The 144,179-nt window shown below is 36.7% G+C and overlaps 11 protein-coding genes and 2 non-coding genes across 15 annotated transcripts; 7 read left to right on the forward strand and 6 right to left on the reverse strand.

Annotated features, from left to right (window-relative positions):
* Positions 1–2,725: 2,725 nt before the first annotated feature.
* LOC104889635 (E3 ubiquitin-protein ligase At4g11680) lies at positions 2,726–9,794 on the forward strand. Its single transcript, XM_010674901.3, has 4 exons — positions 2,726–3,433; positions 5,105–5,224; positions 8,357–8,609; positions 9,330–9,794. Exons 1-4 carry the CDS (start codon positions 3,030–3,032, stop codon positions 9,492–9,494), a joined length of 942 nt encoding a protein of 313 aa, XP_010673203.2. The 5' UTR covers positions 2,726–3,029; the 3' UTR covers positions 9,495–9,794.
* Positions 9,795–10,497: 703 nt separating this feature from the next.
* LOC104889636 (50S ribosomal protein 5 alpha, chloroplastic) lies at positions 10,498–12,532 on the reverse strand. The gene is made up of 2 exons (XM_010674902.4): positions 12,363–12,532; positions 10,498–11,142 (listed from the first exon to the last, which is right to left on the reverse strand). The coding sequence occupies exons 1-2, from the start codon at positions 12,436–12,438 to the stop codon at positions 10,799–10,801; spliced, it is 420 nt and encodes a 139-aa protein (XP_010673204.1). The 5' UTR covers positions 12,439–12,532; the 3' UTR covers positions 10,498–10,798.
* Positions 12,533–20,168: 7,636 nt separating this feature from the next.
* LOC130590859 (uncharacterized) lies at positions 20,169–20,971 on the reverse strand. Its single transcript, XM_057393444.1, has 2 exons — positions 20,863–20,971; positions 20,169–20,815 (listed from the first exon to the last, which is right to left on the reverse strand). Exons 1-2 carry the CDS (start codon positions 20,969–20,971, stop codon positions 20,169–20,171), a joined length of 756 nt encoding a protein of 251 aa, XP_057249427.1.
* Positions 20,972–29,751: 8,780 nt separating this feature from the next.
* On the forward strand, positions 29,752–39,950 carry LOC104889637 (probable protein S-acyltransferase 1). 2 transcript variants are annotated; one of them, XM_010674904.4, is made up of 6 exons: positions 29,758–30,413; positions 31,788–31,967; positions 32,071–32,373; positions 34,971–35,192; positions 36,591–37,029; positions 39,427–39,950. In XM_010674904.4, the coding sequence occupies exons 1-5, from the start codon at positions 30,270–30,272 to the stop codon at positions 36,999–37,001; spliced, it is 1,260 nt and encodes a 419-aa protein (XP_010673206.2). In that variant the 5' UTR covers positions 29,758–30,269; the 3' UTR covers positions 37,002–37,029; positions 39,427–39,950. The 2 variants fall into 2 exon arrangements, with proteins under 2 accessions (XP_057249183.1, XP_010673206.2); XM_057393200.1 differs by lacking the exon at positions 31,788–31,967 and having other exon boundaries at positions 29,752–30,413.
* Positions 39,951–43,511: 3,561 nt separating this feature from the next.
* On the forward strand, positions 43,512–49,096 carry LOC104889638 (probable protein S-acyltransferase 4). The gene is made up of 6 exons (XM_010674905.3): positions 43,512–44,064; positions 45,119–45,292; positions 45,742–46,056; positions 46,728–46,949; positions 47,672–48,144; positions 48,634–49,096. Exons 1-6 carry the CDS (start codon positions 44,011–44,013, stop codon positions 48,656–48,658), a joined length of 1,263 nt encoding a protein of 420 aa, XP_010673207.2. The 5' UTR covers positions 43,512–44,010; the 3' UTR covers positions 48,659–49,096.
* Positions 49,097–49,992: 896 nt separating this feature from the next.
* Positions 49,993–54,408, forward strand: LOC104889639 (magnesium-protoporphyrin IX monomethyl ester [oxidative] cyclase, chloroplastic). The gene is made up of 5 exons (XM_010674906.4): positions 49,993–50,580; positions 52,873–52,937; positions 53,113–53,440; positions 53,567–53,665; positions 54,015–54,408. The coding sequence occupies exons 1-5, from the start codon at positions 50,116–50,118 to the stop codon at positions 54,276–54,278; spliced, it is 1,221 nt and encodes a 406-aa protein (XP_010673208.2). The 5' UTR covers positions 49,993–50,115; the 3' UTR covers positions 54,279–54,408.
* TRNAC-GCA (transfer RNA cysteine (anticodon GCA)) lies at positions 51,239–51,310 on the reverse strand. The gene has a single exon. It is a non-coding gene; the product is annotated as a tRNA-Cys (tRNA).
* TRNAC-GCA (transfer RNA cysteine (anticodon GCA)) lies at positions 52,518–52,589 on the reverse strand. The gene has a single exon. It is a non-coding gene; the product is annotated as a tRNA-Cys (tRNA).
* Positions 54,409–55,525: 1,117 nt separating the features above from the next.
* Positions 55,526–58,850, reverse strand: LOC104889640 (probable aquaporin SIP2-1). Its single transcript, XM_010674907.4, has 3 exons — positions 58,354–58,850; positions 56,156–56,416; positions 55,526–55,926 (listed from the first exon to the last, which is right to left on the reverse strand). Exons 1-3 carry the CDS (start codon positions 58,639–58,641, stop codon positions 55,765–55,767), a joined length of 711 nt encoding a protein of 236 aa, XP_010673209.2. The 5' UTR covers positions 58,642–58,850; the 3' UTR covers positions 55,526–55,764.
* A 3,329-nt stretch (positions 58,851–62,179) lies between these two features.
* Positions 62,180–70,572, forward strand: LOC104889641 (E3 ubiquitin ligase PQT3-like). 2 transcript variants are annotated; one of them, XM_010674908.4, is made up of 15 exons: positions 62,180–63,157; positions 63,885–63,984; positions 64,200–64,281; positions 64,365–64,537; positions 64,635–64,702; positions 64,884–64,949; positions 65,040–65,196; positions 65,284–65,432; positions 65,996–66,160; positions 66,230–66,544; positions 66,880–66,924; positions 67,047–67,329; positions 67,982–68,104; positions 68,539–68,710; positions 69,595–70,572. In XM_010674908.4, the coding sequence occupies exons 1-15, from the start codon at positions 62,992–62,994 to the stop codon at positions 70,354–70,356; spliced, it is 2,826 nt and encodes a 941-aa protein (XP_010673210.2). In that variant the 5' UTR covers positions 62,180–62,991; the 3' UTR covers positions 70,357–70,572. The 2 variants fall into 2 exon arrangements, with proteins under 2 accessions (XP_010673210.2, XP_010673211.2); XM_010674909.4 differs by having other exon boundaries at positions 68,542–68,710.
* A 24,992-nt stretch (positions 70,573–95,564) lies between these two features.
* Positions 95,565–96,203, forward strand: LOC104889743 (kunitz trypsin inhibitor 5). The gene has a single exon (XM_010675040.2). The coding sequence runs from the start codon at positions 95,565–95,567 to the stop codon at positions 96,201–96,203; it is 639 nt and encodes a 212-aa protein (XP_010673342.2).
* Positions 96,204–124,572: 28,369 nt separating this feature from the next.
* LOC130590860 (uncharacterized) lies at positions 124,573–124,923 on the forward strand. The gene has a single exon (XM_057393445.1). It carries the CDS (start codon positions 124,573–124,575, stop codon positions 124,921–124,923), a length of 351 nt encoding a protein of 116 aa, XP_057249428.1.
* Positions 124,924–142,466: 17,543 nt separating this feature from the next.
* Positions 142,467–143,100, reverse strand: LOC104889746 (miraculin). Its single transcript, XM_057393446.1, has 2 exons — positions 142,637–143,100; positions 142,467–142,560 (listed from the first exon to the last, which is right to left on the reverse strand). The coding sequence occupies exons 1-2, from the start codon at positions 143,098–143,100 to the stop codon at positions 142,467–142,469; spliced, it is 558 nt and encodes a 185-aa protein (XP_057249429.1).
* Positions 143,101–144,179: the final 1,079 nt, after the last annotated feature.

Genomic DNA, 144,179 nt, shown 5'->3' on the forward strand with positions numbered 1-144,179 from the left:
ATGTAGAAACAACATTGATGCCAAAAAAAACATCCTCATTGCCAAAAAAAAACATCCTCATTGAAAAGCAAACGATAAGCAAAAATACAAAAGAACATTGAGCAATATAAAAAGAATATAGGCTCTGTCTGGCAATTAGCTGAATGTATTAGCTGTTAGATGATTGTATTAGTTAATAAATTGATTGTATTAGTCGCTCAAAAGTGTTTGGTAAGTAATTGATAATTGTGTAAAATAACCAAAAAGGACATGTGCATAATTTATTGTTGTACTTTTTATTGTTTATTAATGTAATTTTCAATGACGTTAGGACATAAATGTAATTGGCCCGTTCATTCCCGAACCTCTAATGTCAAAAAGCTCATCCCCTTAGCTTTCTCAAAAAAAGCTTTTTTAGCACAACCAGCTAATTGAAACCTTTCTTACCAAACACTCAAATTAGAGGATTGACTAATCGAATCCTCTAATATGAATTCAAACCTCTCTTTACCAAACAAGGCCATAAAGTGTTACGAAGCTTATAATCTCTTTAAACGTAAAGTATTATATCATCTAGTTATTCTTTTATGTTAGAAAAATCATAACATGAAGTATTATTCATAAAAATATTTTTTTATGACATATATTATCAATGTTCAAATTGACAACAACAAGTCTTATTATCAATACAACCTCCATTTTGCCATCCACCATATTCATTGATACAAATATCCACGCATGTCTGCTTATTGCATACTGGAAGTAAAATTGGAGGGTTAGGAACCATGCATGTATCCCCTACAAAATACAGAAACTAGATAGTCAAAAATCAAAATGACAAGGAAAAAAAATTGATATAACATACTTCCCCGTTTCGTTTTAAATGCAACAAACGAGTATTATTTGTGAGATATAAAATATTATTTTATTGCATTTAAAACGAAACGAAGGAAGTATATTAGTGTAAGGTTTTTCGAACTTACAAAACTAATGAAATACTACTTGCAAATAGCAGAAATAGGATTAAGACAAATACCGTAAGAGGAAACAAAGAGAGAAATAGTGATGATAAAAAAGCACAAAGTAGTTTGGTTCATGGTTGATTCTTGAGGGTAGAATATAATTAGTTAACAATTATATTACATTGGTAGTTCTATTAACACATAATGTATATATACACCAAGTTATATTTTCTACTTTCTGGCATGGTAGATAAACACACAATATCAAAGGTGATTTTTTTCCTTAAAAAGAAAAGGTGATTTTTTTCTTTATTTGGGCAAAGATAACTTTCTTGTAAAGGTACAAAAGAAAAGTTTTAAGGATTCTTTTTTTCAAGAATAATAATATAATTAATATACTAAATTACTTAATTTTTTGGTATGAATATCCTAAATTGTCTATGAAATTGCGAAAAAAGGTCTAAAGTAATAATACTCCTTAGAATATAAAAGTTTGTGCGCGATTTGATTTGCTTTTAAGTAGATACTTCCTCTGGTTTTTATCAGTTTATCTATTTTTTTAAGACACATTTGCCGAGATGTTAATTTGAACCTTAATATTTTTAATTAGTAATAAGCAAAAATTACAAAAAGTAGATATTTGGATAATACACATTGAGATGAATTTAACAAGATCTCACATGTACAAATAACAAGAGATAGTAAAAGTCATGTATGTCAACAATGCCAAAAATCAGAATTGGTAAACTACTAAAAATCGAAGAGAGTATGTTAGACATGGATATAATCAAATACATAAAGAAGCTTTCATGAGTCATCCATATATAAGGGTCAAGGCTCAAGGATGTGTACTATTCAACTAAAATATTTGACATATCATAACTTATCTTAACTTGTATGAATAGAATATCGTAACTTATCTTTTATGGAATAGTTGAGCAAAAAAACACACCATAAAAGCATACTCCATAGTACATCTTGTTTTCAAGCCATATTCTATTAGCAATTAATAAGAGAGTAAGATAAGTCCATGTTAAAAGCACCAGCACAATATATAATTTCATTAGTATCACGTAAGATCACACTGTTAGCCAAAAAAAAGGGTGGATGGGTATATCTATAACCAAATATATATGTTTAAGCTAAAAATAGTAATTTGAGTGTAAGTAGCAAGTCAAATGTTGCTAAATGGGTGTAAGTATAGTGAATGATGGTCTAAATTTCCAAATAGGTCGTCACCTGCAAACAAGAAGACTAATCCAGGAGTTTTTCAAGCAACATCTATCTGATGCTTAACTCAGTCGGCCGAGCAATGGAAAACAAGAAAATCGAGAGAATTGCCAAATATATGTGTTTATTTAGTTTAAATAAAGTTATCTTTCATTTGATGCTAAGTGGACTATATATGGTGGAAGATAGGTATAGGGAGCCTTAGGCCGGTCTAGGGAGCCTTAAGCTAGTCCTTTGTGTACCTTTGCTTTCACTTTTCCTTCCTTAGATCGGATTGCTTTTATAATACTTGTTTGATTAAACAACAAGCCGATATTTGATCCAAATAATATAAATTATATATGTACACAATTATGAAAATTAGTTTTTAACAAATACTCTTTACTTGAATTTGTTCAACTAATCCTAAATTCCTAACTCATAGAAGTAGTAAGATTGAATAGTAACACTCCTTCCAAATCCCTAGAAAAACCTCCCAAAACAACCTAACCCACAGTATGCTTTGACTTAATACATACTCTTTAAGTCTTTATTAAAGTACTATTTTCTTTTAAGAATTGAAATACAAAAAGAATATAATGAAAAAGAAATGAAAGAGGAATCCATGAATGTCCAAATTCCTAATCACCTTCCCAAAAAGGAAAATGCAACCATCTTAGAATTCTTCCCACTAATTTTATTTCCACCTTCAACAAACCTCACCTTCTCCATTCCTACCTAACAATAAACCTCAAAATCACACAACAAAAATAAATAAAATCACACTTCAAAACCAAAATCTTTATAAAAAAAAACAGCTCAAAAAATTTTCAGCTAAATTGTTTTCTTCAGTTAAAGCTTACATCTTTATTTAAAAAAATGGAGGAATCAACCCTCCAAAACTACAGACCCACCAACTGTTTAAGAAACTATTTCACTTCAAATTTTTCTCGTTGTTTTCCATTAACACCTTGCATCAATGGCGGATATTCGGAGCTTCGAATTGAGGATGATTCCGATGATGGGTCATCGGAAAATCATGTTTACTGTAAACCCTTTGTTGTTCTTGATGTAATTTGGAACTTGGGGTTTGTTTTGGTGTCTGTTTTTGTGTTGTTTTCCACCATTAGAGAGAAACCTTCAAGCCCTTTGAGGGTTTGGATTGTTGGGTATGCTTTACAGTGTCTTATGCATGTGGGGTTTGTTTATTATGAATTTTTCCGTCGCCGGAATCATGGTGGTTCGGGCCGGGTTTCGGCGTTGGAAGGTCAGTCTTACTCAAGGTAAATTACTTTGGTGGAGCAACTTTGGATTTGTTATTGTTAGTTTAATTTGATCAATTGTGTTGGTTTAATTAGTTTGGTTGTGTAATGATCATAATGTGGATATGTTTTTGGTTGGTGGGTTGTGCTTGTAATTACATGAAAGCCTTAAATGGTTGATGAGTGCAATTGGAGAAATTATAAAAGTTTGCAATTTTTGTAAGTGGGATTGAATTTAGTCATACTTTTGGGGTGCTTTTAATTGGTATTGAGTTTAGTGTTTTTGATTAATGGGTTGTGATTGTGATCAGTGAACATAAACTGATGAACATAGGGAAGAAACAAGAAAAGTTGGCATTTTGGAATTGTTATTGAATTTAGACATCTTTATTGGGCTGATTAATATGACTGATAGAGATGTTTTGATCAGTGAGTTTTGCTTTTCACCAACTGTGGCCTGAAAGTGGTTGATAAATAATATATGTGAAACAGAAATGGTTGACATTTTTCATTTTTGGGGTCTGAGGGTTTAATAAAAATGATTGGTGGTGATGTCTTTGGTTGATTTTATATGCTTGTAGTCTGCTGAAATTACTGAATCATTGATTGGTTGACTATTCACTATGTTTTGGAATTGTTATTTGTCAAACTTGTGGTCAGGGATTTGCTTTATGCATTTTAGGGGTCAGTCTTTAGTGGCAACAGATTAAGGTTATGTTTAAGTACAGTCACGGTTTTTTGTTAGTGATGGATCACTTATTTGTTGCTGAGGGAGCAGGAGCTTTTACCTAGCTTATGAGTTCCTGCCTGACTTAAAAACTCGTGCTTAAGGGGAGAAGGAGGAGGGGGTTTGGAGACCTGCGGGTGGGTGTTTGCAACTTATGGGTAGTGGTCTATCTACAATACATTTACCAACTTATAGAAGTGTGTATTTATGCCACATTGTGGTTGGAGACTGCACCTGTACTCTTCCCTGACATATTATGGAAGTATTGAGTTGAATTCCTGTAGTCACTTTGCCTGGAGACTCCTAACGAGGGTAATTTCTGTATTTTTCCATTTTTTTGTTGGAATTGGGGTCTGCTTAAGGTCATTTCCTTTGAGAGGTTATATGGATACCATTTTCACCTGATACATTTTTTTGTGTGGCTAAAATACTCTTGGCTCGTTGAAAATAGTCACTCTTACTCTTTTCTGGGGTGTGATAATAGCAGTCGTTCCTCTAAAATAGTAATACTCTAGGATTTTATTTCCTAAAATACTGTTATGATTAATGTTTTATACAATGCCGAATTTAGTACATGTGGAAAGCTCTCCATTTAGTGCAATACATAGCAGTCTCTGTAAAGTCATGTGAAGTCTATAATGTTTAGGGGATGGAACTACGTGACTGTTATGTTTGAAAAAGAGGGAGCATATATTTGAAAGTAAATTCAAGATTGTTCTTGACCTGCTTACGTGATTGCTTCTGATATTTATCTCGGACTATGCAAGTTCTCTCAGAGATGATTGTTTGGCATACAACCGATACCTTAGCTTATTTCTAGATACGGTCTAAGTTATGACATGCAGTAATAGTTGCCTTTGTTGGGAAAGCTACTCACATTGCAATTCCTGGCGTCCTTATTCTGTTGTTTGGTTCACTGAGATTTGAGAGCATCACCATTAAACCTTAACTCCTTTGATTTTCAGTGTTATGAAGAGATTGGAATCAGTGAACACAGTAGCATCATCGTTTTGGTGGGTATTTGGGTTTTACTGGATTGTTTCAGGTGGTCAATCCCTTTTACAGGATTCTCCACGCCTCTATTGGTAAGCATATATATCTTTTTATTTCTTTCCAAATCTACCTTCTAAGTGCACCTGTTTCATGTATTAAAAGAAATAGAAAGAGCTTTCTATCATGTATTATTTATGAGAAGTGACTGATATGAATAGGCTGAAAGAACTACTCTTGAAAAAACATTGTGGAGTTGTTATATATTTATGGCAATTAAAAGTTTATAGCCACTAAGTTCAAGATTAAAGTTCCTCCTCCCCAAGCGATTTTAACCCTTCTGGCTAGTATCTTGGAGATTGAAGATGGAAGCTTGCTCATGCGACACTCTTATAGGTCAATAATAGAGGGCTGTGCTGTGGTGACTTAAGAAAGTGTATCATTTGTAGCTTTTTTAGTCTGTTATCTTAATGTGACATTGCTCTAGTGGTAAGTTGTTAGACAAGCTTACTGCATTTCACATGTTAATAGTTGCATCAAATGCAGGTTATGTATTGGGTTTTTGTTGTCATGTTGTTCTTACTGCTGCTGTGTTATTGTTCTTTTATATGCTAGATTGCTACATCTGAGTGAGCTGGTAAGGTTACTGTCCTTACAAATTTATGGATAAGATTTAGGTTGGTAACAAAAGGAAGTTCCTGTAGCTGAGTACAGTTAAATATGCTTCATCTTCTTTCTAGTGGCATGTGTTTCTCTTTGTGTATGGTGATACGTACATCTAGGATCTTCCTAGGGCCCCGTCTAAGGTGGGATCCATATTGGGCATATGTGTTCGTGTATCTGTTTGGGAACCATTCAAGTTGGTGATCAAAATTTAGAGTCATGCAAGTGAGTCGAGATAACTGGATGTTTGTACCTGTGGTACTGTTCAGAGGAGTTGAAAAGGAGGTTTTAGCATCAGTGACGATCAATGCGAGAAATATGGTCCTTCAGCTCCTAATTTGTTGGTACCAAACTAGGAAGTACTTCACAATTCCAGGCTCCAGATGGAAGCTGGTGAGCTGAGTGTGATATGTGATCAATTGTGCATGCTATGTAGTTACTGCTATGTTCAGAGAGCCATCAGTGAAAAATCTTTAGGACCTTTTCTAACCCAGGTGTACTGGTCTCCATCTGTCCTAGCTTATTGGTGATCCATTTGGTCCCAATTTATTATAAATCACAACAACATGATTTTCTCTGACTTTGGATCCAATACCTAAGTTCGTAGCTAGTTCAATACACCTATTCCTTGTTCCATGGTGTTGGGGAGAATAGCTTCATTTGTATCGTTCTTTGATGGCAATGCTGCATTTTTTGGAAAAAATGAGAAGAGTTCTAAATCTTAGTCCGACTGTTCAAAGGCCATCATGGAGCTGTTGTGTGCAATCTTCACTATGTAGCTTACGGATAGATGGCGAGAAGTTAGTTGGTATCCATGTTCTTTTGGGGGTACGACTACTAAGTTGGTATGTAAAATGACAGTATCGTATATGAGTGGATCTTCGGGGGTAAATCTTGTTTGAAGCCTCCAAGGCTTAATTCTCCGAATGTGCAAGTTATGATGAGTTGCAGAAGGTACTAGATAAATGAGGCATATGGTGGGAAGTGGAGGTGTATACAACTATATGTCACTAAATTGACTGGCAATGTTTCGTGGCAATGCTTGTGAACCATTTCATATCTATGAAGACACATATTGACAAACAAGTTTTTAAAATGATGTAGCCAATAAGTGAATATTACTTGATTCATATAAGCGAAGGGAAATTAAATGGTTATATATTGGTCATGTGTGTGCACTAAGCCTCACCCCATGCGACATAGAGGGTTGTGCCTTTACAAGAGGTGTGCTTGTGCTTTTAAAATCTGAGGTCCAAGCATTACGTATTTCCTTTTATGTTACTTAAACTCTTCATTTTATCTCAAGGATCCTTGACACTCTTGACATGGGTATTGATACTTCGACACATCATTTGGGCGAAAATATAAATAAGTAGGACACGTACCTCTGCCCGAGTAACATAGTTCTCCTTCGCGCACCTTTCCTCCTCCCAATAATAATAAAAAAAATAATTATTGTGGGTGCAGAAGGGCAGTATTGCAGGGCATGATGGACTTTCTTTTTAGGTTGTTCCCAAGTGTTTTTGTCAAGATTTAAGAATCAAGTTACTCCCGACTTCATATTCATCGGGCGCAAGAAGACAGTGTGAGGGTAATATACATGCTATTTGTTGTTCTTTTTTTTTTTTGGAGGGGAGTTAGCTAATGTCTGCCTGATGTCCTTGCAATACCACTTGAATGTATCGCTCCCTGTATTACTTGGAATGTGGATGAGACCCCCGATCAGTAAAATGAATTGTGTGTTCCCTGTCTCAAAAAAAGTTGGGTTGTTCCGAAACTCAGGTTGGGATGTTGGGATCTGAGCCTGATTATTGACAACGAATTTGTGGTTTGTCTGAAACGCAGGCTAATAATTATCCATTGATCCCTTGCTGAAATTACTGACTTGGCTTGGCTCAGAATAGGCCTTGTTTGGTTTATCAGTGAAGGAGCCTGACTATTCCAAACGTCTGCTTGATGTTCTTTGATTATTCCTTATACTTCATCATAACTAAAATTTATAACCCCTTGGACTGTTTGTTGATTTACCATGTCAATTCATCTCTTTCCATATAGTTACTGAAAAGGAAATGATTTCGAGTTTTTTGGGGATCCTTCACCGGTTGCTCCTCGCATCCAACGCTCTAAGAAACTCGTCGCAAACCGCTAAAATTTTGATTGAAGAGCAGATCAAAGACTGGAAGAGGAGAAAAAAGAACAAAAAGGCACAATCAGGTTGTGTACATAAGAGATTGAGGCCTAATTATTGGGTTGACAAATTGTTGGCTTGAATACCACCAGTTATAGATTAAAATGTTCACCTCAAATGAATGGCAAAAGATCTTGGAGCATTTGTGGTGCCTCCACCAGTGCAAGCTCTCATATTCACTAGTTCAGATTGTTGTGTTTTGATCTTATTTTGCTTCTGCGTTTAAGTCTATAACTTATCTTACTAGTATTACTTTGCACATGTGGAAGACTTTCAATGACATCATAAGTATCATCTTATCATTAGTAGGTATATGACTCAATATGGTATTCTTATGCTTGGGGAACATGATAATTGATCTTTTGTTGATTTGCAGGTTAGCTGTAATATTCCTGGCACTTGATGTGTTCTTCATGATATTCTGCGTAGGAATGGCCTGTATAATTTGCCTTGCTCTCTTTTGTTGTATCCCGGTTGTGGCAATTGCTTATGCCATGACAATTAGAGAAGGAGCATCTGAAGACGAGATCAGACAACTTCCAAAGTATAGGTTTCACCAGTCTCATGCGTCAAGGATATCAGCAAACACGGATGCTGTTGACGAACTAGCCTTGCAGTTTGAAGATTCTGTGAGTGGCTCTGCTTATTCTTATTTTATCTTATATATGATCATATACTTTAAGCATGAAATTTTTTCTATCTTTTTCTCAAAGAACTCAAGTCTAGGGCATCAACATCAAGCATATTGATGCCATTAGGATAACTTTAGTGGTTAGCAAAGATCAATAGGCCATTTGTTTCAGGAAAAGTTGCGGAAAAATTCACTTGGAGAAACAGATTTCACTTTCTTAAAGGTGATTGAAATCTGATTGATATGAAATGTAAGATAGCATAACCTAGGAATAGCAATAGGTTGGATCAAATCGGATTCACCAAACTCGATATCCCGTTCCACCTCTATTTGAGTTTGGATTCTTTTCAAAAGTTCAACTCGGATTAGATTTTCTTTACTCAGATTGTGGGTCTGACTTGAATTGGATTAGGACGATCACAAATATCAGAGTTTTAGAAAACAATTACACTATATTTACTTGATGTTGAAAAGTGCAAACATAATTAGATGTTATTTTGATACATAAGTTGATGAGGTGGCAATATTGTTCAGATTCGATTCAAATCTTAAATAAGCTCATTATCCTGTTAGATTCAAATCAGATATTCATTTTCTCTGACTTGGATCAGATTTTTGTTCTTTGGATCAAGTCGGAAAGGTTCATATTCGAATCATTTTCCACCCTAAGTCCGTAACAAGGTGTCTTTAGGATCTGACAGGTTTGTGCAATTTGCAGGAATGCTGCATTTGCTTATCTCGATACATGGAAGGAGCGGAATTATGCACTCTTCCATGCAATCACAGTTTCCATTATGGATGCATCAGCAGATGGTTGCGGATAAATGCTACCTGCCCACTTTGCAAATATAATATCAAGGCCAAAGGTGATGCATTGGTCTGATAGACATGCTCCCTGAAGCTGTGATTATTGGTGCCTCGGCTAAGTCTTCTCCCTTCGAAACTGTTGGAGATCAGAAGTCTTAACTGTTACATCTCAATGATCTGTTGGCAGCTACTGACAGATCATGTAGAAAGGCAATTTGTAGAGAGAACTATTTCCCCCGGCTTGTGTAGTCTTAACTGTTAAACTAGTGTAAATAGCCAATTTCCTAGTCAGGCTTCTTTCTGTGTTGCCCACCATAGCATCATTTTTCTTGGTAATTTTGATCTTGAAGCAACTGACCATTGAGTTGCTGTTGAAGATGTTGGCATTGTGACTAAGTTGTTGAAGCAACCTAAGAGGCAGTACCACTATGTAAACCACTGGCCGATTAGCCAAGTTGGTATTAAAAAAAAAATACCCTTTTGCCTCTTTGGTAAATAAAAAGCCCCGTTGCTCGAGTTATCTAGAAAAAAAAATGCAACTCCACATTGGTAAATATGACACATTTATTTAACATAACTAATTGTCCAAATTTGAATAAAATGTAAATTAAGGGTTTTGTGATGACTTAGCTAGGGTCAAGTGGTCAACCGATCCAATCCCAGAGATTGGGCATGTGTTTCTCAATGAAGAGAAGGAATAGTGAGAAAACAGTAGCATACATTCGCAGCTAGGAAGTTGCGGCCTTCTCAAGGCGAAACACTAACCAAGACCTAGGATCAAATCCTGTCTACATCATTGTGCTTGGTCGCTCATTTACACACACAAAAAATCAAAGAGAGTTATTGAAAAGATTTGAAACAAACTTACCAGTTGTGAATATAGTAAAAAGTGAAAGCTGGACTATATATTAACAGAAATGACCAAACTTCATCAAGCACCCCCCCCCCCTTCACTAGGGAAGATAATAATCAAGGTCCTTGTAGGGTTGATGGAATGCTGATTCTATCACCCTATAGCAACTTTATGCACAAGAAAAAGGGCTAAATTTAGGATTATTCAGAACAAAAACAACTAATGCTAAGTCAAGAATTTTTTTTTACATTGCCCTTGATAGATTGTCACAAACAGAAGGTAATCAATTACAATGTTCAAGCATATACATTCTGTTGAAATGGAAAAGATGTGCATATCTATGTTTTTCATCAACTCTGGGATCTACAGGACAAAGTTTCTCTTCTATTACAAATACACAAGTAATCTCAGTGAAGTAACCAAAGTTCAAAAACAAGATGAATTGCTCCTTCAAAACAAGCTACAAAAGAACAGATTAAATATTTTTTTGAAAGCCAAACAGTTAAAAAACCTGGCTAATGCTTTCCTTATACATTCTTGAGCTTCTTCATCTTTGAAGGTGGCCATCGGCCCTTCTTCCTCATCTTTCTTTTGCGCATAAGCCGATTCCTTCGAAGTCTGATCTTCTTTGCAATTTTCATCTTCAACTTCTGTTCAAGATTCAGCTGCACCTTTGACTCCAGTGGAAGACTCTGAACCGGAATGTTTTCTTTACTCTCCGACTGATCTCCAGCTTCTCCAGCTGGTTCTTCTGCAGCTGAGGCCATGGCAACGACAGTGCCCCTCTTTTGAGCAACTATAGGTGCATGAGCCTGTAAGCTGTGTCCAACGGTTGGAAGCAATGTAACAGACACATGTCTGAGCCTGATAGCTGAAAGCCCACCTCAAAAAGATCAGATATCTATCAAGGCAGTATAACACATGATACATCACACAGAGGTACAGGCCAGGATCAACCTTCATGTTCTTTTTAAAATCAAAATTCAATTGTTGAAAGGCCACCAGAAAAGCAATAACAATCCAAAACAATACAGTAATACAGTGCAACAGCCTACAAATGGAAAACTATAAAAGAGAACTCACGGTCTTGATAATGGCCCCTACTTACAAAAGTAATATTACTTTCCCCATCTGGCATTAAATGAAACGCTTCTCTCTTTTATGTGAGAGCTCTGCGAGAGAAACATTTCATTTATTTCAGAACAAAGGAAGTATATTCTTGAGGCAGTATACTATAAGCCCCTGTAAAGCGCGGAAACCTCAGCCATTCACAATTCACAAACCCTTTCCTTACTCAAAACCTCAGCCATTTCCATTACGCCCAAAAATCGCTAGAAGCCTACAACATGAGGTTCTCCCATTTTCAAAACGTTTCTATTTCCGAAACCCCAGCCTATTCTGTGCTACATAGATAAGGCCTATACAATGCCCTGAAATATCTATATACAAGCAAAGATCCCACAATTAGCACACTATAATTCTGTGTCAAAAGAAGTAAGTAAACTAATAAAAACCGGAGAGAGTATAGGACAAATCATCAACATGAGGGATGAAATTGTATTCCTATTTGTAACTAACAAAAGCAAGTCAAGCTTTGATAGACAACTAGCAATAAAATTTTTCTTCTTTAATCCCACATTCCCATGTAAAGCCTCCAAATTTAGATTAAAAGGCTCCAGAAAATAAAATTTTAACCAACTAAATTAAAAGAAAGGAGCAAAATTTGGTAGCCCAATCGAACCCAGAAGATAAGTAGTAATTCCCATCAATGATACATCAACAACATTCTTACAAAAGATTGAAAAAATAAAGCAAAGCATTGAAATGGCATAAAATTGGACCCAAAATAACATAACCAAAGTAGCACTCCAACTGTTCGACAAAATGCTCAAGTGAAACTCAAAATCAAGATAAAGCAAAAAAAAAAAAAAAACAGCACAATGCAGATTATAGACAAATGGGTAGTTGAACAACTATGTAAAAAACACAAAACTATAAAAGATAAGGTAGTATTTAGAATTCAATCACATAAAATTTGATATGAATGATGCAGAAAATTGAGACCCATAAAGAAGAAAAAGAAGAACTTACGGAAGGAAGAAGAAAGAGCAATGGAAGTGATAGGAGGAGCAGGAGAGAGAGAGAGGAGAGGTGAAAGGAGAGCCATCTCTCTGCTGAAAGCAGTACAGTAGAAGGGTGGCTTTTGGATAAGCTTTTGTAGGAGGGAGGGGTCTTTTTTCTTCTTCTCTTTTCTTTTGGGTGGGTTGTTTTCTTGAATTACCAAAGTAACTACAAGTTTTTACTCCGACGGTCTGGCTTATGCTGATTGTCGGTCGAGCCGAGTCCGGACTATGGTCGGCTTGGTTTGTATTCATTTGAGTTATTTGAACTCGAGATGAGCTTGAAACTTAACGAGCCAAGTTTTGACTAAATCTAAATAAGCTGAGCTCGAATTGTTTACGAACAAGCTTGACTCTTTAGCTCCTGTTTATGCCAAATTCTGATCAGGCAGAACTTAGCTGAGGATCTACAGCTAATGGAGATGCAGCTACAAACAACAAAAGATACTAGCTACAGAATTGAAAGAGAATGCAAAGCAAAGGCAAAGACACCAAGAAATGGTGACGCGGAAAACCCCAGGAAGAGGGTAAAAACCGCGGGTGGAATTGAGTCCACCAATCCACTATTTGAGAAGATTACAACTTATAGCTAGCAGCTAGCAGCTTAGAGCTTGTCCTAAATACACTTGAGAATATTGTAAATGTAGAAGAGAGAAAGAATGTAAGTAAGTGCAATGTAAAGACTTGTGTTGTACAGAGTGTTATTCCCTTCTATTTATACTAATACAATTGTATAACGTTACTCCTTATTTGAACGTTGCATAACTAACTTCCCTACGAAAGTGCCACACCTCCTAGAATCTAGGGAGATCCCTTCTTCTGCTGGCTAACCACTTCCTCCTATTTCTCTGGCGTAACGTCACTTATTTTGACTTGGTCTTGATCAGTATCCAATGCTCTTTCAACTGAATTTATTCAACTCCCTTCGTCTCTGCTTGCTGTAGCTGCTACCTGATAATCCCTAGCTGGAACAGATGCATAACCTGCAGGTTCAGCTTAGGAAATTTTTAGGACATAACAATTGCCCCTAACTTGTGATGCCAACCTAGGCGTAGCTGAGTTAAAATCGCAAGTTACCAATCAAAAACAAACTGTTAGCAAAAGGACTTAAGATTTAAACAAACTTGTATTTCTTAAAATTTTATCTCTTAATCTGAGGAATTAAAACGCGTGAAGATAACAACTTTTACTCTAGAAGAAATTCCTTTAATCCGCTAAAAGATAATTTTCTTGGGAAGAGAAAAAATTCATCAGATAAATGATTACTTATCAACAGCTAAAAGATAATTTTTTTACGCATCAATAAATTTTTATCCGTTAACCCAAACTACCGTTGAGCTACCAGTATTTAAAGGACTCCTCCTCTTTTCCTGAACTTCACTTTATTTTCTAGCGACTTCATCTCCTTCTCAGGTAAAGCTTCTTTCTCTTTCTTTCTTCCTCAAGAACTCTGTAGATTTTTTCTTCTTTTCTAATGGGTAGAGCCATAGATGACGTTGCTTCGTCTGTTACTGAGAGAGATCTTGAGGTGCTTAAAGTTCTGGGGGGTTTCCCTGAAAGTGCTCAGATTATCCTCCCTACTCCCACATGCAGGCCGAAACCTGCCCTGAAGATTACATTTGCTACTTACGAGCACCCTTTTTACCTAGGATACAATTACACCTTTTCCCCCCTCACTAGATCTTTCATGGAAGTCTTGCACCTTTCTCCTGGCCAGCTGATGCCAGCTTTTTGGAAAACCTGCCTAACCTTAGAAGCCCTAACTAAGACATGGCATAATCCTTTCTCTCTAAACGAACTATGACTGCCTATAGCGTTAGAAATCGGGCAAGGGTTTCATCACTTTTAGGGCTAAGGCTCCCTTCCCCCCATTAATAGAAGGTACAATTGCATCAGACTCTATTGGAAGACTAGGTATTTCTTTGTAGTGAAAGATTCGCTGGGCGAAGCTGGGGGCCCTCTAGTTGGGGGTTGGTCTACTAAAGGTACCTAACTGTTCAATTTGGCTTTGTTTCTAAAAATGAATTAACTAGGTTCTTACCTTGTTTCTCTTGCAGGTCTTGGCCCTATTATCTCCCAGATTCCTGAACAAGCTGAGAGGCTACAGGCTTGCTTAATTTCCCTATCGAGGAACGCACCTTCACAGCTCCTGCTGAAGTTTTACCTCTGGATTCTAAGGCTTCTTCTCGTACCAATTCAATGTCGACAGGTAATTTTGATTTTTGGTGAAGGTTTTACTTTGCTCAAATTCTTGATATTAGGCTAACTAGGTTTTCCTCATCCATGCAGCTCCAGCAAGGTCTAGCAATTTGTCTGATGAAGATGCTATGGATAGGCTGAAGAATAGGAAGAGATCAGCAGCCTCTTCTGGGCAGACTCAGGTTGAGAGGGTTCCTCGCAAGCACCTTCGCTCATCTACCATCCCAACCACCATTGATATCACGACGATTCTCCTAAGATGAAGTCCTCGTGAGCTTTCCTGCGACTTTCTAGCTGAAGAAGGTCTAGAAGGTGGGATCTGGCCTGCAGCTGACAAGCTCGTATTCCCAGCTGCACAAAAGAGGTTAAAGGGACAGGACCCTGAGGTCATCCTGAACATGCTGTTCAGCTATCCCTCAGGTTAGTAACGTCTTTTGACTTACTTTAGATTAAGAAAATGATTACTGCCGCTTATGATTTTCATTGCCTCATCAGCTTTCCCAGAGCTGCATAGCTGCCAGGGACAGCTTGCGGACTGTCGCTACCCTTCAGGATAAGGTGGCTCGTCTGCAAAAGGACAATTTGAGCCACCAAGCTAAGCTGGAGAGGGAGAAACAGTCCGGCTGGATGCTGAGAGCAAGTTAGCTGCTGAGCAAAAATTAATGGAGAAAGAGAGGCAGGAAAAAGATGAAAGATAGCTGAGGCGGAGAAAGAAAATGCGCGCCTGAACACAGTTGTCAGAGATGCTGAAGAAGGGTTTTGATGTTCAAGCTGAAGCAAAAATTATTGAAACTGCGAAGCTGGCATACCTGATAAAATTCAAGAAGCTGGACGACAAGGGTATCAACTTTTATATCGACAGGTTCCTCAAGCTGGACTCGATGGCTGCCTTGGAGGCCCTAGCTACTGGTGGAAGGCAGATGACTCAGAACAATCTACAGCTGGATCTCCTCCACTGCTTAACCAGCCAGAGGGTGCCGCTCCAGCTAGCAAGGACGAAACTGTTGGTGATGATGCCAGCGTAGCTTCCTAGTTTCTTTAGTACTTTATCAGCTTTCTTTCTGGAACAGTTTAGTTTTAATTAGCTTTGGAATTTTACCATTGCCTACGGGGGCAATGCGTTTTTGTAAGAACATATTTCCTTTTAGTAATTTAATCGTTTGAACTTATGCTTTGCCTTTTGATCTTAGCTATTGATACTTTGATAAATACTTAAGTTACATGCATGCTTTTTGATCTTAGATATTAGAACAACTATTTACCTGGGGTAAGTGTTGTTCAACTCAGGTTGGGCCCGTTTTCTTGGTGCTACGACCATTCAGCTAAGTTTGGGTGAACTAACCCTTAGCTGCTTGATGCTGGTCTACGACCTTGAGCTGAATCTCGAAATTCCAGCTACCCACCTGGGTGCTGCAACCCCTTGCGTTTACCTGCGTATGAAGTGGACTTTAGATGGCTTGCTGCTACGAGCATAAAATACTTAAGTTGTTAGACAAATTAATTGTTGTTTACCTGGTGGACCAATGCTTTCAAAGCAGTGGTTGCTTTCGAAGATTCTGGCGTCTTTGGCCCGGTGATAACCTGGTTGATGCCCCAGGTCAGAAATGATATAGCTTGAGGTGAGAAGCGTTCCAGCTTCTAGGTACTGCTTTTCCATCTTAGTAGTTAAGCGATAAGCCCCCTTTCCAACTACTTGATCGATTAGATAGGGGCCTTCCCAGCTGATTCCTAATTTACCCGCATTGACTTCTTGGGTATTCTGAAAAACTTTCCTTAGAACCCAATCTCCTACCTTGAATACTTTAGCTTTGACATTCTTGTTGAAGCTACGAGCCACTATTTGTTGTTGTGCAGCCATTCGTATTAATGCACTATCTCTTAACTCTTCGATGGAATCTAGGTCGTAGCTAAGTTCCTTGTCGTTGGCTTCAGGAGTCATCAATCCATATCTAGCTGTAGGGACAGCTACTTCCGCAGGTAGCACCGCCTCGCATCCATACACAAGTGAAAAAGGAGTTCTTCCTGTGGCGCCTCTTGGTGTTGTTCTGTTTGCCCACAGCACCTTAGGTAGCTCTTCTACCCATCTTCCCTTCTTAGCTTTTAGGCGCCTCTTAATGCCATTGATAATTACTTTATTGCTGGACTCAGCTTGTCCGTTAGCTTGCGGATATCTAGGTGTGGAAGTTATCAAGCTGATGTTCCATTCGTGACAGAATTGCCTTGTCTTGTCACTTATGAATTGTGATCCGTTATCACAAATGATTTCGCTGGTACCCCGAATCTGCAGATAATGTTAGTATGCAAAAAGGATATTACTTCTTTATCTCTCACCTGCTGGAATGCCCCAGCTTCGATCCATTTGGAGAAGTAGTCCGTGAGTGCTAGCATGAAAACTTTTTGCCCTGGAGCTACAGGTAATTTCCCCACAATGTCCATGCCCCACCTCATGAAAGGCCAGGGTGTTAAGGTGGGGTGCAATATCTCAGCTGGCTGATGTGTCATGCCTGCGTGTTTTTGGCAGCTTTCGCATTTTTGCACATACTTCTTAGCATCAGCACGCATGGTTGGCCAATAATACCCGTATGCTAGGATTTTGTTTGATAAGCTTCTTCCAGCTGCATGAGACCCGCATTCACCTTCATGGAACTCCTTGAGGTGGGCTCCCATTGGTCTTTTCTAAGCACTTTGTAATAGATCGTAGCTGGCGCAAGCTCTTTTGAATAGAGTGCCAGAAATAACATGATATTTGTGGCTTTCATTCGCAGCTTCCTAGCTTCCAGCTTATCTTCTGGCAAGATGCCCCTCTCCAGAAAATCGATGATTGGCTGGGTCCAGCTAGTGCTTCCTGCCTGGCTGTCATCTGATTGCACCATGTTTACCTCTTTGCTGATAGCTGGCTCAGCTAGGTGGGCTATAGGTATTGATTTGAAATCGCATTTTCTGAGTGCTGATCCGAGGTTAGCTAGGGCGTCGGCCTTGGTATTCTGGTCCCTTGGGATCTGTTTTATCTGAACTCTTCGAATAACTTGGCTTTGTCTTTGGCTAGCTCCAGGTAAGAGGCCATTTTAGAATCTTTAGCTGCGTACTCTCCATTTACCTGGCTTACTATTAGCAACGAATCACTGAAGACACGCAAACTGTTAGCTTTTAAATCATGTGCTAGTATCATACCTGCGATTAAGGCCTCATATTCAGCTTCATTGTTGGTAGCTTTAAAATCGCAGCAGATAGCGCGTACTATCATGTCCCCTTGTGGCGACTTTAGCACTATACCTAGACCAGCCCCTCTGAAGTTTGAAGATCCATCTACATACAGCTGCCATGAGCCTGATTTACCTACTTTGTTAACGTGGCGCACTTCTTCCTCAGCGGTAGCAGCTAAGTCAGGGCTAAAGTCTGCCACAAAGTCAGCTAGGGCTTGCGATTTTATAGCTGTCCTGGGTAGATACCTAATGTCATGTGCACTCAGGGATATGGCCCATTTGGCCATTCTCCCTGAATGCTCAGGTTTTCGTAATACTGCTTTGATGGGGTAATTAGTCATAACATGAATGGGGTGAGACTCAAAATAGTGCCTCAACTTACGAGATGCCATATATAAAGCTAAACTAACTTTTCAAGTGATGTGTACCTGGTTTCAGCATCCAGCAAGGATTTGCTAACGTAATAAACTGGGAGTTGTTGATTTTCAGCTTCCCTGGCTAGTACCGCACTTACCGCTTTGCTGCTAACAGCTAGATACAGCTGGAGAGTCTCTCCTGTGGATGGCTTTGATAGAGGGGAGGTTGAGCCAGGTAGGCCTTCAGATCCTGCAATGCAGCTTCATGCTCATCTGTCGCAGTTGAATCCTTTATTCTTTTTTAGCACGTTGTAAAACAAGTGGCACTTGTCGGATGATCTGGATATGAATCTGTTCAGTGCAGCTACCCTTCCTGTCAGCTTCTGGACCTCTTTCAGGTTTCGCGGTGACTGGATGTTGATTAGTGCTTGCACTTGGCTGGGATTGGCTTCTATTCCTCGCTGGGTGACTATGTAGCCCAAAAACTTGCCTGCTGGGACACCAAGGAACACTTGCTAGGATTGAGCTTCATCCCATACTTCTTTAAGACCTCAAAGGTTTCTTGCAGGTGGTCCACATGATCCTCTGCTTTCTTTGTTTTGACCAGCATGTCATCTATATAGACTTCCATCGTGTCCCCCAGCTGCTTCTCGAACATCTTGTTGACTAGCCGCTGGTAGGTGGCACCCGCATTTTTTAGCCCAAAGGGCATTACCTTGTAACAATAGATGCCTCTTTCAGTCATGAAGGCGGTCTTTTCTTGGTCTGCAGGATCCATTAGTATCTGATTGTAACCTGAGTACGCATCTAGGAATGTAGCCTTTCATGGCCAGCTGTAGCGTCCACAATGCATCAATATGTGGCAGCGGGAATGGATCTTTGGGCACGCCTTATTGAGATCTGTAAAATCGATGCACACCCGCCATTTGCCATTTTTCTTTCCAACAACCACCACGTTAGCTAGCCAGTCGGGATATTTGACTTCTCGGATTTTGCCAGCTTTGAGTAGCTTGTCCACCTCCTCGTTGACTATCATATTTCTTTCTGGAGCAAACTTCCTTCTTTTCTGCTTCACGGGCTTTGAGTTGGGATCGACGTTTAGCTTATGGGTGATGATGTCAGGCTCAATGCCTACCATATCTTCATGGCTCCACGCAAAACAGCTTACATTTTTCTTTAAGAATTCAATAATCCGCTGCTTCTCCTCAGCTGGCAGGGATGCCCCAATCTGCACGGTCTGCTCTGGCTTTGCTGGGTCCAACGCCACTTCATCTACATCTTGATCTGTTGGCTTGGCTGGCGCTGGACCTTGCTGTAATTGCTAGATAGATTCCTTTTTTGCTTTTAGAGATATGCTATAGCATTCCCTAGCCAGCTTGCGATCGCCCCTGATTTCTTGTACTCCCCACTTGGTAGGGAACTTAATAGTCTGGTGATAGGTGGAAGGTACAGCTCGCATTTTGTGGATCCATGGTGTCCCCATTATGATGTTGTATGCTGAGGGACAATCTACCACATTGAACCTGGTTTGGAGGTTGACTCCTTTTGCATAAGTGGGCAATACGATTTTCCGAGCGTTGTAGCTGGCTCGCCATTGAACCCGAACAGAACGGTTGCTTTCCTGAGGATATCAGCTTCCTGCAGCCCCATGCTTTCTAGAGCACTTTTAAAATGATATTAGCTGAGCTGCCATTGTCTATCAAGACTCGCTTCATGAGGCAATTGCTGACGGTGAGAGACCGACGAGGCCGTCATGATTATCAGCTTCCTCATCTCCATCTTCTTCGTCGAAGCTGATGGTCATGCTTCTGAGCTTTTTCTCTTCAGCACTCCTCAGCGGGCTAGGTGCAGTTTTGGAACCTTCTCGAGCAAATCTCTTGGCTGCAGAGTATGTTAGTCCACATATTTCTGAACCTCCAGAGATAGAATTGATTACCTTATCGTGTAGGGGCTCAGGTGGCGGATGAGGCTGTTGCTGGCTGGGGCCAGCTTTATCTTCTTGCTGCCCCTTCTTCCCCATCAAGTGCTCGAGATAGCCCTTCTTGAGCAGCCAGCCACCTCCTTTTTGAGAGCATTGCATTCTTCTGTTCGATGGCCATGGTCGCCATGGTAGCTACACCACTTGGTGGTGTCCTTCTCGCTGTCTGGTCTGTCGCTTTTGCGAGGCCACCTAACTGTGGTTCCCAGCTTTTCTAGCGCGTTTACTACGCCTCCTGCATCCACGTTAAAACAGTAGGAAGCAATGGAAGGGTAATCATTGTTAGACGATTTACCTGTGGCCTTGCTGGCTACGTTATTACTTTCGCGCTTCTGATATGGCTGATGGCGCCAATCAGTCTTCTTCTGGTTCTGGGATTTCCGATCGTAGCTAGGCTCGCTCACGTACCTGGACGCCTCGTCCTCCTCGACACGTATCTCAGCCATAGCTCTGGCCCTGACCTCTTCGAATGTGCCACATGGGTACCTGGTCAATTCATAATACAATCTAGATTTATAGGTTAGTCCTCTCCTGAATGCTTCGATAGCTGTGGGAACATCCAGGTTCTTGACAGAGATCATTTCCTTGTTGAATCGATCCAGGTACTGCCTCACAGCTTCATTGGCTTTCTGGGTGATGCGGTACAAGTCGCCGGTGTGCTTCTCTAGGACTCTCTGCTGCTTGCAAACTGCATATAAAACTTGTTAATTAAAGCAGCAAAATTTTGAATGCTACCTGGCTTAAGACTTATCAGCCATTGTAAAGCAGGTCCAGATAGGGTGGCCCCAAAGGACTTGCACATGGTGGCTTCTAGCAGATGCTCAGGAATGGACAGAGTCCACATCTTCTGTTTATATTGAGCCACATGGTCATAGGGATCCGCAGCTCCATCATACAGCTTGTGAGGCTGGGTCACGTTGATCTTTTTGGGAATCCTGGCTCTTGCGATTTCTTCCACGAAGGGGGATTGGGCTAGCCATCAGGAGATTCTTCAGCCACAGGGGTAGGTGCTCCAGGCAGCTTCGTCAGCATGCGAAGTATTTTCCTGTTCTGAGATTCTAGGAGCGCCATTTTCTTAGCTGCGGGATCAGCTTCATCTGCTTCATCGTCGGACCTAGCTGCTCCATCTTCACCTTCACTGGCCTCGGAATCTTCGAGATCAAGCACTTAGGAATTACTGTTCCGGATACGCTGTTTGGGCGTTTTGTACTTTTGACAGAATCCAATTCTTTTCTGAGGCTGTCAATGGTCTGCTGGGCCTCAGATTGAGTGCGGTGAAGGTCCTCTTGAGCCTTCAGCAAAGCCCTTTCATTGCTTCAGCAGAATCGTCAGCCATTTCAAAGTTGGGTTGAAGTGTTTCTTTTTTTGGGATTTTGATGAGAGTTTAGCTGTAGAGCCCCACGGTGGGCGCCAAACTGTTTATGCCAAATTCTGATCAGGCAGAACTTAGCTGAGGATCTACAGCTAATGGAGATGCAGCTACAAACAACAAAAGATCTAGCTACGGAATTAAAAGAGAATGCAAAGAAAGGCAAAGACACCAAGAAATGGTGACGCGGAAAACCCCAGGAAGAGGGAAAACCGCGGGTGGAATTGAGTCCACCAATCCACTATTTGAGAAGATTACAACTTATAGCTAGCAGCTAGCAGCTTAGAGCTTGTACTAAATACACTTGAGAATATTGTAAATGTAGAAGAGAGAAAGAATGTAATAAGTAGCAATGTAAAGACTTGTGTTTACAGAGTGTTATTCCCTTCTATTTATACTAATACAATTGTATAACGTTACTCCTTATTTGAACGTTGCATAACTAACTTCCCTACGAAAGTGCCACAACTCCTAGAATCTAGGGAGATCTCTTCTTCTGCTGGCTAACCACTTCCTCCTATTTCTTGGCGTAACGTCACTTATTTGACTTGGTCTTGATCAGTATCCAATGCTCTTTCAACTGAATTTATTCAACTCCCTTCGTCTCTGCTTGCTGTAGCTGCTACCTGATAATCCCTAGCTGGAACAGATGCATAACCTGCAGGTTCAGCTTAGGAAATTTTTAGGACATAACAGCTCCTTAGTTTTTACATGTTTTTTTTTTTGTTTTTCCTATTTTAATATTTGAAATTTATAGGTTTTCTTATAGACAATGAAACTATTAAGTTATTATTGTGTCATATCTAGGTTAATATATTTATGTATATATAAAAAAAATATTATTTATTTATATAAAACTATAATCGAGCCTGTTCACGAGCTTTCGAATCGAGCTTTGCCTAGCTCAGCTCGACTCCTTAAAGTCTCTAGTCGAATCTGAATCCGAGCTAAACCACCACAAGGCGAGTTCTAATGGAGCCGATCCCAAACTATTCGCGAACATACAGGCTCCTTAACATCCCTAAACTTCGATCCCTCATTTAATAAACAAGTCGAGTTAAAAGTCACGAAAAGGTAATCACTCAACTTGTTTAGTAGCTCCATATTTTTATAGGAAAATTCATCAAAACAATCCCAAATATATAGGTATCAATGTATCATGTATTATTTCCAGAAACAATCCATTGTACTCTAACATGTATTATTTCAGCCATCATGCTAGGTATCATGCAATTTTGGAAAGTAATAAGGCTATTTACCTAACTATTTTCTTTTTTTTTTTTTAAGACCATGGCCTTGTTTGTTAACTTCCTTTTCCTTGAGAGTCCTTCCTAAAAGGTTTGTTCGATGAGAAACAATATATATAGGTCGTAAATATATTTAAATTTTTTATTGTCTTGAATACATTATCTTACTCTTGCTCCATTGAACAAAAATGTATATTAATATTCTCACTCTTGCATGCTCTACTTTGATTCAAAATCCAACACGCAAGGTGATCAACATACCTCATGCTCCATAGAAAATATTTAGGTGAATAATTTTTCTCTTTTAAAATGTTCAAACCTATAAATGTGCAAATCTTGAAGTCCCCATAAACTAGTGTGATAATTATTAGTATAAAAATACTCCATAGAAATAATGCAAATATTTTCACAAGTTTTCCTTAGCATGATCTTGCCTCTAGTAAATATTTGTTGTTACGCAACTTCTCTACTATTCTTGACACCAATGGATATGCATCTAAAACATGTAATTTTCGTGAACAACTTACTTGCATTATTCTACTTCTTGCATTCTAGCCTTTATAAAAATGGATACCTAAAGGGTGTAAAATGTAAATCATACTTAAATATGACATTTCAAAGAATTCCAAAGATGAAAATCTCGTGTGCTCTCTTCTTCACTCTAGTGCTGATCTTGGGGATCTCACATGGTAACATTCTCCTCTCTAATCACTCATCAAAGGAGGAACTAAAAAAATATTAAAGGGTAACAAAAATTACATTTGTTTACTTTAGTCTCAACAACAAATTAATAATATGGGGCTGTTGAGGTTAGTGTCCACTTTTATGTGTTGGCTATAAATGTCACAAGTTATTTAATGTATAATAATTATAGATGAAGTGAATAGAATTCAATTATTATTATACTCACTTCATCCCAGAATTCAAGTAGTAGCGCTTATATTTTATTTTGGATGTTCCGAAATATTGTGCCTACTTCATTTTTTTTATCAGTTTGATTTGACTAAATTGGCCTCAATTTTTACAAAATTTCCAAAATATTCATACCATTTCGATGAAAATTTATTGCTTTTTGATCATTTTTTAAAGGAAGAAGAAATAAGTAGTAGTTCCAAGACAAATATTAATTTTTTTAGAATACTACTACTCCCTTCATTTTTATTAATTCATGTGAAAAAAGAAGAAGTAAGCATTATATAATGAGATTGAAGGAGTATATAAACAAATATTTTTCTTATAATAAAAATATATATTTTTCTTATAATAAAAAATATATATTTTTCTTTCATGATCCTAATATTTCAGTTTTAGTTTATTATACTAACCTCAATATTTTTTTTTGGTTTGGAAATACAATTCTAGATGGCTTGGCAAATGAACGTACATGCTTGCGTGGTCCTATTATTGGTCTTCGTGGAGGGTGCACCAAATATTCATGCGTAGAGGCTTGTGTGGAACAATTTGGATCCAGTGAAAATGGTATTTGCATGGCAAATGGTGCTTGTTGCTGTAAAATTTGATCAAAATATAAAAATCTATCTTAGCTAATTGTCAATATCATGTATTTAATGCTTATATGTATCCCTTAAGACTACATATAACATTACCCTTAATTCAAAAGGGGCGAAATAATCACTCTCCCATCTTCGTGTATGTATCTATATTAGCGATTTGTCCTCGATCTAGTGATACTAGTATTTTTTACACGCTATGAGTGCATGTCATATTAATATTTTTTTTCTCGATTAGTTATTCATAAGTGTTACACAAAATTTAATGGAACAAATATTTATAATGATTTTTGGTTTTTTTTAATATATTTTTCTTAAATCAATGTTTCGTTGATTTTTTTAGTTATTTGTTCATCATTATTCATATATCTATGAAGTGAAGGAAATACAAAGCAGAAGAAAGTCCGTGAACAAATGAAGTGGAAGCATTTGTGTATCAGATTCAATCGTTGAATATTAATAAAGTGGAGGAATTTGTGTTTCAGATTCAATCATTGAATATTAATAAAGTGGAAGAGTTTAATTTATTAAATAGAGATTATCGAATAATAATCAACATTTAGGTTTTAAAATATTATCATTATAATTATTAATATGAAATAAATTCAAGTCTTTAATTTTTGTCTGGATTGTTTCAATCAAGTTATATTGTCAATTTAATTTTTTATTAGAGTTTTTCTCACATATTAAGAGGAAATCATTCTCCTTAATTTAATATTTAATTAAAATTTGAAATTCAATTCCATTATCGACTTGTTCAATATATATGGCAAGTAGGAAGAAGAATAGACTATTAAATATATAAATGAATTTAAATCATTAAGGGTATATTAGACCTTTTGTGAGGGGACACCATCTTTCTCACCCCTTCATTTATATAATAGAGATTATTCAATAAGTGCTAAAATTTGTAACGATAAGTATCATATAAAACCGTCTTATCATGATTTGTATTAAGACATTGGAAGTTTGCTGTCCTAAGGGGGTTGCTTATGGTACAACTGACAAATTTAAAACACAATGTGACCCATTATCTAAAAGTGTTCTCTTTAACTCATAGAATGACCATTTTAACTTACAAAGTGACTTTTTTAGGAAACAAATACTTACGCTAATTTTATGGTAAGGCGGTATACACAAGACTTACTACAGTTATCCACGTCTTAGTTTCTTACCATAAATTATGGTAAAATGGTCTTATATAAGACTTAACATTGTCATATATTTTCCTACATCTCATTAGTTAGTTATCAAAACTTTTGATTATTCTAAATTGATAATAGAGATAAACTCAATAACATATCATTCCCAAATTTAAAATAAAGCATTAATTCACTAATAATTTTTCCTTTCACTAACAATTCCAACAATTTCCTACTGTTGTACTAGTCTTGTTTTTGTAAGGTGTAAGATGACAATAGCACTAACAATCCATTATTAACTCAATTCCACAATTCATTAATTAACATTCTACCAACTAAAATTTCACCAACAATTTCCACAATTTCACTAATCATGGCAGTAGGAAGCACCGTGGACTGGAGAAAGGTTTAGTGGTAATTCATTCATTAACAATTTCCATAATTACAATAAACTACAATTTACTATTAATTCATTCACCAACAATTAAAATTCACACATCCAACTATCTAAACTCACACATCCTAGTTTTATATTCGTGTGGTTCTCTGAGCAACTTACCCCCTAGTTTTATAGTCAGGGGTTCGATCCTTACCCCCAACATTATGCTGGGGTATTTCCTTAACATACTATGCATTGCCTTACCAGCCAATGTGTTGGTGTTTCCTACAGGTTAGTAGCCTTGTAAGGGTTAGCTCTTGGGCTAACTTAATTTCCTCGGTTATTTCACCAAATACCCCCGACAAATCAAAAAATTCATAATATACCCCCAATGTTTCAACAATTCACCATATACCCCTGAGTTTTCATTTTTGTGCACCAAATACCCTTTTCGTAACTGCCGTTATCTCACCGTTTGCGTTATTTACAATTTTGCCACTATTAAGCCCTAACCCTCAAATTTAAACCCTAATCTAAACCCTAATCCTTAACCCTAATCTAAACCCTAATCTAACCCATCCACCCCAACCCAGCACCCTCCATCCACCCCAACCCAGCCCAGCCCCCCACCCCCAACGCCACCCCCACCCTCGAATTCTGCCCAGCCCAGCCCAGCCCCCCACCCCACCGCCACCCCACCCTTGAATTCTGCCCAGCCTAGCCCCCACCGTCACCCCCACCCTCGAATTCTGTCCATCCCACACCCCCGCTGTCACCGCAGCCCCACCCCATCCCTCTCCCTTCCTTTTCATTTCCGCCGCTCAATTCTACCAGTCTACGCCCCACCCTCTCGCCCCTTTTCGCAGCAGCCCCACACCCCCTCCCGCTGTCACCACAGCCCCACCCTATCCCCCTCCCTTCCCTCTATTTTCGCCGCCCTCAATTATGCCAGTCTTCGCCCCACCCTCTCGCCCCTTTTTGCAGCAGCCTACACACCCCCTCTCGCTGTCACCGCAGCCCCACCCTATCCCCCTTCCCTTTCATTTCCGCCGCCCTCAATTCTCGTCCTCATCTTGCGATTTGCCCTTCAGATCTTGCCGGAAATTCGAGGATGGGGTAATTCGAAGGGGGGTTTGCGAAGATTTGCCAATTTCCGGTGGTTGGGGACTCAAATTTCGCCGTGAAAACTCGTGTGTTCTTTGCAGCGGGGGAGGGGGCAGTTGGATGGGGATGGGGACCGGTGGAGGGGAGAGGGACCGGTGGAGGGGGATCGGTGGAGGGGGACCGGTGGAGGGGGGCCCGTGGAGGGGTGGGGGTGGGGTGGGGGGCTGGTGGGGGTGGGGGAAGGGTGGGTTAGGGTTAGATTAGGATTAAGGTTAGAGTTAGATTAGGGTTAGGGTTTAGGGTTAATAATGGCAAAATGGTAAATAAAGTTAACGGTGGTTAGAAAAAGGGTATCTGGTGCACGTTTTCGAATATTCAGGGGTATACGGTGCATTTCTGAAACATTGAGGGTATATTATGAATTTTTTGATTTGTCGAAGGTATTTGGTAAAAAAACCGTAATTTCCTAATCAAAAAATATATTCATATGGTTGTCTGAGCAACTTTGCGTGAAAGGAACAGGGAGAATTTTTTTATGCAAATTTATGCTACTTCCATTACCTTGAGAAGATTAGATAGGTATAACTTTTTAAAAGTCTATTATGCTTACATTCAACTATTCAAGGTTGTCCTGCCTTGCTGTCTACGGTTAGGTATTAAGTTGGCAACTGTAATTCTCTAACCACGATCAATTAGATTGAGAGCCCCATAAGGACACAACAACTACCACAATGCCCAACTCAGAACTGATGAGAATTGAACTCCCGACCACATAATAACGAGCTTCCACTTCATACTTAGAAGTTACCTTCTCACAAAGAAAGGTTTTGAGTTTTATAATCCCACTCCGATTCTATATATATATATATATATATATATATATATATATATATATATATATATATATAAACCCTTCATAACTCACACGTCATATCTATAATACTATTCATAATCCTATTCCAACTCTACATATACAAACCTTCCATACATATTTCATGCTATAAAATAATCATATGCTCCCATAATTTCAACTTCACAACGTAGCTAAAGTTCTTTTGACATATACCTATCGATAATATACGTCGATACATTTAATCGTTCGAATATCACTATCGGCAACACCACCGCCACTGCCGCCGCCGCCGAAGGCAAGATGGTATTTCCTTACCACCTTAATATGTTTGAGTGCTTGGGTGAATCATATCATACGGTTTCTATACACATTGAAGATGACATTAAGCAAGAAATCTCTAGTAATAACAAAGTAGGGTGCGATAACTTGGAAATAAAGCAAGCTGAAAACAATGTTCAAGATCAAGAGATATTCAAGAAAGTTGAAAAGAAGAAAAAGAATTGTTATAATAAGCAAGAAAATCTTGCTATTGATCAATCATGTAGCGTAAGAATTATTGACAAACATGATGAGAAATACTATAGTAATAATATAGACGAATTCGACGATGAGGAATATGGAGATGATATGTGGTATATACCATGTTATGATGGAAAGTCAACCAAGGCAAAAAATAGAATTTTGGAGAGAAAACACTCAAATTTTGGAAAACCTAAGAAGCCAAAAAAAGGATATTTGGGGAGAAATCATTCAAGAGGATATTGATGTTTAGGCTAATTTTTAATTTTCTTACTTTATTTTTTTTATTTTTGTTTGAGGGGAAACTTTAATTAGTGGCTCTTTGGGCATGTTTTCCCCAACTTATTTTCAGTTTAGTTTAGTTTAGTTCAGTTCAGTTCTGGACAATACTTTTACTCTCACATATCACTATTCGTTTCAATTCAATTCAGTTCAGTTCGGTTCATTTCAGTTCAGTTCAGCTGTTTTATATCGGAAAGAACAAGACCTTACTTTAATTAATTTGTTTGATCTTTATGTTACTTTGTCTTGTGTTGTTTTTTTTAGATTATAATGTTATACTTTTGGAAGTTAATATTATGAAATAGTGTGTTTCTCCTTGTTTGTTCATTCTTCAAATTAACCTTGCAACAAGCAAATCCTTTACGAATTATAATATTTTAAAAGCTGATGATAATTATTTATGTTGTAGTTAGATATAATCTCCAATTAATTCACCAATCCTTTATGATTCAAAGTATACTAATGGTAAATGAAATCAAAGGTGCCTCATAATTAAATTTTACAAGAGGTAACAGTTTTTTTTTGAATATCTTTCACATTTTAACTTTAATATATAATCTTAATTAGTTAATACTTCCTTCGTGACGCGCTCTATTTTCTCGAAATTTTGAGGAGCTCGCTATATTCTCGAAAAATTCATCATCATTAATATATAATCTTTATCTGACATCTTGATTTGATACCTACTATTCGTACCACAAAATGTCAAAATGGTAATAATATGAGTATCGATTGGAAGAGTTTTCAATATCAATCACATTTATTTCTAGGGTTTCAATGATGCATAACAAATCCCAATTTGGAATTGACCACATAAAGAATAGCCTTCGATCAAGATATATCATACACGGTTCTAACTTTCACCTATGATCTGTATGTGAAGTGGGTGTCAACTAATTTAGCTAGTAAAATCTTAACAAAGTGATATTTAAAATTTAGGATCCAATCCAACATATATATCAAATTTAAAAATCCATATATGAAATAGCCAATAACCAACAAGTTTGAGGATCGGATTTGTCATGTGTTTCCAAATATGCTAATGTTGTTGCGAATTGAATGACTCATCGAGGTCACACGACGATAAATCTCACTTATTGGTTTGATGTTCCTGATTTCCCTTTTACTGTAATAATCCGTAAGAATGCTTCAGGGTGGTCCAAATCTCGAGATCCACCCTAGTTGTTTCTTTTCTTTTAATTATAAAAAACACAAGTAGGGGTTAATTGAGTGACAAGTTAAGCACCTTAGTATATGGTGTGAGATCATAAATGACATGAAAATCATATATTAGCACGTAATAATCTCTCACATGTCGCATCTTACAGTGCAAAAAGCTTGGGAAGATGAAAACAGTTGGCGCAAAAAATCAAATTTTGCCAACCTCCTATATTTTAGCCTTATTAAACATCAGATCACCCGCTACAATTCCTCTGTTTTTGGAAGATTTTTTTTGTCTGGGTAAGAAAGAAATTGAAGGTGTGAGAAAAGGTAAAAAACAAAAAAAAAAAACAAAGAAGAAGGTGAAATTTCATGTCATAGAATTGTATAAACCTGAAAAACAACAATTATTGTCAACAACAAGAACAAGAACAACAACATAGATTAGCAGGGGAAGCTGGTGATAGGAAGATCATAGATTTTCCTCTTCCCCTTGCTGCATTGCCCACCAAGTGTTTGATAAAATTCCCCTGTGAAAAAATTTATATCATGGTGATTGGTGTCAGATAATAGCCATGGCTGACGGTAGAAAAAGGCTTAGTAAACGTAATAGCATGCCTTCTGATGGGTTTTCGTCGTGGAATTATGGGTCTCAATCTATGCAATCGACGCGGTCTGCGAAACCTGAGAGGCTCTATAGAGTTTGGCCTGGCAACAATGTATGCAACCCCCTTTATCCCCCTTGATCAATTTCCTGTGTTTTGAAGATTTTGATTATGGTATTTATGAATTTGGAAATGTGGTTTTTTATGTTTTGTTTGTTTGGATTAGCCATCTTTTTGTTATTGTCTGAATGTTGATCATTACACATTTTTATAGTTGAAGAAAGTTTCATGCTTGTGAATTGTCTTTGAGGTTTATTGATGGTAATTAGTCAAGCATCATGTTACCATGACACAAGATTAATGTGCTGTTGCAAGTTTCTGACACGGTAGGACTCAAAATTCTGGACATGGGATGGTTTCTTATAATGTGGACATTGCATTACTGAACAATGTTCTTCTGATATGCTAGAACTCGAAATTCTGCACCAATCGTGTTACAAATACATATACGAGTTCTTTAGGCCGACTTATCTGCTTTTACTAGCTAAAATTCTTAACTTAAGTCCATTTGTGAGAATTATATCACCCAACTTTTCCATCTCGTTTCTTGCCTTTTTACTTTCTTTACCAACATGTCAATCGAGTTGATTGAGGTGTCTAGGTGTACAATGAGATACTGGGGTCCGTGTAAGGACTTGTTCCTATGTAGGGGTGTCATTGTGTCGACTGTATGGCACAAGTATTTAAGCTAAATTGAAAAGTCAAGGTAACATAGTGTCCCCGATGGCAGAATGAGATTGCTAAGAGCTCCGAGTATATGTAAGTTTCCTCGGGATGGTTTGAAAAAATCCTCTGCGCTGCTTAAGTCAGTGACTTGGCCAGGATATAATGTAGAGAATTATTTTAGTGAGAGAAAGATAAGGATAGTATAAGCAGTATCAAAATGCCTTCTTACAAAAGTATGATTTTGGTCTTTAAAGATCATCTGTTCGAGCTTGTGGACCCCTAATCCCCTATGGTGAAGCCACGTGGACGGTCACAATTTCTAGGTTTTGATCCCGACAAGATAAGACATGACTCACGTAGATGGCATGCTGCTTAAAAGACAATGGTGCCATGGGATATATGTTGTCTTAGTGGTTTAAAGGCTTCCTTCATCCCTGCCTAACGTTGTGGAATCAGATTGTACGCGGTACACTTAGCTTTTGGGGTTGTTTCATGCATTGATGCAACGGATGATAATTGTGGAAGGTCAAATCAAGAATGGTTTGTTTGCATTGGGATTTAACTCACCTTATTGTTACTAATTTTTTTCCTTTTCTTTTACATTACTTGTCTAAGCTGATCAATCTTTACTAGTAAAGTTGTGTAGCTATCAGTTAAATGATCAAGTAAGAATGAACGTGGTGATTGTTAGTACTTTTGTTCATGAAGATTTCCTATATATTAAGAAATAGTATTGATAAAGTTCCACTTGTTGTGTGGCAGAAATTTCTTTGTGGTGGGAGATTGGTACTTGGTCCTGATGCAGGATCACTGTATTTATCTTCATTTTTGATAGGATGTCCTGCTATTACTTTTTGTATAAGGATGCTCATTAGGATCAGAGAACATGATCCCCTGTATGGATATGGGGTCCTGACTACAGGTGTCGTTCTCACTTTGATGGTATGTTTTCTTGGCTATGGAGGGTTGAAAATTTTAATTGCTATATCTTGTCTTTTGCATTGTTAATATATGTCTAATGTTATGCATTATGTGCATTGTGCAGGATTTTCTGTTTCTTTTCATGACATCCGCTCGAGATCCAGGAATAGTACCAAGAAACCTTAGACCACCAGAAGAAGACGATTTAGAGATGACTTCCTCAATGGAATTTGTTGCAGGCAAATCGGGTAGTTTAAAGATTCCCCGCACTAAGGATGTGAAGATTAATGGCTACACAATTAAAGTCAAGTTTTGTGATACTTGTAAGCTATACCGTCCACCTCGTGCTTCTCATTGCTCAATATGCAACAACTGTGTGCAGAAATTTGATCATCACTGTCCATGGGTCGGTCAGTGTATTGGACTAGTAAGTTGATCCTTATCAATATACTAGATCAACCAATAATTGATGCTTTAATATGTTATAGTGGGCATTAACAAAAAGGATTTATCACGGGTATGTTATTTCAACTTTCAGCATATCATTAAGTTCTGAGAATTGCTACTTAGGGCATATGCTTGTATTGTGGGTAATGGAGATAGAAATAAAGAAAAATTAAGATAAATTGAGGTGGTATTAGAATAAATGATGTAGATTATGCAAGGAGAAAGAGATGGAAGGGGAATTATTGTCCTCATTATGGGGGTAATACATTATGGGAATTATTATCCTTCCATCTCTTTCTCCTTGCATAATCCAACTTGACGGTAATAACTCCCCCAAAAGCCTAATCAACACCTTTTCTTATCCACCACAACCTCCATTGACCTCCATTCTCTTTCTTTTTTGTTCTATTACCCCCTTAATACATTATCTTCAATCTAAGCATGTCCTTAGTTCTTGACAATGAAGCCCTATCATACCCAAATGTTGCCTAGATATTTTATCCCTTTGTGAATACCCTAGATTCTTTGGATGTGTATACCTTCTTTAGCTGCGTCATCCCCCCCCCCCCTTCTCTCTCTCTTTCTCTCTCTCTCTCTCTTTCTCTCTCTCTCTCTCTCTCTCTCTCTCTCTCTCTCTCTGTCTCTCTCTCTCTCTTGGTCTCTCTTGTGTATACAATCTTCCTGCAAGCTTAAAGAGTATTTCTATACATCTGAACAGTCCATACCCTGCCAATGCATACACAGCTGCTGACAATAGAATTATGTGTAATGCAAATTCCTGTATCATTGGAAGGACAGTGTGCCCCACTATCGAGACTTGTAAGAGTAGCTTTGAAGGTCTCTTTATTACTCTTGAGTCTTAATACATTTTTCAATGCGTTGGGATTAGACTAGCTAATTATTACACTTTTTTTTTGCGAGGGATAGGTTCTTGCAAGCCCTCCTCATAGTTGCCATCGCCTGATTGTTTCCTTCTCAGTGGTTGCTTCGGGGTTGTAGTGTAAAATATGGGCTGTTTCACTTTCACTTTTAGATCTTAGTACCCAAAATCTTAGCCTGCACATACGAGTAACAATTTAATTTGAAGTTACATGGGGTTGGCCTTCCAACACTACTTACAAGTCATCCATGTATATTTCCAGCCACGTGGGTTTAATCCTCTAAACTTGTTAGACCTCTCTTCAACTTAACTTGTTCATAGTCCTGGCCATGTTGACCAGGTTTGTGTCAAATAGGAAGAAACAGAATATTTCACCTCTAGAAGCACCTACATTGAACAGCTTAAGCCGTTATTCCCAATTACTATCAAGCAAAAACAAAGATAAGCTTAAGAGTGACCTTTAGCTGTTTCTTAATATGTCTTCTGAAAGAATTCTAGCTCAAAGTATTCAGTCCAGAAGGATATCTCTGGATGTTACTGGAAAGTACGTTATTCACCAGCCCCTGTTCTACCGTGGTAAACTGGCTTGCTGGATGTAATTTAGCTAACCACTTTTGCTCTTTCTTTGACTGCCATTCGAAGATCAACCAGCATGAATTGAATGGAAGGTTGAAGACATCATTGACGCATGGGGTGTCACGATTTAGCTAAAACTTAAAGATTTGACATCAGAAAAGGTTGCATTATTCATTAGGAATTGAAGATCAGAGAACGAACAGACATCAACAGATTGATTTCTATTTCTTATTATCGCGTTTTTTTCTTATCAAGATGGCACCTTTTTGTGGCAATAAAAATACATACAGAAATTTCTTAACTCGTTGATGAAAAAATTTGGGGTTGGTGTGATTGGATCATCTTGTTTATGTTGTTTTAAGCTCAAAGGGATATTTGATATTAGAGGAAGGGTAGTTCTATAGTATGTATTACTCATAAGACCTCATTAGACCTCTTGCATTCTCAAGAAAACCCGTGTACCTTAGCCTACAGAAATAGTCTTCAACAATCTGCTCAAGAGTAAATACTTGCAGCATGATAGATAAAGCACTAGACAAATTTGCGAATAACTTTTGAACATGACATGTGAATCTTTTGTTTTGAATCCTAACTACACCCAGTCTCAATTATGTGCTATGTCTATAATTGTTATATTGTGAATTATTTCTTTCAACAACAGATTCTAATTCTTAATCACTTGGGTAATAAACTATAACTTTCTTTGTGGTAATGTTAAATTTGTTGGAATTATTTATTTATGGACGTTGTCTGTTGTTATCCTGGGTGGCTGGGTCAGTAGTCTTTCCTTAGCCAAAATGAAACGCACCTGTTACCTACTTTAGAGAGTACGAAATGCCTTTGACATGACCGTCGGCTATGGTATTAGCTACAACTTGTATAATAGCTGTCAGCTCCCGCTGACACCTAAGCAAGTTTTCATGAAACTGCCCGAGTTTTAGGGCCTGGACTGACTGAGAAGACAAGATAGTTTATCGATAGACCGAAGATAGTCTTTTGACCAATTAGTCGCTTTTTTTTGCTGTCTTTTACTTGCTTAATCACTATAAATAATATCCTTCTCTTCTTTCTTACACTCCTGCATGTAGTTTCACTAACTGGGTTTCTGAATGCTTCTGCAGCGTAACTACCGTTTCTTCATCTTCTTCATATCTTCATCAACATTCTTGTGCATGTACGTCTTTACATTCTCATTGGTCAACATTCTTCGGAAAAAGGGTGGCATCTTGCGCTCTATGTCACATGATATCGTATCAGTCATTCTAGTCGTATACTGCTTCATAGCTGTCTGGTTTGTTGGTGGGCTTACCGTCTTCCATTTCTATCTGATGTCAACCAACCAGGTGATGATCTTACACCAACAAATACGTTAATGTTAAATAGTCCTCTTAGCAATAGTTCATAATATGTTGTACTCTACTCAGATGTATTGCACCCAAAAAATAGAGCCTCGAGGCTTTAGCATATGAGGTACTTGAGTATACTCTGTATCATACTCTTATTTGTCTTGGGTAGAACAGACTGCTACACACTCACCGTTTTACATCAAGTATTTGTGTCAAATACTTGACTCTAAAGCATTTGTTAGATATACTTCCTCCAATAATTTATAATTGCATCTTTTGGAGTTTCCACTTGCCAATACACAACGTAAACTATTAATATCTTAAATTGTATTTATGAAATGTTTATATTTTGAAACTAATTTTGAGACGACTAGATTACATTTCCTTAATTCTAATCTCAAAAAATGGTCAAAGAATAGAAATAATGTAAAGTCCAAATGATGCAACAATAAAAATAATGAATGAAGTATACTTCCTTCGTTCGGTATTAATTGCAACATATAGGGTTAGCACACTTCTTAAAGAAAACTTGTGAAGAGGAGATAGATAGAGATAAAAAGAGGGACCCATGTGATAGAAGAGAGATAAATAGAACCTATGTTACTCGATTCGGGACTCTGTGTGATACGGGTCGTGTCCAAGTGTACGACTCGGCTATTTTGTGGAACTTTTCAATTTTATGGCCCAAAATGAAGTGTCCAAGTGTTGCACTCATATTCGCGTGTCGAGAACTCGACACGGGTGTCAAATGGAGAGTCTGAGCAACATAGGATAGAACACATTAGGAAATAAGGTAATATTAATAATTATGTGAAACATCCAAATAAGGGAATTGTTTGCAATTAATATGGAACAAAGGAAGTATGACATTAGAGAGCCTTTTGGTAGGTGGTAATATATTTTGGTAAAAAAAGTGAAACCAATAATTTTGCGAAGAAAGTACCATGTCAATATTCGTGTGGATACTTGTCTATCTCCAAATACCTTTTCTTTTTTGAAAGTTTCCATTACTACTTTTCTCCCCCTAGGCCGGTTCATTACAGTATTATCAAAAGAAATTTATAAGAAAATCACATGTTTGCTAATGAAGTATTATTACTGAGGGTCATGATGCATGACTTTGTGTATTTAATCACATAAAGATTTATAACCTTTATCGCCAATTAATACTGGCTACCAAGCGAGTCGTCAATGCAACATCGAAAGGGTACAAATTGCTCATAACCGTCTGGCACCTCGACACATGCCCATGTCTAATATTGGTAGGCTAGTAAGCGTAATTGAGTTTTTTTGTAATATAAGTTGCAAAACGTGTACAAGCACGTAAGAGTGGTTTTTTAACTTCTCAGAGACATGTCACTAATTTCTAAATGTATTACACTTTTTTTATGGCAGACGACTTATGAGAACTTCCGATACCGATATGACAAGAACAAAAATCCCCATAATTTGGGTGTGTTCAACAATCTGAAACTGTTTTTTTTCACCAAAACACCACCTTCAGCTATCAATTTCAGAGAGATGGTGCTTGTAGAAGATATTATTGTTCCTGAGACTCCGAGCTGCCATGATAGTTTCATGGGGTTCCGGAAAACTTTAGATCTGGAAATGGCACAAAGGCTTACAAAAAATGGAAGTTTGGTGCTTCCAAGTATTTTGCAGAACTTGGAGTATGCTGATATTGATGAAAAGTTGAAGAAAGTAGGTAATCAGGACACTTCAAATGATACGTCACAGTTGGCCCCAGGGCAAGGTTCTGCACAACAAGGACAGCAAGCCACAGTTCGAGATGTTGATGTTCATTAGACTGAAGTGTGAAACCCCTGAATGTGAGGTAATTTCTTCACTGATCTTCTCCAAGTATATGTCAAACAGTGTACACCGTTGATTTTCATTCTTTTATATATATATATATATATATATATATATATATATATATATATATATATATATATATATATATATATATATATATATATATATATATATATATATATATATATATATATATATAATTGGAATAGTCTACACTCTACACCATTGATGATAGTAAGATATTTCTTCTGACTTGTTATGCTAGATTAGAATCCCGAATCTGCTGTCAATGTTTTGTTCTCAACCTGTGGGGAAGGAGTTGAAACTTATCTTTCTTATTATTGAATGAGATGCTCAAAGGTGCAAAGATTGTCAGTGCTAGTAACACCAATTGCCATAATGTTTTTGCAGGATTCATGTCAAATCCTTACAATTTAGTTACAGTCAGTCATTCCCCCTTTCCCATGCCTTTTTGGATTACCCTGCTTTCTAGGAGAAGCAAACCAGCCCCGACACAAGTTAACCTGCGGGAAAGGAAAAGCTCTCAATAGCAATAGGCGCAGGAGAGGAGTTTAGGGTTAGCCGATTGGTCCGTCAGGGCCAGGGAAAGACTGGGGGTCAGTGATTGAATGATCCGCTTGACTTATTTGAAAACTGGCATTTTCAAACTCGAAAAAAGAAGCTCTAATTTTATAGCACTGTGATCGAGTGCTTGCTACTTTAATCTTGCAAAAGAGGGAGGTTGGAGTGGAACAGTTACATAATGGATTTGGACAACAGACAAGAGCAAACCGCATTGCAAGACCTAGTTTTATGATAGATGAAGGAAAGTGGATATCCTTCCCCTCCTTTCACTTCATTTCCGTGCTATCCATGTAATATACAAAGAGAGACTCCAAAGTCCAAATAATTGATAATTTTCTCTTTGAGAGAGGTCTGAGTCCACCAATGGTTACATTAGATATCTTACAGATACCCTACAAGCTGCAAATGGAATCTCTCTTGTTTGTGATCTAGTTCCTCTGTCACCACTCAGACAGCTTGTTTACTGTAGAAACCAAGTTTTGTCTTTTACAATCAGGAAAAAAAAATCAGAATTATCTTATTCTTTTGGAAGTCAGAGGTGTGTAACTACTGAAAGGCCTTAAAGAAATCTCTTTGTTATTGATCTTAGGTTCACTGAACTTTCATAGGTAAGACCGTAAGAGTCACATCCTTACTTGATATTAATATCTCTTGCCAAAGGTTGCTCTTGGATTGGATCAGATATAGTAGTAGCTATCAACCTCTTAAATCAAGAGTCACTGTTATGAAACAAGGACCGAAAAAAACACTCTTGTTTGTCTTCCAGGAACAGTCTGCTTCAGAAAACAAGGGTAGGGCTGAACACCTCTTACCCTGTTTTCGTGCTTTGATAAGAACCTCGCTGTCCTGAGTTGTTCAATTGTGTTGTGATCTGTGAACACTAAATTTTTTTTACGTCAATTATTATATTACATTTGATTATCAGGTCAAAGAAATACCTTTTCTCCTGGTTCTATATGTTTGCGTAAAACTAAAACTGAAATTAAGATCATTCATTCCCCTCCCGTTCTAATCCTTTGATTGACAACTTAACAAGCTCAATTATTGCATGAATACAACATAGCTGATCGAGAATCAGATTTTGTGCTTCTGATTATATGCAGTATGATGCATCAAAGACCAAGAGAAATGATAGATAACTCCTCCTGAGTCCTGAGGTACAAATTGCTCCTCACTAGTCTCAAATATTGCAGCCATCCAATAAATTTCATAGTTATTTAAGGTAGCACCACCAAGGAATAACCACCAAATTCATTCAAGGGACCACCATAACCATATGAGGTACCACACCTTGTAAAGTACCTTTCACAGCTATCCTCTCCGCCTGATATTAGGTCTTTTTGGCACCTACCAGGGATTTGCCTAAAGTTTCTCAAATACCATGGCTTTTGAGGCATCATTCAAATAAGAAAAACTTGAGCCATTATTGAGGTAACAAATGCAGGATTAGAAATCTGTAACTTCCATGAACTTAATGCTCATTTAGATGGTTCATCATATTCTTGTCACCTATGTCATGCGGACTCGTTAATTTTACCTCAAGTACGAGTGTCAAATCCTCGATACTCCAACATGGGTATGTATCCTTCAGTTTGGGCCAAATAAAATCTCACAAAATAGCCGAGTGAGACACTTGGACACATACCCATGTGTGGCACGAGTACTTGACTGGCTTGTCTCTGTACATTCATGCTGTTCGAAGTATTATATGTAAATAAAATTGCGCTTCAACCTTGCTGAGTTGGTGGAATAGTGTGTGTTGTTTCATATTACTACTAAGTTATGGTTTTCATTTGAAGGTAATATTAGTTCATATATCTGTTGGTTACAGGTTGAATAAGATAATCACATATTCATGCATGGTTGGATCAAATGAACATTCTATGCGTACATGGACCTCTAATTGGCAGCATTCCAGCAGGCTCATGAGACAATTGTATATAGATTACATTATCATGAGGACCTGTAATTCGACGTCAAAAGGAAAAGACAAATCCATCACATACAAGAAGAAGAAAGAATCGTGTGTCCTGCTGGCACCAAGTGTGTAATATATGAAGGATTTGCACATATTTGAAGGATGTCATTTTGTAAAGTTTGTGTACAGTTCTGTTTTTCCTTTTTTTTGTAAAAGAGGGAAAGTATTAGTTTGATGGGCAGACCAGAAGGTGAAGGAAACTGGTGTAGTTATCATTATTCATTCATATAAGCTTTTCAGCTGTTGAGGGTGATTGCAGATTTTGGCCAAGATGCTCTTTTTGTGGGTGTTATGTAATTATTTGTCCTTTTTGGGTACAACATATATGCTACTTCCTCCGTAACAGAAAGAATGTAACAATTGGGTATTATTTGTTAGGTATAAAATATTCAATTGTTGCATTTTTTTTACGAGGATATAGTTAGGATGTGTTACTGTGTTAGGCAACAATATTTCAACTATTGTATATGTTTGATTAAGTCAAAATTTTAGTCAATGTGAAAAGCATGGTTTGATAAATTAAGCATTATAAGGTAGTTTTAAATGGCCAATCAAATAATTTTTCTGACACTAATTGATTTACAAGCTATTTTTATATCAAGTTATTAGCTTTCATAATATCTACTATTGCTAAAAGAAACCCTTATTTTGCTTGGCCCTTTAAATGTATTTTAGATTTTCGGATACAGAAGTGATACATAATTTTTATTATAGGCCAACTATTTCTCTGTAGTTAAAATTTGAACTTTAGACTTAACTCGGGACTTATGCTGCCATCACGCGCGTGCATCAAACCAGTAGTAGAATTAGTTAAGCGCTTGCACCTATTAGTTATGTCAGCCTTAAATTGATTCTGGATGAATGAGTTAAGTGTTGAAATATATTAGTTAGTCGCTGGAGTATATTAGTTAGTCGCTGGAGTATATTAGTTAAACGCTGGAGTATATTAGTTAAACGCTGAAGTATATTAGTTATATCATAAAAATCAAATTATAATGCATTTTATTGGCCATAACTTCAATATCACGCATAAATAATTATGTTTCTCAAAAAACTAATGCACTAATTCTATCATAAACCTCCAAAAAAACACATCATGCTCTTCTTCAATAAGTCAGACAACAAGAATTGCAACAAACCAAACTAGGGCAAAAATCACCATCTTTAACACAAAAACACATTAGAGCTTCAATCAAGAAACCTTTTTCTTACAAACATTGATCACTATATCAAAGAAGACCAACCAAAATTGAGAAAGAAACAAATATTGATGAATACCCAACTGAGAATGTGACCAGTTGAAGAAACCCATAAGTTTAGTTGGATCAAAAAACTGATTATGATGAAGAACATATTGAATAATATATTGAATAATATATGGGTTTAGCTATTTAGTGATGTTTGAAGAACCCATTAAAATTTCTCAGTTGTTGTGTTTGAGAAGTGTTAAAATTCCTTCAACATTTTCGCCATTGGAGAGATTCAAGGCGGTGAAATTGCAGGAGACTATCTGAGTTTTGTGCGTTTGCTGTGTAAAGAACAATAATAACTAAATACCCAAATATCATAACTATTTATCAGAAAATAGTAACTAATAGCTAGAATCGCAATTATCAACCATAAAACCATAAATGAAGGTCGAGGCTAAGAATTGGAGGAAAAACAGACTCGTCTCACGTTAATGTTAACGTGAGACGTTCTTTTATAAGACTTTGCGAAAACAAATATGCTTTTGCTTTTATAAATTAGGGAGTATTAAATAAACTTGCAATAACGAAACTATGTGATAATTAGAACCGAAAACTAATTAACAATATCGGTCATATTTTAAAAACCGATGAGCCATACTTATAACTTATCAGACAAAAAAATAATAAATAGCGTATAGATCCTAAGTTAGTGATTTCACTTATTATATAAATAACAGAAACATCATATAATAATCCAATAGACAATTTAAATGATGCATGCGTGGAAGGCTCATTTCCACAATTTCTAGTTCTGTTAGGACTCCGTATGTAGTTTTATAATTCTGTTAGGAAACTATGTATTTTTATTCGCTTTATAACTCTTTTATTTAGGCGTGTGAATGATAAAGGGATCCTATTATGTTTAGGAGTCTAATTTCCTTAGGTAGTGTTTGGAAACTTGTATTTCATTTCAAATAATGGATTTGAAATCTGGAATTTAAAGTTTGTATTTCAATTCCTAATCATTGTTTTGTAAAGGGGGTTTGATAGAAGAGAGAGAAAAAGTGTGGGTTAACTAAAGGAGAGAGACATAGATATTAAAAAGAGAATGAGTGAAGTTGGGATATAGATACTCATGAAGTTGGGATATGTATGACGAGAGAATTTCAAATGACAAGGTAATAGCTTGAATTTTAAATTCTACTAATATAGGCTTTTTATAAGAATTTGGACAAATTCCATAATTTCAAATTCCATGCCATCCAAACAATAGATTTCATCCAAATCCGGGATTTGAAATGAAATCTTGCTATCCAAACATAGCATTAAATCATTTGATTAGGAGTCTTTAAATTCTATCCTATTGTGCAGTGTGATATAATTATCACAAAGGCTGATTTCTTAAGTTGTTTAGCTTAGCTAGGAGTTTCAATATTTTATCTTGTTAGTTTGTTGAGTGTGCTTAGGATTTCTTTAGGTTGTTCTATACAATTCGAACAATAACAACAATAGCACGAATGATTGATTTGGGTTTATAATTTCCGAGTGCATTAAGCATTGAATATGTTTTGTTGAATCAAACACATAAATTGAGATTTGTGTGCATATCCTAATTGAGGTTATAGAAATATCCTCTAGTTCTTGAGGAAACAAATAAAGACTATCCTAATAAAGTTACAATCTTTACCATGTAGATCACATGAAGTTCGAGGCTTTGACAATTGAACTTGAGTTTAGAGTAATTCAAGTGTTGTGCCTAAATTAGCTAGGCACAAATGCATCATTAAAAGTGTTGTAGTAAACTTGTAATAACGTTATTTTGACTGATAGTAGATTCCATCTATGTTAGTTGGTAAAATTTTGTACAAATGGTTATGTTATTGTGCTTAGTACATCTCTAAAAACTCACAAGAATAATTGTCTTTCCATAATAATTCCAAATTCTCAACTATGGTCTATGGAGATTACCTTCCCAAAATGATCTCAAGTGTCCACTAACATATTTAGCTAGTTTTTTTTTGTTTGTTTTTCAGTTTTCTTGCTCCTCTCTAACGTCCTCTACCTCTATCTAACCAACTAAAGTTCTAAACATCATTTTATGACTTTTTTAACCAATTTGTTCAAATCACTAAGTCATTTTGAGAAAACACTCCAATAGTTAAGGGCTCGTTCGTTATCGTTTTCTGTTTTCGGTTTTTTTGAAAACCAAAACCAAAAAAATGGAAACCAGAAAGAGTAGTTTCAAAATTGACATGTTTAGTATAAGTATGACTAATTTTAAGTTTATTATCCCCTTATATCATATGATTTTACTATTCTTAAAACCAAAAACTGGAAACTTACAGTGATGCCGAACAGAACGTAAGAGTATTATAAAATAATCTAGTTGAGATTATTACATGATAATCAACCATTGTTCAGATTTTTCTTTTTTACGGGAATTGTTCAGATTATTATATGAACTTTTCGATTTTTTTTTATAGAAATAAGTGATAGAGCTCCTACACATAAATATTTTGAAAGAAAAATAAATACCATACTTGACAAATAGCTTAGCAAAATGAACAGCATGCCATCTAAAAAACCGCGTGAAGACAAATTCAAATACAGAATTCGGCAGCACGTAGATTTATCTCACCAACCAAAAATCCACTAACAATTATCTCCCAATATAAGAAATTATTCGTATAATATATAGTTTTCATACATTAATAATGTTAGTTTTAGTACATATTATATTATCATATTTCTACCCGAAAAAACCGCAAGAAAATTGAATCTTCAGCCTTTGTTCTGTTCCAGCGTGGCCTACGGCTACGTGCCAGATACTATTAGCAAGGAAAAAAAACCCAAAAAAAATAAAAAATAAACAAAAAAAAAAAGTCAGAGAATTAGGAAATTTTCATTTTTCAACATTCTGAAATAAGAAAGAATTTTGCTCCTTTCACAACTGATCTAAGAGAGAGAAGACTCTAAAGAAATAATCTTTTTGCTCTAAAAATCTCATTTTTTTTGGGAAATTAATTTTTGAGCAAATTCTGTGAGCTGGGAAAATTTCTTTGATTTTAATTATGTCTTAAAAGAATTTGATTACATACTGAATTTCAGAGAATTGAGTGATTTTCTTTCCTTTTTTTTGGTGATTTGATACACATGAGAGATATGATGATGAATTATTGTAGATGTGAGATGAGATAGAAATTTTTCTGGGGAAATTATAGTTTTTTGGGTTTTCAGAAAGTTTCAAATGATGGGAACAAATAAACCCAAGAGACTGTTTGAAGTTTGGAAGGGCAATAATGTAAAGTTCATTTCATCTCTTCTGAAATTAGTTGTTAAAGTGTGTGTATTTGATCTGGAATTGAATTGGGTATTCCTCAATTTAAGTTAGTATTACTGGGTTTTTCATTTATGATCATGTATGAATGTAGTAAAATTGTCTACTTGCAAGGTTTTTTATGTTCAATTAATTATGATAAAGTGAATGATTTTATGCTAGTAATCATGGGTTTGTTTGTTTATGTTGATTATATATTGGGTTGTTAGTCAAATTACTGTTAAACCACTTGTTTTTTAGGTTTTTGGGGGAGGAGGGGATTTTGATCAAGGTTCAATTTCTTATATATTTTCTGATCAGGGTTCAATTTTCTTCACATTTTATGATCAAGGTTTAGTTTTTTATTTCATAATCAAGATTAATAGAGTTATTTCTAGGATGATGCATTTTATTGATGCAAAAATTGACCTGCAGTAGTATAACAAATTAGTAGAATTTAACAATAGCATCTTTTGACTTTGTGTAAATGCTGAATTTTGTCCTGAATTGAATAAAGCAGTGCTGGAGATTAGGGTTTTATCTAATAGGTGAGGGAGAGACTTGGATTCGGGTGTAAACGGAAGCTGAATTGCAGGAATAGAAGTTGATGGGGTCTTTGATGTATAAATGTTACCAGGACTTTGTTTATTACTTGTACATATAAGGTTTATAAGTTTGTTGCTATGAAGTCCTATGAAGCAATCTTTGGACCGATCTAATGGGTAGGGCTGCATTGATATAGACCTTGTGAAACCCTGCCTGGATCGGATGCTCACTAGTGGTGCTGTATGTGTAGAAGATTATTAGTACATCTTAGAATGAATAGTGATAGATTTTTAAAAATTAATCTGTCATATGATTATATGTTATGGTTGCGCTTTACATTTGATTGCAGCTTAAGTAGCTCTTAATAGAGCTCAATTTTTCATAATAATGCTATTAGTTCTTCTGATGTCATTCACTCTGGAGTGGCTTAAATTCTTTTTATGAATAGAAATTGAAGCACACGTTCTGATTGTTTTTCTTTCTGTGTTCATAGAAATTTCTATGTGGAGGAAGATTGATATTTGGACCTGATGTGGCATCAATGTTTTTGTCAAATGTTTTGATTGCCGGACCAGCATTGGCATTTTGTATAAAGATGTTTCTGAAGGGGAAAGACAATAGTAAATGGTATCCTGTAGCAGCTATTGGACTTTTCCTGACCATCTTGGTAAGTTTTGTTTCTGCTTCTAAGCATATGTATGACAGTTTTTCCTGTGTCGAGGTTGTTAAGGGCAAAAGAATTCTAGACCTCGCATAAACTATTTAAATTTCTAAATGGAAGGAAATATGACAAAAAATGTGAAAGGATCTTGAACGTTACATGAACTATTCGAGTAGCAAGAGACAAGAGTTCAGATTTTTCCGCCAAATCTATTTTTTCCCAACCATCTAACCCCCCATCTGTTTGGAAAAAAGAAATTATAAATACAAACAACATTCTCCATTTTCCTTGCCTCCACAAATATTTTCATAGATTCATATAATATTGTTGAAAGCAAACTTGTAGATAATTCTCAATTAATGGGTAACAACACCTTTAAGTTGTTGTGTAGTTGTTGCCCCGACTGTCTTCATGAATATTAATTTAAGATTTGTTCTTCCGTAATTTACTTGCAGGATTTAACTTTTCTATATATGACATCTGGGAGAGATCCCGGGATAGTTCCTAGAAATTCAAAGCCCCCTGAACCAGAAGAAGTATCCGATATAAGTATGACAAACCCGTCAATGGAGTGGGTCAATGGAAGGCACCCACATTTGAGGATACCTAGAGTGAAAAACGTATTCGTGAATGGTTACACCGTTAAGGTGAAGTTTTGCGACACATGCTTGCTTTATCGTCCTCCTCGTGCTTCCCATTGCTCTATTTGTAACAACTGTGTACAACGTTTCGACCATCACTGCCCCTGGGTTGGTCAGTGCATCGGACTTGTAAGTAACCTATCATTACACATGAAATCTTTTAGCTATATTATATGCTGTGTTGGCTTGATCACTTGATCCGTGATGTTAAACTTCCTCCTCCCTAACCTCTCTTCAAATAAAGAAAAAAGAAAAAGGGCGTCCACTATGCTTGGAAAAGAGATGTATGTAACTATTTCTTGATACTTGATGATGTATGACATTTGACTGAGATGCCTAAGGGTTATGATCGATGTACATTCCTCATTCACCTTCCAAAAGGAAGGCACTAAAAATTCTCGTCAATTAGGACATGCTTTTTTTCATATGCATGCAGGTTTTCGAATTTCTGAAGCGAATTTTTTAAGTTTATACCCTGAGCAGCTGGTAACATTTTAGATTTCTTTAATTATGTGAACTTCGAAGGCAGTTTTCAACTTTCAGGCTTGTACAAACCCCGGAGTGATTCTTGTGCTGTCTGTAAGTACATAGCAGCGTGACCCTGCAAGGTTGATGCCTTGATTGTATTTGCGTAGATAGAGTGTCTTCTAAAATCTAGTTAGATTTGGGAATGAGGCCTTGGTTAATGGATGTGGTGATAACCAACAAATCTAGACCTGTTCCTTGTCATCATATACACATATGTATGCCACAATGCTCCATATTCTTTGACTTAATAAACATCTTTCTTGTTTTTGCAGCGAAACTATCGTTTCTTCTACCTGTTCATATCTACAGCAACAATCTTGTGCTTATACGTCCATATATTTTCTTGGATTAGCATTGTGCATCAACGAAGGGGTATTTTGAAGGCTATGACACGGGATATCCTCTCTGTTTTCTTGATTGTATATTGCTTCATAGCTGTTTGGTTTGTTGGAGGCCTGACTGTTTTCCATTTCTACCTCATCAGCACCAACCAGGTAATTGCCACTCATAAGCGTATGAAATTCTTTCTCTGTAAAGGTGCAAGCTTTAAGTGCCATACACTGATTACTCCCCCTTTATCCTGGAATCTTTATAAGCATGCTGAATGCCTGACATATTTGTAGCAAAAGGAGGAAGAAAAAGAAAAGAGAAGAGGAAAGTGATATTAGAAAGATGGACTTAGTTTTCATTTCTAGCACTTTGTTTGGATAGAAACATGGAGGAGAATGGGAAGAGAAGGACAGAGAAGGGAGAGGGAAGAGTGAGCTTGCATTTTTCCGGCTGAATATTTCCAATAGCGACGGTTTTATTTATTTAGAGAGAAAGGAAATCCAAATTATTTCCAACTTCCTTTCTCCCAGGTCCCATGTTATATCCAAACAAGGAAAATGCATACCTCTCTTTCTGTTCCCTTCCTTCGCCTCCAAATTCCCTTATCCAAACACATACTAAATTATAGTCTGACTTTACAGTCATCTGTAAAACAATCTATACATGAATTTATTGTGTGCTTATGTAGCCCAAATTCTTACTCGTGTGATGGCTAAATAGAATATGTAGCTCATTTATATACAGTGCTAGAATCGGCTGTAGATAAAGCAATAAACAGTTGGAAGCATCAGAAAGTTGTTGGAAATACAAGCTTATTTACTCGAATAGTGCTTGATAATTAATGCTCTTGGATCAAGTCTCACAAGTCTTTTTTGTATGTATGCAGACAACTTATGAGAATTTTCGCTACCGGTATGATAAAAAGGAGAATCCACATAATAAAGGGATACTCCGCAACTTCAAAGAAATATTTTTTTCTCCATTGGCTCCTTCACTGAACAAATTTCGAGCAATTGCGTCCGAAGAAGAGCAAATACCAGATGAACGAATCCACCCGTCGTTTAGAGTGGATATAAGCTCAAAGGAGAAAATAGACATTGAAATGGGTGATAAGTATCAAAATGATGAAGAAGACCATTCACTTCCTAAAATTTTGCGGAATTTAAGCTATGAATATATTGAGGAAAATTTGAAAACTAAAGATGGTGGAGAAGGAATGATTGCAGACCCATTTTTGGTTGATGAAGAACCTGGACCATTGTTGCATAATTCCCTTGCTGGAGATGAGTTTAATGGTGAAAAGCTTTATCAAAGAAGTAGCTCTTTTGATGCCGCAGAGCCAAGCACACGAGAACCCAGGTGCTTACCTTGCTTTCATTTCTTTGGCTTTTAAATCATGTGTGTCTAATGGCCTAGCAATTGATCCACTGAAACTGTCGCAAATAAGATCGCTAGTGCACTTGCTTGAGCCTAACACTTATAAACTATAGTTAGTTTCTCATTAAAAATATTTACAGCCCGTTTTCTTGGAGTTAACAAAAATGGCGGTAATAGCAGTAGTTCCATACTTTCATTGGGAATTTTGAGAAGAAAGTTTTGTGCCAATATTAATAGTAATTTGTCCATCCCAAATACCACTTTTTCTTCTTAAGTTTTCATGTTTAATCATTACTCCACTTTAGAGGTATAATTTTTTTGTTAGTGCCACCATATATTACTACAACCAATAAACTGTTTGGATTTTTATTTTGCTTCATGTTTGTTTCCGCTAATTAGGCGAAAATTATGAAATTATTGATCTTCACTCCACTTCTCTTAGTATCTAAACGGTGTTATTTCGTATTTCAGGCTCGATCATCGCCCATCTGTATAGGTTGATACTAATATCAACTAAGGTGTTCTTGTTCTGGACATAAAGGATCTGAATCTTTTATGGGGTTCAGAGTAATAATGCACATAAAATCATGTTTAAGACTTGGTGGTGCTTTGGTGGAGAAGAATTTGAGCTCAAAAGAAATGTCACAGACTCACTGAACTCCCCTTTTTTTTTTCCTTGGAGAACTTTTTAACAATTTTTGTACTTGAGAATTCATATTGTAACTTCTTTGTAGACTTTTTTTTTTTTTTCTTTTTGAATTATAGTTTTGTAGGGTTTGAAGAGCTTTGAAGTGACAATCTTGCCTTTTAATTTTATAGGGTTGCTTCAACAATGTATCATTCTACTTTGCTCCAAATTCTACTCTTACTCGCAACTGTATAGTATTGCCTACTAGTTTTGATAATACATGGATTGGTTGATTCTTATTTTTCAGATGTTTGTATGCTTTAGTCATTACTTGCTTGACTTGTGCTCAACAAAGTTTGTTGTTAATTTATTGCAAATGTAATAAAAGGGTATTATTTGTTAGATATAAAATATTCATTTGTTGCATTTAAAACGAAATGGATGAAGTATTCAAATTAATGGTCAGTGGAACATAGATGTGTCATTAACGACAAAAGGTGGCATGTTAGATCTTGCAAGACCCAACTTAGCTTGTAAGCGGTAAGAGTTCAGATATCAATGCTAGGGATTAAGTTCCAAAATACTAATGATACAAGTTAATCAGTAAGGTAAGTCAACGTATAATGTGTATGTGTGACAACTTGTACATCCTATAATCAAATATATATATATGTTTGTGCTTATTTAGGTCACTTATATTACTTTTTATTGTCCCCACTGGAAAACCCTTGGTAAGGAGAAAGACCCTATTTAACTAGCACTTTTCGTAGATCAGCCAGTCCAACTATACAGATCACATATATTACATGCATCATACATCCATGTCTTATTATACAATTGACTGCTGAATACGATTTGCTTGGTAACACAACTTACAACTAAACAAAAACTACATACAAAGTATTCATCATTTCTGTTATCCATACACAAAAGGATCACCCAAAATCTTAAGGAGCTCATACTTACTACAAACCATAAGTATTCAATACAAAATCTAGCAAATGGAGAAAGAAGAGCCACATATGTTACAAGGCCAAGTTGGAGCACCCATAACCCCTAACTCCCAAACCCATCAAAGAAAATCAAGCTAACCCATCATCACATGCCACATGTCAAACACCCACTTGGACCCCAAGATTTCATTGGATTAGATTCATTACCCCAAAAAAAAAAAAAAAAAAAAAAACTCACTAATAATTTCCCACCCAAAAAACATTGTTACAAAAATCATACTTCTATATATTACACCCTATCACAATCTTCACCCATTTCAACCTCCCAAAGTTCCAATCTTTCTCTCTCCTCCACCTCCACAACCACCAACAATGGCTGCAGAAATGGCCCTCTTAAAGCCCATGTCCAAGTTCAGCCCAAAACTGAGCCCAAGCCCAAGAACCCGGCCCACAAAATTCACAAGAGTTTCAATGTCATCATCATCATCATCATCCACCACTTCAATGCCCACAAATTCATCAAAAAAGGGTACCAAGAAGGAAATTCAAGAGTCACTTTTAACACCAAGGTTTTACACAACAGATTTTGATGAAATGGAGCAACTTTTTAACACTGAGATTAATAAGAACCTTAATGAAGCTGAATTTGAGGCACTTTTGCAAGAATTTAAGACTGATTACAACCAAAAACACTTTGTTAGAAACAGTGAATTTAAAGAAGCTGCTGATAAACTTGATGGACCTTTAAGACAGATTTTTGTGGAGTTTTTGGAGAGGTCTTGTACTGCTGAGTTTTCTGGCTTTCTTCTTTACAAGGAGCTTGGTAGGAGGCTTAAGGTAATTTCTTTATTTATTAGCTACAAATTAATGAATTCTTTTATGTTTTTTTGCTTGGATTGTATGGATTTAATTTGTGTTTGTGGTTAAAGAATTGATTTTTTTGAGGAAATTTTGAGTAATTTGAAGTTATATGATTAGATTATTTTGAGTTTGTGAAAGTTGTGAAATTTGGTGATATGGGTTTGAAGTTGAAGTGAATTTGGTGATATGGGTTTGAATTTGAAGTGAATTTGGTGAAATGGGTTTGAATTTGAAGTGAATTTGGTGATATGGGTATGAATTTGAATTGAATTTGGTGATATGGGTTAAAATTTGAATTGAATTTGGTGATATGGGTTAAAATTTGAATTGAATTTGGTGAAATGGGTTTACATTTAAAGTGAATATGGTAGTTTACAAATGGATATGGCATGCAATTTAATTGCAAAAAAAGTGTTGAAGTTTGCAATTTTGTTGTTGTTGGTAATTTTACTTTAGCTTCAAATTTTGGTAATTTTGAGTTTTGCAATTTTTGTCTCAGAAGTTGTCTGTTTGGTGTTGTTGGAAGTTGAAACACCAGAAAATTAAAGGGTAGTTTCAGGTGCAAAATGGACTTTTTTTTGTGAGGAAAAAGGGAGGAAAAGAAAAAAGTGTTTTGTTTTAGTGAGGAAAAAAAAGGGCCCAACCGGGTTCGAACCGGTGACCTCTTGATCTGCAGTCAAATGCTCTACCACTGAGCTATGGACCCATGGCATTTGTTTATTCTGTTTTTTAATAGATGCATCATATTGAGTGGGAGTTGAAATGAATATATACATTGAGATTCACAATGTTAGAACTAAGATTTTTTTTTTTGAGGGGATGTTAGAACTAAGATAATGACATTATCTTTGCATATTAATTCCTCCGTCCCAAAATATAGTTCTTATTTCCTTTTTTTTCACGGTACTTTATGCAAGTAGAATCTAAGAGGGATAATAAATATTTTTTTGTTTATTTAAATAAATATTGTATGGGAAAAGATAGATTTTTGGAGAGAGAATGGAGAATAACTTGTGAAAGAGCATTAATTGTAACATTTTGGTTGAATAAACAAAGGAAAAAACAAAATTCAAGAAGCAAATAAATGATGGGACACGTTCTTTCTAGACAAATTACGGAAAAATGTGGAACTAAATATGAAAATGAGAACAATATTTTGGGACGGAGTACTAATCAAATATAGTCAAAGTTAATATCTAGATAATGTAAATGTCTATATGGCCAATGCTCAACTTATTTCTTCTAATACATCTAATCTATTTGTTAATTAATTTTGCTAATACTTAAATATATAACCACTAGTACTAATAAATGATAACAGAAAATATGTATGGAACGAATTCGAAATACATTTATTATAGACTGATTTTTAAGTTATTCATTTATGTATTGATTTCTAACTTGACCATTTTTTAGGTACTTTATATTGGAGTTACCCTTTATCATGTTAAAGTTACCATTATAATATGGTGTCTTTAAGTATTGAAATACTGATTTTAACCACGAAAAATACTTCCTTTGTTTTTTTATAGTTGCAACGGGTTGACTTTTGCACTATTCATAAACTTACTTTGACGGGGAATTTGTGACTAATATATGATACAAACTTTAGCATGTACGAGTTTGTTGCATTTAGCTTAATATATAATTACAAGATTTCAACTAATTAATGAGTTAAAGTTGTATACTGGCAAGTGCGAGAGTCTAAATGTTGCAAAAATATTAAAATGGGGTAAGTAAATTTATGCTAAATAATGAACCTGGTCTAGGTCCATGTGGGATTTTGTAATGGACTGAATGGGGTAAGAGATGGAGATCATAGTTCACTTTTAGGTCTGAATTGGCTAATGAAATGCTAAAAAACTAGCAAACTTCACTTTTTTTTAGGATAGAGAATGGAGCTGTAAAAAATTAGGGCCCAACCGGGTTCGAACCGGTGACCTCTTGATCTGCAGTCAAATGCTCTACCACTGAGCTATGGACCCGGTGCATTTAATATGTTAATAGAAAACTTCATGTCTTCTAATACAAGTACTCTATTTGGAGCAATTTTTTCCTTAATAATTTAGTACCACTAGTGCTAGAATTTGAGTGTAGTGAACCATTCCCTTGATGCTCACACTAAATTTGTAATTTGTATGATTAAAAAGAAAGAATACTATATCTAGGATATTAATTTATGACACATAATTTCTGATGGAGGGTAAGTTTTGTGTAAACAAAGGTGACATTTTGACATTTAATGTGCTTTTTTTTGGTAATTTGCAGAAAACAAATCCAGTGGTGGCAGAGATTTTCTCCCTTATGTCCAGAGATGAAGCCAGGCATGCTGGGTATGTTTTGAGAACTCTTTTCCCTGAAAACTTCTCTAATGCATTTCTGTTTCATAATACTTCGATCCAAGGCTGTGTTCTCCTCGGCTTATTTTTGCTCAACTTAACTTGATTTCGATAATCTTAACTTAAACTGAACTTCTTCTTCATGAACTTACTATATTATATTATGTAGGTTTCTGAACAAAGGGTTGTCAGATTTCAATCTGGCTTTGGACTTAGGTTTCCTGACAAAGGCTAGGAAATACACATTCTTCAAGCCAAAGTTTATCTTTTACGCGACATACCTATCAGAGAAGATTGGTTACTGGAGGTACATTACCATTTACAGGCACCTCAAAGAAAACCCTGAGTTCCAATGCTACCCCATTTTTAAGTACTTTGAGAACTGGTGCCAAGATGAGAACAGACACGGAGATTTCTTCTCTGCTCTCATGAAGGCACAGCCTCAGTTCCTCAATGACTGGAAGGCCAAACTCTGGTCTCGTTTCTTCTGCCTCTCGGTAATTCTCCCTTTACGAGTTATCCTTCATTAAGGCTTTGTTTGGTTGGACTCGAAACATTATTTATGGAATATGATTTCCTATGAAAAATATATTTTTACCTTTCATATGTGCTGTTTGCCTCAGGTTTATGTGACCATGTATCTCAACGATTGCCAAAGGACAGCTTTCTATGAAGGCATTGGTCTTAACACCAAAGAGTTCGATATGCATGTCATCATTGAGGTGAGACTATGAAATTGAAGAATGCTTCATGCTCGTGTACCTTGATCTAGTTTCTTTATTAATCTACTTCTTGTTTCACTATTTCCTCTCAAACATCCTTACATATTTATGCAGCTGGTCTCCTGTTAGATGGTCTGACAAGTCGCTTTTTATCACACCACTAAGAGTTTTACGTATTTTGCTAAGCTTGTACCTTTTTAACTCTAAAATTTATTTGTACAACTTTTTCTCAAGAATTTGCCATATTTCTGAGTTCTTGTGGATCCAGAGATCCATATTGGGTGATTGTATGAAGATGTATGCTTGTGTTAGTTAAACATGGGATTTCTGACGTATTTGATATTGGCAGACCAACCGCACAACTGCAAGAATATTCCCAGCTGTGTTGGATGTGGAGAACCCAGAGTTCAAAAGGAAGCTTGATCGGATGGTGGCAATTAACGAGAAGCTGATCGCTGTAGGGGAGACTGAAGACATTGGTTTGGTGAAGAACTTGAAGAGGATCCCGTTGGTAGCTGCATTAGTTTCAGAGATCATTGCTGCATATATGATGCCACCTATTGAATCTGGCTCAGTTGATTTTGCAGAGTTTGAGCCACAGCTTGTATATTAGTTTTCCTGTGTAGTACTGCATTTTATTCCTTCTAGTAATCAATACTTGAGGATGACTTGAATTGTTATTGCCAGAGAACAGAAAATCTGTAACAATATGTGAACATATAAAATTCCAGATTTTGACATTATTTAGCAACATCCCTGATATCATGTTTGATAATTTCTGAATTCATGTACTAAAATAGCCAGGACATTTCTTTCTGGTGCAAAGATCTGTAGAATTTAGAATTCAACCATGAATATGAATTTTTCAACCCAACAAGAGATATAAGGGAATTGGGATTATAAACAGCCTGTGAGAACAAGCATTGGTCTAATGGTCTGCCTTCTCTTTGCCTAGGAAGAAAGCTCAGATATCTCGGTTTTTCTTTGCACGACTTAGCATGAGGCATGAGGTTTAGAAACTTAGTATGACTATTTGGTTAATTTACTAAAGCTGAGTTAGCTACATTATCGCCCATGATCCTAATGGGGGCATTTTCATAATATCATTATGTGTGGACTTCACAACTCTCGTATCTCTCGTGTAACTAACTAAAATATACTCCCTATGTCCTTTTCAAAATTTCTTTTTTAGGAAGTCTAGTACGGTTGTCAAGTTTTCTTTATCAAACAACAAAAACATTTAATGTGCCATTAAACTCAATTCTTATTGGTCAAAAGTAATATAGAAAGCGGAAAACATAACAATAAATGATGTTACCTTGTTTTTTTATATTCCCAAAATATGACAACTAAAATGAGACGGAGGGAGTAGCAAATTAGAATTTCTCTATTAATGAACACCCCGAGATCTGATCGATACGATATCTAATTCATCCAAGGTTCTAGCGCTGGGAATGTATATGGGCTTACCCATCACAAACTAGAGGCCCCAGAACCCAGTTTGATCACATTATCCAAAAAGTCCAAAGGGGGATTGGAGAGCCAAGACCCTACCAAAAGTTGGGAAGAGTTGTCTTGATCTCTCCACCCATGGACTTTTACCAAAAGGATATTAAAGCTTGGCTCAGATACCATTTCCTTCTCTGAAAAATTCATTTCTCTGCTCTGAGCTACCTGCTTTAACTTTATATAGAGGACTTGGATTAGAAGCAATATTTGGATCTTTGAGATCTGAGGGTTGCAGTGGAAGCGATTACGGAAACTCCGATAATATCCTTATGTGTACCCAAACCTTTGCCTCATATGCACGCAATGCAAGGTGCGATAAGAAACTAGTTTGTTATTTGTACCATCATCAAGTTTGAGATGCACACAAGTATTGATAGATGGAGAGACGATAAAGATGCAATTGCAAATCGCATTCTCGCATCAGAATTCTGAAGAAACTTTACATCTTGTTTTGTGGAAATTAATACAACAGGGAAATGTTCCCATACATGATAGTATTTGACAATATTCATAATTCCTATCGTCATATTTACGTAGGATCCAAAGACAAAAATTCAAGGGGAAAACAATTGTGCAGACTGTTCAGGAGATCATTCGGATTTTGGCTTTGTGTCCGACTTTTCTTTAGCTTTGGGAAACAAAACCATGAAGATCCATACAGCCAATAAGGTTGCCTCAATAGGAGCAAGCCAATAGACAAAGATGTGCTCCTTAGTTATGTGATCACCACGAGCATATGCCCATCCCATCACCTGCATAGACAAGCAGCCGAAATTGAAGGATAAACCACGAGTTCAGAAACCAAATTCATATACTTCCCAAATGAAAGGTTTCACTTTGACTTTCACGTCTTCCAACACAAAACTTTAACCATTAATCTATCAATCAAAATTTGGAATGTGAATAGTGCAAAAGTAAGAGTGGAACATGTATACAAGACTTAGGGAGTAGCATAAAAGACGGGTATATAAAAATACATACAGAAGCTGGATTCATGCATCCACCGGTTAAATCTGAGCCTAGAATGTTGAGTGTGAGCTTGGAAAGGCTAGAAATCCAAGTCTTCCTCACAAAACTCCCAGGAATGCTTCTTGCTAATGACAAAGAAATAGAAACAATCATAAAGGTTAGCAATCCTTCAGTCAACGCGCCTTGATGAATGTTGACATTCAGCTTAGGTCCCTTGCCAATTTCGGGAAACATATAGATCAGGAACTTCACCCCATAAATGGCTCCAAGCACCTGAAAATGGTAACAACTGTCTGAATTGCATATTGAAAGGAAGGGAAAGGAACTATCATTATTCATATCTAGTAAAATGGCTAATACAGAAAGCAACTTTGACTTCAACTCGAGTGATAACAATGGATCATTCTAAAATAAAAAGGCTAAATGGAGAACTTGGGGTGCTTCTCTTATTTTTAAGGTGAAGAGAACACATTCCCAGTTCTCCGCCACATAGAGAGGAGAAATCGGTGCGACGGTGGGGGGCCGTGGGGATCATACTAAGTAGATTTACCAAAATGCCTCCTCATCACATGCTCATCAGATAACAGTTTTCCAAAAAGTCTAACTCATTCTAAAAGCACTTACCAAACATTGTGAAGACAGCCCATTCTTTAGACAATGACTGCACCTAACATACTGTGATATTTAATTTGATATCCAATACATAGAAGATGTCTTTATAATGTAACTAGACAGTTATAATTGCATATCTGAACTAACCATATATCATCAAGTCATCCAACATTTAACATTACCCCAATGGTTCGAAGAGGCTTCCGACAAAAGCGAGGTAAGAATTAGGACGTCACAGATAATGTCTTACGCAGTTACCCTTTGATGATAAACTCCATAAAAAAACTTGTATAAATATAGACCAGCGCCCCCGCTATTTCACAATAGATGACAAGTGCAAAAATTTGTAACGTCCCTTCATGATCTAATGCCAAAGCAATGGTCTTAGGATCCTCTCCCTCTCCAAATCAGTATTATGAAACCTAAGCTAGCCAAAAAAAATCCTAAAATGCCCCCCTATATTCCCCCTTTATGCATTCCGAACCATTGATTTAGGAAAAAGACCATCCATTTCTTAAAAGAAATAGAGAGGATCCAGACTCAAAGAAATGCAGCACTTTTAGCTCAAATAAAGATTCCCAAAGGCAACACAAGGAAATAAATGTCCTTGATTAGATTTACACACTGTTGAACAAAGTTCAAAAATAGTCATCACAAAAGTAATCATAAAAGTGAAAGCAAACTAAAACAGTATCAAAACCTCTCAGGATTTGACTCAACTAATTTAGTCAATTTCGAATCCCATAAAGAAACAAACAAACTCACAATTGCAGAACAAAACTTGAAGCATAAAACTAATTCAGGAAGCATTTAGTTACATGTTATGATGTTAGTTTAGTTCTTAACCCCATTACACATTTTCATAATTAGTTCCAAAAAGAAGAAACAAACCAAAAAAATTTAAAAAAGAAAACCCTTCACATAACAAAGCTTCAAATACAAGTACAGTAACCCTGCTTCAAATACAAGCACAATAAATCCTGCTTCAAGTACAAGCATTATGATCCTGTTTCAAGTACAACTGTACAAGAGCAAATATGGGATGACATCCTACCAACAAAAAAGCATGCACATAATAACCCAATTTAGTACTCTTAAGTCTTATCAAATAATCTTAAAGAACCAAATTTTAATAAAATCATGCACATAAAAATTTTTTAAAGACCCAAATTTCAACAAAATTTCTTAAAGACCTAAAATTTTAAAAAAATTCTTCTTAAAGTACAAATCTCAATATAAGAAATTCAACAAAGGACAAAAACCCCAACAAAAATGACAAGAAATACAATCTCAAATTATCACCACTTCAATCAAATAGTACCCATACAAAAAAAATATCCCCAATTGAACTAAAAGCACAAAACTTTCACAATTCTAGCAAAACATGAAATCAAAATCCATCACAAATCTAACCAGAAAAAAAGCAAAATAACCCAATAATTTAATCAATCAAATTAAACACAAATGTGGTAAGAAAACTTTCACAATTCTGGCAAAAACATGAAATCAAAACCCATCACAAATCTAACCAGAAAAAAACAAAATAACCCAACAATTAAATCAATCAAATTAAACACAAATGAGGTAAGAAATTGAACCTGAGTTGGAATTCGTGCACCAACAGATAGCAAAAACCGACTAAAACCCCCAGAAATTGCGGAAGCCAAAACAGTGAGAGGATTATACGCACCACCTTTAGCAATTTTACCCAAAAATGCGAAGAAGAAAAGATTTAGGAGAGAAAAACACAACTTAACAATTTCTCCGATAAAATCGTGATGAAATCCGAGAAATTTGAAGACAAAGATTTTGACAAAAACACCTGAACATACCCACATAAATGAGAGCACGAAATCCGAGAGTAATAACAAACCAGTATCACCCATTTTTTACGTTGAATCAATGATTTTTTTTTGCGTTCAATTTACAAGCTTTTTCTTCCCTTATTTTTCTCTATCTTTAGACTTTCTGTATATATTTCATATTTGTATGTTTGCAGCATCATAATCTCCTCATTTTTTAAAAAGAAATATGTTTGGGAGTAGTTATGGTCTTATTTACTCTTATTCCAATTTTTGTTGTTTTGAGTAGTCTATTATTTTGGGGGAGACAGCCAAACATCAATTATTTATAGATAGCCTTTGAAAATTTTAAACATGTTCATACCATAACTACTTTTATGATTGAGTTAGACAATTTCGATTTTGGGTATCTACTAAGTACTTATAACCCACTTAAGTCATGTTCTTTTGGATCGAATTGAATAGTTAGAAAAAAGTAGCTGAATTAAATTGAATTGAAATTGTGCCAAAAATAATAGGGTTTTAGCCTAGTTAGTTCTATTATTTCCAAAAAAAAAAAGATTTTGAAAATAGTTTCAAACAATTTACATTTTATGTGCCTAGAATTGAAACTGATAGGTTATGTTCTAGATTCATGATCGATGGTTCCTAAGAAGTTTTGGGTTCGAAATAAATATTTTACTTTCATGTATACTCTATCAGGTCCATAATCGAATTAAGTAAATGGTGCAGTTAAGTTGCAAGGATTAGATTTCGGTTTGATATATGAATATAGTATGCTAATTGGGAGAAAAAATGAAAATTTAAGTTTGATTAAGGTTATATTGGGTTTGATATGAACTCTACACGTATACATTATTCGTTCCATGTTAATTGCAATGCACAACTTTAACCATTCATATATTCCAAAAATTTGTAAGTAAAAAATATATATAGTTGATATTTTGAAAGTACATATCAAGACAAATTTGACAAAATCTCACATGACTATATATTAGGGTATTTTTTTATTTGTCGCTCTCAATTTACTAAATTTGTCCATATTTCTTTTGTATTTTCTTTTGATATAAATAAACAAACTTGCAACAAGGTATGAAAATGTCATGTTTGTTATTTTTCGTAATAGTGAAAAATTCAATTTTATTGTTCTGCCATAATGGAACTGAAAATTTTGGAAGTTTCTACCATGGTGGAAAACTAAAAAAAACAAATATTTTTGTGAAATGTTTTGCTTTCTCTCAATTTGGAAATGCCAGTGGAGAAAGAGGAATTACGAGACGAAGAAAAAGAAGAAGGGGAGAAAGGCAAGGGATGAGGAAGAAGAAGAGGAAAGGACAAAATAACGGGGTGGGAGGAGGAAAAGGAAGGGATGAATAAGAAGAAGGAGGAGGAGTGGAGGAAGGGACAATGAAGAATAAGAGGAATGGACAAGGAAGAAAGAGGGGGGGGGGGAGGAGGAAGAAAGGACTGGAAGGGACGAAGAAGATATATAAGGAAAGAGAGGAGAAAGTAGAAGAAGTGGACGGGGAAGGGAGGAGGAAGTAGATGGGGAAAGTAGGTGTTGGAAGAGGAAGATAAGAAGAAGAAGAGGGAGGACTAAGATAAAAAGGAAAGGGAAGCGAGGAGGAAGTTGGGGGAAGTTGGCTATGAAAGTTGTAGTAGTGGTGGCAGGAGAGAGGGGTGGATGAAAGAGATAGAGTAGGAAAAATAAAATATATGAAATACAAATATAGAACGGGAGGTATATAGCTTTATATGTTATATATATTTATGTCTAAATCACAATGTATAGTCAAAGGAATTTGTGCTAATAGTGTAATGATCCAAATATTGCTATTAACATAGGGACGAAAGAAGCTTATTGTTATATGGGTATATACATATTAGTAAGATATAAAAATGCATAATAAAATATAATAAAAGAACTATATGAAAGTTGACAAATTATGTTCGGTACATTTCGAGTTTTATAATGCATGTTTGGCTCAAATTGGGTCGTTTGATTCCAAAATTTTGCAAAATCAATTATAAGAGTTTGAGCGATTTGGATCGGGTATATTAGAGTGCATTCACGTCACCTATTTAACATAACATGTTGAAACTTATTTTGGTTTATTGGAATAGACCTTAAGCTTTAAATTTTTTTAAGATTCAGGCTTTGTTTGGCAATACTAGTTGAAAATAAACTGAAATTGATAAGTTAACAGAAACTGGTAATGTAAAGTTGAAACTGATAACATAAAACTGAAACTAATAAGATCGTGGAATTGATAATGTAGCTAATTAACTTAAGTATTGGATAAAATTAGTTGCTTAAATTGATAAAGTATTTTGGTAAAATTAATTGTCCTCAAAAGTTTAAAAAGATTTTCCAAAATTTCAGTTACTTGATTTTGAAAACGTAAAAATCTGAACTCATTTAAGTCATTTCAACCACCATTCTTTACATTTTATCTACGTCTCTCTCATGCAGTAAAAAAAGCATTGTTAACCTGAAGATTCGAACCCACAAACTCAAGTATGAAGGAAAGAGATCCAAGCATCACTCCACCATACTATTATTGCTTATTTAATCAAAAATTGATTGAATGGAAAACTATTGAAATCCATATAATATATGAGATGACCTTTTTAAATGAGTGTGAGATGACTTATTTAACAACTAATGTAGCAGAAAGAAACTTCAGAGTGTCGCCCATACCTATATACTAGTTTTAGACTTTAATACCTAAAACGCTAAAATGTTCCCCAAATAGTGCTAAAGAGACCACACCCATAGGCCCATTCTGACATGCGTATCGATAGATATCATTATTAAATTTTATCCTAAGGTTTGTTTAGTAGGAAAGATTTGGATGAAAAACAAAGAAAAGGAAAGGTAAAAACGAACTTTCTCATATTTGGTAAAAAAAAAAAAGAGGGGTTTGATTGAAAAGAAGAGGAAGAGGAAGGAAAATAATACTCTTAAATCCTTGCTTTTCTTTCCTCCCAAAATTAGAGGAATTTGACAGGAAAGAAAGCCAACAAGCTTTTACCTATATTTTCTTTATTTCCTTTCGTATACTAATAACAACCAAACATATGATTCATTACCAATCCACCAATTATACAAAACTTTAATGAGAATATTTATAGTACACCTAAGTGTACCATGCTCATGGTACACCAAAGACTGTTTTCTCTCCAAATAAGTAAAATGAACGAAAGAGCAAAATGAGCGAATGAGCAAAATGAACAAATGAGCAAATGAGCAAACATTTCTACTCATTTAAGACAATGAGCAAACACTTTAATAAATAACTGAGCAAAATGAACAAATAAATAAATGAGCAAAATGTCCATATGAACAAATTTGGTGTGAGCACCTGAAGTTTTAATTTATTACAAAAATACCCTTGGATGTACCATGCTCATGGTACACCCAAATCTCATGTTACACCCAGATATACCATGAGTGAACTCAAACTTTTTTTTTTTTTTTTTTGAGGGGAAGTGAACTCAAACTTTAATAACTACAACGACCTCCTTTTCTCTCCTTTTTCTTTCTTTTTCCTTCCTTTATTTTTTTTTTTAAAAAAATATCAAACAAAGTGTAATTTTAGGCGCATAAATATAAGACATAAATGTAGCGTTTTTCCTCCTTCTTAACCCCCAAAGGTTCGACTGTATCTCGCTTTCGCTCTTCCCCTTCTCACCCAATTTGTAAACCCTAACCCTAATCTTCTCTTCATCAACCAATCCCAAATTCGTGATGAACTCCACTAAAGTTCACCACTGATTATCCTCATCAGTAGCATCCGATTCTTCTATACGGTTCTTCAGATCGCGGTGTTGAAGTTCTCAAATCCGTCGATTTTCGCTGAAAATCTCTCCAATTGATCACTCGAACGACGAGATTCTACATTTTGGCTGAAGTTCGACGCTTGATTTGTTCGATTCTGCTATATCTCATCCTTGATTGAGCTTCTTGCAGTGGTGATGCGACGATTTCAAGATTTGCGGAAGATTTGGTTTCGTCGGTGTTGAAGATTTATGATTTTCACGAAGAATTTCTTGAATTTGAAGCTTCTTTTTTGTGAGATCGTATCAATTTGCTTCAATTCGTGCTTAATTGGAGTTACTATTCTCTGATTAATCTGCTTTGAAGCCGGATTTTGCACGTTCGAATTGCAGAAATCAGAATTGAAGTTTATTGGAGGTTTTCGCTTTCGCAGCAAAGGAATTTACTAGATGAGGAATTGAAGGCGAAAAAGAGATAAAAATTTTATTCTTTTGTACTTTGTTATATTTGAGTTTGAAGTTTAATTAGAGGCCTTTTTTTTAATTCATTGGCCTTTTAATACCCTTAGTTAGGGTTTTCATTGCCTTTTTGTGCGATATTATTTTGTTCGATTGATCAATTTTTTTTGAAGGAAAGAAAAGTTAAAAAAAATTATGGCAGTTTATTATAAGTTTAAAAGTGCAAAAGATTACGACTCAATTTCGATCGACGGTCATTTCATATCGGTTGCCAATTTAAAAGAAAGAATTTTTGAATCAAAGCATTTGGGAAGGGGTACTGATTTTGACCTGGTCGTTACCAATGCTCAAACCAATGAAGGTTGGTTGTCTTCTGGTCTAGTTTATAAGTTGAATTGCTTTTCGACGATTTAAGTTTAAAGTTGTTGAATTCCGTTCGAGCTCAATTTTGAACCTGTAGTTGTGTATGCTGTTATTTGGGGGATTTAAAATTTGGTTTAGATTTATGTGCATTGTGTGAAATTGGAGGTTCATGAGATTAGTGTGAACTTAAAAGTCTTGATGGGAGTCTCCGATTTTACACAATCACAACTCTGTGTCATCCTGTGTTGTTTCATCTGGTGTTCGAGTAATTCTCGTCCTGCCACATTACCAAAGTGCAAGACTGTTTATTCTAAGTTAATTAACTTTAGATTGAGGAGGTGGTGAAATTCGAAGTGAGTGAGACACAGGATGCGGCATTTAATGGGACATATGATCCACCTTGATGCAGGATTATGGTCTCTAACCAGCATTGTTCCTTAAATATTGAATTGATGACAAACTAGCTGCCTAGCTGATATTTAGGTTTCCCTTGCAATTTTTAGTTGACTAGGTTAATATCACATTGGTTAGAGTTCACATTTTTTTCAAAATTACCCGTTTGTGATCTGGTTTCTTTACTACATAGCTAAACCGACATTTTTGATTTCCCACTAATAACAGCCGCAGGAGTTTTGTCAGGTCAAAATTGGGCAATGCTACTTGGCTGTGTTGTTTGATGTTTTTTGCAGCTTTTTATAGATTGTCTCTGTGTTCTGCGATTTCAGAGTATCTAGATGAAGCGATGTTGATTCCGAAAAACACTTCTGTTTTAATACGTCGAGTACCAGGACGACCTCGCATGCCCATTGTTACACGACCGGATGAGTACTGATCCAACTCCTACTTTTTGGCCTCTAGTTATTTTCTGATACCATTAGTTGTCATTCTGTAGAGATTGATATTGTGTTGGTGCATTTAAGGCACATCGTATTTACTTATTGTATATCGTAGACAAATGTTCTTTGAATCATTTTTAAGGAAAATAAGATAAAGATGGCTATGTTTGTTTGTTGAGTTAGAATTTCTGCTTCCTTCTGTAGGCCAAAGGTGGAGGATAAGTTTGAGGACGATCAACCTGCAAAAAGCAACTTCATGGCAGCAGATTCTTCAGGCTTTAGAGATGTATATATCCAGTGCTCTGTAGTTTTGATTTATGGTTGTTACAAAATTTATATATAATTGACACGTTAGATGATATATTTCAGTTTGAGGCTTCAGAATTAGATGATGAATTTGGAAATGATCTATATGCAACAATCCCTGAGATGACAACAGTACAATCAAGCAATACATTGCAGGACTCTGCTCCTGCTAGCAAAGCGGATGAAGACAGCAAAATTAAAGCTTTTATTGAAAATTCTGGTTTTGACTGGCAGCGGTGTGACATTTATCTATATCTATTTCTGTCGGTGCTGTAGATTCAGTCACATTCTGCTTTTCCCAGTACTGATTGGAAGTATCTTGTAAATTTGCAGTCAATCTTCTGATGGTTTTGGCCCTGGGAGAGGATTCGGAAGAGGTGGAAGGGGTGGTCGAGGTTTTGGTATGTCTAAAGCCTTGTATGCATTACATAATTAGATTATTATTAACTTCACATATATGCTCCTGTTGGTGGCAGTAAACTGCTAGAACTAAAGGGGATTTATGATTGTTGTCAACTCTTATATTTGACTCTTAGTGAGTGAAAATGACTCTTATTGGTAGTTTTGCTTGCTCTTGATTAGGTCGAGGTGGTTTGGAGCGGAAAACACCTCCGCAAGGCTACATTTGTCATAGGTGCAAGGTTCCTGGTAAATTCTTATCTGTTCATGCTCATTATTTGGTTGTTGGATTTCCAACATTGTCATAGATGCGGATTGATTGTGGATAATTCTTTGTAGGCCATTTTATCCAGCACTGCCCAACAAACGGCGACCCTAACTATGACGTTAAGAAAGTAAAACCTCCTACTGGCATTCCTAAGTCAATGCTTGTAGCTACACCCGATGGGTCCTATGCGTTGCCGAGTGGTACATCCGCGGTGTTGAAACCAAATGAGTAAGTTCATTGTATTGTATAGCGAAATCTTTGCATCTCTTATCTTGTGTAGGATTTTTGAGCTGACAGCACTTGTACTCTTAACAGGGCTGCTTTTGAGAGAGAAATTGAAGGGCTTCCTTCTACTCGTTCTGTTGGAGATCTTCCACCAGAGTTCCATTGCCCGCTGTGCAAGGAAGTGATGAAAGATGCTGTGTTAACCAGCAAGTGTTGTTTCAAGAGTTTCTGTGACAAATGTAGGGTGATTGTATAGTAAATTGCTTTTAGAAGATTGATAGATTGATGTGTATGCCAATTCTTGATGATTGTTAGACATTTTAGACCTTCATGTTTGCTTGATGATTGTTGGTAAAATTGAAGATCATCCCTCCTTTGATGTTGAATTGCAAGTTTTATTGTTAATTCAATGGGGGTAAATCATTGTTTTTGAGTTGAGTAATGGAAGTGGCATAATAATCTATGGATGGCTGTTAGAATCTGTTGTACCTTTCTGCTTGTTTGCTTAATGGACATTTTTCTAAGATGAAACAGTTGAAGGTTACTGTTTTTGCATCTCCTAGGAAATTGTTTTTATTTTTGGGTCAAATTGTACCGGCTGGGGTGTCTTAAGTTGTATTATGTGATGGCCCTCGATATGCCAATTTTAATTCAAATAGTATGAACTTTTGTTGCACTTTGGCGGTGGGTGTATTTTGGAACAAAACTAGTCCAAGATTTTTTGTGTGATATTGTTACAGGCAGATAAATTTAGCTTTTTCTAGATATTCTTATTTCTCGGTTCTTCTTTAATCTTGGCCAGGTATACGGGATTATATTATTTCTAAGTCAATATGTGTCTGTGGGGCAAGAGATGTACTTGCAGACGATCTTCTGCCAAATAAGACGCTCCGGGATACCATTAACCGCATATTGGAGTCTGGTAACAGTAGTGCAGACAATGCAGGGAGTGCTCTCCAAGTTCAAGGTAATTGTTTTGTCGGTTAATATTGTATCTTCTTTGTTTTTCAAGGTTCTCATTGTTTTCTCTGTTCAGACATGGAGTCAGCTCGCTGTCCACAGCCAAGGATTCAATCACCTACTCAATCTGCTGCCTCAAAAGGGGAGCAAATGCTTCCTCCACGCAGCGAAGGAACTTTGACCGTAAGGGAGAGTATGGATGGTATTAAGCCTAGTGATGCTCCACAGCTGCAGTTACAACCACAGATCTCAGAGAAAGGAAAGATTACTAAAGTTCCAGATGTGTCTGAAGCTACACATGAGTCAGCTAGTGTGAAGGAACCTGCATCACAGGGTAGTGCTCGACCTGTTGAGGAAGAAGTTCAACAAAAGGTGGCTGCTGGTGAAGCAGGTAAATTTCAAGCGGAGATTGTTGATATTGGAGTGAAGTTTGTTGACAATCAGTGGATATTTTGCTTTTTAAAAGTTCTTCAGCTTAATATAGTATGGAGGGCTTGTGGAAATATTTTGTCCTGTTTGATGTTGTATTTTCGATTTTTTTGGGTTCATGTGGAGCCTGGGGTGGGGGTCTAGTCTTGGACTGTATAACTTGCCCCGTCGATAATGGTGAAATAGCGTTTGTTGCACTTTCAACAATTATTGTTGCTATAAAGGACATGAAATAAAATCAGTTTGGTAATGCAGTTATTCGTTGTCCTAATCAGTTCTCCTTTGTATGTTGTCCAGGAAAGAAAAAGAAGAAGAAGAAGAAGGTGCTTTTGCCTGTAAATGGTACACCTCTAACCTCTTTCATATTGCTATAGTTTCTTTGGAGTTCTTATGAGATGTAACTAATATATCTATGTGTTGCTGTATTGGTTTCTGACACTACACTTGAAACTGACAACTTGCAGCTCCAGACATGCAGTGGATGGGCATGCATCCTGGGATGGATGGATATATGGGCCAATCTGCCTTCAATCCTTGTTGGCCGGGTATGCAACCTCCAATGGATGGATTCATGGGCCCATTTGGTGGTAACAACATGCCCTATAATATGGGTTATGGTCTCGGGCCTATGGATATGCCTTTTGGAAATGTTATGCATCCAGATCCTTTCGGAAATATGTTCCCTCCAGATCCTTTTGGAGGACAAGGGTTCATGATGCCCCCAATGCTTCCACCTCCTCCTCAGAGGTATATGTTGGTTCGTTTTGATTTATTCTTACTGACTGCATTTCTTTGCTGTCTTTGGTTCTTCGATCTGCTCATCATAAACTATGTGTTCTGCTAATTACACTATGCAGTGTGCATATAAACACTGGTTATTGGGATATATTCCCTTTTTTTGGTGTGTGTGTATCTATTGTATTCATGTTATTCTGTTGCTGTAGAGGATAACAATTATTATGTGGTGTTCATAAGAACTTTTATGGATATCTACGGTGCTGTTAGTCTGCTTTGGCTATAATAGACTAGGGAAAAATGGTTCAATAAACTCTTTGCACTTCTTGCTTATTGTGAAGTAGAGTAGTAGATGGTTATCTTGCTACAGAGTCAGATGTTCCTCAATGGAAATAACCTCTTAGAGCAGGGGTGAGGTTGCACACAAATTCAGTTGCCTTACCACAGCCCTGGGCAGCAGGGGCCTTTCTTGAGGGCATTGGGTAATGTTGATATTTATCTTGATTTCGGTTGGCTCTCGTGCAAATCAGTCTCACTTTTTCATCCATTCTTATTGGATTCTCTTTCCAATGGCATGTGTATAGCTGCTTCTTGTATGTGATGGCTGAATTCGTTAATTTTGTCTAAAGTGAACTGAAAATGAGCTTTTACTTCAATTATCCAGGGATCTTGCTGCAGAATATGGAATGGGAATGAATGTCAGACCACCATTGATGAGCAGAGAAGAGTTTGAGGCTCGGAAGGCTGAAGTAAGAAGAAAGCGAGAAATGGAGAGACGGGTTGAGAGGTAATAAAAATTTGGAGATCTTCTGGCGGTTTTATTAGCTAGCTTCTTCCTTTTGAATTCCATGAGAGGATATTGGTTCTGTTGAGACCATTGAATATTTGCTATATCATTTGATATACATTTTGTATCATCCCATGCAAATGGCACTTCACCTCAAACATGTATTTTTGTCATCAAATTTTCATCATCACTCCATACCACCTCTAAGCTGGAATGGAGGGTAATAACAACATATGAAGTAAAAGAGTTATCTATGGATAGACAAACATTACCATAAACGATGCTAGTAGACTTCATGAATGCTACCCACATATATTCATTACCATTACCTTCATTTATGACTATCTATCAAATAGGCTGTTAATACTCTTGCGAGTCTTGTATATGAAAAGTTGATTATGCGCGCCTTAGCCTGACTAGCATTTTTGTTGCAGCAGGGAACCTCCGAAAAATCGTGATTATGGCAGGGGGGAGCCTCCTAAAGATCGTGATTATGGCAGGGAGCCTCCTAAAGACCGTGATTATGGTAGGGAGCCTCCTAAAGATCGTGATTATGGCAGGGAAGTAAGCAGCAGCAACAACCCCCCACCCGTGAAGTCTAAACCTGTACGTTATTGTGTAGTCTTAATAATCTTTGTTCTTTCTAGTTGTGACCTTTTGTATAGCAGGAGTCCTTCCTCATGGTTGCACTGCTGCAATTTGACAACGGAACATTGCATTCATATTGGTATATGGAAGTCTAAAATAAGATTTCATAGGCAATCAATGTTCTTTTTTATTCATCCCTTTTTTTGGGATAGCTCGATCAAGATTTTCTCTGAGAATTCGGGTTTTTTAATTTTCAACTTCTTTCCCCATATGTAAATAAATGAGCTGGAGCTGGGTGATTTTTTTTTTATTCTTGATTTGTGGCTGTACATATGGGCTTTAGCCACTGGCCCACGTCAGTTGATTTTCCATATGGTTCTTTTTCTGCATTTCCTTCTATTATTCTCTTTTTAGTCCACATCAAAGAGAATGATGAGGAAATTTGGGAATATGCAACGTAAATTCTTTGACTACATGATTTTGTACACTACCTAACTCAAGGTCATGTAGGCGACATACAACAAGAGTATAAGAATATAATGCATTATTATATTCAAGATACCCATATATAAATGAAAGGACTCCCATGTAAATTATATCCTACATACAGTTAATACCTCTTAAATAGCTGTAGAAGGCACTCATGTTAGGTATCATAAAGTTGCAATGAAGAAGCCGTGTTGATTGACCAATATTCAGTTAGCATTGAGTGAATTTGGCTATGATTTTGTTGTAGTCTTGTCCATCACCTAAATTTGCTATTCATGCTGGCAAAAGATACCATATTAACAAGAGGAACGCTGGTTCTCATATGGGTGTTGGATTATTTGTGACTTTTTTTCTTCTGGTGTGGGTTTGACATGTAAGCATATTCACAATATCTTGTTTTGACTTGGATGCAGAAGCCGCCACCACTCAGCAGATCCCCGAGTGAAGACCGCTATGAAAGTGTACGTGACCGGGAGAGAGCAAGGGAGAGGGCTTCTGTTGATCGTGACTGGGATCGGGAGCGGGAGCGGGAGCGGGATCGAGACCATGACAGCCACCGACGGACTACCCACAGCAACAGGTCTGAACGGGTTTCCCCTAGCCGAACCAGACGTGACCCAGAAGTCCCACGCCCAACACTTAAAAGGAAATCTGAACAGCATGAGCGCGACCATAACCATGAACGGGAACGGGACCACCGTGTACCTAAATCGGAACAACATGAGCGGGACCTTAACCACGAACGGGACCGTGAACACCGTACCCATGTCAAGTCCTCATCTGCGAAGCCCGTATCTGCAGATGCAGGATCACTGTCGTCATTAGACAAGAAACTTAAGGCAAGTGTGTTCTCAAGGATAAGTTTCCCGGAGGAAGAGCTTAGCAAGAAGAGAAAGGTGTCTGCCGAGCCGAAGCCAAAGCCGAAGCTCAAGCCCGTTAGTAAGGACCCTGAAGCCCACCACCATAAGACAGTGTCTTCGTCTTCTACGGCAAATGGGTACCATCATGATACGGGGAAGAAGAGAATTGCTGCTGTGGCAGTGGATTATGAGTCGAGTGATGATGAGCGGCATTTTAAGAGGAAGCCGTTAAGGTATGAGCCATCACCTCCGCCCAGAGAGGATTGGGTGGGTGTAGATGAGGAGGATGGGAGGCGGCATCGCAAGCATAGGTAGAGTGATGAAAATAATGGGTATTCCTCTTGCATATGGAAAGAAGAGTGGGATTGCGCTACTGATGTAATGAGCTTAAAGTGAGCATGCTGATGAAAATCTTCTTTTTGGGCTTATTGCCCATCTCTGTAATATTTTGTTATAGTATCTTTTGATGATTTTGTAATAAATCTGTACTTGTTTCATCCTAATTCTTTATAAAAATGAAATTTCATCGCATTTTCCATTGTATATCTAGTCTATGCTATGATATTGTTATCCTTTTCAACTGTAAAAGGAGTCTGGAGGCTGGACGCTAGAGTTCCAAAGTTCGAAACTTAGAAAGCGATACGCACCACTATAACCTTTTTTTTGGGTTTGGTAAAGAGTAAACTAAATGTCATTCACGTCTTTTTTTTAAGCACAATGTCATTATGCTTGAACTTGGTGGTTTAGGAAAGCAATAATAATTTAGGAAAAGAAAATCATTATGCATCAGTTCACTGTAAATATATGTACATGTGTTCTTTTGTTATAGATACACATATTATCTCATCTAAATTACCAAAAAAAGTAAGGAAAATTGGACAGGAATAATCTCAACTTTGGCCGATCTGTAAAAAATAATTCCACCTTTGGATTATTCTGGAATAATTCTATCTTTGCTTACTAATCGCTTTTTTGGTCCCAAGAACCTATAACTTGGCAAACCGACAACTCCAAGTTAGTTTTCCCTCCTAGACCTCGCCCCAGCCACCGGACCACGCACTAGCCACCAGGCTCCCACCCCGTCTTTCTCCCCGTCGCTCCTTCTCTCTTCCTCCTGTCTCTCTCCTCTTTCTCTCTTTCCTCGAGACGACATTGAAACTCCAGTGGCGCGCGCACCCTGCAGCCACTGGAGTGCGTCTCTCTTTGCGCATTTCAAGGTGGTGCGAATGGTGGAGATGGTGCAAATGGTGGTGCGAATGGTGGAGATGATGGTGCGAATGGTGAGATGATTTTTGGTTACAAAGGGAGTGTAATTTTTGGTTGCATTTGCTAATGTGCTATACTCTTACCAACATGGTTACAAATCTATACTTCGATATACAGGTGGGCATGGGCCGGTCAGGTATGCAACCGGTCAGGCTCGGCCTGCTTTGACCCGACCCGTTGTTTGCTACGTGGGACACAAGCCTGTCATGGTCAGTAATTTTTTTTCCAGGCCCGACCCAACACGAGCCCGCCTATATGGCCCGTGGGCTAACCACCATTCTCTTTATTTTTTAGTCTGAAATTGAAAAGAATCCAAAAAGATAACAAAAATCATGACGGGACAAGCCCAAAAGAGGCACGATCCAGGCCCGACACAACCCGTCACTCAGGGGCTGGGCCAAGTCCGACCTGCCATTCACCTAAGCCCATGGGCCGAGCTGATGAACAGGTCCGACCCAACCCATGCCTAGGTCTACTTCGACACTCCACGATGCATGCTATAATGGGGACAAATCCCCAGACATACAAACTAAGTGATAATTTATTAATCTATAAAATTTCAACTTAGTATTAAGAGATACTTGTACATTTTGTGTAAAATTATGGATCTCTCTCAAAAAGTAAATTGGAGGTAGTACTCATGATTCTAGGGAAAATGTATTTTGTAACAATATAGTGGATGCACGAATCTGCATTGGCACAAATTTGTCGTGATAGAAAATGACGTAGGACGGTTGGCAGATAAGTTCGATAAGAAAGCGCGACGAAAACTGAACTGATTTGCGCTAATTGGGCCGACGGAGTCCGATTGCTTATTGAGTTATTGTAATACCTTTTCGGAAGCGGAACGGCCCAACGAGTCAAACACACCGCTACGCTGTGATGTATAGGCTTTTTAAGCCATCCGAGTTCGTTTAAGGCTCGAAATCAGCTTTTTAATTATTTCCGAATTCAATTATTTCCTTAATTACGTATTAGGGTTTTGTTTACGTATTTAAACATTATTAGGTCAATGTTTGGAGGTAGTTTTTGACTTTTAATAATATCACAGAGTTTATACTCTTTTCTGGTGGATTCCGGAGTTTTACAGATTTATCGCTTGTAAATCTGTGTGTTCTTGATTCGAGATTAGCGTTTGCTTTTCTCCATTAATTCCGTATGCGTCAGAAAACTTTGAAGAAACATTTATAGGACACTGTCACAATGATTAGGTGGGCTAATCCAACGAGAATTTCAGGACAACGATGAGTTTTAGATTTTTGATCCTAGGAGATGTCCATCATGTAGGAAGAAAAATTCTTTCTTAGATGTGTAATATTTATATATAGTTTTTACATGTATTTAGGGTGCATTTTAGAACATTTAGATTTATATTTAGATTCATTATTGTGTATATATATCATATTCTTAAGTTATGCTATTCTATTCCTATTCATTATATTTTCTTGTTTTTTTTTTTGATGAGTTTTAGGTAATAAGAATGTATTTAGAGTATGATTAGCTAAGCTTGAGCGTTAAAAACAAGAAGAAGGTGCATTGCATAAGGATCGTCATGGATATCTCATAGTATGAGTTTGAGCGATAATAAAGCGGAAAATCATTGAAAGATATGAAAAAAGGATTCACGTCTACTCTTATGATCATAACTTTTGATGTGCTTCTGATGATTGAATAATTCCCCCATATCTGGAAACTATACTTACAAAGCTTTCCAACGATATGTTGCACCCCCCGAGGAGACTTCTAGTCAAGGAGTTATGCCTTTCGAAAGACTGTTGGAATATGTTATCGTACGCGCTAATCACTAATTACATACACCTATTTAATGAATATTTGATGGGTTTTAAAATATACCGCAAGTGCACGGAGTCTGTTTAGCAGAAACTGACAAATATATATGGGTCGATCCACAGGGAGAGGAGTTCTACAGATTTGTGGTCAATTATTTAACTACTTCAAGAGAGAATTAATAACTAAACTAGAGTAAACTAGAACACAAAATGATATAATTATTTATCAAATAATTAAAAACCTAGGGCAATTGATCGCTCCACCATGCTTATAACAATCTAAACACTACAATATAGTTCAACAATACTTGGATTGAGGTTCGAATAAATAGAGTATTTCGCTAATTCTTGGTTAGACATTAACAACTCTTAGAGTAACATATGCCAGTACGGTCGCTAAACATAATCAAACCTACCTATTGTAACAAGCCTCTAATGAATACGATCTTTCTATTCTAATTCTTATTAGCTAAACATAACTCATGATATTGCGCAATTACATGAATTAAACAAGCATAACAAATCAACAAGAATTATTCTAATTCAATCCAAATATCGAAGAACATCAAACCACAATAAAAAAGGTACAAACATGACTTCCCTCTCTAAGCCTTAGAAATATACTACTCACTCATGATAATAATAAACTCAATAAACATGATCAAAGTAAAAGAATTCATTAAATTAAACAAAGTAAAGAGGAATACCGAAGAATTGAGGAACAATGAAAAGGAAATCAACGATCTCTATAATCTTCAAAAGTAGGTAAAAGTTCATACAAAACTAGAGAGAGAAAAACTAAGTGTTTATCCCTAAAAACGTAGAAAATAAGATAGTCTAATCGAAAATACTAAAAACATATTTATACTTTTTACAAAACCGGCTAAAAAAAGGCGAAAAAACCCGTCCTGAGAAACCGCCCGGTCGACCGGGCGAAATCCGCCCGGTCGGGCGACGGTGAATGAGAGTTACGACAGAAAAGCTAAATCCGCCCGGTCAACCGGGCGAGCCCGCCCGGTTGGGAGCGTAAGTGATTTTGGCTCCTTTCTCGCCCGGTTGACCGGGCTAACATCCCTTGCATCTTGGTGAAATTTTAATTTCGCCCGGTCCGGCGAAACCGCCCGGTCGACCGGGCGAGAAAACTGCGATTTTGCGTTAACTTGCGAACGCTGTATCTCTCAAACCAGAAGTTGGATTGAGGCGTGTGACCTATCATTAGAAAGCCCTTGAAGTCTAGCTTCCAACCCAACGGTAATTTCTTGATTATCAATTGTATATCAAAAGTTATGGCCAAAATAGTGAACATGTGTCAGTTTTGACACTTCGTTCACTAACTCTTTGCTTCATTCTAACTCGAAATTATCCCGAATGGATGCATTTTGATCCTTGTGTAAGATATATTCATCTTCAATGATTATTAGGCTTGATCTTAGGTAATCATAATCAATTTGCATCAAAGTAACCTGAAAATGATCAAAACACGCAAACGGGGAGTAGTAGAGCACAACTTACACAATTCATTTCATTATGCACCTAAATGCTCTAAAAGGAGTTCTAAATGCAATCAAAATACATATAAAATTATATATAAATGTGACATATCAATATTTTGAATTTCCTTTTTTTGTAACTTACTTTACTAGTTATATTACGTTACCTACTATACTATTAATTAGATTAGGGATCACTCCTTTATCTCACGTCATTTTTTTTAGTTTATTTTTCTTCTTCTTTTTCTCTCTAGCTTTAGTTGCAAACCGGATCAATTTTCTAATTAAATCTTGTTCATAAGAATTAGAATTGAATGATCGACTTTTAGAGGCTCACCTACCATGAGCAAATATGATTATGTTATAATTTTTTAAATGTGTTTATTTAATTTATTATTACTAACTCTAATAAAATTAAATAAAAATAATAATATCATATTCCATGATACTCCTTTTATAATAGCTCATATATTCAAACATACTAATTTGATTGCTTATTACATGTTCGGCTACAATTAGAAGTCATCTAGCATTCTTCCATGATTAGCAATAATCATGATCATTCAATCTTCTTTCAAAAAATTTGTACGATGAAATTAAATAACCACACATATTGTAAGAATATGCCTTGAATTGGTTGTGGTTCAAAGGTATTCGAGAAATTGCGTAGGAGACGCAAGCCTGCGTCTCGCCCGGGCAGGTCGGGCGCGCAAGCAACTTTGGGAGAACGAAGTTCCGCCCGGTCGGGGGAGCAAGAACGTTTGGGAGAACTGGGTACCGCCCGGTCGGGTCGGCGTTTTATGCGGAAAACGCGGTTTTGGCCGCTGAGTATAAATAGGTTATTTATACCTAGGTTTTAAACTACGAAACATACTGTTCTCTCTGTAATCTGGTTTCTTCTCATAATAAAATATTCTCCTCTCTCTGCCGTGGACGTAGCCAAATTGGTGAACCACGTAATTCTGGTTGTCTGATTTTATTGTTTTTGCATTCATTATTTGTTCTTCTCTCTCACTCCGTTATAACAAACTGGTATCAAGAGCTTTGGTTTCGATCTGTGTAGAAAGATGTCTGGGTGAATGTCAAAATCGATAAATTTACTGGGAGGAATAGTTTTAGTCTGTGGCAGATCAAGATGCGGGCTTACTGAAGCAACAGGGGTTGTGGGCACCGTTGGCAAAGAAAGCAACGGATTCAGTCACCGCTGAGATGGCCGTTCTGGAGGAGAAGCTCATTCAACGATTATGTTGTGTCTGGCAGATGACATAATCACTGAAGTCGCGGAGGAGGAAACCGCATCTGGTCTGTGGTTGAAATTAGAGAGTTTGTACATGACAAAATCTCTAACCAACAAGTTGCTTTTGAAGCAACGTCTGTTCAGTCTGCGAATGCAGGAAGGTATGCCTCTTAGAGATCATCTTGATCAATTAAATACAATTTTATTAGAATTGCGTAATATTGATGTGAAGGTGGAGGATGAGGATGCCGCTTTAATTCTGCTTGTTTCTTTACCTATATCGTATGAAAATTTTGTGCAATCTTTCATTGTTGGTAAAGATTCTGTGTCCCTAGAAGAAGTTAGATCATCTTTGCATACTAGGGAATTGCGCCATAAGGCATCTGGTAGTAGTACAGAAATCAGTCTTCTGGGTTAGTGGCCAGTAGTAGTGGTAAAGGACATGGTAAAAAGAATTTTAAGAAATCTGGAAATTCTAAAGGGGGTCCTAAACCTAATGATATCTGTAACTACTGTAAGGAAAAGGGGCATTGGAAGAAGGAATGTCCTAAAAAGAAGCATCAGGAGAAAAATCTGGGTTCTGGTTCTGCTGCTGTTGCAGCAGAAAATTCGAATTCTGAGGATGACCTTGCTCTAGTGGCAAATGAGAAAACATATAGTGATGTGTGGGTTCTTGATTCTGGAGCGTCATATCATATGAGTCCTCATAGGGAGTGGTTTACTACTTATGAGCAGGTAGATGGGGGAAATATTTCGATGGCTAACAGTGCAGTCTGTAAGATAGTTGGAATAGCTCTATCAAGATCCGGACTCATGATGATATTTCTATACTTTGAAAAATGTTAAGCATGTTCCACAGATGACCAACAATCTGATTTCACTTAGTCTACTAGACAGTAAGGGTTTCAGTTTCAGAGGGAGTGGTGGAATTGTGTATGTTGCAAGGGTTCAAAGGAGGTTTTGAAGGGGGTCAAGCGTGTACTTTGTATGTTCTGCAGGGTTCTACTATCTCAGGTTCAGCTTCTTTGCATCTCTGAGGTTCAGAAAGGATATGACCAAGCTATGGCACATGAGACTTGGTCATATGAGTGAGAGAGGAATGCAAATCCTCTCCAAGGCAGATCTTCTTTGTGGCCATAGGGTCACAAACCTAGAGTTTTGTGAGCACTGTGTTTTTGGGAAATTACATCGTAGCAAGTTTCCTAAGGGCATTCATAGAACAAAAGGTACCATGGATTATATCCACTTGATTGTTGGGGTCCTTCACGCGTGGAGTCTTTAAGAGGTCACAGGTATTTTGTTTCTTTCATAGATGATTATTCAAGAATGACTTGGTTGATTATCATGAAGTCAAAAGGTGAAGCTTTCAAGAATTTTAAGCAGTGGAAGGCATTAGTGGAAAATCAAACTGGGAAGAAGATCAAAAGGCTACGAACTGATAATGGTCTGGAATTTTGTTTGTCTGAGTTCACAGTTCTGTAAAATGAAGGGATTGCTAGGCATCACACTGTCAGAATACACCACAGCAGAATGGTGTAGCAGAAAGGATGAATCAGACACTTCTGGAGAGAGCTCGGTCCATGCTCTCAATGCTGGTATGACTAGAAGGTTCTGGGGAGAAGCTGTCAATACAGCATGTTATTTGATAAATCGTGGACCTCATTCTGGGATCAATCTCAAAACACCATATGAGATGTGGTCAGGTAAGCCTGCAGATTACTCAGATTTGCGAGTTTTTGGTTGTAATGTCTACTATCATGTGAATGAAGGAAAATTAGAACCAAGGGCTAAAAGGGGAGTGTTTGTGGGTTATGGAGATGAGTTAAGGGTTATAGAATCTGGTCTCGTCTGAAGAAGGGTTATACTTAGTAGAAATGTAGTCTTTGATGAAAATTCTATGTTTAATCCTACTGTGATGTCCATTGAAGTTCAGATAGTAGTAGTGTTGATAAACAGGTGGAGCAGCAAGTCACTCATGATGAGAGTGATGATCATCAACACATTGGTTCTGAAGAACCATCATCTTCGACGCAGTGAGGAGGCGCCTAGCCTGGCACGGGAACGTCCTATAAGGACAAATTTTGGTAAACCTCAAACAGATATGGGTTTGAAGATATGGTAGCTTATGCACTGCAGGTTGCTGAAGAGGTGGATGTCTATGAGCCATCATACACTATAGGGAGGCAGTTACATGTACGGAGTCTACCCATTGGCTTGCTGCAATGGGGGAAGAGATGGAGTCACTTCATAAGAACGAGACTTGGGAGCTTGTGTCTAAGCCTTCAGGGAGAAAAATTGTTACTTGTAAATGGGTTTTCAAGAAAAAGGAGGGGATGACATCTGAAGAAGGGGTCAAGTATAAGGCTCGACTGGTTGCAAGAGGGTTCACACAAAGGGAGGGTGTAGACTATAATGAGATTTTTTCGCCTGTAGTCAGACATACTTCCATCAGGGTGCTACTAGCGATAGTTGCACATCAGGATTTTGAGCTTGAGCAGCTAGATGTAAAAACAGCTTTCTTACATGGAGAGTTGGAGGAGAGATATATATGGCTCAACCAGATGGGTTTCAGGTTCCGGAAAAGAAAACAGTGTTTGCAAGTTGAAGAAGTCCTTATATGGGCTAAAGTAGTCTCCAAGGCAATGGTACAAGAAGTTTGATAGCTATATGATGAAGCTAGGCTACAAGGAGCTCATATGATTGTTGTGTGTATCATAACAAGCTGACAGATGGGTCTTTATCTACTTAGTGCTATATGTGGATGATATGTTGATAGCTGCCAGGAACAAGTCAGATGTTCAGAAATTGAAGGAACTTCTCAGTGCTGAATTTGAAATGAAGGATTTGGGTGCAGCAAGGAAGATTTTGGGGATGGAAATTTATAGGGAAGGACTCAGAAGAAACTTTTCTTGTCACAGAAGGGTTATATTGAGAAGATATTGTCAAGGTTTGGCATGTCAACAGCAAAACCTATAGATACTCCAAGTGCTTCGAATAGTCATTTGTCTGTGGCTTTTGCACCTAAGTCGGCTGAGGAGAAGGAGTACATGAGTCGGGTTCCGTATGCTAGTGCAGTAGGGAGTCTGATGTATGCTATGGTTTGCACTAGGCCGGATCTTGCACATGCAGTCAGTGTGGTTAGTAGGTTCATGGGTGATCCTGGTAAGGAGCATTGGCAGGAGTCAAGAGGATCTTTCGGTACCTTAGAGGTACGTCAGATATTGGTCTCATTTAGGAGGTGATATGGCTTGCTTAGTTGCAGGATATTCTGATTCTAATTATGCTGGAGATGTGGATGGTAGAAGGTCTATGACTGGGTATGTGTTTACTCTTGGTGGTTCTGTGGTGAGTTGGAAAGCAACTTTCAACCTACTGTAACTTTGTCTACTACTGAGGCAGAGTAATGGCCTTGACAGAAGCAGCTAAGGAGGGATCTGGTTAAAGGGGTTAATCAGTGATTTGGGTCTACATCATGATCAAGCAACTGTGTTCTGTGACAGTCTTAAGTGCAATATGCTTACAAAGGATCAAGTCCATCATGAGAGGACTAACATATTGATGTCAGATATCATTTTCTGAGGAGTGAGACAAGGATTAAGGTGAAGAAGGTAGGAACTGCTGATAATCCTGCTGATATGTTCACCAAGCCGGTTCCGCAGAGTAAGTTCCAACATTGTTTGGACTTACTCAATGTTCGTGATTGTTAGTTGCCCTCTTGGGGCAATTCTGGGGTCCTTAAGGACTAATCTGTTCTGGTTGTCTTTTGGGACAAATATGGTGTTTGGGATATTCTGGGCGTTGTGATCAATGCATCTGGTTTTCTGATTATTGTGAGAGGATTCAAGTCAAGGTGGAGATTTGTAAGAATATGCCTTGAATTGGTTGTGCTTCAAAGGTGTTCGACAAATTGCGTAGGAGACGCAAGCCTGTGTCTCGCCCGGGCAGGTCGACGGACCTCGCCCGGTCGGGCGCGCAAGCAACTTTGGGAGAACGAAGTTCCGCCCGGTCGGGCGCGCAGGCACATCTGGGAGAACTGAGTACCGCCCGGCCGGTCGGGCGGATTTCGCCTGGGCGGGTCGGCGTTTTATGCGGAAAACGCGGTTTTGGCCGCTGAGTATAAATAGGTTATTTATACCTAGGTTTTAAACTACGAAACACACTCTGTTCTCTCTGTAATCTAGTTCCTTCTCATAATAAAATATTCTCTCTCTGCCGTTGACATAGCCAAATTGGTGAACCACGTAAATCTGTTGTCTGATTTTATTGCTTTTGAGTTTATTATTTGTTTCTCTTTCACGTCCGTTATAACACATATTATATATGTAAAAATGTGTTTCTCATCATCAAAATACTTGGGAACATAGATCATTACGTACTTTTTTCAATTAAGTGTGTATTATAATGAGAAAGCACAGATCGATAAAATAGTCTTCTTACTTGTATCATTGCGGTCACAAACGGTTCATACAAAAAAAACCATTATTATATCTTGCATAAAATGAAATTCACAAAGTTTGTCCCTTCCTCCCTGGTGCATACAATATTAGTATATCACCATGCATGGTAAGAGAGATTATTGAAAGCGTAAGAAAATTGACATGTTTTGTAGCTTATATAACTTATATAGCTTGTCCGTTAGATTAAGGAACAATATTGAAGATAGGGACGATAAGAGTAGCAACACCATTGACGATGCTGGTGGGTGTCTGAAGGACAGGAGTGCCTTGGAGTATTCCGGTAGCCGTAGCGAAAAGAGGGCAGCCGGCAATGGGGAGGGGAGCAACAACTCTCAGGGCAGAGATATCGGTAACGGCACTTACTACGTTGTTTAAATTAATGTTGATCCTGAAGGAGCCATCAGAGCCGGTAGTGACAGTGGCAATTTGAATGCCGTTGAGTCTAACCACCAATCTAAGATTAGAGAGGGGAGCGCAGGTGATGCAGGTGCCAGTAAGAGTAGATGTGCAGCGAGCTACTCCAACTATGTCCAACGCATTCACGTTTAGGCCGTTAAGGAGCAGTGCGTTGGTTTTTGGTAAATTAGTTGTCATGAATATGACGACGACGAGGGCGATACAGAAACATGCTGATTTTGTGGTGCCTGCCATTGTTTTTTTAGGCGAAGATATAAACTTTTGAGAATGTTTTGTAAGTGTTAGTGATATATAGTTGGATGATGAGTTTGATATGTTCTGATCAAGGGTGAAATCGCAGCTATTTATAGACCAAAAACTCATGCATTGCGTGGGGATTGAAAGGAGGTAACGTGTAATGATTTACATAAAAATATATTGCGATCAACTTGTTCTGATGCTCTACTAAATGAAAGATATGGAAATTTTAAATTTTATGGATGGGCATTTCGTGTTTTCTTGCAACAACTTGCTGTGTTAGTCTTCCATACTGAATGCAGTAAATGAAAGATGTGGAAATCGGGGATTTTAGGGATGGCCAATTTGCGATTTTGTGGGAACTGGGATATATGCTGCGAACTCACAGTAGGTGTCACTTTTTTTTCCTTTTTTTGTTTTGTTTTTGGTAAGAGTAGGTGAACCTTTATTTGAACTAACACATTTAAAAGCAAAGAATATAATACTACTATCATAATTATAATTAGGATTTTCAACTTGCTTGCATTGCCAGTGTTGAATCACAAAGCCATTATGTAGCATGTAGGCTAGCTGTTGCAATTTTTTCTTTCTTTCCGGTTTATCCAATATTTGAGTGCAAACTATCCTTTTCTCTTTAAGATTATCTAAAGCTGATCAAGCTTAGTCCAGGCTCGGCTCAAAAAATGCTCGGGCTTTGGCCCTACACCTACTTGTCCAACTGCTTTTCAATAATTTTTAACTTTTTGAAAAAATTGTTCGAAAATGAAATGTGCAATTTAATTTAAGATGAAGGGAGTATAAACATAAATTTGCGGTAACTTTATTTGGCTTTAGCTTTTCAATGGGAGCTTTAGAAGTCAAAACTAGTTATTTTATTTTTAGGTTTTATTTTTGCTAATTTTTAGATTTATATGAAAATGGGTTTGGGTAACACAATAAGGAGGAGGAGAGTTTAACCCACTTATAAGCTAGGAGGTTCCATCCTAAAACCAATTGGTGATAGGAGGGGTAACTCCTAATCTTATAAAGTGGTTTATTCTCTCCTCTTTCTCCAATGTGGGACACTCACAAGTGGGCATTTAATGGGTTTCAACACACCCCCTCACTTGTGAGTGTCTTTAGAATTTAGAGCTAACTGGAAAGGTAATTAGAAATAATCCTCTTAGGGACTGGACATCCTGTCGAGGTAAACCCTTACACAGTTGCTTGATTAGAGGCCCAGTTTAGAAGAGACCCACAACCCGGGCTCTGATACCATGTTAATTTTTAGATTTATATGAAAATGGGCCTGGATAACCCAATAAGGAGGAGGAGAGTTTAGCCCACTTATAAGCTAGGAGGTTCGATCCTAAAACCAATTGGTGATAGGAGGAGTAACTCCTAATCTTATAAAGTGATTTATTCTCTCCTCTTTCTCCAATGTGGGACACCCACAAGTGGACATTTAATGGGTTTTAACAATTTTGCAATGAATAACTTTATCGTCATCAAATACTAAATTTCTTATAGCTAACCTATAATAAAAGCTAAATCGAGTATGGAAATAACTTCATTTCTCTTCATCATTAAGAGACTGTAGATCCCCAAGCCCTCGTGGTGATACTCATCAATGAAATAGTTAAATGAGGATGGAGTCTTTATTGGACCACAAACGTATGTGAAGAAGTTAAGAGTTCTTTTAGAAGCTTTCCAATTTTCCAAGCATATCTCGAAGAAGAGAAGGGAATAACGATAGGATTGGATGGTGTTTCACCAAATCCTGGCTGAGACGATCTCGGTTGAGACGGTTTCAGAAAAGACTTATTAAAAATACTTTCCTATCATTACTCCTTTCAATTTTTCGAGATATGCATGAAAATTTGAAACCTTATGATGACAAAAATTGTAACACCTCCAAAATTCATACACGTCTAAACTACATCGCATCGATTTTGGGAGTAGTGTTACCTTCTCTATGAAACGCAAGGCTTATCAAAATGAAAACATTATTATGAAACTAAACTGCAGCGGAAATAAAATGTTAACTACAACTCGGGAATCATCATTGAGTCCTTTTTATTCAAACCCTAAACTACGTAAATTATAACAGTTCTACAAATTCAACCAAAATATTTAAAAGTTTATAAACTAGAGAATATCCCCCCGCATGTCCATTCTCATGCAGCATCACTAGCATACCTAATTTACTCCTCATTGAAGCATCAATAGTTCATCACAGGTCAACAAACAAACACAAATAACAGAGAATCCGTTATGCTGCGTACGTACTAAAATATTGAAATAACATACTAAGCATAATCAAAACAATAAGAATCATTCCTAGACAAGATACTAGAGTGTATTACATTTATTACTTTTATAATTTTGTTGGTCGCGAACGGAGACCATCATCTTACTAGAATCATACGGGCTTATTAATCCTTAATAGACAACTTGGTCTATTAGATGAAATGGAAATACAGTTTCGAACCGTCCCACATCCATCACCTTAGTATGCATACCCCCAAGATCGTACGGAACCTTCCGCCTACTTGAGTTATCGAAATTTATAAGGACACTATTGTCGTCAAAGTAGGCCTGTGTAGGAGTGTAGAACAAGTCACACACTCCCCCAATTATTCATTACTTGTAGGGATCCTGAATACAAGTTTATTGCGAAATATCCTTTCTTTGTATTATCCATTCACATAACATTAACATGTAATCATTTAATGTTCTTTCTTAGATACATTGCTCAATTCCTTAGTTTTTGTAACATCCTTGCTATACAATAAATTAAAGGATTCCAATCCAATCCATTTCATGCTTGTGATACGATAGAAGTACGCATTTCAATAATAATGCAATCCAATTCACAAGTCATATAATCAGGAAATACATACAAATTTCAGATCGATTTCATGCTACCAAACAATCTCATCAATCATAATCATACAATCGTTCCCTATCATGATTCTAGGTTACAATGAAAGAATTCATAATCATAATCTAACATGATACTAACATATCCAACTAAACTGATATGCATACATATCCTGTAACGACAAATCTTTGCTGACTATTTAAACGCTCCGCTTACGAAATTGGGACCTAATCGAATAATAAAATATTTCAGTGTTAAGTCCTTGATATTATTAAATAAAAATCAGCTTAACTAACTATGTAAAACTTTGTGTTTCGAAATATAAAAATAACCAATCTTGTTGTTTAAACTTCCTTTTTCATAAACTTTATTGACACTAATGTCTTTGGGAACTAATAAAAAATGTGTTTACAAATCTGATTTTAGTTAGCTTATATTATACTTAATCATAATAACCAAAACTTAACCCAATAAATACAAGTCTTATAATAATCAGATTCGAATAATAAAATTATCATAAGAACTAACTACCAATATAATTATAAATCATATTTCCTTTACTTACTTTATAAGTTACTTATAATTACAAACTTAATCAAATTACAACTTCATCAAATTACATTAAAATTTCAAAATCAAATTATACAATTAAATTAAGTAAGAAAAGAGAAATTTATATTATACTTTCTTTAATACCGACAGACTCGCCGGCTACAATCACCGGCAATGCGTCGAAGAATTTTCGGCTGCAACACCATCCACACGCCACAACGCTTGAGGACTTGATCCCACACACGCACCACACTTCCCTAGAGCCTCGACGCACTACACACCCTTGAGACACCGAACACCGCACACCGCACGCATTCGACTCTCGACCTACCACACCGCTCGAGCTTCGCGCACCAATGCATATCACTCGTGTCGACCACTCGCACGACTCCCTCGACGCTCGCACCCTTCACTCGCACACAACACACACCGCACAACTTTGCCTCGAACGCTCGCAACCCTCGCCCAACACTCGAACCCACTCCTCGAGTCTCGCACTCGCTTCGCGCACATACACCGCAACACCCTCGGATGCTCGCACACCACTCAAAGGCTGAGAAAAGTTCAGGGGAGTGAAGAAGAAAAAGTGTGAAGGAGGAGGAAGAGAGTGACGAAGGAGAAGAAGAGAGGAAAGAGAAAATTTTCGAGGGATGAGGACGGAAAAAGGGCTAAAGTTAGGGTTTAATTATTTTTTTTCTTCTCCTAATTATAGGATGAGAAACTTAGGTGATTTAGGATTTGTTCCCAAATCAAATTTCTATTTCGTCTTTTAATTTATTTATTTTGAAAATAAAATAAAACCAAATCACAATATAATTTGGTATAAAAAGTAGGTTGTATATTTAAGTTAAAATTGTAAACTTACTCAAACTGTATATTTTTTGTAAATAATATTAGTATACTTTCGCTTTATTCTTTATATTTTCTTATTTATAAAAAAATAACTCCCAAATGTTATTTTTTTAAAGGGTGAAAAAACTTTTAACTTTTTCACATATGTTTGTGGTTCAATAAAATTTACGCCCTTATTTTAACTTTTTCATTAATGAGTATCCCCATGATGGCTTAGGGATCTACCGTCTCCTCATCATGATTGAAGAGACATGAAGCTAACCGCATATATATTTGTTAGCTATTATTAAAGGTTAGCTATAAAAATTTTAGTATTTGAGCTTTCTAAAGAGAAATTTCATTAATTGAAGCTCAAACCGCATCTATAGTAGGTATCAAAAAACAAAATACAATCAACAAGATCAAATTAAATTTGTTGTTGATATAACTACTACGACGATTAACCAAATCGATCAATGTAATTGTGTTCCTATGTGTTCGGTGAGTTCCTTTGTATTAGCTTAATCAAGTAGCCTTTTACTGAACCATACATCAATCATTCTACCTAGTTGTGAGAACAACATTCTTGATATGACAATGTAGAGGGCATTAGTGATCCCAATAGCTTTTATTTAGATAGTATTCAACTTCAACTAATGAGTACAATTTCCCATACTTTTAAACAACCAAACTCCACAAACTGGAGATCCTACAAAACGATATGTACTCACGATCTCCAACAGAGGAAAACAGATTATTTATTAAGAAGATAAGAAAACCGAAAACAAGAAAGAAAAAAGGACTTATCATAGATGAAAACTTGTTTTATACGCACGCGATGCGTGCGAAAATACGTAGAAAGTTAATTTCTTTTAGAAAATGTAGAGCATTAAATTAATTTTTAATTATGTCTAATAAATTAGGGATTTTTGAATTGTTGACTGTTTTTTTCTAATGCCTTTTTTATAATTTTTTTTTTACTTTTTTAATTAATTAGCAGATTCCTTTTCTATTTGTACTTTTTCTATTTTATTTAATTAAAATAATTAGTTAATCCTTTTTTTTATTTTTTTTTATTTTTTAATGTCCTATCCTTCTTGATATATAGAATAGAGATATCACCCATAACAACCCCTCATTGTTGAAGAGGGGAAAAGGGGAAGTAGTGAGGTGAGGGAGGCGAGAGAAAACCCACAAGGGTGGTTTTTTATTACCAAATCTATCACTATTAGTAGAATTCTGACAACTGACAAGTGGGGCCTATGTAAAGAAAAATGTAAAGAGAAAGAGATCATTACCACTAAAATTTTGGAATAACTCGAAAAAATAATTTGCAACAGCGTGCTTTAGCTGCGCAAGCCTACATAATGGCTTTGTGATTGAGCACTGGCAAATGGTAATGCAAGCAAGTAGATTTTCGTAATTATAATTATGATATTTTGAAATTTTTTTCTATATAATGTCAAATGGAGTATTGATTCCTATTATGCGACAAATTTCAAATTAATTCGCGACATACTGTCCACGTAGAAAAGCATGTCGGAAAAAAAATATTTTCGGCAAAGCAAACCGCTACCCAGAGTAGCGGTTAATTTAAGTTAAGCCGCTACTTAAGGTAGCAATTTTCGAGGGTAAACCGCTACTTGGCGTAGCGGTTTACACCAACAAATCGCCACTGAAAGAAACATAGAAAATGTGAGCCACGCAAAGGTGGTGCGTCCCGTGCACGAGGCTAAGCAACGCGCAGTAAGCTTGCTTTCAGCGCATGCAGTCATGCTGCACGCCGCACGCCGCGTAGCCTCGTGTGCGGGACACACCGCCTCTGTGTGGCGCATATCTTCTCCTTTTTACTTGTATTGCTCTTGTTCGTGTAATGAATCGCTATTTGAAGTCGCAGTTTATATGCGTGCCTTATAGCTTGTCTTAGGAACACAATATAAATACTATTTTAAGTAGTGGTCGACTTCGGTGAAACATTATTGATATAAAAAATCTGATGTCCTATCTTACATATATAGATAGTATTCATGAAATTAATTTCAAATTCAATACATATAACGAAATAATACTCCTTTATTAATTTCAAATTCAATATATATAATGAATTAATACTCTTTTTGACATTATTCATGGAAAAACTTCCCAATATTTCCTGTACTTTGCTTCTAAATGTGTAAGTTCAAGTAAAGGCGCCACCTACTCACAGAAAAAAGAATGTAAAATTGGCACCTACACGATGAGTGCGCAAATATCCCAGTTCCCACAAAATGACAAATTGACAATCCCGAGTCTCCCTTATTTCTGTATCTTTCATTTACTAACACACCAAGTTGCAAGAAAACACGAAATGCCCATCCATACAATCTAAAATTTCCACATCTTTCATTTAGTAGAGTATCAGAGCAAGTTGATCACAATTTAGTTTATAGAAATCATTACACGTTACCTCCTCTCAATCCCCACGCGATGCATGAGTTTTTGGTCTATAAATAGCTGCGATTTCACCCTTGATCAGAACATATCAAACTCATCATCCAACTATATATCACTATCACTTACAAAACATTCTCAAAAGTTTATATCTTCGCCTAAAAAAACAATGGCAGGCACCACAAAATCAGCATTTTTCTGTATCGCCCTCGTCGTCGTCATATTCATGACGACTAATTTACCAAAAACCAACGCACTGCTCCTTAACGGCCAAAACGTGAATGCGTTAGACATAGTTGGAGTAGCTCGCTGCACATCTACTGTTACTGGCACCTGCATCACCTGCGCTCCCCTCTCTAATCTTAGATTGGCGGTTAGACTCAACGGCATTCAAATTGCCACTGTCAATACCGGCTCTGATGGCTCCTTCAGGATCAACATTAATGTAAACAACATAGCAAGTGCCCTTACCGATATCGCTGCCCTGAGAGTTGTTGCTCCCCTTCCCATTGCCGGCTGCCCTCTTTTCGCTACTGCTACTGGAATACTCCAAGGCAGTACTGTCCTTCAGATAACCACCGGCATCGTCAACGGTGTTGCTACTCTTATCGTCCCTGTCATGAATATTGTTCCTTAATCTGACGAACAAGCTATATAATACACACTTAATTGAAAAAAGTACGTAATGATCTATGTTCCCAAGTATTTTGATGATGAGAAACACATTTTTACATATATATAATATGTTTGGTTATTTCATGGTACAAAATTTTCAAAAGAAAATTGAATGATCATGATCATTGTTAATCATGGAAGAATAATGCTAGACTTCTAATTATAGCCAAACATGTAATAAGCAATCAAATTAGTATGTTTGAATATATGTGCTATCACAAAAGGAGTATCATGGAATATGACTTTATTATTTTTATTTATTAGAGTTAGAGTTAGTAAATTAAATAAACACATTTAAAAAATTACATAAAATTCATTTGAAATAAAAGGTGGTTTCGAAATTTTAATTTTTCTTATAAAGAAACAAGCTAAGATTTGAAAAATCAGATTTATATGTTCATGTTGTTTATTGTACGTGCGCGTTTCTGACTGCAATGATCATACAAGTACGAAGACTATTTCATCTGTGCTTTCTCATTATTACACTTAAAATTTTGAAAAAAGTACGTAATTTATATTGATACCTATTGTAGATGCTGCTTGACCTTCAATTAATGAAATTTCTTTTTAGAAAAGCTCAAATACTAAATTTTTTATAGATAACCTTTAATAATAGCTAACAGATATGGAGTTAGCTTCATGTCTCTTCAATCATGATGAGGAGACAATAGATCCCCAAGCCATCATGGAGATACTCATTGATGAAAAAGTTAGAATAAGGGCGTAATTTTCTTTGAACCACAAACATATGTGAAAAAGTTAAAAGTTTTTTCACCCTTTAAAAACAACATTAGGGAGTTATTCTTTTATAAGTAAGAAAATATAAAGAATAAAGCGAAAGTATATTAATATTATTTACAAAAAATATACAGTTTGGGTAAGTCTACAGTTATAACTTAAATATACAACCTACTTTTTATACCTAATTATATTGTTGTTTGATTTTATTTTATTTTCGAAATAAATAAAAGACGAAATCGAAATTTGATTTGGGAACAAATCCTAAATCACCTAAGTTTATCATCCTATAAATAGGAGAGAAGAAAAAAAAATTAAACCCTAACTTTAGCCGTTTTTCCTTCCTCATCCCTCAAAAATTTTCTCTCTCCTCTCTTCTTATTCCTCGTCACTCTTCTTCCTCCTCTTTCACACTTTTTCTTCTTCACTCCCCTGAACTTTTGTTAGCCTTCGAGTGGTGTGCGAGCATCCGAGGGTGTTGCGGTGTTCCTTCGGTTCCCCCTTAGGGGGTCAAGGGGGGAAGGCTGAAAGGGGGGTGTATGTGTGCGAAGCGAGTGCGAGACTCGAGGAGTGGGTTCGAGTGTTGGGCGAGGGTTGCGAGTGTTCGAGTCGAAGCTATGCGGTGTGTGTTGTGTGCGAGTGAAGGGTGCGAGCGTCGAGGGAGTCGTGCGTGTGGTCGACACGAGTGCTATGCATTGGTGCGCGAAGCTCGAGCAGTGTGGTAGGTCGAGAGTCGAGTGCGTGCGGTGTTCGGTGTCTCGAGAGTGTGCGGTGCGTCGAGGCTCGAGGAAAGTGTGGTGCGTGTGTGGGCTCAAGTCCTCGAGCGTTGTGGCGTGTGGCTGGTGTTGCCGCTGGAAATTCTTCGACGCGTTGCCGGTGATTGTGGCCGGCGAGTCTGTCGGTATTAAAGAAAGTATAATATAAATTTCTCTTTTCTTACTTAATTTAATTGTATAATTTGATTTTGTAATTTTAATGTAATTTGATGAAGTTGTAATTTGATTAAGTTTGTAATTATAAGTAACTTATAAAGTAAGTAAAGGAAATATGATTTATAATTATATTGGTAGTTAGTTCTTATGATAATTTTATTATTCGAATATGATTTTTATAAGACTTGTATATATTGGGTTAAGTTTTGGTTATTATGATTAAGTAAAATATAAGCTAACTAAAATCAGATTTGTAAACACATTATTTATTAGTTCCCAAAGACGTTAGTGTCAATAAAGTTTATGAAAAAGGAAGTTTAAACAACAAGATTGGTTATTTTTATATTTCGAAACACTAAGTTTTACATAGTTAGTTAAGCTGATTTTTATTTAATAATATCAAGGACTTAACACTGAAATACTTATTATTCGATTAGGTCCCAATGTTGTAAGCGGAGCGTTTAAATAGTCAGCAAAGATTCGTCATTACAAGATATGTATGCATACCAGTTTAGTTGGATATGTTAGTATCATGTTAGATTATGATTATGAATTCTTTCATTGTAACCTAGAATCATGATAGGGAACGATTGTATGATTATGATTGATGATATTATTTGGTAGCGTGATCAAATCGATCGGAAATTTGTATGTATTTCCTGATTATATGACTTGTGAATTGGATTGCATTATTATTGGATTGCGTAATTCTATAGTATCACAAACCTGAAATGGATTGGATTGGAATCCTTTGATTTATTGTGTAGCAAGGGTGTTACAAGAACTAAGGAATTGAGCAATGTATCTAAGAAAGAACATTAAACGATTACATGTTAATGTTATGTGGATGGATAATACAAAGAAAGGATATTTGGCAACAAACTTGTATTCAGAATCCCTACAAGTAATGAAATATTGGGGGAGTGTGTGACTTGTTCTACACTCCTACACAGGCCTACTGTGACGACAATAGTGTCCTTATGAATTTCGATAACTCAAGTAGGCGGAAGGTCGTTCCGTATGATCTTGGGGGTATGCATACTAAGGTGATGGATGACGGTTCGAAACTGTATTTCCATTTCATTTAATAGACCAAGTTTGCCTACATGCTACATAATGGTTTTGTGATTCAACACTGGCAATGCAAGCAAGTTGAAAATCCTAATTATAATTATGATAGTAGTATTATTTTCTTTGCTTTTAAATGTGTTAGTTCAAATAAAGGTTCACCTACTCTTACCAAAAACAAAACAAAAAAAGGAAAAAAAGTGACACCTAATACTGTGAGCTCGCAGCATATATCCCAGTTCCCACAAAATCGCAAATTGGCCATCCCTACAATCCCCGATTTCCACATCTTTCATTTACTGCATTCAGTATGGAAGACTAACACAGCAAGTTGTTGCAAGAAAACACGAAATGCCCATCCATAAAATTTAAAATTTCCATATCTTTCATTTAGTAGAGTATCAGAGCAAATTGATCACAATTTATTTTATATAAATCATTACACGTTACCTCCTTTCAATCCCCACGCAATGCATGAGTTTTTGGTCTATAAATAGCTGCGATTTCACCCTTGATCAGAACATATCAAACTCATCATCATCCAACTATATATCACTAACACTTACAAAACATTCTCAAAAGTTTATATCTTCGCCTAAAAAAACAATGGCAGGCACCACAAAATCAGCATTTTTCTGTATCGCCCTCGTCGTCGTCATATTCATGACGACTAATTTACCAAAAACCAACGCACTGCTCCTTAACGGCCTAAACGTGAATGCGTTGGACATAGTTGGAGTAGCTCGCTGCACATCTACTCTTACTGGCACCTGCATCACCTGCGCTCCCCTCTCTAATCTTAGATTGGTGGTTAGACTCAACGGCATTCAAATTGCCACTGTCACTACCGGCTCTGATGGTTCCTTCAGGATCAACATTAATTTAAACAATGTAGTAAGTGCCGTTACCGATATTTCTGCCCTGAGAGTTGTTGCTCCCCTTCCCATTGTCGGCTGCCCTCTTTTCGCTACGGCTACCGGAATACTCCAAGGCACTCCTGTCCTTCAGACACCCACCAGCATCGTCAATGGTGTTGCTACTCTTATCGTCCCTGTCTTCAATATTGTTCCTTAATCTAACGGACAAGCTATATAAGTTATATGTAACAATCTAAGCTACAAAAAATAATGTCACTTGTCTTACGCTTTCAATAATCTCTCTTAACATGCATGGTGATATTGTACGCACCAGGGAGAGAGGGACAAACTTTCTGAGTTCTGTTGTCATGAATTTCGTTTTTATGCAAGATATAATAATGTTTTTTTTTTTTTGTTATTATTGAGAAGATAGACTTCTTCAATCTGTAATTTGTTTGTGACCACAATGATACAAGTACGAAGACTATATTTTCTGTGCTTTCTCATTAATACACACTTAATTGAAAAAAGTACGTAATGATCTATGTTCCCAAGTATTTTGATGATGAGAAACACATTTTTACATATATATAATATGTTTGGTTATTTCATGGTACAAAATTTTCAAAAGAAAATTGAATGACCATGATCATTGTTAATCATGAAAGAAGGCTAGACTTCTAATTATAGCCGAACATGTAATAAGCAATCAAATTAGTATGTTATGGTCATCTGATAGTGGTGGGTTCAAATTTTCTAGGTTGCAGAGGGATAAGAGATAGGGCGAGGGGTTGGGGGATGCTGGTGGGGTGGGCTGCAGGTGGTGGGGGCTAGGGGTGAAGTGGAGGCTGCAGGGGTGGGTGGGGGGCTGGCGATAGGTGTTGGTAGTGGTGGCTAGGTGGTGATTATGGAGGAATAAGGGAAATAGAGGTGGTCAATGCCGGAAAGTATATGGTTGGTCTGAGGTTTCATCTTCCAAAATTATTAACCTTTTGGTTTATTTTCGCAAAATTTGCTTTACAAGGTTTTTTTTTTCCGCAAAATTGAAGTCGTAAAAGGTTTTTTTCTTTTGGAAATTTTCTTTTAAAAAATGATAAAAGCGAATGATTATTGTAGAGTTAAACTTAGAACCTTATAGCACCGCAAGATTTTTCGTTAGGAGAAGTAACCACTGATTTAAGGGAGTCCAACTTAGTTGGTATGCTTCCCTTTAGGTAGGTTTTAGTTGTAATTGAAGTTTCATAAGTATACTTACTTAGCCAAAAAAAAAAAAAGTAATTATCGGAGCACTTCATAATTGAAATGCATATAAATAGGGAGAATTCATTTTTAAACATTCTAAAATTTATTTTACCTATAAAAACTCCCGTTCAACTCGATTGTAGGCTATTTCTATATTCAATTTTGGGGCTAGCGAACAACTTACTCATCCAAGAATTAAATGTATAATGTAGGCAATATTTCAATACTAGCTTTTTATGCACGCGATGCGTGCGATGACATTTTTAGGCTTAATTATTACTAAGTAGTAAACAAAAAGAAAATGCAAGTTAGTATTTTAAGTTCACCTCCATTTTGTGAATAAGATTCTTTGAAATACAATCAAATAGTACTCCTTCTACATTCTGTTCTTTCTTTTGCAGTCATTAACTCTTTGCATTTAAGTAGCATTACAGTATTACTCCCTTAGTTAAACTTATCTCTATTGAACAAAAAAAAAATTGAGTCCATATTATCTGTTACTTGAATTTCCAATGCAACAATATTATAATTTGGCTAATTTATACTTTGATCTACACTTGTATTTGAAACCCATATTATAATTTGGCTAATTTATACTTTGATCCACACTTGTATTTGAAACCCAAAATTTTGAGTGACGTGTTGTAGCCTGTAGGCACATCCTTCTAGAATTTTAACAAAAAATATTCACTACCTTTTCCACTACTTGGCAACATCAGTATAATTCCACTACTTTTGCTATTCATTTTCTCTCTCCTCTCACTAAAATCTACAAACCATATTTCAAGGAACCTAGTTCATAAACTATACACTATACAATAAGAAAATCACCTTTTCAAGTATTAAGCAAAGCAGTAGATCTAATTCATCAAAAATTCATCACCCGTATCAACCACTTTTGAAGGAAGCAAACCAATTTCAATTTTTCTTGGGTCGATTTTCTACAAAGAAAGGTAATTTCTTAAATCAACTTTTTTTTTCTTGGGTCGATTTTCTATCATCCCAAAATTTAATCCGAAAAGTATGAATCAATTTCAGTTTTTTTTCCCTTGCCTAACATCTAAATTATGATTTCACAAACTTATATTTAAAATTTTCATCAGTTCATATTTAAAATTATATTTGAGATAAAATTGTAAATTTTCATACACAATTTGATATTGGAATTTTTTTAAAAAAACAAAAATCGTTTCTTTTATCTTGTTTTCTGATTTAACATGAAAATGAATTAAATTTAAATTGTAAAAAGCCCTTTTTTCCATTTAAAATTTTACAGTTGTCTTGGTGCTTAATTTCACTATTTGTTTTCGCAAAATAATGTAATTTTTTTTTCTGAAAATGGTTTTAGCAAATTAATTTAATTTTTTTTCTGAAAATTGATTTTTGCAAAAATCGTTCGCAAAACTTTGATTTTGGTTTTTTTTCAAAATTTATTTGTGAAAATGGTTTTTTTTGCAAAAGTTATGAGGAGAATTTTTAATATTGGAATTTTTTAAAAAAAAAACTAAATTTGTTACTTTTATCTTCTCTCATTTCATGTGAAAATAAAGGGTTAAATTTAAGTCCTTTTTAACTAATTGCTATCATCTCCCTTTTTTCTGTTAGTCGCTACATAACAATTGCTATTGTTTTTTCAACTAATTTGAAATAACTTGGAAGATTAAAAGAATTATGTACCTTTTTGGAAGTTTGCAAATCCGATGGACAAATGTGTGATACCCGTCGAAATTTTATGTTTTTTTACAGATTTTTATGCTAGCGTGTATAGGTAAAGAATAATTTGTAAGTGAAATTTGTGAGTTCTTGAGAACAATGATTTGTAAGTGAATTTTGTGAATGTTTTTTTTATGTATTTACGCCCTACTATATTATTTTGGTTTGTAAGTTAATTTTTAGTTTTTTGTAAAGTTTAGTGATTTGCGATTTCTTGAACGTGATTTAGAAAGGGATTTGTAAAGTTTCCTAACATAAGTGATTTGGGAGTGATGTTGAAATTTAATTTCCGGTAGCTTTGTTTGAGTCCTCATTTTGGTATTGATATTATTTTTGTAATTTAGTAAGGGAATGGGGGCAAAATAGTCAGTTCAAAAGAGGACACCATAGGTTCCCCCTTCCCTTATGTAATAGAGATTTGACATACATGAACGTGGAGAAGTATAAAGCATAAGCGTCGAGGGCCTTTGCCAAAACAGTATGTTCACATAATGAGCACATATAGAAGGAGATGGTAACAACTAACGGGGTCAAAATATATTCCATTTTGTACAATTAGTATTACATGCTCCTCCACTAAGCACAAGTTCAAATTAAAAACACATGAAAAAGTCAATGTTTACTAATACTCCTCGAGTTCTCATATACATAGTAGTATAAGTTTCTTATAAATAGGCCTCTTACTTCACAGTATGTATTATCCCAAATTCCCAACTAAATCCATAAAAATGGCTACTCATTTCATCAGCTCCACTCTAGTTCTTGCCACCTTCCTCCTCTTTGTCTCTCCTCCCGCCGCGGTGGCTCAAGTTATTAACATATTCGACATGGACGCCGAACCAGTGAAAGCCGGCAAATTGTACTACATTCTCCCAGTGGTTCAACGCCAAGGGGGTGGCATATCAACCGTACCTAAAAACGCTAATGAATCATCATGCCCACTCTACGTGGTCCAAGAGAAAGACACAACGTCTCTTGGCCTCGCCGTAACATTCAACCTTGCGCTACCTAACACCACCAATGTTACTTTCTCTGCTGACATGAACATTGTCTTTGGCCAAGCTATCAACTGTGTTGAATCTCCTGTATGGACGTTGGCACTCGACGAGCCCACCGGAAGGCGGTACGTGGCTCTTGGAGGTCTAGGTATGGCTCGAGGGCCGAAAGCAGTGAATAATTGGTTCAGGATTGAGAGGTTTTTCCCGAGATTTCATTTTGATTATAAGTTCGTATTTTGCCCAACTCGCGTTATTTGTCCAACTTGTCAAAATAGTTGCGGAGATTTGGGTGTTTTTGTTCGGGATGATGGGACTTGGGTTTTGGGCGTTGGTGCTCCACCTTTGAGAATTAAGTTCAAGAAAGCTTAAACACTAGCTAGCTAGTGAATAGTCTATCTTATGTTTATCGTTTCAACCTATTCTAATCTCCTCATATGGTGCTTCCGATCGACTGAGTGTTGTTTGGATGATGGTTACCATGTTTTGTATTGTTTTTCATTTATCGGGATTGTGTTTTTGAATATGCTTATGCATTTTGTGTTTGTACATTTCGGTATGCGCACCGTGTCTAAATAACAATGTTTTCTTCTTACACCTTATCGCATCCCCACTCATAGTTTATTAGGCATAAAATTGAGTCATAAATCTTGCTAAAAAAATTTTTTTATTGCAACCATAATTTTTTTATGTTTGTTTTTGAGTCATGCTATGACTCAATCCATGATTGAGCATCCTATGACCCAAGTCATGAAATAACTCATGAAAAAAGAGAGAGTGGGCCTATGAAAAAGTGTGACAAATTTGGCTGGGCAAATTTACAAAACGGTGAGTTTGAGTGGCACAAAAAAGAGAGTCAATGAGTCACTAGTGGAATAATTGCTTATTGCTGCGGTTTTACCTATACACAACAATATATCACGTAAAAAGAAAGATAAAATATAAAATAAAGATATTGTTGCGGTTTCGACCTAAAATGGCAGCAATATGGAATCAACATAATATTTTTTGAAAAAATTGACTATTTGACCAAACATAATACCGAGGATTTTGTCAAAAACCGCAACAATATATTAAAAAATAATATTTTAATATATTGTTGCGGTTATTTATAGGAACCGCATCAATATCATTAAAAAAGAGTATAAAAGACATGAGTTAGGGTTTTTTCCCCTCACTTTCCCTCTCTCACACGCGGTTCTCTGCCTCTCTCTCAACCTCTCATCTCTCTCAACCGTCGCGGCCTTCCTCATTCTAATCAATCGGTGTTCCTTGTTTCTCTACAACAAAAACAACAACAAGAAGAAGAAAAAAGTGAGGAAATTGAAGGAGAAAAGCACGAATTTGAAAGAGAAGGAGAGATAAAAAGTAGAAAAAACACTAGGAAGCCGCCAAGCGAAAAAAACCGTTGCTGCCCTCTTCTTCGGCTGTGTTGGCTTGTCTCTACCCATTGCCTTCAAAGTCGCCAACCGAACGAAACCGCCAAGCGAACCAACCTAGCCCATCGGCCTCGACGAAGCCGCCAAACCCACCGTGTGATTTTACTGTGGGTCGTGGGTCGTTCGAATTCTTAGTTTCAGTTTTTTATTTTTTGTTTTAGGATCTCTTTTTTTATTTTCAGTTTCTTATTTTTTTAATATATTTTTTATTTTTATTGTATTGGTTGTAATTTGTCATTTAGTTATAGTTTATTTATTTTTGCTTTTCCATTTTACATTTTTTTTGGTTTTTCCATTTTACTGTTACTGTTATTGTTTTTTCCATTTTAGTGTTATTTTTTTCCATTTTACTGTTATTTAATTTGTTTCTTACTATTATTATTTTTTCCATTTTACTTTATTTTTTGTATTATTTAGTTATTGTATTATTCATGTCATTTTATCAAGTTCAATTTGATGGATAGTGGATGGGTTAGTTGTTTGGTTTTTAATATTTCAAATTTGATTGCAAAATGCAAAATTTTTTTTTTACCTCTACCTCGACCTATTGCTGCAGTTTTGGGCAACAACTAACTGCAACAATATTTCCACATATTGCTGCGGTTTCTAGCAAAAACCGCAGCAATACGTTGTACTTTTTTAATAAAAAATAAATGTATTGCTGCGGTTTTGGCTAGGAACCGCAGCAATATGTTGAAATATTGTTGCGGTTAAAAACCGCAGCAATATATTATTTACCTATTTTTGTCCCCTTAATTGCCGCGCGGCCAAAACCGCCGCAATAGACTACTTAATGACCGCAACAATGAGCATTTATTCTACTATTGGAGTAATTGCCACGCATGCGGACTGAACAACAAAAACAGCCGCATGTCAGTCTCGTTAGCGCCAAGCCAACCATTTGTGGACATGTGGCAACACGTTAGGAAGATTATTTTTTGTTTTTCAAATTTTGTAATCTGTTAATAACTTTCAAAATACAAATTTTGAATATATTCACCAATGTTCCTTTTTTGAGATCTATAAATAGACGTCCTTTTGTATGTTTTAACACACTTCCGAAAGTAATTATTTTCTCTCTACATTATACACACATGGATAATTATTTTTGGAAACTTTTATTCCTCGAAGATTTTTTCTTTAATCAAAATTAATTATTACTAAATGAATTTATTTATGATTGTAAATGCACATAATAATTTATTTATAATTTTGTATGATATTATAAATATCAACAGGTATAAATAATGTATTGATGTAGGAGAGAGAAAATGGGATGTGATATTGTAAAAAGTAGGAGAGAGAAGGATTATGTTCTTTTTTGGGGTCGTGAGTAGTGCATTTGTCAAAATGGATCATAAGACATGATCAACTTTTTTTAATACTAGCACTTTATGCATGCGATGCGTACGACAATATATAAATATGAATTTTAACATAAAAAAGTGTTAAAAAGCTAACTTAAAAGTGTAATATTTATGGTGAATATTGATGAGTGTTATGATTTTTTATTTGCATTGCTCTATAAAGAGTATTTTTTCCAGAAAGGAATAAGTCGAGGTAGGGTATGTTATCTTGTATTTGGTATAATATTCAATAACTCTCTTTTTAAACAATGATCTAGGTTATGTTATTTTTTTATTTAAGAATATGTATATTTTATAGGCTTATTTTACGCGGTTATTTCACCAAATACCCTTGACAAAATAATTTATTCACCAAATACCCCAACTTTTTTTAAAATTCACCAGATACCCCTAACTTTTAAAAATATTCACCAGATACCCCAAATTTGTAAAAAAATGACAAATAATGCCCTTAATGACTAACGTCGGTTAACTCAATTAGTCATTAGTGTTAATTAATCCTAATTAAACCCTAAAAAACTTTAATTAACCAAAATTCTAAAAACCTAACTAACCCTAACCCCCTCTCTCTCCTAAACCACCACCCCCAACCCCAACCCCAACCCCACCAGCTACCAGCCCCCCCAGCTCCCCCCTTCCATCCCTCGGTCGCAGCCGCCCCTCACCCTCTGTCGCTCGCAGTCGCGCCTCCCCATCCCCAGCACCCCCAGCCAGAATCCCTCATCCTCCCCCAATCCCTTCGAATTTCGAGCCCCCAACCCCTCTGTCGGTCGCTACCCCTTCGAAGCTGTGCACGAGGGACGGGGATGTGGAGGGACGCGAAGAGGAGGAGAAGGCGCAGGGAGGAGGTGTGCGAGGGGAGGCCGGCGAGAGTGAGGGAGAGGGAGGGGAGGCGCGAGGAACGGGGAAGGCCGGCAAGAGTGAGGGAGAGGGAGGGGAGGCGCGAGGGACGAGGAGGCGCATGGGAAGGAGGGGGAAGGGAGGCGCGAGGGAGGCGAAGGGAGGGAGGGCGCCAGTATAGGGAAGGGGTTGGTGGGCTAGTGGTGCTGGTGGTGCCGGGATCGGTGGTGGTTGGTGGTGCTGGTGGTGCCGAGATTGGTGGTGGGATGGGGTTGTTAAGGGGGGTGGGGGCTGGTGGGTTAGGGAAGAAAGAGGTTAGGATTAGTTAGGGTTAATTAGGTTGACTTAGGTTAATTAGGTTGACTTAGGACTCATTAGGTTGACTTGGGGCTAATTAGGTTGACTTGGGGTAAACTTGTAAATAAACACTAACGGAGACTAACGTCCGTCAACTTTGGGGGTATTTTTTGAATATTTTTAATTAAAAGTTAGAGGTATCTGGTGAATTTTGAAAAAAGCTGGGGTATTTGGTGCATAAATTTTTTTGTCAGGAGTATTTGGTGAAAAAACCGTATTTTATGAGTATTAGTTCAATTTAATTTTAATGTATAATAGAGGTTTTTAGGCATACTATGGTGAGTAGTGCTTCAATAAAAAAAATTTATAAATTGATACTATCAGATGATGTATGTTTTTATCTTTAATTATTTATTATCACAACTGATTGTTTAAAAAATAAATATTCTCTCAATTTCTTAATTCTTTTATGGTTTCTCAATGCATATTATTTGAAATTGTTATTGTAACTGAGAGTTAAGATAGTAAGAATTTCTGCAATATTTTCATATTTGTTTAAAAATTCATTTTAGTCATCAATTTATATTTTTAATTATGAGTTTCCTCTTTTTACACATTTTTATGTATTTCTTTTTGGTAATGTAAATAACTTTATTTGTTATGCATATTTGTAATTCAGGAAAGAATTAAGAAAATCTTTTGTTTATTAGTTTTTGTGAGACAAAGGGTAGATAAGTATTTTCAAGAGGGGCTCGGCCCAACGGGCGAACATGCCAAGATCCGGTTAGATACCTCAGGAAAGCTCGGCCAGAACCACACACTCAAGTTTCCCTTGCATGTGGCTCGTCCGTGATGTATAGCTTCCCCCTTGGCTTATATAATAGAGATAAGAGAGAAAGTTGATGAGAGAGAGTTGACTTGTTTATTTGGGGTGGCCATGCTCTTATAGCTATCATGGCTTGTTGCAAGTCTTAAAATAATAGTGCAGTATTACCATTAGTATTTACTTAATTAACGTAACTCGTTATTAGTAAGCTTGCTATAAACTGATAAATTACATCCATAAACTAATAACACATATAAACTAAGAATGTTTGTCTTGCAAACTGATAAGAAATATGTATAAACTCATGATAAATTTATTTTTTAAGCTCATAGAAACAAGCCTTCAACCATAATAAAAATGTCCTAAACTAGTACAAAAAATAAATTAGGGGCGAGAGCATTATTACTAGCGACGGCAAGCACCAGCGTCCATGCGATTGACACCCACTTCGTCATGCCCGTGATATTATTGAATGAAGAATGCTTCAAATATGTCAGTTAGAGTTGTCCGATTCTTAAGCCTTAGTTAGTGATTGAATAAGTCAGTAGAGTTGTTAGTCATGTTTCCTATTATTTAGCCTAAGTTACTAGTATGTAAGCCTATATAAAGGCATGAGTATGTTCAGTTTTTAATCAATTAATTCAAGCATATTTTTATTCTTGCGTAAACTCTTGTACTCTCACTTTCTTCGCTTTCTTACTCTGCTCTTTCTTCCTCTGTTTTCCAACAAATTCTGGTATCAGAGCCAACCCAAAATCGTCCACAAAACAGCCCCAACCAGCTCTTCTCTCACGTGTAAACAACTCTCAAACAACCAAGCTTCCACCATGTCGAGTAATGGCCTAAACCCAAATGCGCAGCCACTAATTCCAATCTTCAAAGGCGAGAAATACCACCTTTGGAGTATCAAAATGCAAACCATGTTTAAATCTCAAGAACTATGGGACATTGTCGAAGGAGGTTACACCGAGGCAACAGGTGAACCCGATCAGCGATTGCGTGACAATCGTAAAAAGGATGCCAAAGCCCTATTTCTCATCCAATCTGTAGTGGATGATGATATCTTCCCTCGCATATCATCTGCCAAGACAGCCAAAGAAGCGTGGGAGATCATACAACATGAGTATTTTGGCGACAAGAAAGTGATTTCAGTCAAGTTGCAAGCTTTGCGTTCTGAATTTGATGGCTTGCAGAAGACCAAGAAGGAGTCTATGCAACAATACCTTTCGAAGGTATCAGGCATTGTTAATCAAATGAAGTCATATGGTGAGCTTCTGAGCAACGAGAGAGTTGTAAGCAAGGTTTTACGCAGCCTGGACCCTGATTTTAATGGCGTTGTAATTGCAATTGAGGAATCCAAGGATCTCTCAACATACACATTTGATGAGTTAATGTGTTCTTTGTTAGCCCATGAGTCCAGGTTCACGAAAAATGAAGAGAAAGGTGAAGAAAAGGCGCTGCAAGTAAGAGGTGAACCTTTCACAAAGGGGAAGGCTGAAGCATCAAATAACAGAGGTGGCTTTCGAAGTGGCTTTCGAGGCACATATCGTGGACGTGGTCGCGGTAGAGGTCGCGGCTATGGTGGAAGGCAAAATGGAGGTTATAATCAGAATCCCAGAAGCAATATCCAGTGCACTTACTGCAAGAAAATGGGTCACAATGAGACCAACTGTTGGAGTAAGCAGCGAGGAGAGTCGAAAGCAAATTTCTCCGAAGCATCACAAGAGGAAAGCAATCTGTTCTTGGCTCATTCTAAGCTTGAACCACTGGAGCATGTAATCTGGTTCGTGGACAGTGGATGCTCCAACCATATGACAGGTGAAAGAAAATGGTTCAAGGCAATTGACACTACAAAGCAGTCAGTTGTGCGTCTCGGCAATGACAATCAAGTTAAGGTGGAAGGAAGAGGCACGGTTGCAATTCCAACTTGTGATAGTGAGACTAAACTTATTCATGATGTTCAGTATGTACCTTCACTTACTCATAATTTATTGAGTGTTGGTCAATTAATTAAGGGTGGATATTCAGTGATTTTTGAAGATGGCCATTGTAATATTCATGATAAAAATCACAAGATTATGTGCATTAAAATGACACCAAATAAAATGTTCCCTCTAAATATTGCACATAATAAAATTAATCATGCCCTCATTGCAAAAGGAGATAATGAATCAAGTCTATGGCACTTGAGATATGGTCATCTGAATATTAATGGCTTACGGTTGCTGGGCAAGAAACAAATGGTTCTTGGCTTGCCTAAAATCGAGTCTCTTGAGTTTTATGAAGGCTGTGTGTATGGCAAACAAAGCAGGCCAGCATTCCCAAGTGGTGATTCATGGAGAGCTTCAACCTGCTTAGAGCTAGTTCATGCGGATTTATGTGGACCAATGTCGGTTGATTCACTAGGTGGGAGTCGCTATTTCCTACTATTTGTTGATGATTTTAGCCGCATGAATTGGGTTTATTTCTTGAAGAAAAAATCTGAGGCATTTGAGCATTTCAAGAAATTCAAGGCATTTGTGGAGAAGCAAAGTGGGTGTCAAATTAAGACTCTTCGCACCGATCGTGGAGGAGAATTTATTTCAGATGAGTTTAATCAATTTTGTGAAGAAAATGGCATTCACAGAGAGCTCACTGCCCCTTACACGCCACAACAAAACGGAGTTGCCGAAAGAAAGAATCGTACCATTGTTGAGATGGGGAGAAGTATGCTAAATGCAAGAAATGTGCCAAAGAAATTCTGGGCCGAAGCCGTAGCTACTGCAGTCTATATTCTCAACATCTCCCCTACCAAAGCCGTCTATGATCAAACACCATATGAGACATGGAAAGGTCGCAAGCCCAAAGTAAGTCACTTACGTATTTTCGGATGTATAGCTTATGCTTTAGTAACTTCCCGTACAAAACTTGATGAAAAATCACAAAAATGTATCTTTGTTGGCTATAGCACACAATCTAAAGCATATAAGCTATACAATCCTGTAAGTGGCAAAGTAATTATAAGCAGGAATGTCAAGTTTAATGAAGAAGCCAGTTGGGAAGATGCGCAAGTTGGTGCTCAATTGCCTAATGCATCACTAGAAGAGGAAGAGACCACAGATGAGGAGCCTCCACCTAATGACAATGAGGTTCACACACCTCCTACCTCACCAATCAGAAGTACATCCTCAACACCAAGCAGTGAACAAAGCAGCTCATCCGATCAGTCATCTTCCTCATCAAACTCACCACCACGAAAAATGAAGTCCCTAAGTGAGGTGTATGAATCATGCTCGTTTGCCTTGTATGTGTCTGAACCAACCTGTTATGAAGAAGCGGTTGAGAATGAGCAATGGGAAGAAGCAATGGTAGAAGAAATGACATCAATTGAGCGCAATCACACATGGGAGTTAGTTGATCTCCCTCATGGCAAGACTCCAATTGGACTCAAATGGGTCTATAAGGTGAAACATAATGCGGATGGCAGCGTTCAGAAGTATAAGGCAAGGCTTGTTGCCAAAGGATACGCACAAAACCCAGGAATTGACTATGACGAGACGTTCTCACCTATTGCACGCTTTGAAACAGTGAGAATGCTCTTGTCCTTTGCTGCCAAATTGAAGCTTCCAATTTATCAATTTGATGTGAAGTCTGCGTTCTTAAATGGGGACTTGGAGGAGGAAGTCTTTGTGTCTCAACCTGAAGGTTTCGTGGCAAGTGGGAAGGAGCATAAAGTATACAAGCTAAGGAAGGCTCTCTACGGCCTACAACAAGCGCCAAGAGCTTGGTACAAGCGAATTGATTCATATTTTCTGCAAAATGGTTTTGTGCGAAGTGACAATGAGCCAACTTTGTACGTGAAAGGGAGTAAGCATTCTGATTTCCTGATTGTATGCGTGTATGTGGATGATATGATTTATTTTGGATCATCAAAAAATCTGATTGAAGAGTTCAAGTGCTCAATGACAAACGAGTTCGAGATGACTGATTTGGGCAAGCTGAAATATTTTCTTGGACTCGAGGTGAATCAAGGTGAAGATGGAGTGTTTATTTCACAGAGGAAGTATGCTAAAGACCTATTGCATAGGTTCCATATGCATAATGCAAAACCAGCCGCAACTCCGATGAATACAAGCGAGAAACTAAGGCATGATGATGGCACTGAAGCTGCGGATTCGAGTTATTACAGAAGCTTGGTTGGCGGATTAAATTATCTAACTCACACTCGACCTGACATCATGTATTCAGTGAGTGTTCTTTCTCGCTATATGCATGCTCCCACTATGCAACATCTTGGAGCTGCTAAAAGAGTACTACGCTATATTGGAGGTACGCTCGAGTATGGTATTTGGTATGCACAAAGAGCATATTACAAGCTCACTGGGTTCAGTGACAGCGATTGGGCAGGCTGTCTTGATGATAGAAGAAGTACCTCGGGTCATACTTTCATCCTAGGGTCAGGAGCAATTTCATGGAGCTCAAAGAAGCAAGACATTGTAGCTCTCTCATCTTCTGAAGCTGAGTATGTGGTTGTTAACTCTGCAGCTTGTCAAATGGTTTGGTTGCGAAGACTATTGAGTGAAGTAGGCTGTGAGCAGAAGCAAGCTACGGAGATTTTCTGTGACAACAAAGCAACGATTGCCATGACTAAGAATCCAGCTTATCATAGCCGCACGAAGCACATTGACATACGCTTTCACTATATTAGAGCCTTAGCTGCGAAGAAGGAAGTCGAGCTGAAATTTTGTGCAACAAATGATCAAACTGCAGACATACTTACGAAGGCTCTCTCCTTTGATAAGCACACTTACTTTAGGCAGAAGTTGGGTGTGTGTAGCTTTGAAGCAAGGGGGTGTATTGAATGAAGAATGCTTCAAATATGTCAGTTAGAGTTGTCCGATTCTTAAGCCTTAGTTAGTGATTGAATAAGTCAGTAGAGTTGTTAGTCATGTTTCCTATTATTTAGCCTAAGTTACTAGTATGTAAGCCTATATAAAGGCATGAGTATGTTCAGTTTTTAATCAATTAATTCAAGCATATTTTTATTCTTGCGTAAACTCTTGTACTCTCACTTTCTTCGCTTTCTTACTCTGCTCTTTCTTCCTCTGTTTTCCAACAGATATATCATAATTCAATTATTCAAAGCGTTGAGTATGGTTTTGGTGGCTGATCTCATAAACCTGCCAAAGGAAATCATAATTGAGAAGATATGTGTTAGGTTAGCATTTAAGAACAGAATTATTGGAAGACCATTAAAACAAGTTGGAAGAAGATAACAAAAAAAAAAAATTGTCCATCCCTCGAATCCCCATTCCTGACTTTTCATTTACTTCACACTGATCACATAGAGATCATCAGGAACAAGTTGCTCATGAGTTGTACTTTTATGCAGCCTATAAATAAGTACCCTCTTACCCATAATCATCATATTCATCAATTATCACACACCCATAATCTCAAGAACTTATCTATTAACCTAACAATATGGCATACACCACCAAATCAGCCTTTCTTTGTATTGCACTAGTTGTCATGTTCCTGGCGACCACCGCACCAAAATCCGATGCTCTGTCCATTAACGGCATAAACGTGCTTGGAATAGCTGTACTCGGAACAGCGCGCTGCTCATCCAATGTGACTGGAACGTGCACCACCTGCGCGCCAATCCCCAATCTCAGAGTGGCGCTTAGACTCGCGGGAAATGATATTGCCTCTGCCACTACCGCTCCTAATGGCTCCTTCAGGATCGACGTGAGTAAGGCTAACATCTTAACTGGCCTTAACGACATCGATAGTCTGAGGGTTGTCATTTCTCTTCCCATCGCCGGTTGCCCTCTTTGGGCCGCGGCTTCGACTGGGCATCTTGAAGGCACCCCTGTCCTTCAAACTGGGGACAATGTTGTTGCTGGCGTTGCTAATCTTGTAGTCCCATGGTTGGTTGCTATTGGTATTTAATGTATGTAATAAGCCGTAAACCATACCATGGAGTACCGAATAAGTGTCTGATGGATTTCGTTTCTTTTTGTGTTCGATAATAAGGGTCTTTAGTAAAAACTAAGGATAGAGTTTCCGTGTAATCCAACTTATGAGCAAGCGTACTGCTTATCACTGATACAATGATATTAGTACGAAGATTATTATGTATACCCACGGATTATTCTTATTAATAATAGTGTCTTTAAGTTAATCGAGAGGAAATTTGGTGAGCTAAGTAAAAATGATATTTACTATTTCAAGTATTTCACCGAGTAAAGAATAAATGCCAATAAACAAGGATTTATATAATTGTAAGCACTAGATTGATGAGCTGCAATGCTCCATCCCCTTACCCTAGGATTAAACTAATGCGCGATTTGTAGTAGTGAACCTATTATTGGAGCTTAATAAAATACAATGTAATGATGATGTGGATAATTATATAAGCCACATCATCTTTTAGTTTGTTATAGGTAGTTATTCCTCCTAACTAATTCTCTAACAAAATTGTGTATATATAGCTCTTAGTCTTTCTTTGTACAATAAGATTTTTCAATACAATTGATAATTTCTCTTTCTTCTCTCAATCATTTCGTTCTCTTCTAGTTTCTCTGAGTTAATGAAGTTGTACGTACTTCATAAACTATCATGAAATCAGAGCTAAAAACGAATTCTATGACATTTTTTTTTCGCTGAAGCTTCCGCACTGATTCTGAAATTGAATACAAATTCGAAGATAATCAGAAGATTTTCAGCTAAAATTCTTCGTTTAAGATGTGTTTCTGGTCCAAATCACACGTATTAGTTCTTCGATTCTTTCAACATTTTTTTGAACATTGTAGAATTTCTTCTTTGATTATGTTAATTCTCTAGTATTTGCTGAAATTTTTCTGATCACTTTCACATAATTTCTCGAATTCTGCAAATATCAATCATTGATTCATCTGTTTCTCTAAAACCTCTCTTCATCTTCATTCTCTCCAATTTTGTCTGAATTCTTCTCCAAAACCTATTCATCATGCCTACTTCTTCAAACACAGAATCTTCTCTACCTTTGAATCAGGATCCTAGTAGTCTATACTATATTCATCCATCTGATTCACATTCTGCTCAACTAGTATATTTCAAGTTTAATGGTGATGGATATACTAATAGTTGGAAGAGAGCAATGTTACTTACATTATTAGCCCAGAATAAGGTTGGTTTTGTTGATGGAGGTTGTAAACCTCCTAATGATGAATTGTCTGCTGAATATAAAGCTTGGTCTAGATGTAATGATTTAGTTTGTTCCTGGATCTTGTTCAATCTTGATGAAAACATAGCTAGTAGTGTTATGTTTATAAGAACTGCTAGGGATATCTGGATGGATCTTGAGGAACGGTTTGGTTACACTTCTCTAGCTCAGATTTATGCATTAGAACAGAAATTAGCTGATATACATCAAGAAGGAACTCAATCTGTATCTGAGTTCTTCACTAGCATCAAGACAGTCTGGGATGCAATTGATGAAGCTAATCCTTTACCTTATTGCACATGTAATAAATGTTCTTGCAACTTGACCAAGAGACTCCTTTAAAGGCATCAAGAAAAAATGATCATACAGTTTATGATGAAGTTAACAGATCAGTTTTTTTTTTTGGTAAGTAAGTAAGTTTATATTCACCAAAATCACCCATACAATCTTCACTAGTTCTAAACATCTTAGAACCAGAAAACTACAAGACCAAAATTGGACTTTACACTACACAACCATCAAAGATGGTTTATCCACTCAATATCTACACTACTACTCTTATGTGGAATACAGAACTTTACTCTATGCTTTACATTGTATTTTATCAGATCTATACTCTTCTCTATACTACTTACATGAGCCTGCCAATAAGCATCATTTCTCACTTTCCAGATTTGGTATGTTGTTGCTGCTAGAGTTGTACAAATCACCATCTTCCTAGTTTTTGTGCCTTTATAGGCTCTATACACCCAAATGATCCATTGAAGAATATTCCTCCTTCGAAAAGTAATTCCAAGCCAATCCATCACACTCCTCAAGAGCTGTTGACTGTAGCAACAGTTAAAGAATAGGTGGTCATGGGATTCCACCTCCTGTCCACAGATGCAGCATTGTGTATCTGTACATATTCCATATTGAAACATTTTTTCCTTTGTTTTCAGTCTATTCTGAACACTCAGCCAAAGAATGAATCTATGTTTTGGCAATGACATTCTATTCCAGACTCCTTTTGCCCAGGCAACAGGTCTTGAGTCTTCTTCAGTTAACTTCTTATACACCTTAGCAATATGGTATGAAGTCCCAGTCCAGTCTATGGCATTGTTATTCCTCAGAACATCCTTGACCTGACAGAGATATTTCATAACCCAGCTGGCAGTTGTAGGTGCTTTGAAGTCTATCCAATTTTGCTCCTTGATGTATACAGCATGGACCCATTTAACCCAGAGATCATCTTTATTTGTTCCTATATGCCAAACAAGCTTGCCAATAGCTGCTGTATTCCACTTTTGAATTTGTCTGAAACCCAAACCTCCTTCTTTTTTTGGTTTACAGACATTATCCCATTTAACATACCCTCCTTTAATCTCCTTTGCTTTCCCACTCCATAAGAAGGCCCTGCATACTTCTTCTATCTTTTTTATGGCTGCCTTAGGTATTATGAACACCTGTGCCCAGTAGCTATGGATACTTAGCAATACTGCATTTACTAGTTGAGCTCTACCAGCAAATGAAAGGTGTCTTGTACTCCAACCATGAATTCTTGCTGTCATCTTGTCTACTAACACTTTATAATCAGGTGCCTTAAGTTTGCTAGCTGAAATTGACACTCCAAGATACTTAAAAGGCAGTGTACCTTTTATAAATCCAGAGAACTGTGTCATTCTTGTTGCTTCACTCTCTTCCACACCATGGCAATAAATTGCAGATTTACCTCTGTTAGCTTGCAACCCTGACACCTTAGAGAAAAGCTGAAGGCCTTGCAACATTACATAAACAGAAGGAGCCTCCCCTTTACAAAACAACATTAAATCATCTGCAAAGCACAGATGATTAAGATTGAGAGATCTACATCCCTGAAAGTGCTTGAACAGAGCCATGTTGCTGATGTAGGCCATTATCCTTGAAAGATAATCCATACAGATGGTAAATAAGAGGGGAGACATAGGATCTCCTTGTCTCAATCCTCTTTTTGCTTGAAAAAATCCTTCTGTACTTCCATTCAGCAATAAAGTAAACTTGACTGTCTTGATACAGGCCATAATACACTTAATAAAGTGTGAAGGAAATTCTAAGGCAGTTAACAAATCTTCCACAAACCTCCATTCTACTGAGTCGTATGCTTTTTTTAGATCAATCTTCATGATGACTCCAGGTGTCTTACTACTTCTGTTATTGAATCTTTTAACAAGATCTTGGCAGAGCAAAATGTTACTGATAATACTCCTCCCCTTGATGAAAGCTCCCTGATTAGGAGCAACCAAGTCAGGCAACACCTTCCCTAGTTGTGAACAAATCAGCTTCGTAATAGTCTTGTAGATTATAGAACAACAAGCAATTGGTCTATAATCTCCCACACTTGCTGGGCATTTCACCTTAGGAATCAGTGTGATGGCAGTGATATTAACTTCTTTCAACATTTCACCACAACTAAAAAAATCTTGAACAGCTTTTACAATGTCATTTCCTACAATTTCCCATGCCTTCTTAAAGAAATGACTAGTATAACCATCAATCCCAGGAGATTTTTCATCAGGAATAGAAAAGAGTGCCTGCTTAATTTCTTCCTCATTAAACTTCAGATGAAGTAATCTTTTTTGCTCCTCAGACACTTTTTTTCCTTGATTGATAATGGTAAGATCAATAGGTCTTGTTTCTTTACTACTCCCCAATAGATCTTGATAAAAAGAAAGGAAGGCCTTAGTCACTGCCTCAGGTTGTGACACCCATATGCCATGCTCATTTTTTATAGTGTTCACTCTATTTTGCACCCTTCTCGTTTTAATGCTTTGATGAAACAACCTAGTATTATCATCTCCTGCCTTAATCCACCTGACTTTTGCTTTCTGACCTAGAAAGGAGAGAAAATTTTTATGAGCCACCCCATATTCTTGCCTGTACTTCATTTCTATCAGGATAAGGTCTCTGTTTGTAGGATCTTCTTGAAGCTGCTGTTGAACTTCAATCAATTTGTGATAGCACTTACTATTCTCAATAGACACATCACCAAATTCTTCAGTGTTCAGGTTCTTCAGATTTTGCTTCATCAGTTTCAATCTTCTGACAACTTTAAACATTTTAGTGCCATCCATTGGCACCTCCCAGCAATTCTTCACTACTTCAATGAACTTCTTGGAGTTTGTCCACATATTGAAGAACCGAAATGGTTTTCTTTTTTGTTCATAGTGAAATGATTTCAGGATGATGGGGCAGTGATCATAGTCTCCTTCTGGTAATACAATGGCCTCTGTCATAGGGAATCCATCCATCCAATCCTCATTACCCATCACTCTGTCTAATCTACAATACACTCTATGATCCCCCTCTTGTTTGTTATTCCAAGTGAAGAATTGCCCACTGCTCTTCACTTCATTCATATGGCATTGTAACATGCACTGCTCCATGTCTATTATCTCCCTTCCTCTCACAGGCTGCCCAACTCTCTCATCTAACCCCATGATTGCATTAAAATCTCCTAGTATCACCCAAGCTCCTTTCACCTGACTAGCCAATTCCTTCAATTTACTCCAAAGCTCCTTCCTATCCTTCTTCTCATTAAAACCATAGACAAATGAGCAATTAAATTTTTTTCCTCCATTAACAACTTCTATCTCAGTATGAATACACTGACCACAACAATGCAGAATATTAACATGGAAGGCAGTAGGATGCCATCCTATCACTATTCTACCATTTGGGTGCCAAGCTGAATTACTAGTGAAGCACCAATCAGGACAAAGATTTAGGTACAAATCCCCCATATTGTGAGATTTGACCTTAGTTTCAAGAAGGCTAAAAAGTCTAATTTTGTGAGTAAGAATAAAATTCTTTACCTCCACTTGTTTACTTCTTCTATTTAGCCCTCTCACGTTCCAGGATAGGATATTATCCATTGGAGTCAGGAGGTTTCCCCTCCTGGACTACTGTCATCCCAATGGTCTCCTCTACAGCCCTATCTTCAAACTCTTGGTCAATGGATTCATCTGCATCCCTATTTTCAAGCTCCTGAGATCCTTCCTCCACTTCTTCCTGTAGAACTCCAAATGAATTCTTGACAATCACTGCTACTGGCTCCTGATTGTCCTGAATTCTTCCTTTAACAACCTTCTGAAAACCCTCTTCCACTTGTACCTGCCTCTTCTTGACTACCCATGTCTTCTTATACTTCACTTGAGTACATTGAGACTGGTTGTGGCCTAACCCATTACAGTTCCCACATGTGATGGGTTTCCATTCATATTGTACCTCCTGCTTAATCTGATTTCCTTTTTCATTCTCAAACAGGATGTCATCTGGAAATTGTTGATCCATTTCTACCTCTATCATGATTCTTGCAAAGTTTAATCGATCTTTGTTCTTTGTGGCTTGATCCACTTTAACAGGAGAGCCAATTCCTGCTACCAATTTAAACAAACACTTCTCACCCCAATACTTCAAGTCTAATTGAGGCAGTTGGATCCAAATTGGTACCCTCTTGATCTCTTCCTTTTTCAAATCCATGTCCTGATGCCACGCTTTGACAACAACCGGCTTCTTGTCAAAGAATTGATATCCTCCCTTGAGAATAGCATCTCGCTGTTCCATTGATTTCATTCTTACAATGAATAAACCCTTTCCTATGGCAGCAATTTTGTCTATTCCTAATTTCCCCCAAATTCTCCTGATGAAACCTTCCATAACCATAAATGGTGGATTCGCTCCAATGACGTAACAAATAAAGGCATTCTCCCAATACTCTATCTCTTCTTTAATATCCTCGAAATTGATCTTAATTGCATCAATTTTACTTAAACTTCCATTATAATCGTCACATACAATTCCAGATTCTACCTCATTCTCCATTGATTGAACTTTCTCAAACTCTTTTAACAAACTACGAGATTGAAGATTACCTTGTTCAATCGTTTCCATTCTGGCTTGATTCTTCTTCATGATTGTTAACCATTTCGACAATTGATGCTTCGTCTTACTCTGATTTTGCAATTCCTCCAATGATCGTCCCGGCGAAAGAGGTTGATCAAAAATGGGGGTTTCCACCATCAATGCCGGAACTCCATGTAACTCTGCAACTGATTTCTCCTTTCTTCCTTCAGTAGATCCAGTAGGACCTTTCTTTTTATTCTTAATCTGCTTTGAATGAGCTTTTTTCGCTTTTGCTTTCGAGGTTCCTGCCATGGCGACAACGTATTACGTTGAGAGAAAACCGAAGGCGCGAAATTTTTTTAACAGATCAGTTTGCAACTATTCGAGGTAATATGCTCATGATGCAGAAATTACCTAAGGTAACTGAAGCATATATAATGTTTGCTTAGGAGGAGAAACACAAGGAGATCTCATCTGGCACTTCTTCACATTCTGAGTCCATGGCTTTTATAGCAGACAAAAAAAGATATTCTAAACATAGATAATTTGGAAACCATTCCAAATCCACTCATAATAATTTCAAGAAGTCTTTCAAAGGCTCAGGAGGACCTAAGATTGATAAGCCAGGCTCTAAGAACTATTATACTCATTGTGAAATTCCAAGTTATAGCATTGATAGATGCTTCAAAATCCATGGCTATCCAACTAATTTCATGGGCTTCAAAGATAAAAGGGTTGCTGCCTTATCCACCCATGAAGAAACAACTGCCATGGATATTGATGATCCACCAGGTCCTTCACTCTCTACGGACCAATACAATCAGCTTATCAATATGCTCAAGTCTCAATCAAACACCAGTGGAGCACAAGCCATGATGGCAGGTAACAGTCTATGCTTCTTATCTTGCTCTGACTCTAAATGGTTACTTGATAGTGGTGCAACATACCACATTTGCTCTGACTTAAATTATTTATCTGACTATAATCTTATACATGATTCTGAAAATTTCATTACTATTCCTGATGGGAGTAAGATTCCAGTGCAGCATCTTGGTTCATTCAAATTAACTAATGACATTACACTTCATAATGTGTTACATGTATCTCAATTCAAGCTCAATCTAATTTCAGTTCACAAGTTATGCAAAGATATGAACTGTGAATTACACTTTACTTCTGATAAGTGTTTTGTGTCTCAGAACGAGAAGTTGATTCCTCTTGGTAATCTCAAAGCTTGGTTATATAATGTTCAAGATCAGAAGACCTTCCATCAGGTTGCTGTTACTTCTCATACATGTAATAGAACATGTCTAGCTGCTGTTAATGATGCATAGTTGTGGCATCTTAGGCTAGGCCATTTACCTTTTAACAAATTTCTTCTCCTTCCTATTTCTTGTGATCCTAAGTCTTGTCATGACACTATTTGTCAAGTTTGTTCCAAGGCCAAACAAACTCGAGTGTCTTTATTTTCCTCGAAGTTCTATAAAAACCACAAAACCTTTTGAATTGCTACATCTTGATGTATGGGGTCCTCATTCTGTTAAGACACCTTCTGGATGTAATTAATTCCTCACCATAGTGGATGATTTTAGCAGATTTACATGGATACATTTCTTGAAATATAAATCTGATTGTGTTTCTGTTATGAAGATTTTTTTGCAAATGGTCCAGACTCAGTTCAATACGAAAGTGCAATGTATTAGATCAGATAATGCTGGTAAATTGTGTGAAGGTGACATGAAACTACTTTATGAACAACTTGGTATTCTCATTCAAACCAGTTGTAGTGATACACCCCAGCAAAATGGAGTTGTAGAATGTAAGCACAAACATCTTCTTGAGACAGCCAGGGCTTTATACATACAGTCCAGAGTGCCTGACATATTTTGGGGTTATTGTGTCATGTGTGCTGCTTATCTAATTAATAGAATGCCTCTGAAGCCCATCTCTCATGCTACTCCATACTTCAGATTATATGGCAAAACTGCTGCTCTTTCCCATCCTAGAACATTTGGTTGTTTATGTTATGTTTCTACTCCTAAAACCAAGAGATCTAAGCTTCATGAAAGAGCTAAGCCTTATGTTTTTCTTGGCTACTCTGATAGGCAGAAGGGATACAAGGTTCTTGACATTGACATCAACAAGGTTAGTGTAACAAGAGATGTTTACTTTCATGAGAGACATTTTCCATATCATCTTTTTCACAAACACATCACACCAACATCCAATTACACCAATGCCATTTATCTTCCTGCTAGTTCTGCTCTCCTTTTTCATGGTTCACCTGATCTTTCTTCTCCTCCTGCTATCTTTCCTTCTCATGACTCCCCTTCATCTCTTTCTTCTTCTCCTAACTCCTCTCCCACTCCTACTACTCTTTCTCATGATTCCCCTGATTCTTTATCTGTTGCTATACCTATTGTTGTATCATTCTCTTCTCCCACACCTGAGCCTCACTCCCCATCTATTCCCTCCAGAAAATCCACCAGACATCATCAACCACCTCCTTATCTCCAAGATTATCATTGTCTTTCGACTTCTTCTTCTCTACGTTCTTCTCATTGGTGCAACTTTGTTTCCTACAATAATTTTCCTATTGAACATCAGGCTTTCATTTCTCAAGCTTGTACTTCAATTGAACGTTCTACTTACTCTGAAGCTTCTAATGATCCTCTCGATGCTATGTCTGCTGAATTGTTAGCTTTACAAAACAACCACACTTGGGATCTAGTCTCCCTACCTAAGGGTAAGAAACACATTGGTTCTAAGTGGGTTTACAAAGTTAAGCTTAAGGCTAATGGTGAATTAGAGAGGTGTAAGGCTCGTTTGGTTGCTAAAGGTTTTAATCAAAAATATGGGATTGATTATGAAGAAACTTTTAGCCCAGTAGTGAAGATGAGCACAGTTAGAACTATTATAGTTGTGGCAGCTTGCAAGAAATGACAGTTATTTCAACTTGATGTAAATAATGCCTTCTTGCATGGAAAATTTAAAGGAGGAAGTTTACATGAAAGTACCTGAAGGAATGCCTAATCCTCACCACCTGGTTTGCAAACTCACTAAGTCTCTCTATGGTCTTAAACAGGCTTCTAGACAAAGGCATGAAAAGTTAGCTCATTCTCTACATGCTCAGGGGTTTATGATATCTCATTATGATCATAGCTTGTTTATCAAGAAGAATCATGAAGATATCTGCATTGCTGCAGTTTATGTGGACGAAATAATTGTCACTGGTACTAATCTTGCTGAAATAGAGGCTCTCAAAGCTCAGTTGCATCATGAATTCAACATTAAAGACCTTGGTAAGTTACATTATTTCCTTGGTCTGGAAGTAGGATAAACTGATTCTGGTATCTTGTTAAGTCAAGGCAAATTTACAAAGGAGCTTCTCTCTTGCTGCAAGTTTGATATCACTAAGAAGGTGTCTACTCCTCTTCCTCTGAATCTCAAGTTACAAGCAGACAATGGTGACTTCCTAGATGATCCTTCTACTTACAGATCCTTAGTAGGGAAACTCAATTTCCTTACAACAACTAGACCTGATTTGGCTTATGCAGTTCAGAATCTTAGCCAATTCATGCAATCTCCAAGAACATCTCATCAGGCTGCCTTACATCATACACTCAGATATGTCTCTTGTACAGCTAGTCAAGGCATTATGTTAAAGGCTAGTGATCAGGTGTGTCTCCAAGCTTTCTCTGACTCTAACTGGGCTGCTTGCCCAGATTCTAGGTACTCTATTACTGGCTACATTCTTCTACTTGGTGGTTCTCCAATTACATGGAAATCTAAGAAGCAAAGCACTGTATCTAAGTCTTCTTCTGAGGCTGAATATAGAGCCATGGCAGCTGCTGCCTCAGAAGTCACCTGGGTTGTAAGGCTGTTGAAAGACTTAGGCATTACTAATCTGAGGCCTGTCACTCTTCATTGTGACAATCAATCAGCCCTCCACATTGCTAGGAATCATGTATTCCATGAGAGGACTAAACATATCGAGATTGATTGTCACTTCACCAGAGAAAAGGTGCTTGAAGGTTTAATTCATCTCACTTACCTTCCTACTCAGCAACAATTAGCTGATATTTTTACCAAAATTCTTCCTTCTAAGCAGCTTAATATTCTCCTTCACAAGTTGGAATTAAATGTCTACTACTATCCCTTCCAACTTGAGGGGGGGTATTGGAGCTTAATAAAATACAATGTAATGATAATGTGGATAACTATATAAGCCATATCATCTTTTAGTTTGTTATAGGTAGTTATTCCTTCTAACTAATTCTCTAACAAACTTGTGTATATATAGCTCTTAGTCTTTCTTTGTACAGTAAGATTTTTCAATACAATTGATCATTTCTCTTTCTTCTCTCAATCATTTCTCTTCTAGTTTCTCTGGGTTAATGAAGTTGTACTTCATAAACTATCACCTATAGTATTTTTTCAGCAGGTTAATTCATGTTGCCACCAGTCTTTTCGATGGTAATAATAAACCAAATTCCTACTTTTATGTACTTATTTTTCGTAATTGTCTTCAATGATAGTCATCTTTTCTCTCTCTATTGAAGAGGTTTTTTTTTCTCAATTATTAGGTTATTCGTCTTCACTAATGGACTTCAAGTTTTCATTTATCAGTTTTTCTTTGTGGGAGTTTGAAGTTTTATTTTACAGTTTATTGCAAAAATGCAGTTTATTATTGATGGTTTGATGTACAAATTTGCTATTAGTGTTGATTGGGAATCCATACGCTATCTACATGGTATAAAAAGATGTATATTCTCAAAACTATTTCAAAATGATTGACGTACATTCTCATAGAAGGCTGCATAATTTAGTTTGCAAAAAGGGGTTTATTTTGCTATATTGTCATATCTGGTTCATTATTATCATAGTTATATTGTACAAGAACTTCGTTTGATCAAGTTATGTTGTGTTTTTTTCTTTAATATTGATTATAGATGTCGTAAGACTTTCAATTAATGAATTTATTTTTCCCCTCAAGAACCTAAAGAATAGTCTGATAGAAACTTGTCAAAATAAGAATATGATTAGGCATTTGAATTTACTTTTTAGATCCAGTATTCTCATACTTTTTGAAACATTACTTCTATTTTAACTGTGGATCCACTATATATCGATTTTGATTTCAATTCACAATTATACCCACAAATTTTTCATTGAAATTGATGAAATAATATAAAAATAATAAGCACCCCATGAACTGCACACCCCAAATTAAAGGACATACATAATTTACATATTATATAATATTTAGGGAATAATATTCTAAAAAATTCACTTTCATCATTAATTATTAAAACTTATGTTATACTTTATCTACCTCCTAAAAGTTTATGCACAAGAGTTTGTTTTAATCAATATGGAATGGAGGACGAGGTAGTAACATTTCAATTATCAGTCAGTATTTTATACGGCCGGTTTTGATGAACTAAACATATATTTACTGATATGTACTTCTTTATGTTGATCTGAATAATGTTTTTTACTCAACTGAATTGTTTTACTGGTTTTTTTTTTATTGTTTTCTCTTTTTTAGTTTACTCATTATTATTAAATTGAACTTATTCTCATCAAAATTCTTGAATAGGTAAAAAAATCCTATATTTGATTCATTGTTTGCTTCACGTGATTTATTTTATATTAACATTCTATTAAATTAACCCAATATCTTGAAGGAGACATGTGCATAATAAACCATTATAAAATAGGATTAATTTTTTTTACCTAAAATAGTAAACCCATCCCTTTGAAGTAGAAAATTACTTAGACAACGATTATTCTTTCCATAAATAAGTCATTTTCACTTATATAAAAGTGACACGATTGACTTATACTATGAATCATTTGTAAAAGTGATGTTGGTCCCATAATATGTTATTTACAGGCCCCGACCTGTGCCGGTACAAAATGAGACTCAGCACAAGGCCTCACTTCTAAATGGGGCCCCAAATTCTGAAAAAAAAAAGTTAGTTCTGAAATCATGCTCTGTATTTTTTTTCCTCTCCTTGTTGTACTTCTCTCTTCCTTACTGAAATCACGCTAAAGTATCAACTGCAACTCTGCAAGTAATGTATCTCCATCTCCTTACTTTTCTCCCTAAACCTTTGAACTTTCTATCTTTCTCCTTACCCCTCTCTCACCTTTCATCAGTTTTTTTCATTCCTATTTTTCTTACTACTTTAGATTCTTCAAGCAAGTAAAAAATGGTGAATCCAAATATTATTCGCGTAGTGTTCTCTTTATTATTGGTATGATCATCATCTGATATTTTTTTGGTGAATTATCTAATCTACTTTACTATTTCTCCGAATTTTAGTTGATTTTTCTCTTTTTCAAAGGTTGATTATTTTTTCTTGTTGTGCTCTTATTACTGGATTTATCAGCATTGCTTTTTTTTTGGATCAAATTAAACCAGGTCTCATTGATATTTACGTCACGAGAAATATTACTTGAACCAACTTTGTTTGATAAGAGATCACTTAGAACTCAAACCTCATAATTTGCAGAGGAAAGCTAATAAATCTCTATTATATAAGGGAAGGGGGAGCTATGGTGTCCACCAATAAATTTACTTAATTACCCCTTAGTAAATAAACTACTCTACCAAAAAAAAAAATCAAACTCAAATATAGCATAAAAAAGTTAACAAAGAAAATTATATCAATCAAATATTTGATCAATTAATACACAATCGAGTAGTAAATCAAAAAGGAAAAAACAATTAATTAACAAAGTGAAATGATGATTTAATTAAAAATAAATACTTTGTTGATAAAAATATAAGAAATACTTAATTAATCTGTGTAACATTCTTTTATCGCTCATCAATTTTAATTTTAAAATTTTTAAAGAAAAGTATAAATAAAATAAATAATAAAAGATGAGTTTGGTTAAGTGATATAGGCTTAATCAACAAAATTAGCTAGCCCAATAAAACACGTCTAATGTTCAAATTTTACCTTTGTTATGCCCAAAAAAGTTATAAATTATGTTCTAAAAAAGTGAGGCACACATCGCGTGCATAAATTGCTAGTTACTTCTAAAAGGAACATCAATGGTACGTATAGCTATTCTTGGTTTTATGATTTGGGTGCTTTGTTGGTTTCAATTTATTCTTGGTTTTATGATTTGGGTGCTTTGTTATTATTATTGCTATTGTTATGTCGGGGAAATTTGTTGGAGGATTTATCTATTCTTGGTTTTATGATTTGGGTGTTTTGTTGGTGTAAACTGAATGAAAATATAATGGTTCTAACTTCTATGAGACACGATTGTTTAGAAACTCATAAGATATATTTTATTCATCTTATTTTACATTCTGATTTGTTTTGAAAAAATTGTGGCTTTGAATTTTTTTTGGAACAATTCAGAAATAGTAAGATAAATTTTATAAATCTTGAAAAAAAAAGATAGATTTTATGGGGCCTGTTTTTCAACCTAACACATGCCTCAATATTGTTTGAGCATGCGTTATTTATGCAGCTGATGCATATAATAGTAATTGTTTAATCGATGAGAATGTCACAGATATATAATATACGATTTCTACTAGTACCACTGAAGTCACGTACAAAGAACAACACGTACAAAGAACAACACGTACGTCAACAACAAAAGTTACAGTTGACTAAAACACCACTATTATTCATGCATAATTTGATGAGAACAGAACTCTCACAAATTATGTCCCTCTCTTCCTCGTGCATACATGGTGACCAAGGTAAGAGAGATTATTGAAAGCATATATATAAAAAGAAGTACCAATTTATAATATTGTACGTAGCTTAGATATACTTATATCATTATATGGTAATAATGATAATATGTTCGATGATTTGATTAAACAGAAAGAGTCAATAAGGACCGAGCGGAACAGTAACAAGACCATTAACGACGTTGAGGGCTGCCGGAATGATGGGAACGGCTTGGAGTTGGCCGGAAGCCGTACCAAGAATAGGGCAGCTGGTAATGGGAACGGAAGTATTGACCCTGACGGCTAAGAGACTTCTGGTTAGGCTATTTATGTCGTTAACGTTGGACAATAAATTACTAACGTTGATACTGAAGGTGCCATTACGGTGGTAGTGGCAGAAGCAATTAAATTGCCGTTAAGTGTAGCGTCCAACGTAAGATTAGGGATCGGCGGACAATTCCCGGTCAGGCAGATGCCGGTGACTGTTGGTGAACAGCGAGCTGTTCCGACGATGGCCATCAGATTCACATTTTGGCCTAAGATGGTAAGCGCATTGGTTTTTGGTGAATAGGTCACTAGGAGTATGACCATACACAAAAATGCTGCGCATGCTTTTGTGATGCCTGCCATTTTTTGAAATTTTTGAGATGGGTGTATTTGCAATTGTTTGTTAATTAAATGATAACTTTGATTTGTTTTTTCAAGGTTGAAATGGCTGTTATTTATAGCCTCATTCTATGGCTAGCTTGTTCAGTACTACGTACGACATTTAAGATCAAAAAGGGCGACTAACGTGTATCGATCGATTTACACTTAGCTTGCTGTGATATACTCTACCTTACGCCACTAATGCAGTAATGAAAGATGGAAATTGGGGATCTTAGGATTGAACATTTACTGTTTTCTTGTTACAACTAGCTCCACTAGTCTTCCACAATGAATGTTGCTTAAAACTTCTTCCTTTGTTTTAAGTTACTTGAAACACTTTGCCTTCGTTCTTTCAATATTATGCTTCGAAGTATTAGTGTTGTTTGCAGGTATTTCGTTTGTGATATGTTTCCTTTAGAAAGAGTTAGTAGAATGTTGGTCAAATAAAGTTTGCATGATCCTATTACGATAGTTTGTTATGCAGGTATTATGTGGGTGTATAGTGGGGTCTGAATTGAGTTTAGTGGTAGAACTCTTACGCCATTACTCCACTTTCTCTCTAGCTTGTTAGTTGCTTAATTTTAGGAGTTCCTAGATACTTTGCAGCCTAATGAATATATGCCGTTCGATGCTTTCAATCTAATGGCAAAATGCATAATGCCTCTGCTGCAAGTGTTGTGAGCGCAGTTTAATTTGTTTAGAGAAATCAGTATTTGAAGAGAGCTCGACTTTGTTCAATAAAAGTAAATATCAATGGTGAGTGTGATATGCTCACACTAGTAGAGAAAGGTGGATTTGCGTCAGACCTGGGACCCCCTTTTGCATCGGACTTGCGTCCGACGGCACATCTCTCGACGCAGATGACCTATAATAGATCTGCGTCGTATTCGGAAACGACGCAGATCTATTAGCTATTTGCGTCGCACGTAGTATATGGTGCGACGCTGATATGCCATGTTTATATGGTATTCTTGACACTTTTTCACTACTTACTAATGAGATTTGACACAAGTTTTGTAATGATATTGATCTTATTCTCTACTATGTTGTAATTTGCTCTTTTTAATCATTTGAGCTCATTTGTGTTGGAGAAAGTTCAAGTTAGAAAGTTAGCATGTCGAAGAAACTATTTGAAGAGTTATCATAGTGAAGCAAGGAAGTAAGATGTGTGCTTCTTGAGTATTTTTGGTATGAGCAAGTCATTTTCAAGAAGAAAGAAGGAAGTTGTACGGGCAGGCTCCGCGGTCGCGGAGCTAATGATCGCGGGCGCGACAGAATTCGGAGCAAAACAAAGGAAAATTGACGTCAGCTCCTCCGCAACTTCACCGCGGGCGCGGTCGCGGAGCCCTGTAACGAGGAATTCGGCTTTTCATCTTCCCCTATTTTTCTGATAAAAAGAACACTTCGTCTTGTGGGTTTGGCATCGTTTTTCATCTGTTTTGGAGAAGAATTCAAAGAAAAATTGTAATCATTTATATTATGGAGAGCTAATCTTCCATCTTGGTGTATTAATCGAATCAACCATTTTAATCAACTTGTGAGTTCAATACTTCCTTTAAATTGCTTGAATGTTGATGATTCTTTATGTTTGATTGTTTTTGTGCTTAAGTTAACTTGATCAATTAACTTTTTGCTTATTACAATCTCTACTATCTAGATAATTGTCTGCTTTGAGATTATCTAGGGTTTGTAGTTTATGCCCAATTATCGCACGCTCGTGGATGATTGAGTATAAGAAGAATCATCATATAATTTCGCATTCGACCGCTTGTGTGAATGCTAGATTACCCTATTCAAATCTCCCTAGTTGTTATCTAATTGCTTAATTAAACCTAGAACGCTCCGGTTAGGTTGTTACGCCATTAAGGGTCAGATTAGAGCGCTCACTTAGTCTTACCACTACGTTAGGGGAGATTGAATCTTATGATTCACCATAAGGCGTTCAAGTAACTTAGGTGTTGAATTGTTCAATGATCAAGGGTTGAATTGGTTATGAAGATTGATTACCAAGTTCTCGTTTATTATTTAATTTCCTTGTTTATGCTTTATTTGTTTCAATTTCATTCATCAAAACCCCCCATTGTTTCCATAGCACACGCCTAGTCAAACCAAACCTACCTTCTCCATGGATTCGAACCTTACTCCCTTATACTATGTTTGTGTAGGGTAGTATTGATTTATTTGCGCGTTAGCCGATACGACTTGGGCCTCGCCAGACGCAGATGGCTCTTTGAGCCAAACAAAACAAAGGGGATTTGCGTTGCACACACGGCTATGTCCGACGCAAATCCTCTCCCCAGCCCCAAGGATGATTTGCGTCGAACATAGCCAGGTGAGTGACGCAGATGCATGATTTGCGTCACACACCTGGCTATGTATGACACAAATCCTCTCCCCAACCGCCCACAAAGTTGGAAGGGTAATTTATGTCGCACATAGCCTACTATGCGACGCAAATCAGGCATCTCCGCCGCACCCTGGGCTATGTGCGACGCAAATTGCCTTGTTTTTGCGTCGCACCCAGTGCCATGTGCGACGCAGATGTTGGTCTTAATTTTTTTTTTCGTTTTTTCCAGCTTCATTTCTTAGTTTGTTTCTATATTACTAAACCTCATGATTACTTCATTTCTTAGTTTGTTTCTATATTACTAAACCTCATGATTCAAAACTAAACAAAAATTTATATTAACAATTGTGAGCGAAAAATTCGGCAGATTACAAGCTTTTGTGGCATATTACTAAACCTCATGGAGGGGGAATAGGGTGAAGGGCATCATGTGGAGGAAGCTTTTGTGGCATATTACAAGGCCCTGCTGGGAACTTGTAGAGTGAATAGAGGGAATATCTGCAATGAAATCATAGAAGGAGGTCCAGTTCTAACTATGCAACAACAAGACACTATGATGAGGCCTATTAGTGATAGAAATCAAATGGGCTATATTCTCTATACCTGGAGATAAATCCCCTGGTCCAAATGGGTTGGGGTCTCAGTTCTACAAAGATGGTTGGACCATTGTTGGTCCAGATATCACCAGAGCCATTAGAGAGTTTTTCCATTCAGGTAAGCTCCTCAAAGAACTCAATACTACAAATTTGACTTTAATTCCCAAAATTAAATGTCCAAGTAGTGTCACTGAGTTCCGACCAATTACCTGCTGTAATGTAGTGTATAAGTGCATTACAAAAATTATTGCAGCTAGGTTAAATGAAGTGCTCCCTATGCTTATAGCTGAGAACCAAGGGGAGTTTATACAAGGGAGGTTTATTGGACATAACATAATGATATGTCAAGATATGGTTAAAAACTATGGAAGGAAAAACTCGAGACCTGGGTGCATTATAAAAATGGACATGAAAAAAGCCTATGACTCCATTGACTGGCGTTTCTTGAAGGATATGCTTGTAGGATTGAAGTTTCCTAGCAGATATATTGATTGGGTCATGGAGTGCGTTTCTACTCCAAAATTCACACTACAGCTAATAAATGGGTAAAGTTGTGGTTTCTTTGCAGGAAAGAAAGGGTTGCGTCAGGGTGACCCTATCTCTCCATAACTTTTCGTCATATGCATGGAGTACCTATCAAGGACTCTGAAAGTAGTGGGGGAGAAGACCCAGTTCAAGTATCAGCCAAGGTGTAAGGGTGTGAAATTGAACCACCTATGTTTTGCTGACGATATTATATTGTGTAGCAGTGGTGATTTTGTCTCAGTTTACACAATGCTCCAAGGTTTCCAGCATTTTTCTGAAGCCTCTGGACTTGAAGTGAACGTGCACAAGACTAAGATGTTTACTGTGGGCTTGAACAATGAAGCAAGGCAAAGGCTGTTGAATGCAACGGGGTCTAAAATAGGGAGCCTCCCCTTCAAATACTTAGGGGTGCCCATAAACCACAAAAGATTGGTTGTGAATGAAGGCTAGAACCTGGTGGAAATATGACAGCAAAGGTGAGAATGTGGAGTAGTAGGCACCTAGCTTACCAAATGTAGATATTACTGTGAATAGAATCCAAAGAGCTGTTATTGATAATTATGGAATTTAATTAAAAAAAGGTGTCTAGAAAGGATAGAGAATGGTTAAGACACTAGTAGAATAATTGCTTATTGCTGCGGTGGTATTGCTGCAGTTTTACCCATATGCAGCAATATATCACGTAAAAAAAAAGGTAAAATATAAAATATAGATATTGCTGCGGTTTTGGCCTAAAACCGAAGCAATATGATGTCATTAGGAAAATTTCTGAAAAAAGTTGACTATTTTACCAGAAATATTGCTGCGGTTCTTTACGAAACCGCAGCAATATATTAAAAAGTAATATTTATATTGCTGCGGTTTTAACAAAAACCGCAGCAATATCATTAAAAAATAGTAAAAAATATATAAAAGACAATTGACAAGGCATGTCACTTAGGGTATTTTTCCTTCTCATCCCTTAGCTTCAGATCTCACGGCGCTTCTCTTCCTCTCTGATCTCCGTCTCCTTCCCTTTCTCTCTGATCTCACTCCTTCTCACGCATCTCACTACTCTCACCCTTTCTCTTTCCTCTCACTCCTTTTCACGCATCTCACTCCTTCTCACGCATCTCACTACTCTCACTCTTTCTCTTTCCTCTCACTCTTTCTCTTTCCTCTCACTCCTCTAAGATCTTCGCGCACTTTCACTCTATGTCTCCGGTTGGTTCGTTTGCGATTAGCGTCGGCTGTAGCGGTTTCTTATTCCTCGTTGTCTCCGGTTGGTTCGTTCGCGATTAGCGCCGGCTGTAGCGGTTTCTTATTCCTCGCTGTCTCCGGTTGGTTCGTTCGCGATTATTGGTCTTCGCGATTTCGTCGAGACTCTAGAGTTCTTCGCGCAAGATCTTCACTCTCTTCGTGAAACGAGATCCAGAACCGTGCGACATCAATCGTTGTTGTTTGTTTTCTTTTTTTTCGTCTGTAGATCTGTTCCTAAATTTCATATTTTAGGATTTTTTTTAGATTTGTTATTTTGTATGTTTTTCGTCCGTTTAGATTTGTTAGTAAATTTTATATTTTAGGATTTTTTTTCTATTTTAGGATTTTCTTAGATCTGTTATTTTGTAGGTAGATTTTTTTTGTTTTAGGATTTTTTTTTTGATTTTTTCGTTTTTTATATCAGTTTTGTTTATTTTTTAATATATTTTTTGTTTTATTATAATATTTGTAATTAGTCAAGTTGTAATAGTTGTTTTTTCATTTTACTTTTTGGATCTTTTGCATTATTTCTGTAATTAGTTTGTATCTTTATATATATATATGAGATTCATGTCATTTTATCTTGAGTTTGTGTGCAAATTTGGTGGATAGTGGATGGGTTAGTTGCATATTTTTAATATTTCAAATTTAATTAACAAATGTAAAAAAAAAAAAAACTTTTTTTGCCTATACCATGACCTATTGTTGCGGTTTTGACATAGATACCTTTTTTAATAAAAAATAAATTTATTGCTGCGGTTTTGCCTAGAAATCGCAGCAATATGTTCAGATATTGCTACGGTTTAAAACCGCAGCAATATATTAATTACCTATTGTTGCCCCCTTAATTGCTGCGCGGCCAAAACCGCCGCAATAGGCCACTTTTTGATCACAACAATAAGCATTTATTCTACTAGTGAGACAAAGAGTGTTTTATGTTTGTAATTAGATGGTGTACTAGGCTTGTTATATGGGGGAGTCCAACCTAGTTGGTTTGCCCTTCAAGTATAGCTACTTTGGTTGGTAGGTTGTAATTAAGGATGGAAATGGTTGATGGATGATCCGTCACCCGTTTAACCCGGTTTTTTAAATGGATGAAAAACCCGATTTAAATGGATGGAAAGCGGGTGGTGGGTGAGAATTTTTTCACCCGTCACCCGATCCATCACCCGTTTAACCTCCAACCCATCATCCATTTATTAAGTTTTTACATGTAAACTTATTACTTTTATATTTTTGATAGAAATATTTTATATCATGCATATCATATCACAAATTTCATTACAAATACTACATGGTTTCACCCGTTTATCACCCGACCCACCCGTTTCACCCAGTGGGTGATGGATGGATGGATGCGGGTGGAGCGGATGGATGCGGGTGACGGATGCGGGTGATGCTCCACGCGCCCCGAATCCCACCCATTTCCATCCCTAGTTGTAATGGTGTTTGTTTTTGATATATATATACGACTCACTTACTTAGCAAAAAAAAAAAAAAATCGGCAGAGTCTCCTTTGTAATTTGGATAACAACCCAAGAAATCGTTGGGAAAAAGTTATATATATATAAACAAAACCTGTTTCAATACATCTCAAACCATCTCAAACAAGCAACAAATGTTGCAATAATAAACCAATTCAAGCAATAATGTACAATTACTACAAACACTAACAAGTTACTTGGCCTTTCTTCTTTATTGAGCCGTACAAAGTGTAGCGCAAAAATGTCTTTGAGTTCGTTCATCTCATCTATGGAGTATGGCTGAATGCTTGAAGGAAAACTATATGTTAACTTAGTTAATAAACTTTAAAATTATATAAGTAAAGTAACGAATTTACAACATATATATACCTCATTCAAATCATTTGACTCAAAGAGAAAGCGGATGATTAGAAACATGTATCTCATCACGAAATAGTCACATTAATATCCTCTCGTTTGTTGAGCACACTACACCAAATTTAATACATATATTAGAATCGAAAAAGAAATACTAAATAGAATTATAAAATGTGTATCAAATACAAAACCATATACTACGTGCGACGCAAATCCCCTTTGTTTTATTTGGCTCAAAGAGCCATCTGCGTCGCACCGTATACTACGTGCGACGCAAATAGCTAATAGCTAGATCTGCGTCGTTTCCGAATACGACGCAGATCTATTATAGGTCATCTGCGTCGAGAGATGTGCCGTCGGACGCAAGTCCGATGCAAAAGGGGGTCCCAGGTCTGACGCAAATCCACCTTTCTCTACTAGTGTGAGCATATCACACTCACCATTGATATTTACTTTTATTGAACAAAGTCGAGCTCTCTTCAAATACTGATTTCTCTAAACAAATTAAACTGCGCTCACAACACTTGCAGCAGAGGCATTATGCATTTTGCCATTAGATTGAAAGCATCGAACGGCATATATTCATTAGGCTGCAAAGTATCTAGGAACTCCTAAAATTAAGCAACTAACAAGCTAGAGAGAAAGTGGAGTAATGGCGTAAGAGTTCTACCACTAAACTCAATTCAGACCCCACTATACACCCACATAATACTTGCATAACTAACTATCGTAATAGGATCATGCAAACTTTATTTGACCAACATTCTACTAACTCTTTCTAAAGGAAACATATCACAAACGAAATACCTGCAAACAACACTAATACTTCGAAGCATAATATTGAAAGAACGAAGGCAAAGTGTTTCAAGTAACTTAAAACAAAGGAAGAAGTTTTAAGCAACATTCATTGTGGAAGACTAGTGGAGCTAGTTGTAACAAGAAAACAGTAAATGTTCAATCCTAAGATCCCCAATTTCCATCTTTCATTACTGCATTAGTGGCGTAAGGTAGAGTATACACAGCAAGCTAAGTGTAAATCGATCGATACACGTTAGTCGCCCTTTTTGATCTTAAATGTCGTACGTAGTACTGAACAAGCTAGCCATAGAATGAGGCTATAAATAACAGCCATTTCAACCTTGAAAAAACAAATCAAAGTTATCATTTAATTAACAAACAATTGCAAATACACCCATCTCAAAAATTTCAAAAAATGGCAGGCATCACAAAAGCATGCGCAGCATTTTTGTGTATGGTCATACTCCTAGTGACCTATTCACCAAAAACCAATGCGCTTACCATCTTAGGCCAAAATGTGAATTTGATGGCCATCGTCGGAACAGCTCGCTGTTCACCAACAGTCACCGGCATCTGCCTGACCGGGAATTGTCCGCCGATCCCTAATCTTACGTTGGACGCTACACTTAACGGCAATTTAATTGCTTCTGCCACTACCACCGCTAATGGCACCTTCAGTATCAACGTTAGTAATTTATTGTCCAACGTTAACGACATAAATAGCCTAACCAGAAGTCTCTTAGCCGTCAGGGTCAATACTTCCGTTCCCATTACCAGCTGCCCTATTCTTGGTACGGCTTCCGGCCAACTCCAAGCCGTTCCCATCATTCCGGCAGCCCTCAACGTCGTTAATGGTCTTGTTACTGTTCCGCTCGGTCCCTTATTGACTCTTTCTGTTTAATCAAATCATCGAACATATTATCATTATTACCATATAATGATATAATGTATATCTAAGCTACGTACCAATATTATAAATTGGTACTTCTTTTTATATATATGCTTTCAATAATCTCTCTTACCTTGGTCACCATGTATGCACGAGGAAGAGAGGGACATAATTTGTGCGAGTTCTGTTCTCATCAAATTATCAATTATGCATGAATAATAGTGGTGTTTTAGTCAACTGTAACTTTGTTGTTGACGTACGTGTTGTTCTTTGTACGTGACTTCGGTGGTACTAGTACAAATCGTATATTATATATCTGTGACATTCTCATCGATTTAACAATTACTATTATGACCACATCATTTTTACAAAATGGTTCGCTGTTTAAGTCAAGTCGGGACACTTTATATAGGTGAACGTAACTCATTTACGGGAAGTGTTATCGTTGTCTGACTATTAATTTTCTACTTTAAAGGGATGAGTTTACTATTATAGGTAAACAATTAGAGTTTGTTCTCTTCGGCATAAAACAGCGAAACTGAACTGAACTGATTGGAGCTGAAATGAACTGAACTGATTGAAGCTGAACTTAACTAAACTAAACTAAACTGAGCTGAACTGAATTGAATTGAATTAAATTGAATTGATTTGAATTGAATTGAATGTAATAAATATATAAACAGTATTTAAAAAATAATAATATGAATATTAAATAATAATTATAATGATAAGTAATAATAATGAATAATAATAATAATAGTATTTTGGATATTTTTAAATGATATTTATAAATAAATAATATTAATAATCATAAATTAATAATAATAATTAATGATAATAATGATAATTAATAATAATTATTTTATATTTTTTGTATTAATATATTAATACTTGATGATGATTATATAATAACAATAATATCTAATAATTAAATTAATATAACTATTTTAATAATTAGATTTAATAATATAATAATATTTAGTAATTAAAATAATGATTGGATCGGACCGCGAATTGCATCATCAATTGTTTTGACGCGATTTGATTGGTTTATGGGCTAAAAGACGTGGGTTTATTTGTTCTTTGACCTGAATCATGTTCCTCCTAATAATAATAGTAATAATAATAATGAGTAAAGCTATAATAAACAAAATAATATATAGAAACAATAATAATAATAATAATAATAATAATAATAATAATAATAATAATAATAGTAATAATAATAATGCTTAATTGTAATGATATAAAAATAAATAATAATAAATAATAATAATAATAATAATAATAAGAGTAATTAGTAAAATAAATTATACTAACATAATAATAATATTTAACAAAATGGTTATAAAAGAATGGAGCTGACTGAACTGAATTGAGCTGAACTGAACTGAAGTGAACTGAACTGAAAATAAGCTGGGGAGAACAAGCTCTTAATCTCATTTTACAATAATTTATTATGCACCCGTCTCCTTCAAGATTTTGGGTTAATTTAATACTCTTAATATAGAATAAATCACGTGAAGCAAACAATGAATTAAATATAGGATTTTTTTTATCTATTCAAGAATTTTGATGAGAATAAGTTCAATTTAGTAATAATGAGTATAAAAAAATAAGAGAAAACAATAAAAAAAACCAGCAAAACAATTCAGTTGAGTAAAAACAACATGTAGATCAATATAAAGAAGTACATATAAGTAAATATATATATGTTTAATTCATCAAAACCGTATAAAATACTAATTGATAATTGAAATGTTACTACCTCCATTCCATATTAATTAAAACAAAACTCTTGTACATAAATTTTAAGGAGGTAGATAAAGTATGACATAAATTTTATTAATTTATAATGAAAGTTGATTTTTTAGAATACAATGAATATATTATATAATAGGTAAATTGTGTGTGTCCTGTAATTTAGGGTTTGCGGTTTGTGAGGTGCTTATCTCTATTATATAATTCAAGGGGGGAGCTATGGTGTCCCCCAATGAAATATCTTTTTTATCCTTAGCTAAATATATATACTTAATTGGATATTCAGATTTTATACAATCATATCCTTTCCAAATTTAAAGATGGGTCAAAATTTCAATAATAAACTTGACAAAATGAGAAAAATGATAACTCACTAAAAAAATTACAAATCTAATTTGACTACAAAACCCTACATCTAAATGTTTATCACAATTTCTAAAAACTTTATAGATTACAGTAGTTTGTATAACAATAATTATAAATCACACTTCTGTAATTATATTTTGATGAAATTTATTAAGAATAGACCCAAATAATCAACGCACGCATTGCGTGCATAGAAGACTATTAATTTTATATTGTTTCATCAATTTCAATGAAAAATGTGCGGGTATAATTGTAAAGTGAAATCAAAATCGATATATTGTGGATCTGAAAAGTAAATTCAAATGCCTAATCATATTCTTATTTTGACAAGTTTCTATCAGACTATTCTTTAGGTTCTGAAGTGAAAAAATAAATTTCATTAATTGAAAGTCTTATGGCATCTATAATCAATATTAAAGAAAAAAGAAACACAACATAACTTGATCAAACGAAGTTCTTGAATGATATAACTATAATGAACCGGATATAACAATATAGCAAAACCCCTATTTGTAAACTAAATTATGCAGCCTTCCATGAGAACGTACGTCTATCATTCTGAAATAATTTGGAGAATATAAATCCTTTTATACCGTGTAAATAGCGTACTAATTTCCAATCAACACTGATAGCAAATTTGTACATCAAACCATCAATAAACTGCATTTTGCAATAAACTGTAAAACCAAACTTTAAACTGCCACAAAGGAAAACTAATAAATGAATTTTTGAAGTCCTTTAGTGAAAACAAATAACCCAATAACTGAGAAAAAAAAAACCTCTTCAACAGAGAGAGAAAAGATGATTATTATTGAAAACAATTAGGAAAAATAAGTGCATAAAATAGGAATCGGGTTTATCACCATCGAAAAGACTGGTGGCAGCCTGAACCTGCTGAAAAAATAGTAAGGTTACTTCACCCCTACAAATCGCGCATAATTTCGACTCTAGGGTGAAGGGATGGAGCATTGCAGGCTTGCAGCTCATCAATCTAGTGGTTACAATTATATAAAATCCTTGTTTATTGGCAATTATTCTTTACTCGGTGAAATACTTGAAATAGTAAATATCATTTTTACTTGGCTCACCAAATTTCCTCTCGATTCATTTAATGACACTATTATTAATAAGGATAATCCGTGGGTATACATAATAATCCTCGTACTAATATCATTATATCAGTCATAAGCAGCACGCTTGCTCATAAGTTGGATTACACACAAACTCTATCCTTGGAACTTACTAAAGACCGTTATTATCGAACATAAAAAGAAACGAAATCCATCAAACACTTATTCGGTACTCCACGGTACGATTTACGGCTTATTACATACATTAAATACCAATAGCAACCAACCATGGGACTACAAGATTAGCAACGCCAGCAACAACATTGTCCCCAGTTTGAAGGACAGGGGTGCCTTCAAGATGCCCAGTCGAAGCCGCGGCCCAAAGAGGGCAGCCGGCGATGGGAAGAGAAATAACAACCTTCAGACTATCGATGTCGTTAAGGCCAGTTAAGATGTTAGCCTTACTCACGTCGATCCTGAAGGAGCCATTAGGAGCGGTAGTGGCAGAGGCAATATCATTTCCCGCGAGTCTAAGCGCCACTCTAAGATTGGGGATTGGCGCGCAGGTGGTGCAAGTGCCAGTCACATTGGATGAGCAGCGCGCTGTTCCGAGTACAGCTATTCCAAGCACGTTTATGCCGTTAATGGACAGAGCATCGGATTTTGGTGTGGTGGTCGCCAGGAACATGACAACTAGTGCAATACAAAGAAAGGCTGATTTGGTGGTGTATGCCATATTGTTAGGTTAATAGATAAGTTCTTGAGATTATGGGTGTGTGATAATTGATGAATATGATGATTTTGGGTAAGAGGGTACTTATTTATAGGCTTGTAAAGAAGTGTTTAGGGTTTAATGACTTGCCTTTCTATTGATCTCAAATACATACGTATATATAGTACAGTGAAGATAGGAAACTATATCAACAAGAAACCCTATACATAAGGAAACAAATATAATAGAATATTATACACAATATTTCCTAACACCCCCCCTCAAGTTGAGCAGGGGAGGGATCGAAAATGCCCAACTTGGACAATAAGAGATCAAACTGAGGACGACCAAGAGCCTTAGTGAAGATATCCGCAAGTTGAGTCGAGGTTGGAACATAGGAAGGAAGAATAAGCTCATCCCGAATAGCATCACGAACAAAGTGACAATCAACCTCGATATGTTTGGTTCTTTCATGAAAAACAGGATTGTTAGCAATATGGAGAGCGGACTGACTATCACAGAAAAGAGGAATAGCCTTGGGATGATTTACGCCCAAACTCAATAACAAGGCCTTCAACCACTTCAACTCACAAGTAACAGCAGCCATGGAGCGATATTCAGCCTCAGCAGAAGAACGGGAGACCGTATGTTGCTTCTTTGTCTTCCAAGAAATAGGAGAGTGACCCAGGAAGACAAGCCAGCCCGATAAAGAACGACGAGTAAGAGGACAAGCCGCCCAATCAGAATCACACCAACCCTGAAGAGAGAGATCGCTGTCAGAGCGAAGTAGAATACCTTGCCCAGGAGTACCTTTCAAATACCGAACGACACGTAGGGCCGCCTCCCAATGTTCCTGGCGAGGTTCTTGCATGAACTGAGAAAGCACATGAACAGAATAAGCAAGATCAGGACGAGTAACTGCCAAATAAATCAGACTACCGACGAGCCTGCGATATGCCACAGCATCCGAGAGCAAAGGACCACGAGCCTGCGCAAGGTGGTGATTTTGCTCAATGGGAGTACCCGAAGGCTTAGACCCCAGTAATCCAGCCTCAGAGATGATATCCAATGTATACTTTCGCTGACAAAGAAAAATGCCAGTGGAACTTCGAGCCACCTCAATACCAAGAAAGTACTTTAGAACCCCTAGATCCTTCATTTTAAAACAATCACTCAAATATGCCTTGAAAGTAGAGAGCGCAGCGGAATCATTACCAGAGATAATAAGATCGTCAACATATACCAGAACATTGAGCTGAACAGAGTGATGAGTATAGGTGAAGAGAGAGTAGTCGGAATATGACTGGAGAAAACCAAAATCCTTCAAGGCAGTGACCAATTTTGCAAACCAACAGCGAGGGGCCTGTTTGAGACCATAAAGCGATTTGCGGAGACGGCAGACAAGATTCGGATTAGAGGATGCAAAACCAGGAGGAAGCTTCATATAAACTTCCTCATCCAAGTCACCATGAAGAAAAGCGTTATGAACATCCATCTGATGAAGTTCCCAATTTTTGGAGGCAGCAATAGCAAGAAAAGTACGAACTGTGGTCATTTTGGCAACAGGAGCAAATGTCTCCGTGTAATCAATACCGGCCTCCTGATGATTCCCTAAAACAACCAGGCGAGACTTAAGCCTCTCGACAGCACCATTTGACAAGTACTTGGTGCGATAAACCCACTGACAACCCAACGCCCGTTTCCCGGGAGGCAACTCCTCCAAGGACCAAGTGCCATTATCCTCCAAAGCCTGAATTTCGGCCTGCATAGACTGTTTCCATTCCTCACTTCGCAATGCTTCCTTATAGGACCTCGGCTCAGTAGTAGACACAATAGCTGCAACAAACTTCAAATAATTTGCAGAAAAATTTGAACAATTGATATAGTGAGCTAGAGGATAAGGAGTACCTGAGGAAGACGACGAAGCAGGGGTAGAGGAAGATGGACAATTCGAAACAACAACATTAGTAACATAATCCTTTAAGAGAACGGAAGGCAACTTGGGCCGGAGACCACGGCCCAAAGGAGGAGTATCCGAAATATCGGGTGAAGAAAAAGAAGAGGAGGGAGTGTCCAAGGGAGATGAGGGGTTAGGGCTCGCGGATCGCGCATCAGCGAGAGGAGAAGAGCTGGGCGGATCCAGTGGGCCAGTAGAAGAAAGACTGGGCCCAGGTGGAGAGGAGGGAGACAAAGTAGAAACGGACCCAGGAGAATTTTGTGGAGAGGGTGGGCTTGAAAGCGGGCGGGCAGACCCAGGAGAGGGAGAGTGTGGAGCGGGCTGGGAGAGAGAAGGGGCCACAGGTGAAGTGGGCCGAGGGGGTGAATCTGTGGAGATGGGCTGGGCATGTAAAATTTCGGTGGGTGGAGTGGGATCATTGGGCAAATTTGTGGAGATGGGCTTGGTAGACAAATTTTCGGTGGGTGTAGAGGAAGTATTTGGCAAATTTGTGGAGGGAATATTTGTAGAGGGAAGAGGAGGGTGAAAATCATCATCAAAATCCGGATGAATGGGACCGGAACAAGGAACCAAGGTAGATGAGTCAATGTTTACATCTTCGGGAGAGAGAAAAGGGTACACATCCTCAAAAAATTTAACATCTCGGGAAACAAAGAATTCCTTAGTATCAAGATCAAACAACCTCCATCCTTTCTTACCAAACGGGTAACCCACAAACACACTTTTCGACTACGGCTAGCAAACTTATCCCCCTTAGTTTTGTGATTATGGGCAAAACATAGACAACCAAAAGTGCGAATGGCATCATAGGCAGGAGAGACACCAAACAAAATATCAAAGGGAGATTTGTTGTGGAGAAGAACAGAGGGAGTGCGATTTATTAAGTGAGCAGCAGCAAGGATACTTTCCCCCCAAAAATAAATAGGAAGATGAGCTTGAAAACGTAAAGCACGACCAACATTAAGAATATGTTGGTGTTTTCGTTCAACCCTACCATTTTGTTGTGGAGTAGCAGTACATGAGGTTTGGAAAATGATGCCAGAGGATGAAAAAAAATCAAGCAAACAATTGAATTCCGTACCATTATCACTTTGAACAACCTTAATAGTTTGAGAAAATTGCCGTTCAACCATAGCAACAAAGTTCATAAACATAGCAAAAACCTCAGTCTTATCAATCATCAAATAAACCCAAACAGCCCGAGAAAAATCATCAACAATAGTCAAAAAATATCTGGCCCCACAAGAGGAAACATGCCTGTAGGGACCCCACAAATCACAATGAACTTTTTCAAAAATTCGACTAGCTTTATTGTCACTCAAAGGAAATCTATCTCTAGAATGTTTAGCACGGAAACAAATTTCACATGCTTTATGTAAACTACCCTTATGACCACACAGAGGAGGAAGTAACTTCACCACTTTTTCAGAGGGGTGACCCATACGACGATGCCACAACTCAAAGTCAGTGGAGACATTATGAACAGAAATCAAAGGATCACGAGCACCGCTGTTGAAGTAGTAAAGTCCATCTTCTCTACGACCCGTTCCAATCACCTCCCTCATGCGGTCCTGTATAGCACACATAGAAGAGTTAAATTGAACAAAGCACTGCAAATCATTAGTCAGTTGTGCAACAGAAAGTAAACTACAACTGAATTGAGGAACTAAAAGAACATTAGTCAAAGTGATAGAAGAAGACAAACGAACTGAACCCTTTGTAGTAGCAACCGCCGTACTACCATCAGGAAGACCAACCACACAAGAGGGAATAGAGACCATATCAAACATAAAGGAACGCTCACCCGTAACATGATGGGTGGCACCACTATCAATGATCCAAGATGAAGAAGAAAACATACCACTTAACCTGTCATCCGCAACCTTAGTAGAACCAAAAATACCAGCAATAGCCTTCCATTGGTCGGGAGTAAAAAGAGCAGGAGAAGAGGATGAAGGTGAAGCACTCGGGGAAGCGCCAGCCCCGACAACAGCCGTAGCATTAGCAGCGACGGCACCACGACCACGGCCCGCGGGCGGTTTGGTGGAACGAGACTTGGCATCCAAGCCCTCGGGATACCCAACCAGTTCATAGCACTTAGAAACATCGTGACCCGGCTTCTTACAGTGAGTACATATATGTAAAGTCCAACAGCGAGAAATATCGTGCCCCACCTTATGACAGTGGGCGCACGTGGGGCGGTCAGACGAGCCTCGGCCGCGACCAGCTGTACCGGCAGAGGATGAAGGGCCGCGCACAGCGAACCCAAGGACAGCAGCAGGTGAGTCATCAGAGGAAGATTTGGCCGTGCGTACGCGTTCTTCCTGAACCACAAGTTGGTACGCACGGTCGAGTGAGGGTAACGGGTCGGTGGACAATAATTGAGTGCGGATACGACCATAGTAATCAGAGTAGAGGCCCATTAAAAAATCGTGAAGGCGTTGGTTTTCACGCCGGGCAGCATGTAAGGGACCGGCCGAACAAGGAGAAGCACAAGTGCAAGAAATTAAAGGTTCATGTTTGAAGAGTTCATGCCATAAAACATTTAATTTGCCATAATAGGTAGAGACACTCATGGTTTTGGTTTGTTCACACTTAGCAATGGCAGATTTTAATTGATGAATTCGAGGGCCGTTAATGGTGGCAAAACGAGTTTTTAAATGACTCCATAATTGATGTGCTTCACGAAACTTACTTAACGTACCTTTAACCTCAACATCGATCGTGTTGAGAAGCCACGAGACCACCATAGCATTCACAGTAACCCAATCGGCTTCGGTGAAGGGAGAGATGGGGCCGGTCAAACTGCCGTCGACGAAACAGAATTTTCGTCGAGCCTCGAGGGCGAGTTGCACGTCGGACGACCAGTCATCATAGTTGTCCGATCGTAGACGCGTCGGCGTGATGAAGTCGCCAGGACGATCACCAGTACCGAGGAAAAAAGGGTTTGAAATATCAAGACGGGAAACGGAAGATTCCGGCGGCTTTTCATTACTGTCGCCGGCCATGAGAAAAAAAATGAGAGAAAGCGTTATGGCTCCGATACTATGTAAAGAAGTGTTTAGGGTTTAATGACTTGCCTTTCTATTGATCTCAAATACGTATATATAGTACAGTGAAGATAGGAAACTATATCAACAAGAAACCCTATACATAAGGAAACAAATATAACAGAATATTATACACAATATTTCCTAACAAGGCTGCATAAAAGTACAACTCGTGAGCAACTTGTTCCTGATGATCTCTATATGATCTGTGTGAAGTAAATGAAAAGTCAGGAAATGGGGATTCGAGGGATGGACTTCTTTTTTTTTATATATCTTCTTCCAACTTGTTTTAATGGTCTTCCAATAATTCTGTTCTTAAATGCTAACCTAACACATATCTTCTCAATTATGATTTTCTTTAATTTGGCAGGTTTATCAGCTCAGCCACCAAAACCATACTCAACGCTTTGAATTATGATGTATCACGGGCATGACGAAGTGAGTGTCCATCGCATGAACGCTGGTGTTTGCCGTCGCTCGTAATAATGCTCGCCCCTAATTTATTTCTACTTCGTTGGATATAAGTTTACGTAGGCAGAGGCGGATCCAGGATTTTAGGTTTGGCGGTCTCTCATCATTCATCAATACATCAATTACAACTACCAATTAGGACTACACAATATGCCTAATACACCTTAAATAATTTTATTACAACAATGGATAATGATACTTAGCAAAAAAAAAAAACAACGGACAATAATGATGATAAATAATTTAGATTTTACGTCAACAAATTTAACATTAATATTAATTTACTATTTTATTTTTAAAATGTTGTATTAAATAATTTTTAGGAATGAACTTGAAATCGGATAATAATTATAGTTGGACATTATTTTTTTTTAAGTAAAAAGTAATTGTGCTTTTTAAAGATAAGAAGTGACAATAATTAATCTTTATAAAACAAAAACAACGATGAAACCAGAGAAAGAGAAAAACGAAAGAACAAAAATTTTTAAACGAACACAGAATGGTAGAATAAAGGTAGTATGGAAAAAAAGAAGAATATACAATGGCAGAAAGCTTTAGCCACGAGCCTCGTACCTGCAACCTCATGTGTACGTTGAAGATCTTCAACACAGACAATACCACTGAACCAAGGTGTTTAGCTTTGATTATCACTGTAAGGATATGTTTTTATCTTATAAACGTCGTACAGGTAAAGGCCCAAAACGAAAATTTTATTTTAATTTTGGAGGGGCCTGGGCCACCCAGGATCCTTATTGGATCCGCCTGATCTATACGTAGGTGTTCATCAATATCAAAATGTTTTCGTCAGAGTAGCTACATATTGCTACTTGTTATAGCTATTGCTCAAGTTGTTGAGATTAGTTGTGAAAATACCAGTGTTAGCCTCTTAATTTATGGTTGGATGTTAGATTGCGAAATGTTTTATAAATGACCAGCATCTATGTTATTTTATGTCCCATATGTTTTTTGGTTCTCAGTCATATTAACGACTAAGGCTATGTTTGGGAACATAAGCTGTAATAGAGATGAAACGGACAAAGTAGCAGAAAACAATTGAACCGATAACATAGCTGAAAATTCTAGCACCTTAAATTAAGATGCTATATTTGATAGCAACTGAATTTCAGTCAATTTTTTAGCTTATATTTTATTTAAACTCTTATCCCAAACACGACTATATATTTTAGATGACTTAAACTTTTAGCACCTAATCATTTAAGGTGATTTAAATGTATTGTCAAACAAAGCCTAAGAAGGATTTCATCTTGTGAAATTTTAATATCAGTTGATGGCATATTTATATTTTTTTTAAGTACTATATTAATCTGTTTATATATATTGTTTATCAACTTATATTTTTCTATATCAATTTAAGTATACACTTACTAGTTTATGCATATTCCTTATTAGTTTATGCATATTTTTCACAAGTTCATGAGCTTGTATACTTCCTCCGTTTTTTTTTACTTGCAACATTTTTCTAAAAGGAAAATAATTAATTACTTGCAACAGTACACTTTCTACTTTTGCTTTTGCTTTTGCTTTTGCTTTCTCTCTATCTTTCTCCAATCACATGGGACCCTCTCTTTTTTTTCCTCTCTACTTCTCTCCTACCCAAATTTTGCATTGGAGTTGATGAAAAACAAAGTGTTGCAAGTAAAAAAATACAGATGAAGTATATCACATTATATATGTATTTTTTGTACTAGTTAAGGACATTTTTATTATGGTTTAAGACTTGTTTCTATGAGCTTAAAAAATAAATTTATCATGAGTTTATACATATTTCTTATCAGTTTGCAAGACAAACATTCTTAGTTTATAAAATATGTGTTGCTTCCTCCGTTTCCTAAAGATCTTCCTTGTTACTGTTCCTATAGATACCAAGGAGGATCCATTTGTGTGGGGTATGGGGTGGGTAAAGTAGGAAAGAGAAAGGGGTAAGATAAATAAACAAATAAAAAGGGGTTAAAGTAGGAGAGAGAAATGAAGTAAAATTGAATTAGTAATGTAATGGTGGACCATGTGATAGGGACATGAGAGCGTAAAAAAGGGAAAAAAATTCCAAATAAGGAATAAAGTAAAAGAAGGAAGATCTTTTGGAAACGCACTTAAACGGAAAGAGGGAAGATCTTTAGGAAACGGAGGGAGTATTAGTTTATGGATGTAATTTATCAGTTTATAGCAAGCTTACTAATAAAGAGTTACGTTAATTAAGTAAATCCTAATGATAATACTGCACTGTTATTTTAAGACTTGCAACAAGCCATGATTGCTATAAGAGCATGGCCACCCCAAATAAACATGTCATCTCTTTTTCATCAACTTTCTCTCTTATCTCTATTATATAAGACAAGGGGGAAGCTATACATCATGGACGAGCCATATGCAGGGAAACTTGCATGTGTCGATTTGGCCGAGCTTTCCTGAGGTATCTAACCGGAGCCCGGCATGTTCGCCCGTTGGGGCGAGCCCTTCTTGAAAATACTTATCTACCCTTAATCTCACAAAAGCTAATAAACAAAAGATTTTATTAATTCTTTCCTCAATTACAAATATGGATAACAAATAAAGTTATTTACATTATCAAGAAGAAATACACAAAAATGTGTAAAAAGAGGAAACTCACAATTGAAAATATAAATTGATGACTAGATGAAATTTTAAACATATATGAAACCAAATATTTACGGAGATTCTTATTACTATATTAACTCTCAGTTACAATAACAATTTCAAATAATATGCATTAAGAAACCATAAAAGAATTAAAAAATTGAGAGAATATTTATTTTTTAAATTGTTTGGGACTCATAATCAGTTGTGATAATAAATAATTAAAGATAAAAACATACATCATATGGTAATGTCAATTTATAATTTTTTTATTGAAACACTACTCACCATAGTATGCCTAAAAACCTCTATTATCCATTGAAATTACATTGAACTAATACTCATAAAATAAGCCTATAAAATATACATATATTTAAAAAAAAATAACATAGCCTAAATCATTGCTTAAAAAATGAACATCTATTTATAGATCTCAAAAAAAGGACCATTGGTGAATTTATTCAAAATTTGTATTTTGAAAGTTATTATCAGATAGAAAGTTAGAATAGGTTATGTAGCCTGTTGGTGTTGTTTCTCATCGTCTAGAGGCTTGTCTCTAGTATGATCACATTGGTATGTTTTGATTCAATAATACCTTACCTTGCCTATAAAAAAAAAAAGTTATTATCAGATTACAAAATCTGAAAAACAAAAAATATTTTCCTAACGTGTTGCCACATGTGCACAAATGGTTGGCTTGGCGCTAATGAGACTGACGCGTGGCTGGTTTTTGTTGTTCAGTCCGCACACATGACAATAACTCATTGACTTTTTTTTGTGCCACTCAAACTCACCGTTTTGTAAATTTGCCCAGCCTAATTCATCACAATTTTTCATGGGCCCACTCTCTCTTATTTCATAACTTGGGGCATAGGATGCTCAACCATGAATTGAGTCATAGCATGACCCAAATACAAACATAAAAAGAATATGGATGCAATCAAATGTTATTTTTTGCAAGATTTATGACTCAATTTTATGCCTAATAAACTATGAGGGGGATGCTATCAGGTGTAAGAAGAAAACATTGTTATATTAGACACGGCGCGCATACCGAAATACACAAAAACAAAATGCATAAGCATATTCAAAAACACAATCCCGATAAATAAAAAACAATACAAAAAACAACACTCAGTCGATCAGAAGCACCATTTGAGGATATTAGAAAAGGTTGACATGATAAACTTAAGATATACTAGTCACTGGTAGCTAGCTAGTGTTTAAGCTTTCTTAAACTTAATTCTCAAAGGTGGAGCACCAACGCCCAAAACCCAAGTCCCATCATCCCGAACAAAAACACCCAAATCTCCGCAACTATTTTAAAGTTGGACAAATAACGCGAGTTGGGCAAAATACGAACTTATAATCAAAATGAAATCTCGGGAAAAACCTCTCAATCCTGAACCAATTATTCACTGCTTTCGGCCCTCGAGCCATACCTAGACCTCCAAGAGCCACATACCGCCTTCCGGTGGGTTCGTCGAGTGCCAACGTCCATACAGGAGATTCAACACAGTTGATGGCTTCGCCAAAGACAATGTTCATGTCAGCAGAGAAAGTAACATTGGTGGTATTAGGTAGCGCAAGGTTGAATGTTACCGCGAGGCCAAAAGACGTTGTGTCTTTCTCTTGGACCACGTAGAGTGGGCATGATGATTCATTGTTTTTAGGTGCGGTTGATATGCCACCCCCTTGGCGTTGAACCACTGGGAGAATGTAGTACAATTTGCCGGCTTGCACTGGTTCGGCGTCCATGTCGAATATGTTAATAACTTGAGCCACCGCGGCGGGAGGAGAGACAAAGAGGAGGAAGGTGGCAAGAACTAGAGTGGAGCTGATGAAATGAGTAGCCATTTTTATGGATTTAGTTGGGAATTTGGGATAATACATACTGTGAAGTAAGAGGCCTATTTATAAGAAACTTATACTACTATGTATATGAGAAGTCGAGGAGTATTAGTAAACATTGACTTTTTCATGTGTTTGTAATTTGAACTTGTGCTTCGTGGAGGAGCATGTAGTAGTGTAGTACTATTGTACTAATTGTACAAAATGGAATATATAGTTGTTACCATCTCCTTCTACATGTGCTCATTATGTGAACATACTGTTTTGGCAAAGTCCCTCGCTCGACGACTTATGCTTTATACTTCTACACGTTCTTGTATGTCAAATATTAAAATATTGCCTACATATACATTTTATTCATGGATGAGTAAGTTGTTCGCTATCCCTAAAATTGATGAATTTTTAGAATGTAAAAAAGGATTTCTCCCCGTTTATATGCATTTCAATTATGAAGTGTTCTGGTGATTACTTCTTTTCTTTTGTTAAGTAAGTATACTCAGTGAAACTTCAATTACTATCAAAACCTACTTAAAGGGAAGCAAGTTAATTAGGTTGGACTCCCTCAAATCAATGGTTACTTCTCCTAACAAAAAATCTTGTGGTGTTATAAGGTTCTAAGTTTAACTCTGACAATAATCATATTATTTTTATCATTTTTTTTCCATTGGATCAAAGGGTTTTGGTAGAGAGTTGAAAACAACCTTGTTCTTTTCTTTTCCTTTTGTTTTAAAAAAATTCCTTTTCTCTTTTTGTTACTTCTCTCTAAATTTTCTTTCCATTAATTGATAATGTACCCATCTATTCTGTTCTCTAACTATTATTCCGCTTTTGTTCTAGAAAAAAAAACACAACAATTTGACCTTAAAAACTACTCATATATACTTCATCTTTTTTAATTTGCTTGCAACATGTAGACTTTTATACCTCTCAATGCACATTTTTACTTCAAACCATTAATATCTTCAATTATCATATAGGTAAGAATTATAAAATTTTGATATATATACCTTTTGATTGGATTTTGTTTATTTTATTTTTATCCATATGAGCCACGAAGGCAATATAACGTATGAAGAAGGGGAGGG

The sequence above is a fragment of the Beta vulgaris genome, chromosome 3, assembly GCF_026745355.1.
Source record: "Beta vulgaris subsp. vulgaris cultivar EL10 chromosome 3, EL10.2, whole genome shotgun sequence".
Classification (NCBI taxonomy): domain Eukaryota; kingdom Viridiplantae; phylum Streptophyta; class Magnoliopsida; order Caryophyllales; family Amaranthaceae; genus Beta; species Beta vulgaris.

Coding starts and splice junctions, on each gene's coding strand:
- LOC104889636 (XM_010674902.4), bottom strand. CDS start 12,438: ATGGCTCTCCTTTCACCTCTCCTCTCTCTCTCTCCTGCTCCTCCTATC. Junction 11,143..12,362: donor TGCTCTTTCTTCTTCCTTCC/GTAAGTTCTTCT, acceptor GTGGGCTTTCAG/CTATCAGGCTCAGACATGTG.
- LOC104889641 (XM_010674908.4), top strand. CDS start 62,992: ATGGCAGTTTATTATAAGTTTAAAAGTGCAAAAGATTACGACTCAATT. Junction 66,545..66,879: donor GGTGGCTGCTGGTGAAGCAG/GTAAATTTCAAG, acceptor TATGTTGTCCAG/GAAAGAAAAAGAAGAAGAAG. Junction 68,105..68,538: donor ATGGAGAGACGGGTTGAGAG/GTAATAAAAATT, acceptor TTTTTGTTGCAG/CAGGGAACCTCCGAAAAATC.
- LOC104889637 (XM_010674904.4), top strand. CDS start 30,270: ATGGCTGACGGTAGAAAAAGGCTTAGTAAACGTAATAGCATGCCTTCT. Junction 30,414..31,787: donor GAGTTTGGCCTGGCAACAAT/GTATGCAACCCC, acceptor GTTGTGTGGCAG/AAATTTCTTTGTGGTGGGAG. Junction 32,374..34,970: donor TCGGTCAGTGTATTGGACTA/GTAAGTTGATCC, acceptor ATGCTTCTGCAG/CGTAACTACCGTTTCTTCAT.
- LOC130590859 (XM_057393444.1), bottom strand. CDS start 20,971: ATGTGGACTCTGTCCATTCCTGAGCATCTGCTAGAAGCCACCATGTGC. Junction 20,816..20,862: donor GCTGATAAGTCTTAAGCCAG/GTAGCATTCAAA, acceptor TTTTATATGCAG/TTTGCAAGCAGCAGAGAGTC.
- LOC104889638 (XM_010674905.3), top strand. CDS start 44,011: ATGATGGGAACAAATAAACCCAAGAGACTGTTTGAAGTTTGGAAGGGC. Junction 46,057..46,727: donor TTGGTCAGTGCATCGGACTT/GTAAGTAACCTA, acceptor TTGTTTTTGCAG/CGAAACTATCGTTTCTTCTA. Junction 48,145..48,633: donor CCAAGCACACGAGAACCCAG/GTGCTTACCTTG, acceptor TTCGTATTTCAG/GCTCGATCATCGCCCATCTG.
- LOC104889640 (XM_010674907.4), bottom strand. CDS start 58,641: ATGGGTGATACTGGTTTGTTATTACTCTCGGATTTCGTGCTCTCATTT. Junction 56,417..58,353: donor GTGCACGAATTCCAACTCAG/GTTCAATTTCTT, acceptor TACCATTTTCAG/GTGCTTGGAGCCATTTATGG. Junction 55,927..56,155: donor GATGCATGAATCCAGCTTCT/GTATGTATTTTT, acceptor TTGTCTATGCAG/GTGATGGGATGGGCATATGC.
- LOC104889746 (XM_057393446.1), bottom strand. CDS start 143,100: ATGGCTACTCATTTCATCAGCTCCACTCTAGTTCTTGCCACCTTCCTC. Junction 142,561..142,636: donor AATTGGTTCAGGATTGAGAG/GTTTTTCCCGAG, acceptor ACTTTAAAATAG/TTGCGGAGATTTGGGTGTTT.
- LOC104889639 (XM_010674906.4), top strand. CDS start 50,116: ATGGCTGCAGAAATGGCCCTCTTAAAGCCCATGTCCAAGTTCAGCCCA. Junction 50,581..52,872: donor AGCTTGGTAGGAGGCTTAAG/GTAATTTCTTTA, acceptor GGTAATTTGCAG/AAAACAAATCCAGTGGTGGC. Junction 52,938..53,112: donor GATGAAGCCAGGCATGCTGG/GTATGTTTTGAG, acceptor TATATTATGTAG/GTTTCTGAACAAAGGGTTGT.
- LOC104889635 (XM_010674901.3), top strand. CDS start 3,030: ATGGAGGAATCAACCCTCCAAAACTACAGACCCACCAACTGTTTAAGA. Junction 3,434..5,104: donor GAAGGTCAGTCTTACTCAAG/GTAAATTACTTT, acceptor TTTGATTTTCAG/TGTTATGAAGAGATTGGAAT. Junction 5,225..8,356: donor GATTCTCCACGCCTCTATTG/GTAAGCATATAT, acceptor GTTGATTTGCAG/GTTAGCTGTAATATTCCTGG.
- LOC130590860 (XM_057393445.1), top strand. CDS start 124,573: ATGGAGTACCTATCAAGGACTCTGAAAGTAGTGGGGGAGAAGACCCAG.
- LOC104889743 (XM_010675040.2), top strand. CDS start 95,565: ATGGCTACTCATTTCATCAGCTCCACTCTAGTTCTTGCCACCTTCCTC.